Source organism: Aulonocara sp. 'chitande type north' Nkhata Bay, linkage group LG22 (assembly GCF_057382095.1).
Source record: "Aulonocara sp. 'chitande type north' Nkhata Bay isolate Kocher_YH1m ecotype deep benthic linkage group LG22, A_spYH_male_GT1.1, whole genome shotgun sequence".
Classification (NCBI taxonomy): Eukaryota; Metazoa; Chordata; class Actinopteri; order Cichliformes; family Cichlidae; genus Aulonocara; species Aulonocara sp. 'chitande type north' Nkhata Bay.
The window spans coordinates 2,615,110-2,759,288 of record NC_141364.1 but is presented as its reverse complement, the minus strand read 5'-3'; the positions used below and the strand labels follow the sequence as shown (position 1 = coordinate 2,759,288).

Here is a 144,179-nt window from a genome sequence, read left to right as displayed (position 1 = left end):
CTGATTGGTCGGCGAAAATGTCCAAGGGGCGTGCTCGGTATTTTCCGGCAGCAGAGCAAGAACTCATGAGTGAGGGATTTCAGGAGTTTCAGAGTTTAATTAAAACGCAAGAGAACACTGCAAAGGCTGCAAAAGCAAGGAGCGAGGGCTGGCAGAAAGTTGCTGACAAATCAAACTCGTAAGTAATTTAATAATAACAATAATAATGGAGTGGATTTATATAGCGCTTTCCAAGGCACCCAAAGCGCTTTACAATACCACTATTCATTCACTCCCACATTCACACACTGGTGGAGGCAGCTACGGTTGTAGCCAGGCTGCCATATCGCGCCATCGGCCCCTCTGGCCAACACCAGTAGGCGGTAGGGTAGATCTATCATATGACACTATATTGTCCAATATCATATGGCATTATATTATATTATAATATGTTATATTATATCCCCTTTCACATTAGATCCACAACAGGACCCACAAGAACATGGGAACAAGTAAAAGTGGAATACAGGAGTATTCTACAGAATGGTAATATTTATCTCTTAGATTGCTTTGCGTCTCTTGGCAAGGTAATACTGGCCTGTAATACTCTGTTAGTTTGTTCATAACAGCAACCAAGAAAAGGGCAGAGGAAAAAAAGACAGGTGGTGGTCCTGCACCCCCTCGTCAACAAGTTGGTTAAGTGAATAATACCCTCACGGGAATATCGATATCTCTCTATGAGCACACTGTCGCGCTGAGCTAAAGGATCCTGTCTGTCCCGCAATATACGCTGAATTCTGAGGACTCTCCTTATCAATCTTGCACCTTCCACAATGGGTTGGTCGCGTATACGGACAGGACATGGCTGCGACAGGCTTCCCAAATCCACCTTCGCTTTTATAGCCGTGGTCTCTCATCTTGATTACACGAAGTAATTTACTATTACTACTCTGAAATATGACTTACATCTGTAATAATCACATACATGTAATAGAATGTTAATAGTACATTTCCCTTTTTTAGGAAATGACCTGTATGTATCTGTGTGACATCAATAAAAGGATCAAGTGCTGCATTGTCTTTAGTTACATTGATGTTATTTATTTATGGTGAAACAGTGGAAAAATATCGCTGTTGCTTTCGTATAAATGAAGCGGACATACCTGCGTGGCCGCGATCTAATCCTGTTTACATAAAGTAAACCTGCTCCCGAGCAGGTTTACGCTTACGGCTCTGTTGCTATGACAGCAAGTCCCGGATGAGCTTCGGGGAACCGACTGATCCAGGATCACGCGAAATCGTCAACAATCTAATCCGGCTAACCTACTTAGCGAGGTACGAAGAACGGGCCCCTGGTCCTTCTGCCACCACTATTTACAGTCTTTGACTGAACAGTCTTTGGGGGAGCAGAGCAGAAAAAATCTTCCCAGTCCACATCATCCTCTAGGAGGGAAACATCCCATGAATCAGAAAAGGGTCTATTGTGTGTTTTAAGTGGATAATCAGACGGTGAGTGCGAAAAACAGTCACTGGAGCTCACCATCGGGAGATGCTGGAAATAGTCCTTGTTATGGCGACGTGTGCGCCGCTTTCTCCGGGAAGAGGCAGTGGGCGGGGTACACAGCCGAGCCTCTGGCACGGGAGCCTCCATTGAGCCGAGGTGGGAGGCGGAGCCACCGTGCCATGGCGAGGTTGAAGGTCCGGTGAGTAAAATGGCTGGCGGGCGAGCGAGGAGCGTAGCAGCGGAAGAGCGAGCGGCCGAAGCCTGGCCTGTGACGCCCACTCTCCGCGGCGAATGCTCCGATGCAGGTGAGGCAGCAGGTGGAGGACCGCGGCGTCTCCGAGGCCCGCCCAGAGCCAGGCGAGTCCCCTCAAAGACGTGCTCCCTCTCTGAGAAGAGCCGCTGTTTCCACCTGAGCTTCTCCGCCCAAATGGAGAGCGCTGCGTCCTGCCGCTCGAAAAGGTCCGAGTCCGCTGGGTCCACAACGCGTGGTCGGGTCATTCTGTCAGCGGTAGTGTCGTGGATGAGAGAAGGAGGACCCAAACGCTGGACTCACAGGCAGGTAGGTGAAGGTGGATGTTTATTGCCGAAGGAGCGAGCAAACAGTACAGAGGGAGGAAATGGCTGGCTGACTGACCATACAGACGACATCAGACTTACATCATCAATGACCCGACACTGAATGGGTAGAACAGAGGGCTTAAATACACAGGCTGGTGATAATGATGATAATGAGGGACCGGTGAGTACACAGCTGAACATAATGAACTAATGATAATGGGAAGAGGACTGAACATAATACACACAGACCAAGGCTAACACAATAAAACAGGAAGTGGAACAGGCAGTAGATAAACAGTGAGTGTGAACTGAAAACACTGGGTCACCGACCCAGGAACCCTGACAGGAACAACCATGAACTGTGGAAACTTTAAAGCTGATTTATAACAGAGTGGTGCTGGGTGTGTGTTACTCTGTGTTTGTGCTTCAGTTACACTCAGTTAGCTTTCTGCTAGCTGTTGCCATCAGTTTGCTTCTCTCCTCTCTACACTCACTCATACTGCATTTTGATGCAGCTGAACTCACAATGAATCTGCATCTTTCTGTTCCTGTTGTCAGACCACAGAACAACTATGACCTACTGATTTAAACGTGCTGCATTAACTACAGGGGGAAGCTGCTAACACACTGCAGCTGCATACCAAGCTGCTGCTCTGCACCTCTGAAAGACGCATTTTTGGAAGCACAACATTGTCGGACAAACTCGACATTCACATATGTTTAAAACAATGACTGTGTGGACAATCTGGCTGTATTTACAGTCATGTTATCACTTGGAGAGGAAGCAGAAAGAGCTGTGCTGCTCCTATTGGCTGCTTCTCTCTGCCACTCACAGACCTCTTCCTGAAAGCAGAGCAGCAGCTGAACCAGTTTGACTTGAAGCCACAGACACTGAAACAGTCAGACGGTTAGAAACGGAGCTCCTAACTGGGAGTAAACAGGCCCAGTGCAACAAATGATCTGTGTGCCAGTTTGGACTGAAACTGGAAACATATTCTGGGGACATGTGACACGAACACTAATATGTCTTAAAGTGGTCGGATATCAGAGCTTTAAAAGACACTGAACAACACTTTCATCATCAACATTTTCTTTGGTTTGGTCACTTTGATGATTTCCTGCTTACCAGCTTCTTGTAGGCCAACGTCAGGGTGCTGCTCTCCATCATCTAACACCTCCACCTCACTCTGCTCTCTCACTCCTCCATCCTCTTGGGACCCTCTGCTGTATTTCACCCTGAAATCTTCAACACTTTGAATTTCTGTAGACATTTTGAGCTGAAAGATCTTTGAGCAGCTTCACTGTCTGTCTGTGTCTTTAAGTCCGACAGCTTTGAAGAGAAAACAAAGAGGAAGTAAAACAGGACGAGTCACAGTTCTTCTGACACGTCATGATACGTGTAAGAGTCAGTTATGAAGCACTGCAAACAACATCCTGCAAGACCTCCAGTTCCATTATATAAATTAAAAATGCTGAAATTCCATTAATACAGTAATTAAATCATTAAAAATGATAAATGACAGAAACTTGCAGTAGCTTAAATACATTTGTGGATTTCAGTGGGATCGGGAAACCATTTAGTGCTCATTAAAATACCTCCAACAACTTGTTTTTAATATTTGCTGCTTATCATATCACAAACATACAGGTTTAACTCAGCAGCTGCAGTATGTTTGTAATAACACGGCTTTGTTAGACGCTGCCTTCTACAAACTGTAAGTACATCGAAGCAGCAGAGAGAAGAAGTGTTTGTGACACAGGAAATATGTCAGAGTGAACTATTTATTTTTACCAGCACAGAAACTAACAGGGCAGCGTGGTGCTGCAGTGGTGAGCACCATCACTTCTCAGAAAGAGAGTTCCTGTTTTTGTTATGTGACGGCTGTGTGCAGGCAAGAAAAGGACCCAAGGTGCAGACTCCAGAGACAAACGTAAACTGAAACAGCTTTGATGCTGAACTCAAACAGAACAAACGTAAGAATCCAAATAACTTACACAGGCAGACAAAACACACAGCAAAATAAACGGTAGATCACGACAATGACAAACTGCAACACAGAGCTTAAATACATCGAGGGAGCAATCAGGGAATGGACAACAGGAGGGAGACACAGCTGGGGCAAATCAGAACTGACGAGACGAGACAACACTGAGATAAGACAGAGACCTTCAAAGTAAAACAGGAAACACATAACACAGACTCAACAAAGACACAGACTCACAGGCAGGCACTACAGAGGGAACAGAGACGTGGGACCAGGGCAGACAGAGAAACTGAGTTGACACGGGGATATAGCAGACAGGGGAGACAGCAACTAAGGATTACACAGAGACAAACCATAAGACATGACTGTAACAAAAACCCAAAGACTAGAAGTTATAAATAATATACTAAACTCAAAAAACCCTGGGTCAACGACCCAGGCATCCTAACACTTTTGGGTGGAGGCTCATGGTCCTGGTCTGTGAGCCAGCGTTTGTGTTTGACGTCTGATTCTGGTTCATTTCATGTTCTGAGGTGAAGTTTTGGTCATGATTGTTGTGTCTCTGTTTGTGTCCCAGGTCTTAGTTTGTTATCTAGCCTCAGGTTTTCTGTTATCATCCCCCCTCTGTGTCCCCGCCCTCTTCCTGTGTTAGTATCTCTCTGTGAAGTCAGTCTTGTCTCCATGCTGATTGGCCTGTTCCCCAGTCGTGTCTCTCTGTTTCTCTCCCTCCCTCTGTTCCCTGTGTTCAGTCAGTCTGTGTCTCAGTGTGTGTTTCTGCTGTTTCCTGTTTTACTCTGACAGTCTCTCGTCCTGTGTGCATCTTGTTTAGTTTTGCTTCCTGGTCTCGTTAGTTTGATTATGTTCAGCTTTGTTCCCACCTGTGATCTGTTCCCTTGTGTTTCTTCTCACAGCCTCCTTCATTCCCTCCAGCTGTGTGTTCGTCTGTTTAGTATTTCTTGGTCTAGTTATGGTGTTTTTGTAATCAGTAATAATTGTCTTTAAGTTTGGTTTCTGTCTCCGACTCCCACATTTTATCTGCTATCCTGCCTTGCCTCACACAGCGGTACATGACAGGAGATCTCGAGCACTAAAATAAAGCAGCAGACTCCGACCTACAAGTGGCAGCAAGTAGCCGTTTCCTTTCTTGAGGAAAAGCTGAAGTGGAAGCGTTGGCTCACCCCTGGTAGGAGCACATTTTCAGTGGTACTCACCGGGCTCTAAGGGGTCCTCAAAGACGTCGTGTTCGTCCACCTGCTGCCCCGCCTGCACCTGATGCTCTGCAGCTGAAAGTGGGCATCATCCACCCATCTCTGGTTGCTCACGGTTGTTGATCAGCCTCTCCGCTGCCCGCTCATTGGCCTGCCTCCTCATAAGCTCTTCCACCTCGATCCTCAAAGAGTTTCCTTTCTGGGGCCATCAGAGGCTCAATTATCCGGTTTCCCTTTTTCCTTCACCAAGAAGAAAAAAGTGCAGATTTCCTTCTCACGTGGAGCAACAACCTATCACCAGCTGCCGACTCCACCTGGATGATGCCGTTTTGCTCGCCGGAGATTTTACGGGCCGGCTCATCACAGGCTCTTCAGCTGGAATGATGTTGCATCAGCAGCTCCAAACTCTCCTGTTTCCTCAGGCCGGAGGAGACGACGCTCCTACTATCCTCCCTCTGTGAGTAAAACTGACGATTAGACTCTGCTCTTTGTTCCCACCTGTGGTCTGTTCCCTTATTGTTTGTATTCATTGTCTGCATTCCCTTGTGTTGCTTGTTGTTGGGTCTGAACATACGACCCTGCTGGATTCAGACCACGAGAGACTGCAAACACAACACAAGAGCCACTGGTACGGTTTGCTTGCAAGGGGAGATTGCCTCCCAGAACTGACACAAGCTCCCTGTAGCCAACTCCAAACTCCCCTCGCAGCCTTTTATTCAGAGAACACACACTGTGAATGTGTTTGTATGTGTGTGTGTGTCTGTATACGTGACTTCCTGCTACACAACATCTGTTTACAACCGTTTAACAACATCCCTATTCATAAAAGGGTCAGCTCCCCCCACCCTGTATATGGCTTAACCCCCTTAATGCTCCCCCATATACCTGGAATGTGCCTGCAGTTGAACACTATAGCTGTAGCCTCCCCCACCATCCTACATGCAGGGAGGAGAACAGAAACAAGAATATCTTCAATCATGCAGTTTAAACAAGGTTCACAATTTGAAGCACAACAATGACAATTTTTAACAAAGTCACTCCAACACTTGTCATGATCTCCCTCATCCCTCCGGCTGTGTGTTCCAGTTAGTGTTTCCTGGTTTACTTGTGGTGCTTTTGTAATCAAGAACACCATAACTAGCGCAGCAGCCAGACCCTGAACTTCAGCAGGTAACTGATGAGCAGTCAGGCTGCAGCCTCCGTCTCCACCTGTTCATGCTTCTATGATAGAATCACTGGGTAGACCCAGAACAAGCTGGAGAAATTAGATCTCTTGGCTGGCCTGGGAACGCCTTGATGTTCCCTTGGATAAGCTGGAGGAGGTGTAACTTCCGAGTATCCTGAGTCCTCTGAGTTATCCAGCCAAGCCCCAGCAGGGCTCCTGTCTGCCTCCAAGTCTCCAGAGAAACTCTGCCTTTGCAGCCAATCTTCAAAGCAGCCCCTCCACTGTTAGCAACACGTCCGACCTCCAGAGACGTTCTTTCATCTCCTCCGTTTTCATACTGTCCACATGTTCTGAGCCTCTTCTCCTCTCTGCTTCCGGGCCAACCCCACCATTGTTTTTGTTCTTTTACGTTTCTGCTCTCTGGTTTTCATTTTAGTTCTGGGTAAAAATCTTCTTACCGACTGCTGTTACCGTCAAATCTGAGCTTCTCTTGGTCGACTCTAAATCAACATTATCCAGAACCAACAGTTTGACTATAACGATCAATAACTCGCCGGTCTCTGTTTCTTCCTCTGTGAAAAGTTTGGGTATCATCCTCGACAGTACTCTATCGTTCAGTTCACACATTAATGATGTTACTCAGTCTGCATATTTTCAATTGTGCAACATTAATCGTCTCCGTCCTTTTCTCACTCCACATGCCGCTGCCGTTCTTGTTCACAGTGTTGTTACTGCTCGGATCGATTACTGTGATTCATTTCTTTGTGGTCTTACTCAAAAATCCATTAATGAGCTTTAATGTGTCCAGAACTCTGCTGCTCGTATCATCACCAGGACCCCTTCTATAGATCTCATCACTCACAGTTAGATATCACATCAATGTCAAAATACTTTTGTACACATTTAAGGCTGTTCATCATCTATCTCTGATGATGATCCCGTCTCGGTGTCTTAGATCTCCTTCTTCTCTTTCTCTCTCTAGCCCCGCCCCCTGTCTTGCCACCGTGGCTTTCAGCTGCTCTGCTCCTCGACTCTGGAGTTCACGACCTCCTGATTTAAGAAATATCTCTTCCTTCTCTCTCTTTAAGTCTAGACAAAAACTCACTGGTTCAAAATAGCTTATCCCACATAACCTCTCCACTCTGCTATGTTAAATTAGTTTTATGCCTTATGACTTTATGATTGTGTAAACTGCCTGCTTTTCTGTTGCTTTTATTATTCTGCTGTGTACAGTGTCCTTGAGTGTTCTTCAAATAAAATGTGGTAAAATGAAAGTGATGATGGTGGTACTCTAATGTTTCCATTACTGCCCCCATCAGGCCAAACTTTGCTATGATTATAATTATTTAAAGTTGTAGTTATTCTGGGACCACTAACTTTTGTACATTTACATATTTTACACTATTTAACCGTTTTTGTTTTTAAAGAGAAGCAGAACGATGTGCAGCCAGAGTTTATTTCAATGTTTAAATGAACACACTGAAGTTACAGGTTGCAGACATGGTACAGAGAGGGTGGAGCTGCCTGTAGCTGTCTGTGGTGCTGAAGCTTTCAAACATTTCATACCAACACTGACTACAACTGTGACCACAGGGGGGCAGCATAGAGCCAGAGAGTGTTAGTGTAGCTGTTCAGCCCTATAGTAAGAAACAAGAAGACTGATGAAGGAAAACACACAGGTTTGTATGAAGTCACACTAACTAACCAGCAGTAACCCACCTTTGATCAAACTGCTTTTATACAAATGATGTGAGGATGTAAAAGGAGCGTTTTGATTATTTATGAATGTATTGATTTAATATGACAATAATGGGGGTGGGGCCACCAGACCTGTCAACACTGGCTGAGTAACAAAAATATGAACACCAGACGAGAGTTAAACATTTTCATCATTTTCTTCCTGTGACTGAAAATCTCTTTGATTATCTCTGATATCGTCTGTACTGTCGTAGATGTGCATGTCCTCTTACACTCTGATGCCTCTTCCTTCACCTTTCTGCTCAGATAGCTGAGTCACAGCTGTGCTTTACTAACAGTTACTGCTCTGTGTTCACTGTGCTTGCACACTGATGCTGTCACAGTCCTGGGTCTATGACCCAGTTTTTGGGTTTTTCTTTTGGATAATTATTTTCTAGTTCCTGATTTTATTTTTTTTGTCTCCTCAGTCTGTCATGTCCTCATGTCTGTTTATCCACAGTTAAAGTGTCAAGTTCACATATTGCCATCTGAGTCTCAGTGTGTTTTTGTTACTTCCTGTTTTACTTTGATAATCTCCCATTTTGTGTGCGTTATATTGGTGTTCATGTCTCATCAGTCAGATTCTGTTCAGCTGTGTTCCCCAGGTGTGTCCACTCTGCACTAATCTCCTCCTGAGTAAATATTGTCTGTCTCCCTCTGGTCTCTGTCATGTTGTCCCATCAAGCTGTGTTCCTGTGAATTTCATGGGTTCTGTGTCCTCCCAGTTGTTTCCCAGTTTCTTAGTTTCTAGTTTAATGTGTTGCCTGAGGTTTTGTTAGTGGTGCCAAGATGAAGCTTCATGAAGCACTGAAGCTTTCCATCCAACTGGCCACTTATGAGCCGACGCTTCATGACGTGTCACTTGCTCTACTGTGCCATCAAGTGGACAATAAATGTAAAACAGGCAAAGACATTATAATGACATAACTTTGGTGTGAAGCTTTGAATAGAACGAATAGAATAGAATAGAATAAATAGAATAGAAAGAATAGAATTAGTGAATAATGTTTGTGATGGCAGTACATAAATTCCAAATATAATCTTAATCTGTCTTTATGATCTTTATGATACAACATGTAATTTATTTTTATATCATAATAACCTTTTATTTTTATTTAATAAAATCTTTTCCACTGTGTTGTGCTTCAGTCAGTTTCTCTTTTTTTGAGATGATTTCACCTGATTTAGAAAAAACCCTTTCACAGCTCACAGATGAAGCAGGTGTAGCCGAAGAAGCAACAGCAAGTTTATACAAGTTGGGATGAACATTTTCAGTCCTGCCCAGTACTCGTGGGGATTCTTCAGTCTTCCACTGTTTGGTTCACTCAGGTATGTTTGGACCTGCACTGTTGTGTCTGTAATAAAATTTTGAGTCCTCGTCTGCAGGACTGTGGTGTCCAAACTAGGCCTGAAAAACCAAAACCCCTGCACCACTTTTATATTTCATGATTACAATTAAAACAAAACACAACATGCAGAGAAACAGAATCAACTTTCTGGGTTTGTCCAAAGTTTATTTAACAAATTATACAGCATGTATTAATGTTATATTTTTATTTATTCATACATGATTTGAGTTTATGAACTCTACTACTCCCATAGTTATTTCTTCAGTGTTGTTTTTGGACAGAGACCATTGAAACAGTACAGAAAGTGGGGAGAGAGGGGCTGAGCTGCAGCACAGAGCCTGGGCTGAACACAAACCTGAGACTCTGCAGTACTTTTTACTGCTGCTAGTGTTTCTGTCCTGACAGATGTGATGATATCATCTGTGCTCTGTGATGTGCTGGTGCATGAAAATGTTTGCAGACTTTAGATTGGTCACTGAAAATATAAGACGTGCTGTGGTCGTTATTCTAAATGTGTTCAGAAATGTGGGAAACGATTGAAATACCCTGAAATATCTAAAGATTCAAAGTTCTAACATGGAAGTATTTGGGACAGCAGCTTCATCTAAAATGCAGCGTGGTCTTTCAGTCTGATCCCCCCATGTTTGTATGTCAATTTTTTCTGTTATTTGAGACGTCTGTTGATAAACTGATGGGGAGACTGTGCAAGTAAAGCCTTGTTTTGAGTACATTTTCCTCACCAGTTTCCACTTTAGGCGCTGAAAACACATATTAGACACCAGCTATTTATTTTGTGATTTATATAAATATATTTCATATAAACAGTCAACATGCAGTAAAAGAAATATCTAAATATGTATTTGTATGTATTATTTCCCATCCACGAGTCTGAAAATAATAATGCTGCTCTATGTTCACTGCATCTCAGCACCTGTTTGTATCACTTCTGCTGATGCTGCAGACCGCTGTGTCTATTTTATATTTGAATTGGCCTTTTATATTTTCTTCTACTGTTTCTATTTTGTCTTATTTCTGTTTAAGAAAGACATGGTACAGAGAGGGTGGAGCTGCCTGTAGCTGTCTGTGGTGCTGAAGCTTTCAAACATTTCATACCAACACTGACTACAACTGTGACCACAGGGGGGCAGCATAGAGCCAGAGAGTGTTAGTGTAGCTGTTCAGCCCTATAGTAAGAAACAAGAAGACTGATGAAGGAAAAGCTTCTTCCACTGGTGTAACACACAGGTTTGTATGAAGTCACACTAACTAACCAGCAGTAACCCACATTTGATATTTTTTGCTGAACTTTTACAAACAAGACATTTACTGTAGTTTTAGGACCAACAGACTGATGAATAAACCAAGTAAAGCAAAGTAAAGACAAGCTGCACTTTGACTTTTATTAGAACAATTTGCTGGAACTACAGAGTAATGAAGTACTTCAAGGTTTTGTGTGGATGACTTCCAACCTTACTGTACAGCACAGAGCACAGAGGGACAATATATGTAATCAATATATGATGCAGAATGAACAAGTAAAGACTGTAAGCTGAGTCTGAGGCTCATGCAGGACATTTCATAGTGAGGTGTCTTTGGTTGGATTATTCAAACATTTACATCAAAGCACCAAACTCATCTCTCACAGATGAAGGTCATGTACACATAATTATTATCATAATTATTGTATTCAAGTGACCGTCTCCATCTCCCATCATGGTCACAGCAGACTCCATAGTGACCATAATAAGGATCTGACCATCCTGTTCCCCAGAACCTGTCAGAGAGATCAAATCTGATATGAAACTGGACTAAACTCATAACTATTGTCACATTCATATAAATATGCGTCTCTTTTGGAATATTTCCAATATTTGCTGTATTTCTTTCCCAGGTTTCTCGCCCACTTTCCCTCCTTTAGACTTTTCTCTGAGAATCATCATGCACACTAAAACAGCTTTCAAGCTTTGATGAATATGAAATCTTCCTGCTGTAAAAATGGAGAATAAAAAGAAGTCAGAGCTGACTTTCTGCTGTTTGAAACTGTTTTGTCAGCTGTTTACAGACATCACTTTGAAATGTGTGTCTATCAGGTCATATTTACTGAAGCTTCTTCCTTCATATGTTCTGAAGTTTTACAAACACCAAAGAAGAAGAGACAGGAATTCTCTGAAACACTTTTTGTTCTGTGAGAAAAGAAACATTACAGCACAAAAACATGAAGACAAATTGAACAAAGTGAAATGTGTCGGTCGCTGCTTTGAACATGTTTCAATCCTGATTCCTTCAAACTGACTTGTTGTAACTGAACGTCATCACAGACTGCAGATGAAGAGAGTTCAAGCACAGCTGTTCATTCAAAGGAGGATTTCTGCTTTTCTTTACATTCAGTTTGTGGGGCTGTTGGAAAATAGCTCAGCTCATGTATTGCTGATCTATCTTCCAAAACATCAGTGTTTCACTTCTAAATAATAACTCTGGAATAGAAACAAACTAATGTCTCACGTTTGTGTCAGCGCTGATCCGTCCACCCATTCCCATTCATATCCTCCTGATGTCCATTTAGCTTCCAGACCAATCCAGGACTCTCCTCCAAATTTACTGACAAATTCCTGTTTGAGAAGAGACACAAATATTGTCTCCAGTCATAATTCAGCACTTCTGTTGTAGTGACATCATCTTGTGAACATGTCTGAAGGAAGAATAACTGTGATGAAACTTTTCTTCCATTGTGCAGAAATCAGAAAGAGCCAAAGAATCAATGAATATCAGCTCCTCCTGTAGCTCAGTCAGTGTTGCAGTGGAATCAGTGTTAACAAATCATTTGATTCAGTTGGATTGAATCAGAAAAATAATCTGGATTATGAGGATTTCTCTCATTTTATAACATTTCTGTTATTTCAATGTTTTGTGTTGACTTGGTTTCTAAGGATCATCTGAACTGGTTCCCATTTAATCCTGGTTCTTTAACTGCTTTGAATTCCTCTCCTTCATAATTCAATGTGAATCTCCAGTTTGCTGTATTGTAATCGATCCACCTCCCAAATCCTGCAATCATTTCCTGAATGGATTCTCTAATCTTCTCTCATCGGTTATTGTTCATAAAGTCATTTTAGTAGATGAGTCTAATTTACTTATTGATGATCCCTCTAACAACACTGCCACACAATTGATGAACACTGCAGCATCATTTCATGTAGTGCATCATGTTGTCGGCCCCACACATAACGCTGACCTTCCACATGTCTGACCTACTATCCAATCACAGATGTATCATCTTTGACAGGCTTACAGTCAGTGTTGTCTTCCCAGAGACAAACTGCTGTCACTCCCATGTCTTCTAATGACTGTGGACATTTTTCGATTTCTTCACTGGCAACATCAACAGTATCAGGTCAGAGTTCAAGTCTGTACCTCTTCAACCGCCCCAAGTCTCTCCTCCAGTTCTGTTGTTGGAGTTCAAACTCCTTCCTGCTGCCATCTCCCCCTGACTTCTCTCTATTAGAAACCAGTCCCTTTCATTTCAGCTGACTTTCAAACAGCCAGAGTCTTTGTGAGTGGGATCAACCCTCCTTACATCCCACTGTTTTAAATCAAGTTGCTCGTCAGCTCCTTCAGATCTTTGATCAATTCCAACCTGGTTCCAGACAAACCACAGCACTGAAACAGCTTTCATGAAAGTTACTAACCAGATTCTTCTGCGCTGGGATAAAGACTCCATTTGAGTCCTGCTTGACTTCTCTGCAGCCTTCATACTGTTGATGGTGCTCCTCTTATTAACACAGTCAAAGGAGCTTGCAAAGAAAAGCGTCTGGACTTCTTTAAGTTACTTGAAGACGTTTCACCTCTCATCCGAGAAGCTTCTTCAGTTCTAAGGTCAAATGGTGGAGAGTCCCAGATATAAACCTAGTGGGAGTGACCCCCCACAGAGGGACAAAAGGACCCCCTGATGATCCTCTAATCGCCTGAGCCAAGGTGTGGAACTGGGTGTGGGCCCCAATCAGCCAGAGTTTCGGGTGGGTTCATTGTGACCAAAGACCACAACATCACTGTTTTACCAGCTGATAAGGGAAGATGCACCGTGGTCCTAAACACTACAGATTACCACACAAAGATCACTACTCTCCTCAGTGACAACAATACCTACGAAGCCTTAAAGCGAGACCCCACAAGCAGCTACAAAAAGAAAGTTATAGCTTGCCTTCAAGACTTTGAAAAGGACAAAATTATTGACCGCCTCACATATCACCGCCTTTACCCAGGGGATGCCATACCCTGCATCTACGGACTTCCTAAAATCCACAAGGAAGCTGTCCCACTCAGACCCATAGTCAGTAGCATAAACTCAGCCACTTATAACATTGCTAAACACCTTGCTACCATCCTTGCTCCTCTCGTGGGGAACACCCCACACCACATCAAGAACTCCACCGACTTCACCGACAAGGTCCAGAAACTTACCCTGGATCCAGATGAAACCATGGTGTCCTTTGATGTAGTCTCTCTCTTCACTTGCATACCCACCACAGAGGCCGTGGAGACTGTCAGAAAACGACTACAAGAAGACAGCTCCTTGGAGGACAGGACCAACTTCACAAGAAAGGCTCTTGGCTCTTTCAAAGGAAGAGTACCCAGCCACTGGTACAGATATGTGGACGATACCTGGGTCAAAATCAAGACACAAGAAGTGGAATCCTTCACTGCGCACATTAACGCTGTGGATAAAAACATCAAGTTCACCAGGGAAGACACAAAGGACAACTGTTTGCCTTTCCTGGACTGCGCCGTGCACATTGAAGAGAACGGCAACCTCAACATCGAAGTTTACCGGAAGCCCACACACACGGACCAGTACCTCCTCTTTGACTCCCATCACCCTCTGGAACACAAACTTGGAGTAATTAGGACCCTACACCACCGGGCAGAACATGTTCCCTCTAAGCCGGAAGGAAAAAAGAAGGAACACACACATGTAAAGGAAGCACTCAAAACGTGCGGCTATCCTAAATGGGCGTTCTTAAAGTCAGCAAAGAGGCACAGAAAAGAAGACCAGACACCAGCGAGGGAGGATAAGAAAGACAGACGCAACAACATTGTCATCCCCTATGTAGCCGGTGTATCAGAGGAACTCAGGAGAGTTTTCTCCAAGCACGACATCACAGTGTACTTCAGACCAAGCAACACACTCAGACAGAAACTGGTTCACCCAAAAGACAAAACTCCTAAACACAAGCTTAACAATGTGGTGTATGCTGTACAGTGCAGCGAGGAATGTCCAGACCTCTACATTGGAGAGACCAAACCACTTCACAAGTGCATGGCACAACACAGAAGAGCCACCTCCACAGGACAAGACTCAGCAGTCCATCTGCATCTTAAGGATATGTTCACATTTTGGACAGAGAGGACAGATGGTTTGAAAGAGGAGTGAAAGAAGCATCTATGTCCACTGTGAGCGACCATCTTTGAATATCAAACAGATACTTCATATTAATCAACGTGTGTCCTCATCTGAGTCCCACATGCCTCAGTCCTTGGACCAGTTCTGTTCTCTTTATAAATGCTGCCCCTGTGACATCTGCTTAATGGTTTTAATGGGATCTCCTAGCACTGCTGTGCAGATGACACACACACTAATGCTTTTCTGTCGAGCCTCTCCTGCCTCAGTGAATGCTTCTCTGTCATCACTTCATGGATTTAAACTTCCTTCATCTCAAACTGAAGTTGTGCTGTTTGGCTCAGTTCCTCTGAGGAGGTCAGTCAGTACATCGTCCCCCTCACCAGTAACATCCAATCACCTGTTAAAGATCATTTTGAACCAACAGCTGCATTTTGAGCCTCACATGTCAAAGGTCAGCCAGTCTTGTTTCCTTTAGCTCAGAAATATTGCAAAGATCAAATCTTTACTGTGATTCAATCATCTGGAACTTTGAGTTCATACTTTCTCCTGCCTGATTATTGTAATTCACTTTTCACCTGCATTTCTCAGTCCTCCATAGTTGGTCTGCAGTTAGTGCAGAACTCAGCAGCAAGGCTGCAAACAAAACCTGGCCTGCAGTCTCATATCTCACCTATTCTTGCTTCTCTTCACTGGCTTACAGTGAAATTCAGAATCCTCTTTTAAATCCTGTTATGAACATATAAAGCTGTGCATGAACAGGCCCCTGCTTATATAGCAGAGCTTCTTGGACCTTATCACTGCAGCCGGCCTCTCTGATCATCTAATCAGCGTCTCCCAACTGTCCCTCGCTCTGATTTGAACACCAGAGGCCATCGTGCTTTTGAGCTTGTTGCAGCCAAACTGTGGAACAGCCTTCCTCAGACTATCAGGTCAGCTGACTGTTAACGGCTGAAACTCATTTTTACAGGTTAGCTCTCCCTCAATCTTTTCCCCTTTATTTTCCTCCATAGTTTCTAACTGTTGTGTTTCTGATGGAATGAATGTGCTGCTTTGTTTATGTGTCTGTATGTTTGCACATGTATACTTATCATCAATGTGTGGCTTTAATTCACAGTATGAAGAACTTTGTAACTCACTGTCAGCTCCATCAAAGATCACACAGACATGAACAAACACACCCACCTGTTCCTCTTTGCTGTTTATCATCACCAGATCAGCTCCTTTATCCTGACAGGCTCTCCTGCTCTCAGACCAAGTTTCACTCTCAGTGGATTTAAAGTAACAGCTGCTTCCAAACCTCGTCCATCGATCAGGACACTTCTCTTAAAGTCAAACACATGTTTTAAAGTCAGACTTTGTGTCCTGTTGTATCACATTAATCTTTGGTTCCTGTCATTTTCCCTGTAAATGCTTCATTTAAACTCAGGTTTTCTCTCTTATTCATAATGAACTGAAACTTACATTTATACAGAGAAACTGTTACACAGCATCAAACATTTAGGATTCAAAACAAAGACACAATCAGGTTATCACTGTGTAACACTGATGTTTTCTATCAGTTATTCAAACTTTATTACCTTCTATCTTCTCCTTCAGCTTCTTCACTTCTTCCTGTAGCTGACTGTGGTTTTTACTCAGTTCATCATAACGGCTCTGTAACTGAGTCCGGCTGGTTTTTGTGCCTTTAGAGTAAAACAGATTAAAATTAAGTTAAAATGTTCCACAAATATATCTGTGATATAAGAACTTGGTGTTTGCTTACCTTGAAGTTCATCCTGCAGCTCAGTGTGATTCTTTTTGGTGTCATTGTAAACGTGGTTCAGTTTGTCACATTTAGCATGAAGTCTTTTGTTTTCACTCTTGTTCAAAGCATCTAAAATATTTCAGTGAAACCAAAATAAAATAAAATAAAATAAAATGAGTGAAACGTTGAACAGAAATAATCTTCTTCCTCTGCTTTGTCAAATATCAATAAGAGTCAGAAACTTGCAGCCATTGCTCTTTAACATGTCCTGTGGGTGGAGGTGTTAGAACTACAGGAAATCTGATGAGCTAAATACGTATCAACTGTGAACAAAAACCACTGACAAGATTCAGAATAATTGTGCTTCAGTGTGGAGGAAGAAGGTGAAGAGTCAAACAGCATTTCTACACCTGTAGTCAGAGATGTTATCTATATGCTTTGAAAGAATAGATTCTGACTCATGTGACATGTGCCTGTTCTCACTGAAAATATGTCTTTTTACATTCAGTCAAAGCTGCTCTGAGGCTTCAACACTTCCTCTTTCTGCTTATTTATAATTAATAAATGTTTCTTCCTGCAGCTTCCAGGAACTTCCTGCTTTCAGACGTCCTTTTGCAGGCGTCTCTGTTCTCACATCATAGATTTGTGATGTTTCTGCTGATCCAGCATTAAGTCTGTCACAGCTCCACCAGGAGCTAAAGGTCAGCTGAAGATCATCAACTGATTTAAAACATAGAATCAAACCACCTTAAAATCCAAACATCAGCAGCTGCTGGGAGTTTTCTCTGTGTTGTTGTTTTTGTTATTGTGGAGTCTTTACCTGATAATATAAAGAACCTCGAGGCAACTGTTGTTGTGATTTGATGTAATAAAAAAAGATTCATTGATATATCCCAGCAGATGAATGGAGCTAACATTAGCTTGTTAGCTACCTGCTTAATACACCAAGTGAACTAACTAGTCGCACAATGACAGACGGCCACTGTCTAACATAGTGTGGCTGCACCTGCATCAGTCTGCAGCAGATGCTGCTGCCTGTCTGCTTTGTTGATGTAATCACAGAATCACCGTGTTGAGTGAAGAGTTTGAAGGAACAACAAGAACATTCACTCCACAACACACACAAGATATGAGCCAGGAATCATGCACACAGACACACACCTGCTAATCAGTGCTAAGTAACAGACTCATGAAATACTAGAAGCTCAGTCAGCAAAACCAACGTGTTGGTCAGGCTGTACCACACAGCAGCTCATATTATTGATCAGAGAATTCCATTTAAAATGCCACCGTGCAGTTTTTATGAAGAGGAAACTATCCTTAGAGACCAAAACTCATTTGGTCCTGAATGGAAACATGTTTTTACTGCAGCAAAGGTGCTCATTTTAACATGGGAGTCTGTGGGGACTGACTCGCTTTCAGCATCAGCCTCCAGTGGTCATTAAAGGAACTGCAGTTTTTGCTGCTTCTGTGTTGGCTTCATGTACTTCCTGTATTTGCTGTGGCAGAAGGACACGTTCTGGTTGTGAAGCTGCATGTTTGTTGGCTGCTGGGATTCAGTATCAGTCATACATTCATTTGCAGGAGAAGTTCAGAGGTTGTATCTTATCTTACAGCATATGGACAGGATGATGATCCCAGCTAACATCAGGAGGCACAGCACTCTTAGACCCAGTGTAGCACATCTGAAAGAGCCCTTCAGGACTGAAGGAGGATTCAGAGTCTGTGGTCCTGTTAGAAAGCAGTGTGGATGTTGGTTTGTGCTTATTTCCTGTCAGTCTGTGGTTAACAGACCTGTGGTTGTGGTTGTATCAGCTTAACGTCAAAAAAGGGCCGGTTGCCAAAAAACAAAGGAAATATAACATCTGCGCTGTGACTGAAAGAAGTTCCTGTTAATCAATAAGTGACGTACAAACTATTGTGGGAAAGAATTTAAATTAAAAAGGTTCATACAGCAAATGGAGAAACAGATGTTTGATGGGCTGCAGTAATTTGGCATTAAAAGCTGACTGTAACAAACTGGAAGTACATTTAGATTCATAATTGACTTACCTCCTTCCTGTGACTGAAAATGATCATAACTATCTCTCATCTCATCTGTACTCTCGTAGATATCCACCTCCCTCTGCTCCCACTCTGCTCCGTCCTCCTTTCTGCTGTATCTCACCTTCTTTGATAGATCTGGTTTGGCATAAATATCTGAGGACATCGTGAGAGGACGGAGACGCTGAGCAGGAGTTTAAGCTGTACTCTAACAGTTCTGCAGTACTGACCCTGGAAGATATCGAGCTGTTTTATTCTTGTCCAGCCTTCTGTCTGCTTTCAGGCAGGAAGAAGCTTTGAGGAAGTGGCAGCGTGTAAGGAAACACAGACTGTGTGATTAATTTGCATAAAAATGTCTTAACTGCATTTGTTTCTCTTAACTACAGATAAAACTCTGTGTTGTACAATATGTGTACTTTGTTGAGCTTTTGACTGAGTTTGCATAAAGCAGAAAATGTATAAACTCTTCTTTTTCTAAAGACGTTGAACATTCACACATAAAAGCACAAACACAGTCACACCTCAGTGTCACAGTTGGTTCGACCCAGGAAATGTTATTTTGTCAGTTACAGTTTGTTTTCTTGCTGTTGCCTTATAGAGAAACAAACTGTTGAACTGTTGAGGTTCATCCAGTCGATGTGGAAAGTTTGAACCACGTCTCAAACACTCTTTAAATGAACAACAATTAAATTTAGCTTCACTGCTGACCGAAGATTTTAAAGTTTTTTAAACTGTAACTTTTCCTTTCATTTCTACATTTTGCACTTTCAGGAAAACTGATGCAGTTCATTTTTTGTGTTCTTTGATTTGATTTTCAAAGGAATACAGAAGTACTTGTGTGAAAAAGTGTCCAACATAAGGAGGAAAAGTTTTTTGAAATTACAGTGCACTTAAATGTTGCACATCTTACTGTGAGGTCACCAGGAAATACTCCTTGTTGTTGGGCCGTCCTGGTTAACACACCTCTGCAACATTACATGAGAGTCGGGTACTCGGCCTCTGGATTTGTAAATCTGGGCTGGTGGGTTCAAACACTCCTCAGCCTCCCTGAGAAGGTTTATGTCAGAATATTGAAGGAGAAACTCCATCCAAATGTGAAATCTCAAATTCAGAGCAACAATGTGGTTTCCATCCTGGTCATGCAGCACTGGACGAGCTCTTCATTCTCTCCAGGATGTGTGGGAGTGATGAGCCCAGCTGGAGCTCCTCCACACTGAAAGCACCTGACTAGGATTACACCTGTGTGCTACTTAGGTGTTGGAGGTTTGTCCAACTGGAGGACACACGTTGTCTTAATCATTCAATTCACTTTGACTTCTACAGCTCCAAATCACAGCAACAGCCTCAAGGTGCTTTATGTTGTGAGGTCGACCGTTCAATAACATTACAGTAACAAGTTTGCTGTTTGTGTGTTTTCCAGTGAAGTAGGAGAAACTCTGCAGTGTGGGAACAGGAACTAAACACAATCAGGTCTGCAGCATCAAATCATTTCACTTCTAATGTTCAAAATCAAACATCTAACATATTGGAATCAAATTCCTCACAGCGTGTCATGATTCCCACCACAATCAGCAGATACAGCACTCCCAGGTTCACTTCAAAAGCTCTGAACCAGCTTCTTCTCACAGCTGGAAGCTTCTTCTCGGTGTGAACATCTACAAAGATAAAACAAAAAGTCCATTTATGAAGCACTAACGAGAGACTTTGGAGCTTTTTATTAATCCTCACTGTAGGAATGATCCCAGTAGAAAGTAAATCAGATTTACCAAACAAATTAGTCGAGTTTGTTAAAAAGTTACAGGAACTCAAACAAGGACAAAGTAACATTAGTCCATTCCAGCTGTTGTGATCGGTCGATGCATTTCTGGCCACTTCTTGGTCGCAGCTTTTGAATAGATCAGTGAGAGAAAAACAATCCTCTCAATATAAGGACTAAATGAGCAAAACTATCCTGATGGACGTGAGGGAACGTAGAAAGAAGTGTAGAAACCTGAGGGACAAATATGGAGGAGAGTCCCAGAATATTAGTTTCTATGACGATCATCTGCACGCGGGTCAGAGCTGTGAGGAAAGTGTAATGCTGAGGAACTGTCAGCGGTAGTGTCGTGGATGAGAGAAGGAGGACCCAAACGCTGGACTCACAGGCAGGTAGGTGAAGGTGGATGTTTATTGCCGAAGGAGCGAGCAAACAGTACAGAGGGAGGAAATGGCTGGCTGACTGACCATACAGACGACATCAGACTTACATCATCAATGACCCGACACTGAATGGGTAGAACAGAGGGCTTAAATACACAGGCTGGTGATAATGATGATAATGAGGGACCGGTGAGTACACAGCTGAACATAATGAACTAATGATAATGGGAAGAGGACTGAACATAATACACACAGACCAAGGCTAACACAATAAAACAGGAAGTGGAACAGGCAGTAGATAAACAGTGAGTGTGAACTGAAAACACTGGGTCACCGACCCAGGAACCCTGACAGGACCCCCCCCCCAAAGGCCGGCACCCGACGGCCAAACGAAAAAGAACCAGAACAGGGCAGGCGGAGGGGGCCCAGGACGGAGGGACGGAGGCCACACAGAGACAGTTCGGGTGGGTGGCCACGTGGCCCGAGGCCGAGACGAGACAGTTCAGGTGGGCGGCCACGTGGAAGGCAGCAGCGACCACTGAGCCGGTCCGGTGGGCGGCTGCGGCGGTCGAGACGAGACTGTTCCGGTGGACCGACCGTGCGGAAGGCAACGGCGGCCACTCAGGCGAAGGCGGTCCGGGGGCCGGCCGCGCGGAAGGCAGCGGCGGCCACTCAGGCGAAGGCGCAGGCGGTCCGGAGGCCGGCTGCGCAGAAGGCAGCGGCGGCCACTCAGGCGAAGGCGCAGGCGGTCCGGAGGCCGGCCGCGCGGAAGGCAGCGGCGGCGGCGAAGGAGACGACGGAGCAGTTCAGGGGGCCGGCCGCGTGGAAGGCAGCGGCGGCGGCTCTCCAGTGTTAGGCGTGCTGGCCATGGCCCGGTGGGCACAGGACCAGACGAGGACGAAGGCTCTGAGGCTGGAGCCGGACCAGGCGGAGCAGAAGCTGAGGCAGAGGCCGGGCCGGGCGTGGGTGCAGCTGAGGCAGAGGCCGGACCAGACGAAGCTGAAGCCTCTGGCTGGAGACAGGCCGGGCCAGCGGGTGCGGAAACCCCTGGCTGAGGAGCAGGAGAGCTCACAGCTGGCTCTGGGTGCTGTGGCTGCAGGTCCGGGAACCGAACAGGATGGTGGACAGGCGACTGGGGGACAGGAGCAGACTGGACTGGGGGACAGGAGCAGACTGGACTGGGGGACAGGAGCAGACTGGACTGGGGGACAGGAGGAGACTGAGCTACAGGAGGTGACTGGAGGACAGGAGGAGACTGAACTGACTGGAGGGAAAGCTGAACAGCAGGTGAGGGAACCGACTGGAGTGGAGATGCTAAGGGAGGAACAGAGGCAGGCGTGGCTGACGACGGAGCTGACGTTGGTGTGGCTGATGGCTGAGCTACAGACTGGGCTAGACGGGGAGATAAGGCTACGGCCTGGGCTAGTAAAGCTGGTGCCTGAGCAGGGGACACTTCAGCCAGCCTAACCAGGGATAAAGCTAGTGCGTGAAAGGCTGGATCAGGTGGTGGATGAAGTGGTGGACTGATTGGCTCTTCCGTGCCTCCAGAGCGTGAGGGCACTGGCTGGAGAGCCTCAGCTGAGTCTCTAGGGGGGTCAGGCCAGATCCTGGCCGCCCTCAGCCTAGGCGCTGGGACAGGCACGGGAGGTGGCTGGACACCAGTCACCCCCACCCGAGGGACAGAGGTGGGTGTGGAGGTATACGGGGTCACAGCTGCCCTCGTCCTGGGTGCGGGCACAGGTGTGGGTGTCGGCTGACTGACAGGAGTGGAAATGATGACTGGGTGAGTGATACTGACAGGTGTATCTGGCTTTATTCTGGGGCCCGTTCTTCGTACGTCGCTTACTACATCCAAGATCAAATCATCGCGCTAACCGTGAGCTCGCTAATCCGGTTCCCCGAACACACCTGCTGTTGACGATTACTACAGCTGGACGCAGGAATGTGACATCACTGGGTGTCGTAAAAGGGGCTACGCATCGATAGTAGAAACATTGATCGGCAACCCGCTGATTGGTCGGCGAAAATGTCCAAGGGGCGTGCTCGGTATTTTCCGGCAGCAGAGCAAGAACTCATGAGTGAGGGATTTCAGGAGTTTCAGAGTTTAATTAAAACGCAAGAGAACACTGCAAAGGCTGCAAAAGCAAGGAGCGAGGGCTGGCAGAAAGTTGCTGACAAATCAAACTCGTAAGTAATTTAATAATAACAATAATAATGGAGTGGATTTATATAGCGCTTTCCAAGGCACCCAAAGCGCTTTACAATACCACTATTCATTCACTCCCACATTCACACACTGGTGGAGGCAGCTACGGTTGTAGCCAGGCTGCCATATCGCGCCATCGGCCCCTCTGGCCAACACCAGTAGGCGGTAGGGTAGATCTATCATATGACACTATATTGTCCAATATCATATGGCATTATATTATATTATAATATGTTATATTATATCCCCTTTCACATTAGATCCACAACAGGACCCACAAGAACATGGGAACAAGTAAAAGTGGAATACAGGAGTATTCTACAGAATGGTAATATTTATCTCTTAGATTGCTTTGCGTCTCTTGGCAAGGTAATACTGGCCTGTAATACTCTGTTAGTTTGTTCATAACAGCAACCAAGAAAAGGGCAGAGGAAAAAAAGACAGGTGGTGGTCCTGCACCCCCTCGTCAACAAGTTGGTTAAGTGAATAATACCCTCACGGGAATATCGATATCTCTCTATGAGCACACTGTCGCGCTGAGCTAAAGGATCCTGTCTGTCCCGCAATATACGCTGAATTCTGAGGACTCTCCTTATCAATCTTGCACCTTCCACAATGGGTTGGTCGCGTATACGGACAGGACATGGCTGCGACAGGCTTCCCAAATCCACCTTCGCTTTTATAGCCGTGGTCTCTCATCTTGATTACACGAAGTAATTTACTATTACTACTCTGAAATATGACTTACATCTGTAATAATCACATACATGTAATAGAATGTTAATAGTACATTTCCCTTTTTTAGGAAATGACCTGTATGTATCTGTGTGACATCAATAAAAGGATCAAGTGCTGCATTGTCTTTAGTTACATTGATGTTATTTATTTATGGTGAAACAGTGGAAAAATATCGCTGTTGCTTTCGTATAAATGAAGCGGACATACCTGCGTGGCCGCGATCTAATCCTGTTTACATAAAGTAAACCTGCTCCCGAGCAGGTTTACGCTTACGGCTCTGTTGCTATGACAGCAAGTCCCGGATGAGCTTCGGGGAACCGACTGATCCAGGATCACGCGAAATCGTCAACAATCTAATCCGGCTAACCTACTTAGCGAGGTACGAAGAACGGGCCCCTGGTCCTTCTGCCACCACTATTTACAGTCTTTGACTGAACAGTCTTTGGGGGAGCAGAGCAGAAAAAATCTTCCCAGTCCACATCATCCTCTAGGAGGGAAACATCCCATGAATCAGAAAAGGGTCTATTGTGTGTTTTAAGTGGATAATCAGACGGTGAGTGCGAAAAACAGTCACTGGAGCTCACCATCGGGAGATGCTGGAAATAGTCCTTGTTATGGCGACGTGTGCGCCGCTTTCTCCGGGAAGAGGCAGTGGGCGGGGTACACAGCCGAGCCTCTGGCACGGGAGCCTCCATTGAGCCGAGGTGGGAGGCGGAGCCACCGTGCCATGGCGAGGTTGAAGGTCCGGTGAGTAAAATGGCTGGCGGGCGAGCGAGGAGCGTAGCAGCGGAAGAGCGAGCGGCCGAAGCCTGGCCTGTGACGCCCACTCTCCGCGGCGAATGCTCCGATGCAGGTGAGGCAGCAGGTGGAGGACCGCGGCGTCTCCGAGGCCCGCCCAGAGCCAGGCGAGTCCCCTCAAAGACGTGCTCCCTCTCTGAGAAGAGCCGCTGTTTCCACCTGAGCTTCTCCGCCCAAATGGAGAGCGCTGCGTCCTGCCGCTCGAAAAGGTCCGAGTCCGCTGGGTCCACAACGCGTGGTCGGGTCATTCTGTCAGCGGTAGTGTCGTGGATGAGAGAAGGAGGACCCAAACGCTGGACTCACAGGCAGGTAGGTGAAGGTGGATGTTTATTGCCGAAGGAGCGAGCAAACAGTGCAGAGGGAGGAAATGGCTGGCTGGCTGAATGAATGAATGAATGAATGAATGAATGAATGAATGACCAAAAGACTGACTGACTGAACATACAGACGACATCAGACTTACATCATCAATGACCCGACACTGAATGGGTAGAACAGAGGGCTTAAATACACAGGCTGGTGATAATGATGATAATGAGGGACCGGTGAGTACACAGCTGAACATAATGAACTAATGATAATGGGAAGAGGACTGAACATAATACACACAGACCAAGGCTAACACAATAAAACAGGAAGTGGAACAGGCAGTAGATAAACAGTGAGTGTGAACTGAAAACACTGGGTCACCGACCCAGGAACCCTGACAGGAACAACCATGAACTGTGGAAACTTTAAAGCTGATTTATAACAGAGTGGTGCTGGGTGTGTGTTACTCTGTGTTTGTGCTTCAGTTACACTCAGTTAGCTTTCTGCTAGCTGTTGCCATCAGTTTGCTTCTCTCCTCTCTACACTCACTCATACTGCATTTTGATGCAGCTGAACTCACAATGAATCTGCATCTTTCTGTTCCTGTTGTCAGACCACAGAACAACTATGACCTACTGATTTAAACGTGCTGCATTAACTACAGGGGGAAGCTGCTAACACACTGCAGCTGCATACCAAGCTGCTGCTCTGCACCTCTGAAAGACGCATTTTTGGAAGCACAACATTGTCGGACAAACTCGACATTCACATATGTTTAAAACAATGACTGTGTGGACAATCTGGCTGTATTTACAGTCATGTTATCACTTGGAGAGGAAGCAGAAAGAGCTGTGCTGCTCCTATTGGCTGCTTCTCTCTGCCACTCACAGACCTCTTCCTGAAAGCAGAGCAGCAGCTGAACCAGTTTGACTTGAAGCCACAGACACTGAAACAGTCAGACGGTTAGAAACGGAGCTCCTAACTGGGAGTAAACAGGCCCAGTGCAACAAATGATCTGTGTGCCAGTTTGGACTGAAACTGGAAACATATTCTGGGGACATGTGACACGAACACTAATATGTCTTAAAGTGGTCGGATATCAGAGCTTTAAAAGACACTGAACAACACTTTCATCATCAACATTTTCTTTGGTTTGGTCACTTTGATGATTTCCTGCTTACCAGCTTCTTGTAGGCCAACGTCAGGGTGCTGCTCTCCATCATCTAACACCTCCACCTCACTCTGCTCTCTCACTCCTCCATCCTCTTGGGACCCTCTGCTGTATTTCACCCTGAAATCTTCAACACTTTGAATTTCTGTAGACATTTTGAGCTGAAAGATCTTTGAGCAGCTTCACTGTCTGTCTGTGTCTTTAAGTCCGACAGCTTTGAAGAGAAAACAAAGAGGAAGTAAAACAGGACGAGTCACAGTTCTTCTGACACGTCATGATACGTGTAAGAGTCAGTTATGAAGCACTGCAAACAACATCCTGCAAGACCTCCAGTTCCATTATATAAATTAAAAATGCTGAAATTCCATTAATACAGTAATTAAATCATTAAAAATGATAAATGACAGAAACTTGCAGTAGCTTAAATACATTTGTGGATTTCAGTGGGATCGGGAAACCATTTAGTGCTCATTAAAATACCTCCAACAACTTGTTTTTAATATTTGCTGCTTATCATATCACAAACATACAGGTTTAACTCAGCAGCTGCAGTATGTTTGTAATAACACGGCTTTGTTAGACGCTGCCTTCTACAAACTGTAAGTACATCGAAGCAGCAGAGAGAAGAAGTGTTTGTGACACAGGAAATATGTCAGAGTGAACTATTTATTTTTACCAGCACAGAAACTAACAGGGCAGCGTGGTGCTGCAGTGGTGAGCACCATCACTTCTCAGAAAGAGAGTTCCTGTTTTTGTTATGTGACGGCTGTGTGCAGGCAAGAAAAGGACCCAAGGTGCAGACTCCAGAGACAAACGTAAACTGAAACAGCTTTGATGCTGAACTCAAACAGAACAAACGTAAGAATCCAAATAACTTACACAGGCAGACAAAACACACAGCAAAATAAACGGTAGATCACGACAATGACAAACTGCAACACAGAGCTTAAATACATCGAGGGAGCAATCAGGGAATGGACAACAGGAGGGAGACACAGCTGGGGCAAATCAGAACTGACGAGACGAGACAACACTGAGATAAGACAGAGACCTTCAAAGTAAAACAGGAAACACATAACACAGACTCAACAAAGACACAGACTCACAGGCAGGCACTACAGAGGGAACAGAGACGTGGGACCAGGGCAGACAGAGAAACTGAGTTGACACGGGGATATAGCAGACAGGGGAGACAGCAACTAAGGATTACACAGAGACAAACCATAAGACATGACTGTAACAAAAACCCAAAGACTAGAAGTTATAAATAATATACTAAACTCAAAAAACCCTGGGTCAACGACCCAGGCATCCTAACACTTTTGGGTGGAGGCTCATGGTCCTGGTCTGTGAGCCAGCGTTTGTGTTTGACGTCTGATTCTGGTTCATTTCATGTTCTGAGGTGAAGTTTTGGTCATGATTGTTGTGTCTCTGTTTGTGTCCCAGGTCTTAGTTTGTTATCTAGCCTCAGGTTTTCTGTTATCATCCCCCCTCTGTGTCCCCGCCCTCTTCCTGTGTTAGTATCTCTCTGTGAAGTCAGTCTTGTCTCCATGCTGATTGGCCTGTTCCCCAGTCGTGTCTCTCTGTTTCTCTCCCTCCCTCTGTTCCCTGTGTTCAGTCAGTCTGTGTCTCAGTGTGTGTTTCTGCTGTTTCCTGTTTTACTCTGACAGTCTCTCGTCCTGTGTGCATCTTGTTTAGTTTTGCTTCCTGGTCTCGTTAGTTTGATTATGTTCAGCTTTGTTCCCACCTGTGATCTGTTCCCTTGTGTTTCTTCTCACAGCCTCCTTCATTCCCTCCAGCTGTGTGTTCGTCTGTTTAGTATTTCTTGGTCTAGTTATGGTGTTTTTGTAATCAGTAATAATTGTCTTTAAGTTTGGTTTCTGTCTCCGACTCCCACATTTTATCTGCTATCCTGCCTTGCCTCACACAGCGGTACATGACAGGAGATCTCGAGCACTAAAATAAAGCAGCAGACTCCGACCTACAAGTGGCAGCAAGTAGCCGTTTCCTTTCTTGAGGAAAAGCTGAAGTGGAAGCGTTGGCTCACCCCTGGTAGGAGCACATTTTCAGTGGTACTCACCGGGCTCTAAGGGGTCCTCAAAGACGTCGTGTTCGTCCACCTGCTGCCCCGCCTGCACCTGATGCTCTGCAGCTGAAAGTGGGCATCATCCACCCATCTCTGGTTGCTCACGGTTGTTGATCAGCCTCTCCGCTGCCCGCTCATTGGCCTGCCTCCTCATAAGCTCTTCCACCTCGATCCTCAAAGAGTTTCCTTTCTGGGGCCATCAGAGGCTCAATTATCCGGTTTCCCTTTTTCCTTCACCAAGAAGAAAAAAGTGCAGATTTCCTTCTCACGTGGAGCAACAACCTATCACCAGCTGCCGACTCCACCTGGATGATGCCGTTTTGCTCGCCGGAGATTTTACGGGCCGGCTCATCACAGGCTCTTCAGCTGGAATGATGTTGCATCAGCAGCTCCAAACTCTCCTGTTTCCTCAGGCCGGAGGAGACGACGCTCCTACTATCCTCCCTCTGTGAGTAAAACTGACGATTAGACTCTGCTCTTTGTTCCCACCTGTGGTCTGTTCCCTTATTGTTTGTATTCATTGTCTGCATTCCCTTGTGTTGCTTGTTGTTGGGTCTGAACATACGACCCTGCTGGATTCAGACCACGAGAGACTGCAAACACAACACAAGAGCCACTGGTACGGTTTGCTTGCAAGGGGAGATTGCCTCCCAGAACTGACACAAGCTCCCTGTAGCCAACTCCAAACTCCCCTCGCAGCCTTTTATTCAGAGAACACACACTGTGAATGTGTTTGTATGTGTGTGTGTGTCTGTATACGTGACTTCCTGCTACACAACATCTGTTTACAACCGTTTAACAACATCCCTATTCATAAAAGGGTCAGCTCCCCCCACCCTGTATATGGCTTAACCCCCTTAATGCTCCCCCATATACCTGGAATGTGCCTGCAGTTGAACACTATAGCTGTAGCCTCCCCCACCATCCTACATGCAGGGAGGAGAACAGAAACAAGAATATCTTCAATCATGCAGTTTAAACAAGGTTCACAATTTGAAGCACAACAATGACAATTTTTAACAAAGTCACTCCAACACTTGTCATGATCTCCCTCATCCCTCCGGCTGTGTGTTCCAGTTAGTGTTTCCTGGTTTACTTGTGGTGCTTTTGTAATCAAGAACACCATAACTAGCGCAGCAGCCAGACCCTGAACTTCAGCAGGTAACTGATGAGCAGTCAGGCTGCAGCCTCCGTCTCCACCTGTTCATGCTTCTATGATAGAATCACTGGGTAGACCCAGAACAAGCTGGAGAAATTAGATCTCTTGGCTGGCCTGGGAACGCCTTGATGTTCCCTTGGATAAGCTGGAGGAGGTGTAACTTCCGAGTATCCTGAGTCCTCTGAGTTATCCAGCCAAGCCCCAGCAGGGCTCCTGTCTGCCTCCAAGTCTCCAGAGAAACTCTGCCTTTGCAGCCAATCTTCAAAGCAGCCCCTCCACTGTTAGCAACACGTCCGTCCCCCAGAGACGTTCTTTCATCTCCTCCGTTTTCATACTGTCCACATGTTCTGAGCCTCTTCTCCTCTCTGCTTCCGGGCCAACCCCACCATTGTTTTTGTTCTTTTACGTTTCTGCTCTCTGGTTTTCATTTTAGTTCTGGGTAAAAATCTTCTTACCGACTGCTGTTACCGTCAAATCTGAGCTTCTCTTGGTCGACTCTAAATCAACATTATCCAGAACCAACAGTTTGACTATAACGATCAATAACTCGCCGGTCTCTGTTTCTTCCTCTGTGAAAAGTTTGGGTATCATCCTCGACAGTACTCTATCGTTCAGTTCACACATTAATGATGTTACTCAGTCTGCATATTTTCAATTGTGCAACATTAATCGTCTCCGTCCTTTTCTCACTCCACATGCCGCTGCCGTTCTTGTTCACAGTGTTGTTACTGCTCGGATCGATTACTGTGATTCATTTCTTTGTGGTCTTACTCAAAAATCCATTAATGAGCTTTAATGTGTCCAGAACTCTGCTGCTCGTATCATCACCAGGACCCCTTCTATAGATCTCATCACTCACAGTTAGATATCACATCAATGTCAAAATACTTTTGTACACATTTAAGGCTGTTCATCATCTATCTCTGATGATGATCCCGTCTCGGTGTCTTAGATCTCCTTCTTCTCTTTCTCTCTCTAGCCCCGCCCCCTGTCTTGCCACCGTGGCTTTCAGCTGCTCTGCTCCTCGACTCTGGAGTTCACGACCTCCTGATTTAAGAAATATCTCTTCCTTCTCTCTCTTTAAGTCTAGACAAAAACTCACTGGTTCAAAATAGCTTATCCCACATAACCTCTCCACTCTGCTATGTTAAATTAGTTTTATGCCTTATGACTTTATGATTGTGTAAACTGCCTGCTTTTCTGTTGCTTTTATTATTCTGCTGTGTACAGTGTCCTTGAGTGTTCTTCAAATAAAATGTGGTAAAATGAAAGTGATGATGGTGGTACTCTAATGTTTCCATTACTGCCCCCATCAGGCCAAACTTTGCTATGATTATAATTATTTAAAGTTGTAGTTATTCTGGGACCACTAACTTTTGTACATTTACATATTTTACACTATTTAACCGTTTTTGTTTTTAAAGAGAAGCAGAACGATGTGCAGCCAGAGTTTATTTCAATGTTTAAATGAACACACTGAAGTTACAGGTTGCAGACATGGTACAGAGAGGGTGGAGCTGCCTGTAGCTGTCTGTGGTGCTGAAGCTTTCAAACATTTCATACCAACACTGACTACAACTGTGACCACAGGGGGGCAGCATAGAGCCAGAGAGTGTTAGTGTAGCTGTTCAGCCCTATAGTAAGAAACAAGAAGACTGATGAAGGAAAACACACAGGTTTGTATGAAGTCACACTAACTAACCAGCAGTAACCCACCTTTGATCAAACTGCTTTTATACAAATGATGTGAGGATGTAAAAGGAGCGTTTTGATTATTTATGAATGTATTGATTTAATATGACAATAATGGGGGTGGGGCCACCAGACCTGTCAACACTGGCTGAGTAACAAAAATATGAACACCAGACGAGAGTTAAACATTTTCATCATTTTCTTCCTGTGACTGAAAATCTCTTTGATTATCTCTGATATCGTCTGTACTGTCGTAGATGTGCATGTCCTCTTACACTCTGATGCCTCTTCCTTCACCTTTCTGCTCAGATAGCTGAGTCACAGCTGTGCTTTACTAACAGTTACTGCTCTGTGTTCACTGTGCTTGCACACTGATGCTGTCACAGTCCTGGGTCTATGACCCAGTTTTTGGGTTTTTCTTTTGGATAATTATTTTCTAGTTCCTGATTTTATTTTTTTTGTCTCCTCAGTCTGTCATGTCCTCATGTCTGTTTATCCACAGTTAAAGTGTCAAGTTCACATATTGCCATCTGAGTCTCAGTGTGTTTTTGTTACTTCCTGTTTTACTTTGATAATCTCCCATTTTGTGTGCGTTATATTGGTGTTCATGTCTCATCAGTCAGATTCTGTTCAGCTGTGTTCCCCAGGTGTGTCCACTCTGCACTAATCTCCTCCTGAGTAAATATTGTCTGTCTCCCTCTGGTCTCTGTCATGTTGTCCCATCAAGCTGTGTTCCTGTGAATTTCATGGGTTCTGTGTCCTCCCAGTTGTTTCCCAGTTTCTTAGTTTCTAGTTTAATGTGTTGCCTGAGGTTTTGTTAGTGGTGCCAAGATGAAGCTTCATGAAGCACTGAAGCTTTCCATCCAACTGGCCACTTATGAGCCGACGCTTCATGACGTGTCACTTGCTCTACTGTGCCATCAAGTGGACAATAAATGTAAAACAGGCAAAGACATTATAATGACATAACTTTGGTGTGAAGCTTTGAATAGAACGAATAGAATAGAATAGAATAAATAGAATAGAAAGAATAGAATTAGTGAATAATGTTTGTGATGGCAGTACATAAATTCCAAATATAATCTTAATCTGTCTTTATGATCTTTATGATACAACATGTAATTTATTTTTATATCATAATAACCTTTTATTTTTATTTAATAAAATCTTTTCCACTGTGTTGTGCTTCAGTCAGTTTCTCTTTTTTTGAGATGATTTCACCTGATTTAGAAAAAACCCTTTCACAGCTCACAGATGAAGCAGGTGTAGCCGAAGAAGCAACAGCAAGTTTATACAAGTTGGGATGAACATTTTCAGTCCTGCCCAGTACTCGTGGGGATTCTTCAGTCTTCCACTGTTTGGTTCACTCAGGTATGTTTGGACCTGCACTGTTGTGTCTGTAATAAAATTTTGAGTCCTCGTCTGCAGGACTGTGGTGTCCAAACTAGGCCTGAAAAACCAAAACCCCTGCACCACTTTTATATTTCATGATTAAAATTAAAACAAAACACAACATGCAGAGAAACAGAATCAACTTTCTGGGTTTGTCGAAAATTTATTTAACAAATTATACAGCATGTATTAATGTTATATTTTTATTTATTCATACATGATTTGAGTTTATGAACTCTACTACTCCCATAGTTATTTCTTCAGTGTTGTTTTTGGACAGAGACCATTGAAACAGTACAGAAAGTGGGGAGAGAGGGGCTGAGCTGCAGCACAGAGCCTGGGCTGAACACAAACCTGAGACTCTGCAGTACTTTTTACTGCTGCTAGTGTTTCTGTCCTGACAGATGTGATGATATCATCTGTGCTCTGTGATGTGCTGGTGCATGAAAATGTTTGCAGACTTTAGATTGGTCACTGAAAATATAAGACGTGCTGTGGTCGTTATTCTAAATGTGTTCAGAAATGTGGGAAACGATTGAAATACCCTGAAATATCTAAAGATTCAAAGTTCTAACATGGAAGTATTTGGGACAGCAGCTTCATCTAAAATGCAGCGTGGTCTTTCAGTCTGATCCCCCCATGTTTGTATGTCAATTTTTTCTGTTATTTGAGACGTCTGTTGATAAACTGATGGGGAGACTGTGCAAGTAAAGCCTTGTTTTGAGTACATTTTCCTCACCAGTTTCCACTTTAGGCGCTGAAAACACATATTAGACACCAGCTATTTATTTTGTGATTTATATAAATATATTTCATATAAACAGTCAACATGCAGTAAAAGAAATATCTAAATATGTATTTGTATGTATTATTTCCCATCCACGAGTCTGAAAATAATAATGCTGCTCTATGTTCACTGCATCTCAGCACCTGTTTGTATCACTTCTGCTGATGCTGCAGACCGCTGTGTCTATTTTATATTTGAATTGGCCTTTTATATTTTCTTCTACTGTTTCTATTTTGTCTTATTTCTGTTTAAGAAAGACATGGTACAGAGAGGGTGGAGCTGCCTGTAGCTGTCTGTGGTGCTGAAGCTTTCAAACATTTCATACCAACACTGACTACAACTGTGACCACAGGGGGGCAGCATAGAGCCAGAGAGTGTTAGTGTAGCTGTTCAGCCCTATAGTAAGAAACAAGAAGACTGATGAAGGAAAAGCTTCTTCCACTGGTGTAACACACAGGCTTGTATGAAGTCACACTAACTAACCAGCAGTAACCCACATTTGATATTTTTTGCTGAACTTTTAGAAACAAGATATTTACTGTAGTTTTAGGACCAACAGACTGATGAATAAACCAAGTAAAGCAAAGTAAAGACAAGCTGCACTTTGACTTTTATTAGAACAATTTGCTGGAACTACAGAGTAATGAAGTACTTCAAGGTTTTGTGTGGATGACTTCCAACCTTACTGTACAGCACAGAGCACAGAGGGACAATATATGTAATCAATATATGATGCAGAATGAACAAGTAAAGACTGTAAGCTGAGTCTGAGGCTCATGCAGGACATTTCATAGTGAGGTGTCTTTGGTTGGATTATTCAAACATTTACATCAAAGCACCAAACTCATTTCTCACAGATGAAGGTCATTGAATTAGGATAATATGACTGTGTCCATTTCCCATCATCGTCACAGCAGGCTGCATAGTGACCAGAATCAGGATCTGACTGTCCTGTTCCCCAGAACCTGTCAGAGAGATCAAATCTGATATGAAACTGGACTAAACTCATAACTATTGTCACATTCATATAAATATGCGTCTCTTTTGGAATATTTCCAATATTTGCTGTATTTCTTTCCCAGGTTTCTCGCCCACTTTCCCTCCTTTAGACTTTTCTCTGAGAATCATCATGCACACTAAAACAGCTTTCAAGCTTTGATGAATATGAAATCTTCCTGCTGTAAAAATGGAGAATAAAAAGAAGTCAGAGCTGACTTTCTGCTGTTTGAAACTGTTTTGTCAGCTGTTTACAGACATCACTTTGAAATGTGTGTCTATCAGGTCATATTTACTGAAGCTTCTTCCTTCATATGTTCTGAAGTTTTACAAACACCAAAGAAGAAGAGACAGGAATTCTCTGAAACACTTTTTGTTCTGTGAGAAAAGAAACATTACAGCACAAAAACATGAAGACAAATTGAACAAAGTGAAATGTGTCGGTCGCTGCTTTGAACATGTTTCAATCCTGATTCCTTCAAACTGACTTGTTGTAACTGAACGTCATCACAGACTGCAGATGAAGAGAGTTCAAGCACAGCTGTTCATTCAAAGGAGGATTTCTGCTTTTCTTTACATTCAGTTTGTGGGGCTGTTGGAAAATAGCTCAGCTCATGTATTGCTGATCTATCTTCCAAAACATCCATGTTTCACTTCTAAATAATAACTCTGGAATAGAAACAAACTAATGTCTCACGTTTCTGTCAGCGCTGATCCGTCCACCCATTCCCATTTAGATAGCAAATAATATCCTCCTGATGACCCTTCATATCCTCCTGGTGTCCATTTAGCTTCCAGACCAATCCAGGACTCTCCTCTCAGGTTCAGTTCATTGACAAATTCCTGTTTGAGAAGAGACACAAATATTGTCTCCAGTCATAATTCAGCACTTCTGTTGTAGTGACATCATCTTGTGAACATGTCTGAAGGAAGAATAACTGTGATGAAACTTTTCTTCCATTGTGCAGAAATCAGAAAGAGCCAAAGAATCGATGAATATCAGCTCCTCCTGTAGCTCAGTCAGTGTTGCAGTGGAATCAGTGTTAACAAATCATTTGATTCAGTTGGATTGAATCAGAAAAATAATCTGGATTATGAGGATTTCTCTCATTTTATAACATTTCTGTTATTTCAATGTTTTGTGTTGACTTGGTTTCTAAGGATCATCTGAACTGGTTCCCATTTAATCCTGGTTCTTTAACTGCTTTGAATTCCTCTCCTTCATAATTCAATGTGAATCTCCAGTTTGCTGTATTGTAATCGATCCACCTCCCAAATCCTGCAATCATTTCCTGAATGGATTCTCTAATCTTCTCTCATCTGTTATTGTTCATAAAGTCATTTTAGTAGATGAGTCTAATTTACTTATTGATGATCCCTCTAACAACACTGCCACACAATTGATGAACACTGCAGCATCATTTCATGTAGTGCATCATGTTGTCGGCCCCACACATAACGCTGACCTTCCACATGTCTGACCTACTATCCAATCACAGATGTATCATCTTTGACAGGCTTACAGTCAGTGTTGTCTTCCCAGAGACAAACTGCTGTCACTCCCATGTCTTCTAATGACTGTGGACATTTTTAGATTTCTTCACTGGCAACATCAACAGTATCAGGTCAGAGTTCAAGTCTGTACCTCTTCAACCGCCCCAAGTCTCTCCTCCAGTTCTGTTGTTGGAGTTCAAACTCCTTCCTGCTGCCATCTCCCCCTGACTTCTCTCTATTAGAAACCAGTCCCTTTCATTTCAGCTGACTTTCAAACAGCCAGAGTCTTTGTGAGTGGGATCAACCCTCCTTACATCCCACTGTTTTAAATCAAGTTGCTCGTCAGCTCCTTCAGATCTTTGATCAATTCCAACCTGGTTCCAGACAAACCACAGCACTGAAACAGCTTTCATGAAAGTTACTAACCAGATTCTTCTGCGCTGGGATAAAGACTCCATTTGAGTCCTGCTTGACTTCTCTGCAGCCTTCATACTGTTGATGGTGCTCCTCTTATTAACACAGTCAAAGGAGCTTGCAAAGAAAAGCGTCTGGACTTCTTTAAGTTACTTGAAGACGTTTCACCTCTCATCCGAGAAGCTTCTTCAGTTCTAAGGTCAAATGGTGGAGAGTCCCAGATATAAACCTAGTGGGAGTGACCCCCCACAGAGGGACAAAAGGACCCCCTGATGATCCTCTAATCGCCTGAGCCAAGGTGTGGAACTGGGTGTGGGCCCCAATCAGCCAGAGTTTCGGGTGGGTTCATTGTGACCAAAGACCACAACATCACTGTTTTACCAGCTGATAAGGGAAGATGCACCGTGGTCCTAAACACTACAGATTACCACACAAAGATCACTACTCTCCTCAGTGACAACAATACCTACGAAGCCTTAAAGCGAGACCCCACAAGCAGCTACAAAAAGAAAGTTATAGCTTGCCTTCAAGACTTTGAAAAGGACAAAATTATTGACCGCCTCACATATCACCGCCTTTACCCAGGGGATGCCATACCCTGCATCTACGGACTTCCTAAAATCCACAAGGAAGCTGTCCCACTCAGACCCATAGTCAGCAGCATAAACTCAGCCACTTATAACATTGCTAAACACCTTGCTACCATCCTTGCTCCTCTCGTGGGGAACACCCCACACCACATCAAGAACTCCACCGACTTCACCGACAAGGTCCAGAAACTTACCCTGGATCCAGATGAAACCATGGTGTCCTTTGATGTAGTCTCTCTCTTCACTTGCATACCCACCACAGAGGCCGTGGAGACTGTCAGAAAACGACTACAAGAAGACAGCTCCTTGGAGGAAAGGACCAACTTCACAAGAAAGGCTCTTGGCTCTTTCAAAGGAAGAGTACCCAGCCACTGGTACAGATATGTGGACGATACCTGGGTCAAAATCAAGACACAAGAAGTGGAATCCTTCACTGCGCACATTAACGCTGTGGATAAAAACATCAAGTTCACCAGGGAAGACACAAAGGACAACTGTTTGCCTTTCCTGGACTGCGCTGTGCACATTGAAGAGAACGGCAAACTCAACATCGAAGTTTACCGGAAGCCCACACACACGGACCAGTACCTCCTCTTTGACTCCCATCACCCTCTGGAACACAAACTTGGAGTAATTAGGACCCTACACCACCAGGCAGAACAGCCTGAAGGAAAAAAGAAGGAACACACACATGTAAAGGAAGCACTCAAAACGTGCGGCTATCCTAAATGGGCGTTCTTAAAGTCAGCAAAGAGGCACAGAAAAGAAGACCAGACACCAGCGAGGGAGGATAAGAAGGACAGACGCAACAACATTGTCATCCCCTATGTAGCCGGTGTATCAGAGAAACTCAGGAGAGTTTTCTCCAAGCACGACATCACAGTGTACTTCAGACCAAGCAACACACTCAGACAGAAACTGGTTCACCCAAAAGACAAAACTCCTAAACACAAGCTTAACAATGTGGTGTATGCTGTACAGTGCAGCGAGGAATGTCCAGACCGCTACATTGGAGAGACCAAACAGCCACTTCACAAGTGCATGGCACAACACAGAAGAGCCACCTCCACAGGACAAGACTCAGCAGTCCATCTGCATCTAAAGGATATGTTCACATTTTGGACAGAGAGGACAGATGGTTTGAAAGAGGAGTGAAAGAAGCATCTATGTCCACTGTGAGCGACCATCTTTGAATATCAAACAGATACTTCATATTAATCAACGTGTGTCCTCATCTGAGTCCCACATGCCTCAGTCCTTGGACCAGTTCTGTTCTCTTTATAAATGCTGCCCCTGTGACATCTGCTTAATGGTTTTAATGGGATCTCCTAGCACTGCTGTGCAGATGACACACACACTAATGCTTTTCTGTCGAGCCTCTCCTGCCTCAGTGAATGCTTCTCTGTCATCACTTCATGGATTTAAACTTCCTTCATCTCAAACTGAAGTTGTGCTGTTTGGCTCAGTTTCTCTGAGGAGGTCAGTCATTACATCGTCCCCCTCACCAGTAACATCCAATCACCTGTTAAAGATCATTTTGAACCAACAGCTGCATTTTGAGCCTCACATGTCAAAGGTCAGCCAGTCTTGTTTCCTTTAGCTCAGAAATATTGCAAAGATCAAATCTTTACTGTGATTCAATCATCTGGAACTTTGAGTTCATACTTTCTCCTGCCTGATTATTGTAATTCACTTTTCACCTGCATTTCTCAGTCCTCCATAGTTGGTCTGCAGTTAGTGCAGAACTCAGCAGCAAGGCTGCAAACAAAACCTGGCCTGCAGTCTCATATCTCACCTATTCTTGCTTCTCTTCACTGGCTTACAGTGAAATTCAGAATCCTCTTTTAAATCCTGTTATGAACATATAAAGCTGTGCATGAACAGGCCCCTGCTTATATAGCAGAGCTTCTTGGACCTTATCACTGCAGCCGGCCTCTCTGATCATCTAATCAGCGTCTCCCAACTGTCCCTCGCTCTGATTTGAACACCAGAGGCCATCGTGCTTTTGAGCTTGTTGCAGCCAAACTGTGGAACAGCCTTCCTCAGACTATCAGGTCAGCTGACTGTTAACGGCTGAAACTCATTTTTACAGGTTAGCTCTCCCTCAATCTTTTCCCCTTTATTTTCCTCCATAGTTTCTAACTGTTGTGTTTCTGATGGAATGAATGTGCTGCTTTGTTTATGTGTCTGTATGTTTGCACATGTATACTTATCATCAATGTGTGGCTTTAATTCACAGTATGAAGAACTTTGTAACTCACTGTCAGCTCCATCAAAGATCACACAGACATGAACAAACACACCCACCTGTTCCTCTTTGCTGTTTATCATCACCAGATCAGCTCCTTTATCCTGACAGGCTCTCCTGCTCTCAGACCAAGTTTTGTTCTCAGTGGATTTAAAGTAACAGCTGCTTCCAAATCTCATCCATCGATCAGGACACTTCTCTTAAAGTCAAACACATGTTTTAAAGTCAGACTTTGTGTCCTGTTGTATCACATTAATCTTTGGTTCCTGTCATTTTCCCTGTAAATGCTTCATTTAAACTCAGGTTTTCTCTCTTATTCATAATGAACTGAAACTTACATTTATACAGAGAAACTGTTACACAGCATCAAACATTTAGGATTCAAAACAAAGACACAATCAGGTTATCACTGTGTAACACTGATGTTTTCTATCAGTTATTCAAACTTTATTACCTTCTATCTTCTCCTTCAGCTTCTTCACTTCTTCCTGTAGCTGACTGTGGTTTTTACTCAGTTCATCATAACGGCTCTGTAACTGAGTCAGGCTGGTTTTTGTGCCTTTAGAGTAAAAAGATTCAAATTAAGTTAAAATGTTCTACAAATATATCTGTGATATAAGAACTTGGTGTTTGCTTACCTTGAAGTTCATCCTGCAGCTCAGTGTGATTCTTTTTGGTGTCATTGTAAACGTGGTTCAGTTTGTCACATTTAGCATGAAGTCTTTTGTTTTCACTCTTGTTCAAAGCATCTGAAATATTTTAGTGAAACCAAAATAAAATAAAATAAAATGAGTGAAACGTTGAACAGAAATAATCTTCTTCCTCTGCTTTGTCAAATATCAATAAGAGTCAGAAACTTGCAGCCATTGTTCTTTAACATGTCCTGTGGGTGGAGGTGTTAGAACTACAGGAAATCTGATGAGCTAAATACGTATCAACTGTGAACAAAAACCACTGACAAGATTCAGAATAATTGTGCTTCAGTGTGGAGGAAGAAGGTGAAGAGTCAAACAGCATTTCTACACCTGTAGTCAGAGATGTTATCTTTAGGTTTTTGAAAGAACAGACAAGCTGCCGTGGGAATCAACACTTCCTCATATCAAAGGTGTTTCCATGTGATCAGGTACTTCCTGTGGAAGTACAGCTCTCACTGTGTGTTTCCTGTTTTACTCTGAAGGAGTTTGTAGGGCTGAGCTGCCCTTGACTGTGAACAGTTTCTCCTGTTTATGTTAGTTTGGGAGGTCAGCTGCTGTCATTTGGTTTGTTTCTTTTTTTTTATCTTAACACAAGAAGCTGATTCAAAATGTCAAATCAGTTACCAAATCCGTCTCCAACTCTGACAGTTTTTAATAGTTTCTTACCTTCCATCTCGTCCTTCAGCTGCTCTTTTTCCAAACTCACCAAAATATCTGGTTAGAAATGCAACAAAACCGAAGATTTAAAATTTAAAATGATTTAAATAAAGTTTTTCATTTTCCAATGAGATGAATGGAGCTAACATTAGCTTGTTAGCTACCTGCTTAATACACCAAGTGAACTAACTAGTCGCACAATGACAGACGGCCACTGTCTAACATAGTGTGGCTGCACCTGCATCAGTCTGCAGCAGATGCTGCTGCCTGTCTGCTTTGTTGATGTAATCACAGAATCACCGTGTTGAGTGAAGAGTTTGAAGGAACAACAAGAACATTCACTCCACAACACACACAAGATATGAGCCAGGAATCATGCACACAGACACACACCTGCTAATCAGTGCTAAGTAACAGACTCATGAAATACTAGAAGCTCAGTCAGCAAAACCAACGTGTTGGTCAGGCTGTACCACACAGCAGCTCATATTATTGATCAGAGAATTCCATTTAAAATGCCACCGTGCAGTTTTTATGAAGAGGAAACTATCCTTAGAGACCAAAACTCATTTGGTCCTGAATGGAAACATGTTTTTACTGCAGCAAAGGTGCTCATTTTAACATGGGAGTGTATCATGAGCATGATAATAAAACTCCTCACAGCGTGTTGTGATTCCAGCCAGAATCAGCAGATACAGAACCACCAGCTTCACTTCAACAGCTCTGAAACGGCTTCTTTTCACAGCTGGAAGCTTCTTCTGGGCTTTTATTTCTACGAAGGCAAAATGGAGAGAAAAGAATTTGTTAATTTAATTATTAAACATGTTTTAATCATAATTTGTTTCCCATTTTTTCAAGCGTATTTTATTGGTTTATCGTCAGAAAGACTTTCCACCTGCAGCCGACCTGATGATGAGCTGAACAAGTTCATTCCAGCAGTTTTGATATTTACAGGAGACTTTGTCACATGTTTGTCTTCAGGTGACTTTTACATATGTGAGAACAGAGACTCTGATTGACAGAGAAACGCTTTGATGTGACTCAGAAACAGACGAATGTGTATCAGCGTGTTTCACACAAAGACCAGATCATGAGGACAATGTTGGTTATTATAACATGAATATTATGTCATTAAAACAATATCTCCATGATTTGCTGAAATGAAAACAGAGTTGTTATTCATTGGTCTGATTTCCTGTCAGCTAAAACTAGCTGTGACAAGTGTGCTTCGAGTAGTTTCTGTGGTTATACTCGCTCCACAGTGTCGAGCAACACTTCCTTGTTTCTTATATTTCTGCCTTCACCACTGATCTGTGAGATAACTCCTCCAACACTTTTCTGTCAGCTTGTTTCTACACTTACTAAAATAACACACTGATACTTTAAACTAGACACTTTTTATCATTTATTCTCTAAATAAACAGAAAACATTAAAAAATATAGAAACATATAAACCATGATAAGAGCAGAGACTGCACACCTTCACCAAAGCTTGAACTTTCCTCCACACCATGAATAAACTGAGTCTCTGGATCCAAAAGCTTTGATGGATCTGTATTAGTTTGATATTTTATTGAGAAGATGGAAACAGTCTCTCCTGATTCCTGATGCCTCAGTATTTGATACTTACCTCCGTCCTGTGTTGAAACATGGACCTGACGGTCTGTGCAGGAGTCCACATTCTCATGGAGGAGGACCAGTCCCTCCAGTCTCTCTCCTCTGTCCTCTCCTTTGCTGTATTTCACATTCATGCTCAACTCTGGATCCTCATCAATGATGGAAGACATTTTAAGATGCTCAGTTTTCAGCAGTATCAGTTTCCTGTGCAGCAGAGCCGTCACTCAGTCGCTGTGTTTCTCTGTTAACTGGAGCTTTTCTATGTGAAGCTGATTCTGATTCTGCAGTAAATCATAAGTAAATGTTGGTCCTCTGTATTCTGATGCTGCTGTCGCTTCGCTGTCTCTGTCTCTCTGTGAGCTGCTTTCAACAGGAGGTACAGACGTCATGACAGGAAAAGCTAAACCACATTTTGTTCATAGTTAGAATTAAAACTGATAACACAAAGTCCAGATAAACAGAATCAACTTTCTGGGTTTATTCAACAAATTAAACTAAATTTCCTTCAAAATAAAATGTTTGCATTTTATTTTATTTATTTATTCATTCATGGTTTGAGTTTATGAACTCTACTTTTTCACAGATATTTCTTTGTTCTTGTTTTTTGGACAGAGACCATTGAAACAGTAAAGAAAGTGGAGAGAGAGGGGCTGAGCTGCAGCACAGAGCCTGGGCTGAACATGAACCTGAGCCTCTGCAGTACTTTTTACTGCTGCTAGTCTTTCTGTCCTGACAGATGTGATGATCTGATCTGTGACTAAATAAGAACACAGACGTGTTTATATGACAGCCGAGTCACATGATGGAACAAATTTATAGGACAAAATGATAAAAGTGCATCTGAACGGTTTCTGAAAATATTTTTCTTATCTGATATGAAACTCACGAATACGTTGTGCAACATGTAATGTGCCACGCATCCTCGTGTCCTCATTTGACATCATCAGATGTTACAGCCGAGATAAAATGGAGAGAGAGAGAGAGAGAGAGAGAGAGAGAGAGGTTGACAGCGAGTCTTGAGATGTGAGAGACTTGTCATGTTTAGTGTGTTTGGAGTGTGTAGATAGCAGTGTCAGGAAAGTTCCTATGAAAAAGTAATTAATTATAGTAACTAGTTACTTCTTCAAAAAGTAACTGAGTTACTAGATTCTAAAAGTAATTAATTACTTGAAAAGTAACTTTTGTGTTACTTTAAAAAAATGTTTAACTCTCTGGGGTCCAGGGTATAATCCATTTTTAACTACTTTTGATGTTTCCTCCACATTTCACCTTTAAAAACTATTTACTTGCCTTGTTTGGTCTCATTCTCTTCAGCACAACCTCACGTGTCTGAATTTACAGTCATGTTTTCATTTTGACAAACTGTATTAACACAACTGATCAAAATCAGACAAAAAACTGTAACAACCACAAACATGTTTAATGATCATATTTCATAACTTTAAATGCAAATATAAACTGTCAATTTTAAAATCCTATGCACAAGTTTTGCAAACAAAGTTATTTGCATCCATTTAATTTTACCTTGATTTTTTAAATAACCATTTCAAACTATTTACAGAACAATCAGCTGTTCTTCAACAAGATGTCACACAAATTATTTGTGCCAAATATTTCTGTCCACTATAAAGGAAACATCACAGCCTGATACCTGCAGGTCTGACAGCAGCAGGTGTGACACTCCTGTTCCTACCTGGAGACAGCAGTCGCCTCATTGTTCTGACACACAACACAAAACTATCCACAACACTACACACTAACTACACAAGACAACACACTAACCACACACTCCAAACACACTAAACGTCACAAATCTCTCTCTCTCTCTCTGTCACTCCTAAAACATCTCCCTCTTCCTAAACAACCAAATGTCATGTTGCCATATCATTTTTTAATTGGTCGACATGGTGCATTTTTCCACCAACACAAAATGGATGTTTTTGTTTTGTTTTTTTTTTATTTTTTGTTCATAAGCAGAGAGGTCTCGCTGCGCTGTCCTTAGACAGCAAACGTGACGAAACTATTGAGGGAAAAACGCTGCGTATATATTGTTTATCATGACTCTGGTTTTACGTGGCACAATTTACAAACCTTGTTGCTTTGTCATCTTGAAGTGGTCATGTGATTGGCTTACCACGACTACTTTATTCTTCCTCAGTCAAACAGCAGCACTCGTGCCATTGTTTTGTCCCCTGAGCTCCAGGTGTTGTGCCAAAAACTGATCGTCTACCAGAAAGTGATTGCTGTCCGTGGGCAATCTGTAGCATCCAGATTACTTACAGCTACTTACGTGCAACTGATATAAGATGCAGTAAGCTGAACACAGCTTCAACCGTCTGTTTGTTGAAAAATAGTAACGCGAGTGCATTTTCTTGTTAGTAACCACAGCTGGACTGGCGGTGATTTTTTGTTTTTACGGCCGATGATTATTTATTTCATTTTTTTAGTAACGGTATAAACAATGAAAGGTGTTGGATTGGCCAGATGCTGGCCGATGTGTCAAAATAACTCAGTTGTTTGGTGGTGGCTGTGGCGGAGCTTCCACAGAGGCCAGCAGGTGGATGTTCATAAGGTTAGTTAGTAGAGTTGCCGTCCCGTACAAACGGAATCGTCCCACATTCAGAGAAAATATTACGCGGTAAATGACGTCAGTGCGCACACTGTGTCTGAGGAGGATGTGCGGAAGTGCTTCAGGAAGGTGAACGCACGCAAAGCTACTGGTCCGGACGGGATTCCCGGCCGCGTCCTCAGGTCATGCGCGGCTCAGCTGTCTGGAGTGTTCACGCACATCTTCAACCTTTCCCTCTCTCTGTCTGTAGTCCCAGCCTGCTTCAAAATGGCCACCGTCGTCCCTGTACCCAAATCCTCCACCATCTCCTCATTGAACGACTGGCGACCTGTAGCCCTGACCCCCATCGTAAGCAAATGCTTCGAGAAGCTGGTCAGGGACTTCATCTGCTCTGCACTACCCGACTCACTGGACCCTCTACAATTTGCATACCGCCACAACAGGTCCACCTCTCCCCCCCTCACCCTGCCCCTCCCCAATCAAGACTCAACGACCACCCCCACCCTCCCCAATCCAGACTCAACGACCACCACCATACCTCTCACCCCCCTTTCCTCCTCCCTGAAACTCAGAATACACACTCAGGATGTGAGCCGACTATTCCAGAAACAGAAGCCCAGGAAAGCCCCCGGACCAGACGTTGTCTCACCCTCCTGCCTCAAAACCTGTGCTGAACAGCTGGCTCCCATTTTTACTGGCATCTTCAACACATCCCTGGAGCTGTGTGAAGCTCCCTCCTGCTTCAAACGCTCCACCATCATCCCTGTTCCCAAGAAACCCACCATCACAGGACTGAATGACTACAGACCTGTCGCCTTGACGTCTGTGGTCATGAAATCCTTCGAACGACTAGCCCATCTGAAAGACATTACAGGCCACCAGCTGGACCCTCTGCAGTTTGCCTACCGGGCAAACAGGTCGGTGGATGATGCAGTGAACATGGGGCTGCATTACATCCTGCAACACCTTGACCGCCCGGGAACTTATGCCAGGGTCCTGTTTGTGGACTTTAGTTCGGCTTTTAACACCATTGTGCCTGAACTTCTTTCCTCCAAACTCTCCCAGGTCATCGTGTCACCAGCTACCTGTCTGTGGATCACCAGCTTCCTGACAGACAGAAAGCAACAAGTGAGGCTGGGGGAGATCACCTCTGAAACCCGGTCCCTCAAGGATGTGTCCTCTCACCACTACTGTTCTCCCTCTACACTAACGACTGCACCTCCAAGAACTCGGCTGTCAAACTCCTAAAGTTTGCAGATGACACCACTGTCATTGGCCTCATTCAAGATGGTGATGAGTCTGCATACCGGCAGGAAGTTGAGGGCGACCGTGGCTCAGGGGGTTGGGAATCGCATCTGTAACCGGAAGGTCGCCGGTTCGATCCCTGGGCTCTCTGTCCTGGTCGTTGTGTCCCTGGGCAAGACACTTTACCCTACTTGCCTACTGGTGTTGGCCAGAGGGGCCGATGGCGCGATATGGCAGCCTCGCTTCTGTCAGTCTGCCCCAGGGCAGCTGTGGCTACAACTGTAGCTTGCCTCCACCAGTGTATGAATGTGAGAGTGAATGAATAGTGGTATTGTAAAGCGCTTTGGGTGCCTTGAAAAGCGCTATATAAATCCAATCCATTATTATTATTATTATTATTGAGCAGCTGGTACTCTGGTGCAGTCAGCACAATCTGGAGCTGAACACGCTTAAGACTGTAGAGATGACAGTGGACTTCAGGAGACATCCCTCAACTCTGCTCCCCCTCACCATATCAGACAGCCCTGTGTCAGCTGTGAAGATCTTCAAGTTCCTTGAAGAGGATGTACTTCCTGAGACAACTGGGGGAGTACAGTCGACACAGGAGCTGCTGATCCAGTTCTACACTGCGGTCATTGAGTCTGTCCTGTGCTCCTCCATCACAGTCTGGTATGGAGCAGCCACTAAACAGGACAGGAGCAGACTGCAGCGGACTGTACGGGCAGCAGAAAGGATCATCGGCGCCCCCCTGCCCTCCATCCAGGATCTGTACCTCTCAAGAACCAGGAAACGGGCAGGGAAAATCATCGCAGACCCCTCACACCCTGCACACAGACTTTTTGATCTGCTGCCCTCTGGCAGACGGTACAGAAGCCTGCAGACCAGGACCACCCGACACAGGAACAGTTTCTTTCCCCTCGCCATCTCCCTTCTTAACAGTTGACCTGTCACACTGCTTCCACTGCCAGACTGCAACTGCACCTTATGTACATTTTGTAGTATTCATTCCACCTCATTCACTTCTGTATTTTATGTATATAAGTTTAGATTCGTTATTTATAGTTGGTTTAACTCAGCTTTGTGTATGTATGTGTAATGTGTATATATAGACACGTGTGTGTCTGTGTGTGTGTGCGTGTGTGCGTGTGTGCGTGTGTGTGTGTGTGTGTGTGTGTGATTTACATTGCTGTGCTTGAGAGCCACCATCTACCGGAACCAAATTCCCTGTATGTGTCTGCACATATACTTGGCCAATAAACACGATTCTGATTCTGATTCTGATGATGCCATAGCCCTGACACTACACACTGCCCTGTCACACCTGGAGAAGAGAGACACGTATGTGAGGATGCTGTTTGTAGATTACAGCTCAGCATTCAATACCATCGTTCCCTCGAAGATGGACAGGAAACTGCAGGATCTAGGACTGAGCAGCTCCCTCTGCAGCTGGATCCTTAGCTTCCTGTCTGACAGACGCCAAGTGGTCAGACTGGGCAGCATCACCTCATCCCCCATCACACTGAACACTGGTGCTCCACAGGGGTGTGTACTGAGCCCTCTCCTGTACTCACTCTACACCTACGACTGCACAGCCACTAACAACTCCAACATCATTGTGAAGTTTGCGGACGACACTACAGTGGTGGGTCTTATCACCAACGGTGATGAGACGGCTTACAGGGAGGAGGTCAGCGCCCTGACCCACTGGTGTCAAGACAACCATCTCACCCTCAACGTCGCAAAGACAAAGGAGTTGATAGCGGACTTCCGGAGGTGCAGAGAAGTACACACCCCCATCACCATCAACGGCGCTGCTGTGGAGAGAGTGAGCAGCTTCCGGTTCCTTGGTGTACATCTGGCTGAGGATCTTACGTGGTCAGTACACACAAACAAAACAGTGAAGAAGGCGCAGCAGCGCCTCTTCTTTCTCAGGAGACTGAAAAGATTCGGCATGAGCCCCCGCATCCTCAGGACCTTCTATCACTGTGCCATTGAGAGCATCCTCACTGGATGCATCACCACCTGGTACGGCAACAGCACCGCTTACAACCGTAAAGCTCTCCAGAGAGTAGTGCGGTGCTCTGAACGGATAATTGGAGGTGATCTTCCGTCCCTCCAGGACATCTACAGGAAGCGGTGCCTGAGGAAAGCGGGGAGGATCATCAAGGACTCCAGTCACCCCAGCCATAAACTGTTCAGACTGCTTCCATCAGGAAGGAGGTTCTGCAGCATCCGGTCCCGAACCAGCAGACTGAGAGACAGCTTCTTCCATCAGGCCATCAGACTGCTGAACACTTCATAGACACCTCAGCTTCACTACTGGAACTTCAACATTATGCACTCCACACTGTATATAAATGCCACTTGTTTTGCACATGTCCAATTACCAACCTCTGTATATTTTATGTATTTTATCTTATTGTTTACTCTATTTAATTTGTAAAATATGTACATACGCACGCACACACACACACACACACACACACACACACACACACACACACACACACACACACACACACACATATGTACACACACGTAGAAAAACACATTTAGTATACACATTCATATTGTACATATATTTATTCATATAATTCTCAGATTTAGCCATTCTTATATTTTGCTTGTTCTTATGGTATTGTATTTTTGCACACCTCTGTTGCTTGTGAAGATCGCACACAAGAATTTCACTCACATGTAGTGTACCAGTGTACCTGCACATGTGATGTGACTATAAAAGTCATTTGATTTGATTTGAAAAGGAACACAGTTTGTCCCGGACTTCAGCTTGAATGAAAAAAGAAACAAATGTAACCCTCGTAAGATTTACAGCAATCAGAAGTACAGGGTTCTTTGAATGCATCGTAGTTCTCGTCTGATAGTTTAATTCCCGGGCTTGCCCTGAAGGCATCACCTGCATCTCGGTGCGCGTGAAGGTGTGGTGTAGAAGAACAAAGACGGCAAGGAAAACCTCCATGCTGCCGCGGAGCACGGTTTTTCCCAGTTGAAAGAGAGAAAAGAGGTTCAATTAATATTTGTGAGAGAGCTGTCGTTAGCGGTGAACCAAAGACGGGTACCTACCTCGAAGGAGTCGGAGTGTTTCTTCGAGCCTTTTGAACTATTCTGGTGAGTTAGCCTAGCTCACATAGCACCGCTATTGCAGTTCAATGCACTGTGACAAAAAAACAACTAACCAGTCAGAATAGTAGTAAATGTGTTTAATTATGTTTAAGATGTGTTTTCATAGTATTGCAATGTTGTGACAGTTTTGGTTATTATGAGTGTTTAGTGTTTTTTCCTTTCTTGAGCCTGCTAGTTCAGCCGCGGCCAGCTAAGTGGTTATGCGATTAGGGTTGCCAACCGTCCCTTAAAATACGGAATCGTCCCGTATTTAGAAACAAAAGTACACGTCCCGTATTGAGCTAATAAGCGACGCACTTTGTCCCGTAATACAGTGAGAATCAAAAGTAGTCTATAAATGTTAATGGAATTAACACTTTGTTTGAAAACATAATTCCCAGCCCCTCTCCTGCTTTGTGACCAATGAGCTGACAGCACACTTATGACAATTCGAGTATGACAATTCAGATTACCGCTCATCTCATTGGTCGAGGAAAGGTCGCTTAGGGAGAAAATACCGGAAGACAACAGGTGACCACAACAAGAAGCATGGCCAACAGGGAAACAAACGCCGACACTGCGGTGCAAGTCTCGGACGACAGTACACCTAAAGCTGGGCAAACACTGTGCGATTTTTTTCAGTCACGTTATTCAGCTCCTGCTCAAACTGCACGATTGACTCGCAGGGGTTAGAAGTTGGTAGGTCACGATGCAGGTCTCACACTATACGGCCCGATGCTCTGATGCGACCTGAGTGCTCACACTGTGCCTCCATAACATGAAGGTTATAACAGAAAATCTGTCGCTCTCCCTCTCTGTCTTTCACTCACACAGACACACCACCACCATCAACTTTGCTAAATTGCTAATGAAAAACATGATCAGGCAGCTGTGATTGAGCAGCATGTAAATCCAACTATTTTCATGGTTGTTGTGGTCGTGATAATTTTGTGATGCCACATGGAAAAGGCTCGGATGAGCTTTCCAAAGTTCTACAAGTTGTGCCTCCATCGCTTGTGTCCAGATCACAGGCTGCACAGCCATGCTGCTCAGTCTTTTTCACCGACGTTTACGTGTTTGCGCGTGAGCAGTGTGCTTCTCGTTATCCCACGTATACTACACGATGCACGATGAAGGCCAAAATCGGGCCGATCACCAAGTCGGTCGCATGACTCAAAAATCGTCTCAAAATGGGCCAAAATTCACACAGTGTGCGCCCAGCATTAGAGCAGCAATGTTTGTTCGCTCAGAGAAAGAAAAAAAAGGCTGCAAAAGTACAGGGAGGAATGGGAAAAGGGAAACACCTGGCTGGAAAAGTGCACGATAACACCTATAAAGCGCACTGCACTGTGTGCCGGCGCACTTTTTCCATAGGCATGCTTCTAGTGGTGGGCACATGAAGAACATGAGGGGCGTGAAAGCTCGGGGAACCCTTAACCAATTTTTTGTCCACCAGGCCACGGCAGAAGCAGATATGGTATGTAAACACTGGTTTGCTGTTTAAACCCTCTGGTTAAGGTTAATATGGGCATGTGCAGTGAATATCAGCTCTATGTGGCCAGAAGTGTGATAATATAATTTATTTTGTGTAATAAACAACTGTAAGGATAGATGATTACAACAAATAGATCACTAATACATAAAAGTAATACATAGATGAATAATGATGATGAGTTATGATGCGTAATCATGGGAACAAGCGGGTTTACAAACAGGAGCAGCTGATTAGCTTTAGAAAAACTGAAATAATACCTCAACTGAAGCCAATTGTACTAAATGCACTATATGTGCACTGTTACAAGAATATTTTTGTTCTATTGTTTTATATTAATTTATATAATTTTAAGTTAAGCAGGGCAGAGTTCTTTTAAAGAAAGATTTACTTATATTCTCAAAAGTTAAGCATGACAGGCTTCTGTTTAAGAAGGAGACCTGTTTTACTGTGTTAATGTTGTCATTTTGAGCTAAAAATAAATGGCTAAATGATCATTTGTTTCCCATATGGTCATATCACAAAGAATATGCATCTGCTTAAATCAAATTCAAGTCAAATGGTTAAAAAATAATTTCACACACAAAAAAAAGAGCTACAAAATTCACCACACTGGAAAGGGTGAACTGGGTTGCCCGGCCCTGGCCACGAGGTGTCCCTTATTTATTTTTCAGGGAGTTGGCAACCCTAGTACAGGCTGGCATTAGCTGCTTAGAGGATGCTAACTTCAGTTCATATATAGATGTGTTGAACATCACATCAGAGATGTTTTCTTTATATTCTGTTAGTCAAGTCAGTCAAGTCAAGTTTATTTATAGAGCACATTTAAAAACAACCAAGGCTGACCAAAGTGCTGTACAGTAAATACAGATAAAAATACAATAGAACACAATTTCGTAAAACACCTCGCTGTTCAAATAAAAAATAAATAAACAAATAAATTAAACCTTTCTAAAAGCCAATGAAAAGAGGTGAGTTTTAAGAGCAGTTTTAAAAGTTTCTAGGCTTTTGGAGAATCTGACGTGAGGAGGTAAACTGTTCCACAGTCTGGGTGCAGCCACAGCAAACGCCCTCTCTCCCTTTGTCTTTAATTTATACCTGGGAACATCTAAAAGCATCAGATCGGCTGACCTCAAAGATCTCCTGGGGCGATAAGTACTAAGGAGTTCTGACAGGTAAGAAGGTGCAGTGCCATTTAAAACCTTAAAAGCCAGCAGTAAGATTTTAAAATCAATCCTAAAAGCAACTGGGAGCCAGTGGAGAGAGCAGAGAACCGGAGTGATGTGGTCTCTTTTTTTTGAACCGGTCAACAGGCGAGCGGCAGCGTTCTGCACCAGTTGAAGGCGATGTAGACAGGAACGATCTAGGCCAGCATAGAGGGAATTGCAGTAGTCCAGCCGTGAAGTAATAAAAGCATGGACCACTCTTTCTAGATTGTTCCTGCAAAGGTAAGACTTGACTTTGGCTAAAATCCGTAAATGATAAAAAGATCCCTTAACTACAGAGCTGATTTGTTTATCAAGTTTAAAAGCATTGTCAAAAATAACTCCAAGACTCTTAATGGAAGAAGTGCAATCGGAGGTTAGGGGTCCCAAAAAGTCAAGAGAGAAGTTGGGATCTTTAGGAAGCCCAAACACAATGACTTCAGTTTTGCTTTCATTAAGGTGTAAGAAGTTAAGAGTCATCCAAGTCTTAATGTCAGACAAGCAGGAGAGTTGATGTTTTGAAATATTTCAAAGTGTCTCCAAGTTAAATGTTGAACCTTTAATATAGCGACACTTAGAGCTCTGAAGCCGTTTTCTCTCGTTTACAATTCAACCAATAAGTTACTGAGTAAGTTAATTTATCTGTAATTAAAGTCATCAACACTTAAAGCTTTATGTGAAATATTTGTTTTTCAAATCCATCATACAAAAATTAAATACAACTTCCATATAAAATGCAAAACTAAATATATATGACTCACATAACACAATTAACATTTAATGTCTTTCTGTCACTTTCACATACACAGAGGTTTAAAAATGTCCTTCTGATGTTCCAGCTGATCAGAACCTTTAAAATTCTTATTAATCAAACATATTTTTTTCTGAACTTTTTGAAACAAGACCAAGAACTGTAGTTTTAGGACCAACAGACTGATGAATAAACCAAGTAAAGCAAAGTAAAGACAAGCTGCACTTTGACTTTTATTAGAACAATTTGCTGGAACTACAGAGTAATGAAGTACTTCAAGGTTTTGTGTGGATGACTTCCAACCTTACTGTACAGCACAGAGCACAGAGGGACAATATATGTAATCAATATATGATGCAGAATGAACAAGTAAAGACTGTAAGCTGAGTCTGAGGCTCATGCAGGACATTTCATAGTGAGGTGTCTTTGGTTGGATTATTCAAACATTTACATCAAAGCACCAAACTCATCTCTCACAGATGAAGGTCTTTGATTCAGAATAATATGACCCCGTCCATTTCCTATTATAGTCACAGCAGACTCCATAGTGACCAGAATAAGGATCTGACCATCCTGTTCCCAGAACCTGTCAGAGAGATCAAATCTGATATGAAACTGGACTAAACTCATAACTATTGTCACATTCATATAAATATGCGTCTCTTTTGGAATATTTCCAATATTTGCTGTATTTCTTTCCCAGGTTTCTCGCCCACTTTCCCTCCTTTAGACTTTTCTCTGAGAATCATCATGCACACTAAAACAGCTTTCAAGCTTTGATGAATATGAAATCTTCCTGCTGTAAAAATGGAGAATAAAAAGAAGTCAGAGCTGACTTTCTGCTGTTTGAAACTGTTTTGTCAGCTGTTTACAGACATCACTTTGAAATGTGTGTCTATCAGGTCATATTTACTGAAGCTTCTTCCTTCATATGTTCTGAAGTTTTACAAACACCAAAGAAGAAGAGACAGGAATTCTCTGAAACACTTTTTGTTCTGTGAGAAAAGAAACATTACAGCACAAAAACATGAAGACAAATTGAACAAAGTGAAATGTGTCGGTCGCTGCTTTGAACATGTTTCAATCCTGATTCCTTCAAACTGACTTGTTGTAACTGAACGTCATCACAGACTGCAGATGAAGAGAGTTCAAGCACAGCTGTTCATTCAAAGGAGGATTTCTGCTTTTCTTTACATTCAGTTTGTGGGGCTGTTGGAAAATAGCTCAGCTCATGTATTGCTGATCTATCTTCCAAAACATCAGTGTCCAGTCTGCAGCAGATGCTGCTGCCTGTCTGCTTTGTTGAGATAATCACAGAATCACCGTGTTGAGTGAAGAGTTTGAAGGAACAACAAGAACATTCACTCCACAACACACACAAGATATGAACCAGGAATCATGCACACAGACACACACCTGCTAATCAGTGCTAAGTAACAGACTGATGAAATACTAGAAGCTCAGTCAGCAAAACCAACGTGTTGGTCAGGCTGTACCACACAGCAGCTCATATTATTGATCAGAGAATTCCATTTAAAATGCCACCGTGCAGTTTTTATGAAGAGGAAACTATCCTTAGAGACCAAAACTCATTTGGTCCTGAATGGAAACATGTTTTTACTGCAGCAAAGGTGCTCATTTTAACATGGGAGTCTGTGGGGACTGACTCGCTTTCAGCATCAGCCTCCAGTGGTCATTAAAGGAACTGCAGTTTTTGCTGCTTCTGTGTTGGCTTCATGTACTTCCTGTATTTGCTGTGGCAGAAGGACACGTTCTGGTTGTGAAGCTGCATGTTTGTTGGCTGCTGGGATTCAGTATCAGTCATACATTCATTTGCAGGAGAAGTTCAGAGGTTGTATCTTATCTTACAGCATATGGACAGGATGATGATCCCAGCTAACATCAGGAGGCACAGCACTCTTAGACCCAGTGTAGCACATCTGAAAGAGCCCTTCAGGACTGAAGGAGGATTCAGAGTCTGTGGTCCTGTTAGAAAGCAGTGTGGATGTTGGTTTGTGCTTATTTCCTGTCAGTCTGTGATTAACACATAGTGGTCACTACAGGCTGTCTTGTATTTGTGTCAGTGTTGATGGTCTACTTACACCTAAACCACTACATTGGACACTGATGCGTCACTCCATACCAAACACTTAATTTCAAATGTATGTTGTCCACCTAAGTGGACATGTAAAAAACTCTTTGAAAAGTAATTCATGCATGAAAGGCTTAATAGACCTGCGGTTGAGGTTGTATCAGCTTAGCCAAAAACAAAAGAAATATAACATCTGCGCTGTGACTAAAGTGTGTAAATAAATTTCCCGTTCACAGAGCTCTACAAACTCTACAGTACATTTGTTTTTATAATTGACTTACCTCCTTCCTCCGATTGAAAATGATCATAACTATCTCTCATCTCATCTGCACTCTCGTAGATATCCACCTCCCTCTGCTCCCACTCTGCTCCGTCCTCCTTTCTGCTGTATCTCACCTTCTTTGATAGATCTGGTTCAGCATAAATATCTGAGGACATCGTGAGAGGATGGAGACGCTGAGCAGGAGTTTAAGCTGTACTCTAACAGTTCTGCAGTACTGACCCTGGTAGATATCAAGCTGTTCTGTACTGATGCTGCTCTCAGTGTTTCTTGTCCAGCCTTCTGTCTGCTTTCAGACAGGAAGAAGCTTTGAGGAAGTGGCAGCATGCAAAGAACCACAGACCCAAACTGTCATTTAATTAATGTGAATAAAAACCTCCAGTGTGGTGGAACACACAAATAGAACATTTCATTGTATTTATATGTGCAAAGCCACTCAGAAAAGTGTGAAAACATTTTGCATGAAACAAAAATAATTTCATTTTTCTTTGTTCAACTAAAGGTGAGCTCATGGTGAAACAAACCACAACCACATTCACACCTCATGCTCACAGTGTGCACAAAGCAGGAAATGTCTCTTTGTCAGCAACACCTTTTTCTTTTGCCTGATAGAAAAACATGTTAAGTTTTAACACTTGCTCTTGACGAAGGAGGTCGCACTTTTCTCCTCCCCTCCTCCTCCTCTCCCTTAGCTTCCCTGCTTAGCCTCTTATGTCCTTCTCTAGTCTCGTGTTTTTTGTATTACTTTCCCTGGAACATTCTCTCACAGTCTGTTCTCTAAAACCTAAAAGAGGAATTATGGATTTGATCAACTGGTCCCTGAATGCAATTGACACCCTTTTCTCAACGAGAAGTCTGGGCTCGGGTGAGCCTGAGTGCTGAAGATATCTACGTATTCAGAACCATGATAACAGGGTCCTTGCTGATCGGAGCTGGCTTGGCCCTGACTTATCGAAGAATTAAAAAAGCGGAACCGGCTGTTCAAACCCCCACAAGGCTGCCCGCTGGGATTGAAATGATGGGACGAGGCGTGAGTTTCTCAAAATGGGCTCATTGAGTGCAGCACGGATAAGATCTTGGAGAAGCTTACGGCTGCCGTGAATACTCAGAATAAGACCTCTGAGTGCAAACTAGATTACATCTTGGAGGGGCTCGCTCGGAATAACACCGAAAGAAGAAGAAGAAGTGAAAACCTGAACAGAATCTTAATAAAATGCTCCTCCTCATCCTCACTTCATGCCTCATCTCCTGAGCTGAAGTCAGGAGTCTAACACATGAAACGTGCATAGACATACTTATTTTTTCTTGATATTGTAACAATTACTTATTGTCAGCAGATTAGACATGCAACCCGCTCATCGCAAAGGAACAAGAGAAGGACAGCAAACATAACAACAGCATGTAGGGTTGCCAACTCCCTGAAAAATAAATAAGGGACACCTCGTGGCCAGGGCCGGGCAACCCAGTTCACCCTTCCTAGTGTGGTAGCTCTTTTTTTGTGTGTGAAATTATTTTTTTTAACCCTTTGACTTGAATTTGATTTAAGTAGATGCATATTCTTTGTGATATGAACACATGTGAAACAAATGATCATTTAGCCATTTATTTTTAGCTCAAAATGACAACATTAACACAGTAAAACAGGTCTCCTTCTTAAACAGAAGCCTGTCATGCTTAACTTTTGAGAATATAAGTAAATCTTTCTTTAAAAGAACTCTGTCCTGCTTAACTTAAAATAATAGAAAACAATAGAAAGAAAAATATTCTTGTAACAGTGCACATTTAGTGCATTTAGTACAATTGGCTTCAGTTGAGGTATTATTTCAGCTTTTCTAAAGCTAATCAGCTGCTCCCATTTGAAAACCCGCTTGTTCCCATGATTACGCATCTTAACTCATCATCATTATTCATCTATGTATTACTTTTATGTATTAGTCATCTATTTGTTGTAATCATCTATCCTTGCAGTCGTTTATTACACAAAATAAATTATATTATCACACTTCTGGCCACATAGCGCTGATATTCACTGCACATGCCCATATTAACTTTTTCCAGCCAGGTGTTTTCCTTTTCCCATTCTTCCCTTTCTCTGAGGGGAACAAACATTGCTGCTCTAACGCTGGGCTCACACTGTGCGGTTTTAGGCCCATTTTGAGCCGATTTTTGAGTGATCGGACCGATTTTGGCCTTCATCGTGCGTCGTGTAGTATACGTGGGGTAACGAGAAGTGATTAACACCTCACGACCAGCTCCCGATCATCAATCGCTCGTGAGCCGCTCACACTGCTCGCGCGCAAACACGTAAAATGCCGTGAAAAAGATGGAGCAGCACGGCTGTGCAGCGTGTGATCTGGACACAAGCGATGGAGGCACAACTTGTGGAACTTTGGAAAGCTCATCCGAGCCTTTTCCATGTGGCCTCACAAAATTATCACGACCACAACAACCGTGAAAATAGTTGGATTTACTCTGCTGCTAAATCACAGCTGCCTGATCAATGTTTTTCATTAGCAATTTAGCAAAGTTGATGGTGGTGGTGTGTCTGTGTGAGTGAAAGACAGAGAGAGCGAGCGACAGATTTTCTGTTATAACCTTAATTTTATGGACGCACAGTGTGAGCACTCAGGTCGCATCAGAGCATCGGGCAGTATAGTGTGAGACCTGCATCGTGACCTATGAACTTCTAACCCCTGTGAGTCAATCGTGCAGTTTGAGCAGGAGCTGAATAACGCGACTGAAAAAATCGCACAGTGTCTGCCCAGCTTTAGGTGTACTGTTGTCCGAGACTTGCACCGCAGTGACGGCGTTTGTTTCCCTGTTGGCCATGCTTCTTGTTGTGGTCATCTGTTGTCTTCCGGTATTTTCTCCGTAAGCGACCTTTCCTCGACCAATGAGATGAGCGGTAATCTGAATTGTCATACTCGAATTGTCATAAGTGTGCTGTCAGCTCATTGGTCACAAAGCAGGAGAGGGGCTGGGAATTATGTTTTCAAACAAAGCGTTAATTCCATAAACATTTATAGACTACTTTTGATTCTCACTGTATTACGGGACAAAGTGCGTCCCTTATTAGCTCAATACGGGACGTGTACTTTTGTTTCTAAATACGGGACGATTCCGTTTTTTAAGGGACGGTTGGCAACCCTAACAGCATGGTATAAGCTATTATTATACCAGCAGATGTTAGGCTCAAGTGTTCTAAAAATCACACTTACACTTTGGTAAATAGTTTGATTTCATTCTCACATAATAGGAGGCTTTATTCACTCAACGTTAAAGCCCAACAAAGAAAGAAAGAAAGCTTGATTAACAATAGTGAACAGCAGCTAACAAAGGCTAAAAGCAGCTAACAGAGGCTAACCACAGCTAAGAACAGCAAACAGAGGCTAACCACGGCTAACCGCAGCTAACAGAGGCTAACCACGGCTAACAGCAGCTAACAAAGGCCAACCAAAGCTAACAGCAGCTAACGGAGGCTAACCACAGCTAAGAACAGCAAACAGAGGCTAACCACGGCTAACCGCAGCTAACAAAGGCCAACCAAAGCTAACAGCAGCTAACGGAGGCTAACCATGGTTAACAGTGGCAAAAACACAGCACTATACACTAAAGTAAAGTAAATATACACTAGTATATGTGTCTATTTGCTCCCCTTACCTCAGTCTCAAAGTATATATATATTTATTCTTATTATTATTCTTATTCTTCCTAGATTTATTGTTTTCTCTTGCACTGTATGGAACTGGAGCCTCGTTGTCTCGTCTCTCTTTAAACTGAACTTTATATAGCAGAGATATTAAAGTTTACTTTGACTTCAACTACCAACATTTCAACCTATCTTCAAACCTCAGTATGGCTGAGCTTCCCTGACTCCTTTCACAAAGTTTTATGACACTTTCCAGAGTAAATAAAGATTGATGTTTATCACTCATTGACAGCTGAGGAAAACAGTGGAGTGTCAGCCTTCCAAAGATAGGAAAAACTGTGGGCAGATCCGGTCCAACTACTGGTAGAAGCATGCAGGCTGCCTGCCACTGTTATGGGGTCCAATCTAAATGTTATGTTTTTGTCTCACTATAACATGTTTGTCATATAGCAGCCACTTCAGCTATAACTATGCACTTGAACTGGGTGGGTAAAAAAAAGATCCCAATGCAAATATGCTAAAAGCAGAAATGGTAAAATATCTTGTTACCTTCAGTTTCCTGTCACGTTTGTTAATATAATCAAAGAACTATGAGTGGTCTGAAGCAACCATCGAACATTTACTCAACAACAGAGAGCCATGCTGTCAAAAGCCTGTAAGAAAAACGTGTCATGGTTTGGGTCATTGTGACCCAGTGTTTTTGAGTTCTTGTGTTTTGGTGTCATTTTTGTATTATGGTTTATGTTTTAGGTTCATTAGCAGTCTTTATGTTTGCCCTTGTGTGTATTTATGGCTGCATCTCCCTCTGTCCTGCGTTGCGATCTCCCTCATACCCAGCTGTGTGTTCTGTTCATAGTCTAAGTCTCTGTCTTTAAGAGATTCCTGCAGTTTAACTAATTGGTGTGTGTTATCTGGCTTCATGGACAGATAGAATTGGGTGTCATCTGCATAGCAGTGAAACTGTATGCTATGTCTTCTCACGATCCTGCCTAAGGGTAGAGAATTCTAACAATTAGTATAACTTGGAGGTGTTGATTCATTGAAACTAATATAATCATCCTGCTGTAAACATGTTTCTGTAAGCCAGAGTAAGACAGTTTTGATGATCAATTATTAATTCATGTACTCACAGAGATTTGGAAGAGAGACACCTAATGTTTAATAATCCACATTCTTCATTTGTTTTTTGTTGGTTTGGGTGCAGACACAGTCTCTAAGTACATGGGGTTTTGGAGAGATAACACAACATGGTAATAAAATTTCTCACAGCGTGTCGTGATTGCAGCCAGAATCAGCAGATACAGCACTCCCAGGTTCACTTCAAAACCTCCGAAACTGCTTCGTTTCCCAGCTGGAAGCTTCTTCTGAGTGTCAACACCTAAAGGGAAAAAACCCAACTTTTTTATATAATAATATTACTGATTTCTTTTTAATTGAGATTTTTAATACTGGTGCATGCCTTAATTAAATGGATCTGCCTTGTAGTAATAATGATATCTCCAACAAGTTGATCTTGTATATTTGAGAATTACAGGAAATCAGGTAAAATGTTCTACTGGAGGAAAACATGGTTGATATAATTTGGTGCAAAATCATATCTTTAGTTTATTCCCACATGTATTGATTCTTCAACAGTGTCTGACAAACCTCTTTTAAAGCAAAGGACAATATTAATAATGATAATTATGAATAATCTTCATAATTTGCTCACAGGAAGACTTATTTTGAGATGTTAGGTCCCAGCCAAGCAGGCATAGAGACCACTTAATGATGGCCAGTTTAACTCATTGGTGTGTGGCTTGATAGACAGATGAAGGTGGGTATCATCTGCACAGCAGTGGTAATGTCTGCTATGCCTTATGATGATACTGCCTAACAGAAGCATGTATAATGTAAACAAAACTGGTCCTAACACTGAACCCTGTGGAGCTCCATAATTCACTTTTTGTATGAAGATTCTTCTTTAACATTTACCTTCAAAGTAAAAGCTGAACCTTTTGTACAAACTGGCTTTAGCAACTTTAACCCTGGAGGTAAATGTTCTCTGTTTCTAGTTTGCATCGCACTCGATGCAACACACTTGATCACTTCCACACAAACGTTGCAAGACCAATCTACCAGCAATAGTGTACGAAGGCCACCAATGGGTTACTAACTTGTGTCTAGGCCTGTGTCACTGAAGCCTAAAAAAAACCTAATATTATAATTGGCTCTGAAAAATGTACATCAACTTGTTTTCTGAGGTTATTTGTGCTCCACACAATTTCTAGCAAGTTTGTTTTTAAACTTCTGTTGCACCACCGAAGAGCTCCTGCTGGATAAGCCATTAGAGTCATGCAGCACTTCCCTCCTTCATTGTAAACTTTTGAAATGTTTGTTGCTTCCTACTTACCAGCTTCTTGTATCCCAACATCAGGATGCTGCTCTCCATCGTCTATCATCTGCACCTCGCTGTACTCTCTCTGTCGTCCATCACTGTGGGTCCTTCTGCTGTATTTCACTCTAAAATCTGCTGCAGCTTGAATTTCTGCGGACATCTTGGTGGGTGAGAGTGTTTGACGAGGCTTCAGTGTCTGTCTGGTTTGTTTCTGAGTCGGGCGGCTTTTAATAGACATCAAACAGGAAGTAGCAGCAGACCAAACCACCAACAGAGGGGCCAACTTCATTTCTGCTTTGCATTGTGGTTAGCAAACTTTTTACTGAGAGTTTGTTTAAAATAAAAAAAGAAGCTAAAAAGTTATTTATAAATATAAGTCAGCAGCAATAATCGGCACATAATGCCTTTTTCATGAGTCTTCCTGGTTTCATGACTCTGTACACATCATAAGTACGTAGAAGCACATGAGTGTCACAGGAAATATGAGGTCGGGCCCTGTGTCACTGGTGTGTTTCTCTCAGCACAGACTGGCCACCACAGCCTCTTCAGGTCACACACTTTATTTTCCAGCACACACATGAAATGTTTCTGACTGAGCTGCTCTGCTGTTGAGCCCGACTGAGGGAAATGTGTTTTATAGGATTTAGTTCCAGCTTCTCCCAACCGGCCACAGTGAGCTTGTCCACTTACTGCGTGTGTCTTCAGGTCTTAGACACCACCAAAATAGAGATGCAGTCACTCTGTTTTTCAACTGAAGCTTGTCGTGTTCAAAATGTCAGAAGGAATTTCAGGAGAAAATATCTGTCTATTAAAAAGATTTCATTTGCTTTGGTATTTGAAATTCCAATTTTACAGCACTGGACTGTGATGTGATGCCAGAGTCAGCCTCACACCAAAGATGACCCTCAGAGCGGGCCGTACAGTTTTATACTACAAGAAGAACATGTATTATTATGACTATGTTCTTCCAGAAGCGGCGTGGCAGTCTGCTACAACTCCTCATTCACTCCACGTCTGCTGCTCCCTCGACCTCCTATCTGCTTCTTTTCCTGGAATCAGAGACACAAGGACACAAAAACACACCCTGCGTAGCCTTGGTTATCTAATGTTGTTATTTATTGTTCTTCTACTGATTCTAAGGTCTGGTTCAGGATACCTAGTTTGGACTCTCTGACCCAGTGTCACAGCTGGTGCAGCTATCGTGTGGTGGCGTGAATGGGGATCCAAGTTGCAGACAGTGGTGGAGATGCGAGTGAGGTTTATTTACAGTGCTCAGTAACAAAAGTGAGGGCAGAACTGAACAAAACCCTGAACTGGGGAGAACTAAAAATAACAAAACACAAAACCGTAACTCACAAGGTCACAATCAGGGAAACACATAAGGAGGTGAGCTGGGAACAAAGAGCAGGCTGTGGAGCAGAAAGCTGCAGAACAACAGAGTAACACAGACGAACCGATGAGGAACACAGGCAGGCACACACTATATATACAAACACAAGGTAATCAGGTAATGACACACAGGAGGGGAGCACAGCTGAACCTAATTCACAAGACGACAGGAAGACACAAGCTGACACAGTGATAACAGACTTACTTAGACTTAGTTCCTCCTACGCCGGGCGGCGCATCGGGCAGCTAGTGATCTCCATCGATGTCGGTCAGCAGCGACTGCTTCAGCTTCGTCCCAGGCAATGTCGACAGTTCTCAGATCGTCCATAAATGTTCGACGCCATGTGGTCTTTGGTCTGCCTTGCTTTCGCTTGCCAGTGCGTGGACGCCATGTCATGGCAATCTTAGCTGGGCGATGAGGGGGTAGGCGTAAAATATGTCCTGCAAAGCGGAAGCGCCTTTCTGCAACAACATCGGCTAATGGGCGGGTGCCTGCTCTTCGTAGGACCTCCTCATTTGTTATTCGGTCCCGGTAGGAAATTCTCAGGATTCGCCGCAAGCCACGTTGTTGAAGCACATTCAGGTGTTGAATAATTGCACTTGTTGAGCGCCAGGTTTCACTAGCGTAAAGTGCAGTAGGGAAGACGATAGAGTTCAGTAGTCTGATCTTGACCCTTACATTCAGGGAGGTCGAGTTCCAAATAGGTTGGAGACGTCGCAGGACTGGCGACTGGCGTCGACATCCCGATCAGAGACCCCGTCATTCGAGATGATGCTGCCAAGATATGTAAAATTCTCCACCTCTTCAGCACGTTGTTGGTTGATCATAACAGGAATGCGGGCACGTGCATAGCCAACTCGGAGTACCTTGTTTTTTTTGGTGCTGATTCTTAATCCAACTTTCGTTGCCTCCCTCTGCAGGGCCGCGGTCAACTTTTGGAGGTCTTCCTGAGTCGAGCCCAGCAGGGCGATGTCATCTGCGAAGTCCAAGTCAGTGAGATTACGCGCTTCGTTCCATGGGCACACCGATGCCAGCTTGGTCAACTGATCGTCGCATGATGAAGTCAATTACCAACAGCAAAAGACCAACGATGGGTCGAACACTTCCGCGATACTCTGAACCAACCTGAGCCACCCCAATGGTTCGAGGCCAAAGACCTGGCACCTTCCATGGATCTTCTTCCTGTCGATATCGGACAAATCAGCATCACTGAAGTCAAGACAGCGATCCGACTCCTCAAGAGTGGAAAGGCCGCAGGCCTGGACGAAATCCTCGCCGAAATGCTGAAGCATGGCGGACCCCATCTTGAAGCCGCCCTTACAAGACTCCTAAACGCCTGCTGGTCAACATCACAGTGATAACAGACACAGACCTTCAAAGTAAAACAGGAAATTCACAAAGACAAGCTCAGGGACACGAACAGAGCACAGGAGGGAGAACACTAAAGCACTAATCACATGAACCAAACCCTAAGAACTAATACAAAATAAGAATGAACACAACACATGAGATGACACCAAAATGAACACAAAACGCTGGGTCAACGACCAGGACCATGACACCCAGAGACTTACAGAAAACCATTTTCATGTGTATGTAAGCGTTGCTGCAAAGTCCCCGTGCACTCTATGTCTCTAAGCTTTCGACCTTCGAAAGACAGAGTGCCAACTCATATGAGCACATTTGCATTGTGTATAACAAAATAATTAAAACAGCTGCATTCAATTTTCAACCCTAATAAACTAACTCCAGATTTCCCTCAGTAATCCTGATTCATGTTGTCACAGTTCACCTGGTGAAGAGCACATTCCCAAAGGATTCTTTTTTCCCAGAGCATTTTAGCATGACACTCTTTGATTACCTCTCCATCACAGATATTTGTTTTTATCACAAAGCTGCTCTTGACAGTCCTGATAGATTTGAAACCATATTGGAAAAGATTTGTGAGAGCTGTTGTAAAAACTTTATCCCACCTTAATAGATCCATCACTAATGCACTGAACTCTTTAGTAAGAATTGGGAGCTCCCCCCCAAAACTGTGTCCTGTTTTCCAATCAGCTGTTTGTGTATAAAGTGCTGTCTCTTTGAGACATCTGTTATGTTCCCTGTATGTCCCTCTGTGATCTCCAGCTCGCTCTTGTTCATTAAATATCTGGATGTTAAAGACTTCTTTTTATTCTGAGTCCTGCGTTCGAGTCCTTCCCTCTCTTCCACACCTCGACCTGACAGTTATGTCTTAGACTGGATGTCAAATAGAAGTGAAGCTGAAACATTTTGTGACTAAAATAATATGAGACCATTTTTAGATGTTTAGGCCTCTAAATATAAATATAACTTCCATAGTTCAATGTGTTTAAATATGTGGATTTGCAAACTTTTTGTTTAATATTAATATTTTATATCATCATGAAATGTCACCACAGGGGGCAGCATAGAGCCAGAGAGTGTTAGTGTAGCTGTTCAGCCCTATAGTAAGAAACAAGAAGACTGATGAAGGAAAACACACAGGTTTGTATGAAGTCACACTAACTAACCAGCAGTAACCCACCTTTGATCAAACTGCTTTTATACAAATGATGTGAGGATGTAAAAGGAGCGTTTTGATTATTTATGAATGTATTGATTTAATATGACAATAATGGGGGTGGGGCCACCAGACCTGTCAACACTGGCTGAGTAACAAAAATATGAACACCAGACGAGAGTTAAACATTTTCATCATTTTCTTCCTGTGACTGAAAATCTCTTTGATTGTCTCTGATATCGTCTGTACTGTCGTAGATGTGCATGTCCTCTTACACTCTGATGCCTCTTCCTTCACCTTTCTGCTCAGATAGCTGAGTCACAGCTGTGCTTTACTAACAGTTATCAGAATCAGAATCAGAATCAGAATACTTTATTGATCCCTGGGGGAAATTATTTTTTGTTACAGTGCTCCATTTTAAACCAACATTAAGACAAGACAGACAATACACTAACTAAGAATAGTACAATATATACATATATATACATACATACATACATAAGTCACTTATAAATAAATATTTGGAAAAGAAACATGTGTAGTTGTAGCAGCAAACAGTGTGTTAAGTGGATGCGTTGTACAGGGAGATGGCCACAGGCAGGAATGATTTCCTGTGTCGTTCAGTGGTGCTTTTCGGTAATCTCAGTCTCTCACTGAACGAGCTCCTGTGACTGACCAACATGTCATGGAGTGGGTGGGAGGTGTTATCCAACATTGTCTTTATCTTGGACAGCATCCGCCTCTCCGACACCACCTTGAGGGAGTCCAGCTCCATCCCCACAACATTGCTGGCCTTACGGATCAGTTTATTAAGTCTGTTGGCATCTGCGACCCTCAGCCTGCTCCCCCAGCATGCAACAGCATAAAGGATCGCACTGACCACAACAGACTCATAGAAAATCCTCAGCATTTTCTGGCAGATGTTGAAGGACCTCAGTCGCCTCAAAAAATAGAGACGACTCTGGCCCTTCCTGTAAAGTGCTGTGGTGTTTTTAGCCCAGTCCAGTTTATTGTCAATGTGTACTCCAAGGTATTTATAGTCCTCCACAATGTCAACACTGACCCCCTGGATTGAAACAGGGGTCAAGTGTTTCCTGGTCTTCCTGAAGTCCACGATCAGTTCCTTGGTCTTTGCCACGTTGAGCTGCAGATGATTCTGCTCACACCACGTGACAAAGGAGTCGACCACAGCCCGGTACTCTGTCTCATCATCCCTGCTGATGCATCCAACCACCGCAGAGTCATCAGAAAACTTCTGAAGATGGCAGGTCTCTGTGCAGTGGCTGAAGTCTGTGGTGTAGAGGGTGAAGAGGAAGGGGGAGAGGACAGTCCCCTGTGGTGCCCCTGTGTTGCTAATCACCTTGTCAGACACACACTGTGGGAGACGTACATATTGTGGTCTTCCTGTCAGGTAATCAACAATCCAGGACACCAGAGAAGCATCCACCTGCATCGCTGCTAACTTATCACCCAGGAGGGTCGGCCTGATGGTGTTGAAAGCACTGGAAAAGTCAAAAAACATGACCCTCACAGTGCTCGCCGGCTGGTCCAGATGGGTGTAGACACGATTGAGCAGGTAGATGATGGCGTCCTCTGTTCCGAGACGAGGCTGATAAGCGAACTGAAGGGGATCCAGATGTGGTCTTACTATGGGTCGCAGCTGGTCTAGGATGAGCCTTTCCAGGGTCTTCATGATGTGGGAGGTCAGTGCCACGGGCCTGTAATCCTGGGGGCCACTGGGACGAGGCGTCTTTGGTACAGGGACGAGGCATGATGTCTTCCACATCACCGGGACCCTCTGCAGACTCAGACTCAGCATAAACAGTTTATGAAAGACTCCACACAGCTGGGGGGCACAGGCCTTGAGGACAAGGGGACTCACTCCGTCTGGTCCAGCAGACTTGCCTGAGTGAAGTCTCCTCATTTGCATCTCAACCTGGTATTGAGTGAAGGTGATGGGTGGGGGAGGGGTGTCAGGAATCTCACAGGAGGCAACATGTGAAGAGAGAGGCTGGCACAGTGGTGTGGCTCTGGATTCCAGGCTGACTGCAGGTGAGGTTGTGGGGGTGGGAGCAGACACTGTGGTGTCGAATCTATTGAAAAACAGATTCAACTCGTCGGCTCTATTCTCACCTCCCTCAGCTCCCCTGCTGTTGGTTGGCCTGAATCCAGTGATGGTCTTCATGCCCCTCCACACCTCTCTCATGCTGTTCTGCTGGAGTTTCCACTCCAGCTTCCTCCTGTAATTGTCCTTAGCCTCTCTGATCTTGTCCTTTAGTAACACCTGGACCTTCCTCACCTCCTCTTTGTTGCCCCCTCTGAAAGCCCTCTTCTTGTTGTTGAGGAGGGCTTTGATGTCCTTAGTCACCCACGGCTTGTTATTTGGGTAACAATGAACAGTCTGAGCTGGAACAATGGAGTCGGTGCAGAAAGTTATGTAGTCTGTGATACACTCAGTAAGCCCATTGATGTCCTCGGCGTGAGGCTCACAGAGTGTTTCCCAGTCGGTCACCTCGAAACAGCCCTGTAGTTCCGCTATTGCCTCCTCTGACCACCTCCTAACAGTCCTGGTGGTCACAGGTTCCCTCCTCACAATTGGCACATAGCGGGGGGTGAGGTGAATCAGGTTATGATCTGACCTACCAAGTGGGGGGAGGGAGGAGGAGCTGTATGCATCCTTGACGTTAGCATACAGTAAGTCTAAAGTTTTCTCTCCCCTGGTGGGACAGTCCACATATTGTTTGAATGTTGGTAGTGTATTGTCCAGTGATACATGGTTGAAGTCACCCGAGATCACAATAAAGGCACTCGGGTGCTGAGTCTGTAGCCGAGCTATGGCAGAGTGGATAGTGTCACATGCAGCTGTGGGGTTAGCAGAGGGGGGAACATAAACAGCCACCAAGATGACGTGAGAGAATTCCCTGGGTAAATAATATGGCCTGAGTCCAACAGCACACAGTTCAGTGTCCGGGCAACAAATCCTTTCTTTGATTGTTATGTTGGCAGGGTTACACCACCGGTTGTTAACTAAAACAGCAAGCCCACCTCCTTTACGCTTACCGCTAGCGATGCTGTCCCTGTCCGCCCGAACAGTGTGGAAGCCTTCCACGGAAGCATTCTCATCGGGAATGACCTGGTGCAGCCATGATTCGGTGAAACACATCAGGCTACACTCTCGATATTCCCTCTGACTCCGTACCAGTGCTGAGAGCTCGTCGATTTTACTTGCCAACGATCGCACATTTCCCATCACGATAGACGGCAGACACGGTTTAAACCTCCTCCTCGCTTCGAGCCTCCGCTGTCTCACCGTCACCTTTTTTCTTCTCTTCTGTCCTTGACCTCTGCATCCCCGATGTGTTTTCCTCCAAATTTCAGCTGGTACTTCTGCGGGCACTTCTGCGGGCCTGGCCAGCGAGCTGGCCGGCATCAGGGCGATCAGCTGATCTCTGGAGTAAACAGTCCGTGCGTGTAGGAGATGTGCCGCGGTCCCGTTCCATGATAAAAGTAACAGTTCCACGGCCACCAGAAGAACAAAAACTCTCTCAATCCACATGATTGAGTAAGAGATAGAAAACGGAGGAAAATACAAGTCAGAAAAAAAAAAAGAATACGTAAGAAAAAAGAGCTAAACTAAGAGAAAAGCAGGAGCGACTGTAACAGGCTGCACGCTGGTTGGCGCATACTGCTCTGTGTTCACTGTGCTTGGATAATTATTTTCTAGTTCCTGATTTTATTTTTTTTGTCTCCTCAGTCTGTCATGTCCTCATGTCTGTTTATCCACAGTTAAAGTGTCAAGTTCACATATTGCCATCTGAGTCTCAGTGTGTTTTTGTTACTTCCTGTTTTACTTTGATAATCTCCCATTTTGTGTGCGTTATATTGGTGTTCATGTCTCATCAGTCAGATTCTGTTCAGCTGTGTTCCCCAGGTGTGTCCACTCTGCACTAATCTCCTCCTGAGTAAATATTGTCTGTCTCCCTCTGGTCTCTGTCATGTTGTCCCATCAAGCTGTGTTCCTGTGAATTTCATGGGTTCTGTGTCCTCCCAGTTGTTTCCCAGTTTCTTAGTTTCTAGTTTAATGTGTTGCCTGAGGTTTTGTTAGTGGTGCCAAGATGAAGCTTCATGAAGCACTGAAGCTTTCCATCCAACTGGCCACTTATGAGCCGACGCTTCATGACGTGTCACTTGCTCTACTGTGCCATCAAGTGGACAATAAATGTAAAACAGGCAAAGACATTATAATGACATAACTTTGGTGTGAAGCTTTGAATAGAACGAACAGAAAAGAATAGAATAAATAGAATAGAAAGAATAGAATTAGTGAATAATGTTTGTGATGGCAGTACATAAATTCCAAATATAATCTTAATCTGTCTTTATGATCTTTATGATACAACATGTAATTTATTTTTATATCATAATAACCTTTTATTTTTATTGAATAAAATCTTTTCCACTGTGTTTTGCTTCAGTCAGTTTCTCTTTTTTTGAGATGATTTCACCTGATTTAGAAAAAACCCTTTCACAGCTCACAGATGAAGCAGGTGTAGCCGAAGAAGCAACAGCAAGTTTATACAAGTTGGGATGAACATTTTCAGTCCTGCCCAGTACTCGTGGGGATTCTTCAGTCTTCCACTGTTTGGTTCACTCAGGTATGTTTGGACCTGCACTGTTGTGTCTGTAATAAAATTTTGAGTCCTCGTCTGCAGGACTGTGGTGTCCAAACTAGGCCTGAAAAACCAAAACCCCTGCACCACTTTTATATTTCATGATTAAAATTAAAACAAAACACAACATGCAGAGAAACAGAATCAACTTTCTGGGTTTGTCCAAAGTTTATTTAACAAATTATACAGCATGTATTAATGTTATATTTTTATTTATTCATACATGATTTGAGTTTATGAACTCTACTACTCCCATAGTTATTTCTTCAGTGTTGTTTTTGGACAGAGACCATTGAAACAGTACAGAAAGTGGGGAGAGAGGGGCTGAGCTGCAGCACAGAGCCTGGGCTGAACACAAACCTGAGACTCTGCAGTACTTTTTACTGCTGCTAGTGTTTCTGTCCTGACAGATGTGATGATATCATCTGTGCTCTGTGATGTGCTGGTGCATGAAAATGTTTGCAGACTTTAGATTGGTCACTGAAAATATAAGACGTGCTGTGGTCGTTATTCTAAATGTGTTCAGAAATGTGGGAAACGATTGAAATACCCTGAAATATCTAAAGATTCAAAGTTCTAACATGGAAGTATTTGGGACAGCAGCTTCATCTAAAATGCAGCGTGGTCTTTCAGTCTGATCCCCCCATGTTTGTATGTCAATTTTTTCTGTTATTTGAGACGTCTGTTGATAAACTGATGGGGAGACTGTGCAAGTAAAGCCTTGTTTTGAGTACATTTTCCTCACCAGTTTCCACTTTAGGCACTGAAAACACATATTAGACACCAGCTATTTATTTTGTGATTTATATAAATATATTTCATATAAACAGTCAACATGCAGTAAAAGAAATATCTAAATATGTATTTGTATGTATTATTTCCCATCCACGAGTCTGAAAATAATAATGCTGCTCTATGTTCACTGCATCTCAGCACCTGTTTGTATCACTTCTGCTGATGCTGCAGACCGCTGTGTCTATTTTATATTTGAATTGGCCTTTTATATTTTCTTCTACTGTTTCTATTTTGTCTTATTTCTGTTTAAGAAAGACATGGTACAGACAGGGTGGAGCTGCCTGCAGCTGTCTGTGGTGCTGAAGCTTTCAAACATGTCATACCAACACTGACTACAACTGTGACCACAGGGGGGCAGCATAGAGCCAGAGAGTGTTAGTGTAGCTGTTCAGCCCTATAGTAAGAAACAAGAAGACTGATGAAGGAAAAGCTTCTTCCACTGGTGTAACACACAGGCTTGTATGAAGTCACACTAACTAACCAGCAGTAACCCACATTTGATATTTTTTGCTGAACTTTTACAAACAAGACATTTACTGTAGTTTTAGGACCAACAGACTGATGAATAAACCAAGTAAAGACAAGCTGCACTTTGACTTTTATTAGAGCAATTTGCTGGAACTACAGAGTAATGAAGTACTTCAAGGTTTTGTGTGGATGACTTCCAACCTTACTGTACAGCACAGAGCACAGAGGGACAATATATGTAATCAATATATGATGCAGAATGAACAAGTAAAGACTGTAAGCTGAGTCTGAGGCTCATGCAGGACATTTCATAGTGAGGTGTCTTTGGTTGGATTATTCAAACATTTACATCAAAGCACCAAACTCATTTCTCACAGATGAAGGTCGTTGAATAAGAATAATATAACCGTGTCCATCTCCCATCATCGTCACAGCAGACTCCATAGTGATCATAACTGGGATTCTCATGTCCTTCTGCCCAGAACCTGTCAGAGAGATCAAATCTGATATGAAACTGGACTAAACTCATAACTATTGTCACATTCATATAAATATGCGTCTCTTTTGGAATATTTCCAATATTTGCTGTATTTCTTTCCCAGGTTTCTCGCCCACTTTCCCTCCTTTAGACTTTTCTCTGAGAATCATCATGCACACTAAAACAGCTTTCAAGCTTTGATGAATATGAAATCTTCCTGCTGTAAAAATGGAGAATAAAAAGAAGTCAGAGCTGACTTTCTGCTGTTTGAAACTGTTTGTCAGCTGTTTACAGACATCACTTTGAAATGTGTGTCTATCAGGTCATATTTACTGAAGCTTCTTCCTTCATATGTTCTGAAGTTTTACAAACACCAAAGAAGAAGAGACAGGAATTCTCTGAAACACTTTTTGTTCTGTGAGAAAAGAAACATTACAGCACAAAAACATGAAGACAAATTGAACAAAGTGAAATGTGTCGGTCGCTGCTTTGAACATGTTTCAATCCTGATTCCTTCAAACTGACTTGTTGTAACTGAACGTCATCACAGACTGCAGATGAAGAGAGTTCAAGCACAGCTGTTCATTCAAAGGAGGATTTCTGCTTTTCTTTACATTCAGTTTGTGGGGCTGTTGGAAAATAGCTCAGCTCATGTATTGCTGATCTATCTTCCAAAACATCCATGTTTCACTTCTAAATAATAACTCTGGAATAGAAACAAACTAATGTCTCACCTTTCTGTCAGCGCTGATCCGTCCACCCATTCCCATTTATATCCTCCTGATGTCCATTTATATCCTCCTGATGTCCATTTAGCTTCCAGACCAATCCAAGACTCTCCTCCAAATTTACTGACAAATTCCTGTTTGAGAAGAGACACAAATATTGTCTCCAGTCATAATTCAGCACTTCTGTTGTAGTGACATCATCTTGTGAACATGTCTGAAGGAAGAATAACTGTGATGAAACTTTTCTTCCATTGTGCAGAAATCAGAAAGAGCCAAAGAATCAATGAATATCAGCTCCTCCTGTAGCTCAGTCAGTGTTGCAGTGGAATCAGTGTTAACAAATCATTTGATTCAGTTGGATTGAATCAGAAAAATAATCTGGATTATGAGGATTTCTCTCATTTTATAACATTTCTGTTATTTCAATGTTTTGTGTTGACTTGGTTTCTAAGGATCATCTGAACTGGTTCCCATTTAATCCTGGTTCTTTAACTGCTTTGAATTCCTCTCCTTCATAATTCAATGTGAATCTCCAGTTTGCTGTATTGTAATCGATCCACCTCCCAAATCCTGCAATCATTTCCTGAATGGATTCTCTAATCTTCTCTCATCGGTTATTGTTCATAAAGTCATTTTAGTAGATGAGTCTAATTTACTTATTGATGATCCCTCTAACAACACTGCCACACAATTGATGAACACTGCAGCATCATTTCATGTAGTGCATCATGTTGTCGGCCCCACACATAACGCTGACCTTCCACATGTCTGACCTACTATCCAATCACAGATGTATCATCTTTGACAGGCTTACAGTCAGTGTTGTCTTCCCAGAGACAAACTGCTGTCACTCCCATGTCTTCTAATGACTGTGGACATTTTTCGATTTCTTCACTGGCAACATCAACAGTATCAGGTCAGAGTTCAAGTCTGTACCTCTTCAACCGCCCCAAGTCTCTCCTCCAGTTCTGTTGTTGGAGTTCAAACTCCTTCCTGCTGCCATCTCCCCCTGACTTCTCTCTATTAGAAACCAGTCCCTTTCATTTCAGCTGACTTTCAAACAGCCAGAGTCTTTGTGAGTGGGATCAACCCTCCTTACATCCCACTGTTTTAAATCAAGTTGCTCGTCAGCTCCTTCAGATCTTTGATCAATTCCAACCTGGTTCCAGACAAACCACAGCACTGAAACAGCTTTCATGAAAGTTACTAACCAGATTCTTCTGCGCTGGGATAAAGACTCCATTTGAGTCCTGCTTGACTTCTCTGCAGCCTTCATACTGTTGATGGTGCTCCTCTTATTAACACACTACAAACTGGCATCACTGGTGCTGCTCTCACATGGTTTTCTTCATACTTATCAAACAGATACTTCATATTAATCAATGTGTGTCCTCATCTGAGTCCCACATGCCTCAGTCCTTGGACCAGTTCTGTTCTCTTTATAAATGCTGCCCCTGTGACATCTGCTTAATGGTTTTAATGGGATCTCCTAGCACTGCTGTGCAGATGACACACACACTAATGCTTTTCTGTCGAGCCTCTCCTGCCTCAGTGAATGCTTCTCTGTCATCACTTCATGGATTTAAACTTCCTTCATCTCAAACTGAAGTTGTGCTGTTTGGCTCAGTTTCTCTGAGGAGGTCAGTCAGTACATCGTCCCCCTCACCAGTAACATCCAATCACCTGTTAAAGATCATTTTGAACCAACAGCTGCATTTTGAGCCTCACATGTCAAAGGTCAGCCAGTCTTGTTTCCTTTAGCTCAGAAATATTGCAAAGATCAAATCTTTACTGTGATTCAATCATCTGGAACTTTGAGTTCATACTTTCTCCTGCCTGATTATTGTAATTCACTTTTCACCTGCATTTCTCAGTCCTCCATAGTTGGTCTGCAGTTAGTGCAGAACTCAGCAGCAAGGCTGCAAACAAAACCTGGCCTGCAGTCTCATATCTCACCTATTCTTGCTTCTCTTCACTGGCTTACAGTGAACTTCAGAATCCTCTTTTAAATCCTGTTATGAACATATAAAGCTGTGCATGAACAGGCCCCTGCTTATATAGCAGAGCTTCTTGGACCTTATCACTGCAGCCGGCCTCTCTGATCATCTAATCAGCGTCTCCCAACTGTCCCTCGCTCTGATTTGAACACCAGAGGCCATCGTGCTTTTGAGCTTGTTGCAGCCAAACTGTGGAACAGCCTTCCTCAGACTATCAGGTCAGCTGACTGTTAACGGCTGAAACTCATTTTTACAGGTTAGCTCTCCCTCAATCTTTTCCCCTTTATTTTCCTCCATAGTTTCTAACTGTTGTGTTTCTGATGGAATGAATGTGCTGCTTTGTTTATGTGTCTGTATGTTTGCACATGTATACTTATCATCAATGTGTGGCTTTAATTCACAGTATGAAGAACTTTGTAACTCACTGTCAGCTCCATCAAAGATCACACAGACATGAACAAACACACCCACCTGTTCCTCTTTGCTGTTTATCATCACCAGATCAGCTCCTTTATCCTGACAGGCTCTCCTGCTCTGAGACCAAGTTTCACTCTCAGTGGATTTAAAGTAACAGCTGCTTCCAAACCTCGTCCATCCTTCTGGACACTTCTCTTAAAGTCAAACACATGTTTTAAAGTCAGACTTTGTGTCCTGTTGTATCACATTAATCTTTGGTTCCTGTCATTTTCCCTGTAAATGCTTCATTTAAACTCAGGTTTTCTCTCTTATTCATAATGAACTGAAACTTACATTTATACAGAGAAACTGTTACACAGCATCAAACATTTAGGATTCAAAACAAAGACACAATCAGGTTATCACTGTGTAACACTGATGTTTTCTATCAGTTATTCAAACTTTATTACCTTCTATCTTCTCCTTCAGCTTCTTCACTTCTTCCTGTAGCTGACTGTGGTTTTTACTCAGTTCATCATAACGGCTCTGTAACTGAGTCAGGCTGGTTTTTGTGTCTTTAGAGAAAAAAAGATTCAAATTAAGTTAAAATGTTCTACAAATATATCTGTGATATAAGAACTTGGTGTTTGCTTACCTTGAAGTTCATCCTGGAGCTCAGTGTGATTCTTTTTGGTGTCATTGTAAACGTGGTTCAGTTTGTCACATTTAGCATGAAGTCTTTTGTTTTCACTCTTGTTCAAAGCATCTGAAATATTTCAGTGAAACCAAAATAAAATAAAATAAAATAAAATGAGTGAAACGTTGAACAGAAATAATCTTCTTCCTCTGCTTTGTCAAATATCAATAAGAGTCAGAAACTTGCAGCCATTGTTCTTTAACATGTCCTGTGGGTGGAGGTGTTAGAACTACAGGAAATCTGATGAGCTAAATACGTATCAACTGTGAACAAAAACCACTGACAAGATTCAGAATAATTGTGCTTCAGTGTGGAGGAAGAAGGTGAAGAGTCAAACAGCATTTCTACACCTGTAGTCAGAGATGTTATCTATATGCTTTGAAAGAATAGATTCTGACTCATGTGACATGTGCCTGTTCTCACTGAAAATATGTCTTTTTACATTCAGTCAAAGCTGCTCTGAGGCTTCAACACTTCCTCTTTCTGCTTATTTATAATTAATAAATGTTTCTTCCTGCAGCTTCCAGGAACTTCCTGCTTTCAGACGTCCTTTTGCAGGCGTCTCTGTTCTCACATCATAGATTTGTGATGTTTCTGCTGATCCAGCATTAAGTCTGTCACAGCTCCACCAGGAGCTAAAGGTCAGCTGAAGATCATCAACTGATTTAAAACATAGAATCAAACCACCTTAAAATCCAAACATCAGCAGCTGCTGGGAGTTTTCTCTGTGTTGTTGTTTTTGTTATTGTGGAGTCTTTACCTGATAATATAAAGAACCTCGAGGCAACTGTTGTTGTGATTTGATGTAATAAAAAAAGATTAATTGATATATCCCAGCAGATGAATGGAGCTAACATTAGCTTGTTAGCTACCTGCTTAATACACCAAGTGAACTAACTAGTCGCACAATGACAGACGGCCACTGTCTAACATAGTGTGGCTGCACCTGCATCAGTCTGCAGCAGATGCTGCTGCCTGTCTGCTTTGTTGATGTAATCACAGAATCACCGTGTTGAGTGAAGAGTTTGAAGGAACAACAAGAACATTCACTCCACAACACACACAAGATATGAGCCAGGAATCATGCACACAGACACACACCTGCTAATCAGTGCTAAGTAACAGACTGATGAAATACTAGAAGCTCAGTCAGCAAAACCAACGTGTTGGTCAGGCTGTACCACACAGCAGCTCATATTATTGATCAGAGAATTCCATTTAAAATGCCACCGTGCAGTTTTTATGAAGAGGAAACTATCCTTAGAGACCAAAACTCATTTGGTCCTGAATGGAAACATGTTTTTACTGCAGCAAAGGTGCTCATTTTAACATGGGAGTCTGTGGGGACTGACTCGCTTTCAGCATCAGCCTCCAGTGGTCATTAAAGGAACTGCAGTGTTTGCTGCTTCTGTGTTGGCTTCATGTACTTCCTGTATTTGCTGTGGCAGAAGGACACGTTCTGGTTGTGAAGCTGCATGTTTGTTGGCTGCTGGGATTCAGTATCAGTCATACATTCATTTGCAGGAGAAGTTCAGAGGTTGTATCTTATCTTACAGCATATGGACAGGATGATGATCCCAGCTAACATCAGGAGGCACAGCACTCTTAGACCCAGTGTAGCACATCTGAAAGAGCCCTTCAGGACTGAAGGAGGATTCAGAGTCTGTGGTCCTGTTAGAAAGCAGTGTGGATGTTGGTTTGTGCTTATTTCCTGTCAGTCTGTGGTTAACAGACCTGTGGTTGTGGTTGTATCAGCTTAATGTCAAAAAAGGGTCGGTTGCCAAAAAACAAAGGAAATATAACATCTGCGCTGTGACTGAAAGAAGTTCCTGTTAATCAATAAGTGACGTACAAACTATTGTGGGAAAGAATTTAAATTAAAAAGGTTCATACAGCAAATGGAGAAACAGATGTTTGGTGGGCTGCAGTAATTTGGCATTAAAAGCTGACTGTAACAAACTGGAAGTACATTTAGATTCATAATTGACTTACCTCCTTCCTGTGACTGAAAATGATCATAACTATCTCTGATCTCATCTGTACTCTCGTAGATATCCACCTCCCTCTGCTCCCACTCTGCTCCGTCCTCCTTTCTGCTGTATCTCACCTTCTTTGATAGATCTGGTTTGGCATAAATATCTGAGGACATCGTGAGAGGACTGAGACGCTGAGCAGGAGTTTAAACTGTACTCTAACAGTTCTGCAGTACTGACCCTGGAAGATATCGTGCTGTTTTATTCTTGTCCAGCCTTCTGTCTGCTTTCAGGCAGGAAGAAGCTTTGAGGAAGTGGCAGCGTGTAAGGAAACACAGACTGTGTGATTAATTTGCATAAAAATGTCTTAACTGCATTTGTTTCTCTTAACTACAGATAAAACTCTGTGTTGTACAATATGTGTACTTTGTTGAGCTTTTGACTGAGTTTGCATAAAGCAGAAAATGTATAAACTCTTCTTTTTCTAAAGACGTTGAACATTCACACATAAAAGCACAAACACAGTCACACCTCAGTGTCACAGTTGGTTCGACCCAGGAAATGTTATTTTGTCAGTTACAGTTTGTTTTCTTGCTGTTGCCTTATAGAGAAACAAACTGTTGAACTGTTGAGGTTCATCCAGTCGATGTGGAAAGTTTGAACCACGTCTCAAACACTCTTTAAATGAACAACAATTAAATTTAGCTTCACTGCTGACCGAAGATTTTAAAGTTTTTTAAACTGTAACTTTTCCTTTCATTTCTACATTTTGCACTTTCAGGAAAACTGATGCAGTTCATTTTTTGTGTTCTTTGATTTGATTTTCAAAGGAATACAGAAGTACTTGTGTGAAAAAGTGTCCAACATAAGGAGGAAAAGTTTTTTGAAATTACAGTGCACTTAAATGTTGCACATCTTACTGTGAGGTCACCAGGAAATACTCCTTGTTGTTGGGCCGTCCTGGTTAACACACCTCTGCAACATTACATGAGAGTCGGGCACTCGGCCTCTGGATTTGTAAATCTGGGCTCGTGGGTTCAAACACTCCTCAGCCTCCCTGAGAAGGTTTATGTCAGAATATTGAAGGAGAAACTCCATCCAATTGTGAAATCTCAAATTCAGAGCAACAGTGTGGTTTCCATCCTGGTCATGCAGCACTGGACGAGCTCTTCATTCTCTCCAGGATGTGTGGGAGTGATGAGCCCAGCTGGAGCTCCTCCACACTGAAAGCACCTGACTAGGATTACACCTGTGTGCTACTTAGGTGTTGGAGGTTTGTCCAACTGGAGGACACACGTTGTCTTAATCATTCAATTCACTTTGACTTCTACAGCTCCAAATCACAGCAACAGCCTCAAGGTGCTTTATGTTGTGAGGTCGACCCTACAATAACATTATAGTAACAAGTTTGCTGTTTGTGTGTTTTCCAGTGAAGTAGGAGAAACACTGCAGTGTGGGAACAGGAACTAAACACAATCAGGTCTGCAGCATCAAATCATTTCACTTCTAATGTTCAAAATCAAACATCTAACATATTGGAATCAAATTCCTCACAGCGTGTCATGATTCCCACCACAATCAGCAGATACAGCACTCCCAGGTTCACTTCAAAAGCTCTGAACCAGCTTCTTCTCACAGCTGGAAGCTTCTTCTCGGTGTGAACATCTACAAAGATAAAACAAAAAGTCCATTTATGAAGCACTAACGAGAGACTTTGGAGCTTTTTATTAATCCTCACTGTAGGAATGATCCCAGTAGAAAGTAAATCAGATTTACCAAACAAATTAGTCGAGTTTGTTAAAAAGTTACAGGAACTCAAACAAGGACAAAGTAACATTAGTCCATTCCAGCTGTTGTGATCGGTCGATGCATTTCTGGCCACTTCTTGGTCGCAGCTTTTGAATAGATCAGTGAGAGAAAAACAATCCTCCTCTCAATATAAGGACTAAATGAGCAAAACTATCCTGATGGACGTGAGGGAACGTAGAAAGAAGTGTAGAAACCTGAGGGACAAATATGGAGGAGAGTCCCAGAATATTCGTTTGTATGATGATCATCTGCACGCGGGTCAGAGCTGTGAGGAAAGTGTAATGCTGAGGAACAACCATGAACTGTGGAAACTTTAAAGCTGATTTATAACAGAGTGGTGCTGGGTGTGTGTTACTCTGTGTTTGTGCTTCAGTTACACTCAGTTAGCTTTCTGCTAGCTGTTTCCATCAGTTTGCTTCTCTCCTCTCTACACTCACTCATACTGCATTTTGATGCAGCTGAACTCACAATGAATCTGCATCTTTCTGTTCCTGTTGTCAGACCACAGAACAACTATGACCTACTGATTTAAACGTGCTGCATTAACTACAGGGGGAAGCTGCTAACACACTGCAGCTGCATACCAAGCTGCTGCTCTGCACCTCTGAAAGACGCATTTTTGGAAGCACAACATTGTCGGACAAACTCGACATTCACATATGTTTAAAACAATGACTGTGTGGACAATCTGGCTGTATTTACAGTCATGTTATCACTTGGAGAGGAAGCAGAAAGAGCTGTGCTGCTCCTATTGGCTGCTTCTCTCTGCCACTCACAGACCTCTTCCTGAAAGCAGAGCAGCAGCTGAACCAGTTTGACTTGAAGCCACAGACACTGAAACAGTCAGACGGTTAGAAACGGAGCTCCTAACTGGGAGTAAACAGGCCCAGTGCAACAAATGATCTGTGTGCCAGTTTGGACTGGAAACATATTCTGGGCACATGTGACACGAACACTAATATGTCTTAAAGTGGTCGGATATCAGAGCTTTAAAAGACACTGAACAACACTTTCTTTTTTTTTTTTTTTTTTTTTTTTTTTTTTTTTATTAATATTTTTGGATGGACAGAAACATTAATAAATAAATATACAACTGCAATAATCATACTGTCAGTTCTCTGTCCATTTCTAAACAAACAAACAAACTAAGACAAGCAAACAAACAACACACTAACAAAAAAAAAAAAAAAAAAAAAAAAAAAAAAAAAAAAAAAAAAAAAAAATTACATAAATAAATAAATAAAATAAATAAAACCCAGGAGAAACAAAATAATACACCGCCTCCTGGAAAACATCAGCAAAAACAAAAACGAATAAGGGTAAAACCCCCTGGTGCAAAAAAAAAAAAAAAAAAAAAAAAAAGACAACAAAGTGCAACAAATGATCTGTGTGCCAGTTTGGACTGGAAACATATTCTGGGCACATGTGACACGAACACTAATATGTCTTAAAGTGGTCGGATATCAGAGCTTTAAAAGACACTGAACAACACTTTCATCACCAACATTTTCTTTGGTTTGGTCACTTTGATGATTTCCTGCTTACCAGCTTCTTGTAGGCCAACGTCAGGGTGCTGCTCTCCATCATCTAACACCTCCACCTCACTCTGCTCTCTCACTCCTCCATCCTCTTGGGACCCTCTGCTGTATTTCACCCTGAAATCTTCAACACTTTGAATTTCTGTAGACATTTTGAGCTGAAAGATCTTTGAGCAGCTTCACCGTCTGTCTGTGTCTTTAAGTCCGACAGCTTTGAAGAGAAAACAAAGAGGAAGTAAAACAGGACGAGTCACAGTTCTTCTGACACGTCAGGAGGCGTCAGACTGTCAGTTATGTACAAATGAAAACAACATTCAACAAGATCTGAAGTTCAGTTACAAGAATGTAAAACACTGGAAGAAGTTTTGTTTTTAATATTTTCTATCACAGAGATAATAAGCTTTAACTCAGCAGCTGCAGTATGTTTATAATAACACGGCTTTGTTAGACGCTGCCTTCTACAAACTGTAAGTACATCGAAGCAGCAGAGAGAAGAAGTGTTTGTGACACAGGAAATATGTCAGAGTGAACTATTTATTCATCTTTATTTTTACCAGCACAGAAACTAACAGGGCAGCGTGGTGCTGCAGTGGTGAGCACCATCACTTCTCAGAAAGAGAGTTCCTGTTTTGGGTGGAGTCTTTCTGTGTGGAGGCTCATGGTCCTGGTCTGTGAGCCAGCGTTTGTGTTTGACGTCTGATTCTGGTTCATTTCTTATTCTGAGGTGAAGTTTTGGTCATGATTGTTGTGTCTCTGTTTGTGTCCCAGGTCTTAGTTTGTTATCTAGCCTCAGGTTTTCTGTTATCATCCCCCCTCTGTGTCCCCGCCCTCTTCCTGTGTTAGTATCTCTCTGTGAAGTCAGTCTTGTCTCCATGCTGATTGGCCTGTTCCCCAGTCGTGTCTCTGTTTCTCTCCCTCCCTCTGTTCCCTGTGTTCAGTCAGTCTGTGTCTCAGTGTGTGTTTCTGCTGTTTCCTGTTTTACTCTGACAGTCTCTCGTCCTGTGTGCATCTTGTTTAGTTTTGCTTCCTGGTCTCGTTAGTTTGATTATGTTCAGCTTTGTTCCCACCTGTGATCTGTTCCCTTGTGTTTCTTCTCACAGCCTCCTTCATTCCCTCCAGCTGTGTGTTCGTCTGTTTAGTATTTCTTGGTCTAGTTTTGGTGTTTTGTAGTCAGTAATAATTGTCTTTAAGTTTGGTTTCTGTCTCCGACTCCCACATTTTATCTGCTATCCTGCCTTGCCTCACACAGCGGTACATGACAGGAGATCTCGAGCACTAAAATAAAGCAGCAGACTCCGACCTACAAGTGGCAGCAAGTAGCCGTTTCCTTTTCTTGAGGAAAAGCTGAAGTGGAAGCGTTGGCTCACCCCTGGTAGGAGCACATTTTCAGTGGTACTCACCGGGCTCTAAGGGGTCCTCAAAGACGCCGTGTTCGTCCACCTGCTGCCCCGCCTGCACCTGATGCTCTGCAGCTGAAAGTGGGCATCATCCACCCATCTCTGGTTGCTCACAGGGGTTGATCAGCCTCTCTGCTGCCCACTCATTGGCCTGCCTCCTCATAAGCTCTTCCACCTCGATCCTCAAAGAGTTTCCTGTCTGGGGCCATCAGAGGCTCAATTATCCGGTTTCCCTTTTTCCTTCACCAAGAAGAAAAAAGTGCAGATTTCCTTCTCACGTGGAGCAACAACCTATCACCAGCTGCCGACTCCACCTGGATGATGCCGTTTTGCTCGCCGGAGATTTTACGGGCCGGCTCATCACAGGCTCCTCAGCTGGAATGATGTTGCATCAGCAGCTCCAAACTCTCCTGTTTCCTCAGGCCGGAGGAGACGACGCTCCTACTATCCTCCCTCTGTGAGTAAAACTGACGATTAGACTCTGCTCTTTGTTCCCACCTGTGGTCTGTTCCCTTATTGTTTGTATTCATTGTCTGCATTCCCTTGTGTTGCTTGTTGTTGGGTCTGAACATACGACCCTGCTGGATTCAGACCACGAGAGACTGCAAACACAACACAAGAGCCACTGGTACGGTTTGCTTGCAAGGGGAGATTGCCTCCCAGAACTGACACAAGCTCCCTGTAGCCAACTCCAAACTCCCCTCGCAGCCTTTTATTCAGAGAACACACACTGTGAATGTGTTTGTATGTGTGTGTGTCTCTGTAAACGTGACTTCCTGCTACACAACATATGTTTACAACCGTTTAACAACATCCCTATTCATAAAAGGGTCATCTCCCCCCACCCTGTATATGGCTTAACCCCCTTAATGGTCCACCATATACAAACATAGAAGAGCCCATGAAGGACAGGAAGTGGACGTTCCCAAGCAAATAAGGAAACCAGACTCTTTACATGGAATGTGCCTGCAGTTGAACACTATAGCTGTAGCCTCCCCCACCATCCTACATGCAGGGAGGAGAACAGAAACAAGAATATCTTCAATCATGCAGTTTAAACAAGGTTCACAATTCGAAGCACAACAATGACAATTTTTAACAAAGTCACTCCAACACTTGTCATGATCTCCCTCATCCCTCCAGCTGAGTGTTCCAGTTAGTGTTTCCTGGTTTACTTGTGGTGCTTTTGTAATCAAGAACACCATAACTAGCGCAGCAGCCAGACCCTGAACTTCAGCAGGTAACTGATGAGCAGTCAGGCTGCAGCCTCCGTCTCCACCTGTTCATGCTTCTATGGTAGAATCACTGGATAGACCAAGAACAAGCTGGAGAAATTAGATCTCTTGGCTGGCCTGGGAACACCTTGATGTTCCCTTGGATAAGCTGGAGGAGGTGTAACTTCCGAGTATCCTGAGTCCTCTGAGTTATCCAGCCAAGCCCCAGCAGGGCTCCTGTCTGCCTCCAAGTCTCCAGAGAAACTCTGCCTTTGCAGCCAATCTTCAAAGCAGCCCCTCCACTGTTAGCAACACGTCCGACCTCCAGAGACGTTCTTTCATCTCCTCCGTTTTCATACTGTCCACATGTTCTGAGCCTCTTCTCCTCTCTGCTTCCGGGCCAACCCCACCATTGTTTTTGTTCTTTTACGTTTCTGCTCTCTGGTTTTCATTTTAGTTCTGGGTAAAAATCTTCTTACCGACTGCTGTTACCGTCAAATCTGAGCTTCTCTTGGTCGACTCTAAATCAACATTATCCAGAATCAACAGTTTCTCTATAACGATCAATAACTCGCCGGTCTCCGTTTCTTCCTCTGTGAAAAGTTTGGGTATCATCCTCGACAGTACTCTATCGTTCAGTTCACACATTAATGATGTTACTCAGTCTGCATATTTTCAATTGTGCAACATTAATCATCTCCGTCCTTTTCTCACTCCACATGCCGCTGCCGTTCTTGTTCACAGTGTTGTTACTGCTCGGATCGATTACTGTGATTCACTTCTTTGTGGTCTTACTCAAAAATCCATTAATGAGCTTTAATGTGTCCAGAACTCTGCTGCTCGTATCATCACCAGGACCCCTTCTATAGATCTCATCACTCACAGTTAGATATCACATCATTGTCAAAATACTTTTGTACACATTTAAGGCTGTTCATCATCTATCTCTGATGATGATCCCGTCTCGGTGTCTTAGATCTCCTTCCTCTCTTTCTCTCTCTAGCCCCACCCCCTGTCTTGCCACCGTGGCTTTCAGCTGCTCTGCTCCTCGACTCTGGAGTTCACGACCTCCTGATTTAAGAAATATCTCTTCCTTCTCTCTCTTTAAGTCTAGACAAAAACTCACTGGTTCAAAATAGCTTATCCCACATAACCTCTCCACTCTGCTATGTTAAATTCGTTTTATGCCTTATGACTTTATGATTGTGTAAACTGCCTGCTTTTCTGTTGCTTTTATTATTCTGCTGTGTACAGTGTCCTTGAGTGTTCTTCAAGTAAAATGTGGTAAAATTAAAGTGATGATGGTGGTACTCTAATGTTTCCATTACTGCCACCATCAGGCCAAACTTTGCTATGATTATAATTATTTAAAGTTGTAGTTATTCTGGGACCACTAACTTTTGTACATTTACATATTTTACACTATTTAACCGTTTTTGTTTTTAAAGAAAAGCAGAACGATGTGCAGCCAGAGTTTATTTCAATGTTTAAATGAACACACTGAAGTTACAGGTTGCAGACATGGTACAGAGAGGGTGGAGCTGCCTGCAGCTGTCTGTGGTGCTGAAGCTTTCAAACATTTCATACCAACACTGACTACAACTGTGACCACAGGGGGGCAGCATAGAGCCAGAGAGTGTTAGTGTAGCTGTTCAGCCCTATAGTAAGAAACAAGAAGACTGATGAAGGAAAAGCTTCTTCCACTGGTGTAACACACAGGTTTGTATGAAGTCACACTAACTAACCAGCAGTAACCCACATTTGATCAAAGCAGGGGCAGAACTTTAATAACAGGTTATAATGTGTCATCACAGTTGTTGTCAATCCAAACACACTTTCTGATTGTTGCTGTTTATTGTAAAAGAACAACACACTTGTGGTCTGACCTAATGCTGTAGTACAACAACAACTATACAAATGTGAGCTCAGTGCAGACTAGATGCTGACTCACTGCACCATCCTGTGGTACAAAGTGGTATTACATGAGAGTACAGGCTGACATTAGCTGGATGCTAACTTCAGTTCATATATAGATGTGTTGAACATGACGTCAGAGATGTTTTCTTCATATTCTGTTGATGTTTTTTAGTTTTGAAATATTTCAAAGTGTCTCCAAGTTAAATGTTGAACCTGCATGTTAGATCACTGGGATTCAGTACAGTGAAAATGCCTTATTGTTGTGACCTTAAATAGTTAAAGCCATGAGTATGTTATTTACCACGTGTGGGACCTCGGTGCTAATGATTAACAGATTTTAATCAGTGTGGTGTGGTTTGAATAAAGTTGGCAAAATGTTGCTGGAAAGTTCTGTTTTCTTTTTTTTTCTTCAAGAGGCAATAAAGAGCAAGGTAGGGACTGAAGAGGATGCTACTCTTCAGTCTTTGGTATGCAGTGATGAGGCCATCATACTGCTGATGCCTGAAGATCTGGACAATGAGTGCCAAGCCCACCATGACTGAGTGGAGCTCGGAGACCAAGAGAAAAATGGCAGAGAGCCACTGAGCAAGAGAAAAGCCATGCAGAACATTGACAACTCAGGTGAGCTTATAGGGAAGAAGATTTAAGTGTGAATCTGTTTTTCCCCTGTGAATATCACTGGAAGCAGTGATATTCTGATGCAAAAGGATGCAGGAAAATGTTCTGTATTCCTAATGTTGGACCTCACCAGCCTTTGCAGCCCTTACATTCTAATGAATGCTCTTGGTCCTCTTTCAACATTTGTAAAATCGTCTATCAGCAACCTCGGGGTAACCTTTGATTCTGCTCTTACTTTGGATGTTCACGTCAAATCTCTGGTTCGGTCCTGCTTCTATCATTTAAGAAACATTTCTAAATTGAGCCCTATAGTATCTCATACTGAACTCATACTGTGACACTGTTGCTTATACAGCTGCAGTGGCTCCCCGTTGAATTCACAGTCCATTTTAAGATACTAGTTCTGACCTCCAAAGCTCTTCAAGCACAAGCACCAGCCTACATCACTGAACTTTTACAGTGCTATGTCCCTAGGAGGTCCCTGAGGTAATGCAATCAGGGCTTATTCAGCACACAAGGCTGAGAACTAAGGGAGACGCAGCTTTTGCCACTGTGGCTGCCAGACTGTGGACTCAGTGGTCACTTTTTTAAAAAAACAACTAAAACATCTTTTTAGAATTACATTTTGTTAACTTTTGTCTGCTTTTGTTTTATACTTGTGAAGCACTTTGTGATCTTTTTATATAGAAATGTGCTATATAAATATAAAATTTTACTTACTTACTTACTTACTTACTTACTTACTTATTTACAGTAAAATACGGAGAGTGTCCTAAACGGCCAGAAGAGGGAACGATGTGACACCAAGGGTGAAGAATTAGTCTGACAGACAGCTCACCCAAACAGAGAAAAACATCTTTGCTAAAGGCTTGAATTTTGTTGTCACGCTAAGACAAATCCCGCTAGTAGAGCTGATCACAGCCACAGAAACAGCAATTTGAAAAAAACAATATTGCAGAAGTGGAAGCAGAGCAACTACGAACACAAGTTTCGTCTCAGCAATGCAAAGCCCCCAGCATCCAACATCACCATGGAGGAGAGGAAGGTAATGACAATAACATTATCATCCTTCCGGCAGACAAGGGTAGGTGCACAGCTTTGCTAAACCAGAAAGACTATCATGAGAAAATTTTGTCACTACTCACTGACGAAAATACTTATGAGCCCGTCAAACAAGACCCAGGAAGTGGCTGCTGGAAGAGGGTGATGTCTGAAGCAGTTAGAACAACACAAGGCTATTGACCAGACCTCATACCACAGGCTACACCCAGGGTATGGGTAGACTAGACAGACTAGACACTGAACTAAACCTACAGGGAAAACGAGTGCACCAAAACAAAACCTAAGAACTAAACCCTTAACCAGAATAATCTGAAACATGGAAAATAATATTCAAAACAGGATAACTAAAGAATCAGAACATAGACCATCGTATAGATAAATACCAAAAATACAAGAGACAAAAATGCTGGGTCAAAATGACCCAGAACCGTGACACATCGTCTCTCTTAAATGACAAGTTTAAAGGTAGGTGAATTAATTTACAGTGCTGTGAAAAAGCATTTGGGTCCCTCCTGATTTCTTAGTTTTATCCATATCCTGCAAAGCACAGTGGGTAAAATTCCTCCACAGTGACGAGAGACTCACTGCCAGTTAGCACTAATGGTTGATTGCCAATGGTTGCACTCCAGTTATCAGGTTTGGAGGAGGATTACTTTTCACACCAGTTAGGTTTGGATAACCTTTTCCCCTAGTAAATGAAATCATAATTTAAAAGCTGCACTTTGGTCCAAATTTTATGCAAATGTAATTGTTTTAGATTTTCCTAAATTCAAAACACAGTCAGCATAATTTTCGAGTCATCAACCATTTGAGTATATTTCAAACGTAACTGTACAAAACTGCCAATGGAACCAGTGTTTTTCAAAAATAAAAAACTTAAAATGCACTGTTCCAGATTATTACACACAGAGTATCAAAAAATTTTACAGGTTGAAAATGGTCATTTGTTGAATTTGCAGCATTAGTAGATCAATTTTACTGAAATCAAAAGCTATTTCAATCAAAAATATCTCAACAGGTCAAGTTACACATTAACACAGGAGCCCTTATTTGATATCAGCTTTACAATTCTTGCATCCATGGAACTTGTGAGTTTTTGGAGAGTTTCTGCTTGAATGTCTTTGCAGGATGTCAGAATAGCCTCCGAGCTGCTGTTTGGATGCAAACTGCCCCACCCTCATATTTTTTGCTCGAGGATGCTCCAAAGGTTGTCAATAGGATTTTAAGTCTTCTCTTTCTACCATGGAAGAAAGTGGTCAGTCACTCCACATACTTTGCAGAGGTCATTTTCACATCTTCAGGGACCCTAAAGGGCCGATCAGTTCTCTCCTGTGATTCCGGCTCAAAACATGACTCCACCACCTCCTTCTTTAGTAGTTTTTCCTTTAATTGGGCTCAGCTGGCAAACTAATGATCATAGCTGTCTGAGATTGATTTCAGTGATACAAAGAGCCCTGAGACACAATTCAATCCATGGGTTCAATTGAAAAAAGACTTGTTTAATCTTTATGACACGTAAACACAATTTGCATAATAATTTGGAACGCGGTGTAATTACTTGGCTTATCTTTATCTAATATTAAAATTGGTTTGATTTCATATAGGTGACAAATATATCATAAATATAGCAATCTGATCTTATTTGTAGACTCCCACTCCATTTTGTGTTGATTCAGTATTAAATGAATGTGGATGTAAGACAGTTCACTGATGAACAGTAGAGAACAGCAAACCTCCAGCTCTGCGCCCAGTCTGAAGGATGAGGAGGAGGGGCTGAAGCAGAAAACCTGCGCATGAATAGCAGACACTGTGTCCAGTTAGCCCTGCTACAAGCCCTCACAACACCCAAACTCAAGAAGATAAGGGAAAGAGATCTGAGCAGCACTTCAGACATTACCGCTACTGCTGACGAAGACAAACATGTCCAGAAAAGCTGTGCTGGGTTTGATTCTTCTTTGTCTGCTTCTCGTCTTCTTCTTCTCTTCTTTTTCACCATCATCTTCTAAAGGTGAGTTTAATAAGTAAGATGTAAATCAGTTCTTTTGGATGTATGTCCAATGTCAAAGTTATACATGTAAGTACAGAGAGGTGTATTTCTGCTAGTCTGTGTTATGTTAGGTACTTCGTCTCCTGCACTGTAAGCTTAGTGTCTGAATTGTGAGCGACTGGTGTCGTCGTAGTTATGAATTGAACAGGTGGAGGACAGACAGGTGTTAAGTTAGGGTGTGTGTCATGAGAGGAATCCATCAGGATTCCCCACAACAAAAATAACTAAACAGCAGAACCTCCATCTGAATTTAGCGAAGAAGAGAAAGCTGAATAATTTTAAATTTGTAGCACAATGTTTATCTCATTCATCACAATCTCACTGGTCCGAGATCAGTGTTCCTTAATAGGCACTGAAGTTGGAATCATCCAGTAACAAACTATACATCTGAATTTTAAATATAAATATTCAACTGACAGCAGCTAAAATAATTTGAGGCTATTTTAAAAGTCTTTCATTTAACAAAAAAAAAGAAGGTAAAATCTTCAATTTATTGGGGCAAATCTCTGGTACCATGGCTTTATGAATATGGACTCTCAGAGGTGAAGCTCACATGAAATTATGGATAATTGAAATTCCAAAAATAATTGGATGTCCCACCTTTGACAGCTGATTTGAAAGACTGTAGAAATCACAGCGATGCAGGTAGGGGTCAGATATTTTTCCATGTATAAGGCATAAACTATTGTTTGAAATTGCAATAATTAAGCTAATGGTTTCACAGATACTAAAGAACATAACCAAAAACAAAAATCCAACTTCAGCCTGAAATTCAAGTCATAGCTAGTTTCTGTTAATATAAAATGTTGTACGTTCTCATTGTCTGCAAATTCATTTTTAATACAGCGGTCCCTCGTTTATCGCGGGAGTTACGTTCTAAAAATAACCTGCGAAAGATGAAATCAGCAAAGTAGTGAACTTCATTTCTTACAATTATCATAGATGTTTTAAGGCTGTAAAACCCCTCACTACACACTTTATACACTTTTCTCAGACAGGCATGAACATTTTCACACTTTTCTCTCTTGTTTAAACTCTCAAAGATCAAACTTACGTAGAAAAATAAATCCAGTATTATAGAATGAAACTAAAGATCGAACCCTGTTTTTAGGTCCAGAACATGGAAATAGAGCAGCTGCAAGAGAGTTCAACACTAATGAATCATTAATGAATCAATGGTACAGAAGTAGAGGAAGCAAGAAGAATGAGTTGAGTAAAGTTTGACTCATCTGACTGTTTGGTTTCACTTAATGCGCCTTATAATCCTTTGACGTCGACACTGTTGTGTTTGTTTTCTTCTGCTAGTGAACATTTATGTAAATTTGACAAGCTGAACACATTCGGTGCAGTACAGGAGACACGACGCGAGATTGACTGAAAATGGTCTACAGCCAATCAGGACACAGAAGACAATGCGCTGTAAAAAATAAAATATTTGAGATCTAATTATTGTTTTATGAAACTGTTTTAAAATAAAAATGCTGCTTGATCTCACTTTAAACATGTGATCATATTTCAACATGAAATGATGAAACACCGTCAGCCTGCAGACTCAATTCAAAACCTCGCTTTAACCCCCAAAGACCCAAACTCTTTCATGGGATGCATTTTTAGTCACAATTGAGTAACGATGCGCAAAACTCTTTATTTGGTGTACAAAAAATGAGAAACAACAATTTTGTCCCTTTGAGCAATATGGCTCATTTGAAAGAGCAACATTTAGTATTGTGGTGATGTCCTATGAGGTTAAACTATATTTAGTCCAATTTTTAAAGTTTAGAAAAGTCATTTTGAACCCACCTTCACTCGAAATTGTCCATACTTTTAACTACTGATCGTTATGTAATTAGTAGTCTGTCTAAACCTCCATATGTGATTTTATTTTTAGTGCAGTCCAGCTCAGCTTCCAGGTTCAGGTAACTCTAATGGTACCGTAGATGTGGTGTGAAGTGGGTGACTCATCCACTCTGAGATGCATCATGTAGGGTCTAAAAGGAACTTGAGCTGTTGACAGGAGGCTGCAGGAATGAAGACATTTTAAGACCTTGTTGTTCTGCATACATCAATAAAGTGCCATGGGTGCACGTGTATATGTGGCATGGAAATATGTATATGAGCAAATTATCAACATTGACATCACGACATCAGTACTTCTACTTTGTAACTGTGATACTGAGCAGATTGTGTAAAAACTCAGTTTCTGTTTGAGGAAGGGAGACATGTTTTCCAGCGTGACATCATCTCATAGACGATTCTTACGCTGTGAAAGGTTGAAGTTGTTATTTGACTTCTGTTTGTGGGCAGTTGATTTTCTAAAAGTTTCTCCTCATGTGATTTTCATGCATATTATTCATATTTAGCACACACTGGATTCTGGTTTGTTTGGCATCACAGACGCTTTAAATCCAACCTTTCTGTTCTGTGTTGTTGCTTCTGTCTTTCAGAAATAACAACCATCAGAGCTACGGTCGGACAGGATGTCGTTCTGCCGTGTCACGTTTCAAAAGATAGATCCATCGCAGGCGTCGTGTGGACCCACACTGACACGAAAACACATTATGTTTTTGTGTACTACAGCAATAGCTCTGAAATAATCAGTCAGCAGGAAGAAGTACTGAACTGGATAAGCATAGAGAGAGAGAAGACGGATGGCGATTATTTTGTTTTCTGGCAACACAGGGAGTAACAAACAAATGGCTGTGAGCCATTTTGAAGATTGTCATCAAGCTGACAATGAATCCAATGGGTGAGTTTGTAGAAGAACAGAAGTTTCCGGAGCCTGTACTGGAAAACAAGTTTGCCAATCCAGGGCTTGTTTTCTTTTTTTGAAGAAGGTCTTGTCAGGACCCTTACTGAATACTGGGTGCAAAGGTGTGCAGTCTTAGCACTAAATTATCCAACAACACCAGATTATCATTTCCTCATCTGGCTTCACATTGAAGTAGTTTTCTAATCAGTAGGGCAATGCTAGCTTTATTAATCTATTAATTAATCTGCTTTGACCAATCAGAAATGTGGCCCGTCTAGTGTCAGCAGAGTGACTGATTTTACAAACAGGCTGAAAGCAAAAAAGCAGATTGTAACGGTGGACCCAAGAAATACCAGCCGGAGCGACTTTGACAGTGCAGAACTTTTTATTAAGCTCGGGGTTGTACGTGGACACATATACTCCGCGCTCTCTTTCTCTGCTGTCACCTCCGTCTCCGTCTGTCACTGCCAACACATAAAGAGACACAATCACTGTCAGATCCCAGCACACCTGTTCACCCCGCCCCTGCGCCGCCCCGGGAGCTCACTGCGTCACGCCTCCTCTGCAGCTGGCCAAGGACCACACCCACGCCACACATCCCCACCGCCCGACTGAGGCCGGGGCCCATCCGGCCGAACCTACTCCCCCCCCCGCGAGCGAGAGAGGAAATCGGCCACGACCATCTGCGCGCCCGGCCTATGGATCACCTTGAACTTAAAGGGCTGCATGGCCAGATACCACCGAGTGATCCGGGCGTTGGCATCCTTCATGCGGTGGAGCCACTGCAGCGGGGCGTGGTCCGAGCAGAGGGTGAACGGGCGGCCCAGGAGGTAGTAGCGAAGGGAGTCGACCGCCCACCGGATCGCCAGGCACTCCTTCTCTACGGTGCTGTACCGTGACTCGCGGTCCGTGAGCTTCCGGCTGATGTAAGCGACCGGCCGGTCAACTCCCTCCACCTGCTGGGACAAAACGGCCCCCAGCCCTCTGCTCGAGGCGTCAGTCTGCAGACAGAAAGGGAGGGAGAAGTTAGGTGTGAACAGCAGCGGCTCTCCACAGAGAGCCCGTTTCACCTGCACAAACGCCGCCTGGCACCGCTCCGTCCACTGGACCAGATCTGGGGCACCCTTGCGGGTGAGATCAGTCAGGGGGCTGGTCAGGTCCGCGAACCCTGGGACGAACCGCCGGTAATAGCCGGCCAGCCCCAGAAACCGTCTCACCTCTTTTTTCGTCTTGGGACGCGGGCAGGATGCAATCGCCGCCGTCTTCTCCACTTGAGGTCGCACCTGCCCGCTCCCCAAGTGGTACCCCAAATACTGTACCTCCCTCCGTCCAACCGCACACTTCTTCGGGTTGGCCGTGAGCCCCGCCTGCCTCAGGGACTCCAGCACCGCGGCCACACACCGCACATGCCCCGCCCACGTGTCACTGTAAATGATGACGTCGTCTAGGTAGGCGGCAGCATAGGCAGCGTGGGGCCGCAGCACCCGGTCCATGAGGCGCTGAAAAGTGGCAGGGGCGCCGAACAAGCCGAACGGAAGCGTCACGAATTGGTACAACCCATACGGAGTGGAGAAGGCCGTCTTTTCCCGGGACTCTGTAGACAAGGGAATCTGCCAGTAGCCCTTGGTTAAATCCAGAGTCGTAAAAAAGCGAGCGGTGCCCAACCGGTCCAGGAGCTCGTCGACCCGGGGCATGGGATAAGCATCAAAACGTGACACCTCATTCACTCTGCGATAATCGACACAGAACCGTATAGACCCATCCTTCTTTACTACAAGGACGATGGGGCTACACCAAGCACTGTGTGATTCTTCTATTACTCCCAGCCTCAGCATTTCCTTCAATTCCCGGAAAACAATTTGCCTTCTATGTTCCGGCAGCCTGTAGGGCCGTGAACGCACCGTCACGCCAGGCCGCGTCTCAAAATGGTGCTCTATGAGAGAAGTACGGCCGGGCAAGGGGGAGAACACGTCGGCAAAGCGCTGTTGCAATGCAGCAACATCCGCCCTCTGGGCCTGTGTGAGATGGTCACTGCAATGGAGGGAGGCGGGGATGCTAGACTTTGGCGCCTCCGGCCCCAACTCATCTCTCCCTCTTACCAAGCTCACTAGAGAAGCGGTCTCCGCCTCCCTCCAGGCTTTGAGGAGGTTGAGGTGGTAAATCTGCGTGGCCCCGCCCCTGTCCGACCGTACCACTTCATAATCAACGTCCCCCACTCGCTGTGTGACCACGAAGGGTCCTTGCCACTTGGCGAGTAATTTAGAGCTGGAAGAAGGAAGTAACACAAGCACCTTATCTCCCGGTGAAAATTGCCTGAGTCTAGCCCCTCTGTCATACAGGCGTCGCTGCCGCTGCTGGGCCTGGAGCAAATTCTCCCGCGAGAGCCTCCCCAGTGTGTGCAGCTTTGCTCGCAGGTCCAGCACGTACTGAATTTCACTCTTCGCAGGGCTCGGACCTTCCTCCCAGTTTTCCTTAATCAGGTCGAGCACCCCCCGCGGCTTCCTGCCGTATAACAGCTCGAAGGGAGAAAATCCCGTGGAGGCCTGGGGCACCTCCCGCACTGCAAACAACAGAGGGTCTAACCAGCGATCCCAATTGCGTTCATCCTCGCGAATGAACTTACGAATCATGGATTTTAAAGTCTTATTCAGCCTCTCCACCAACCCATCAGTCTGAGGGTGGTAGACGCTGGTCCGAATAGATTTAATACCCAGTAATTCGTACAGTTCCCGCAATGTGCGCGACATGAACGACGTGCCCTGGTCAGTCAGTATTTCTTTCGGAATACCGACTCGGGAGATGACCTGAAACAGTGCCTGCGCCACGCTCTTCGCTGAAATGGTGCGTAGCGGCACTGCTTCCGGGTACCGCGTTGCGTAGTCCACCAGGACCAGCACAAAGCGATAGCCGCGTGCACTCCGGTGCAATGGCCCGATGAGATCCATGCCAATACGCTCAAACGGGATCTCCATCAGCGGTAATGGGCGCAACGGCGCCTTTGGCACGGCCGGCTGGTTAACCAGCTGGCATTCGGGGCACGACGCACACCAGCGGCGCACGTCGGCCCAAATGCCCGGCCAATAGAATCGGGCCATTATGCGCTCCAGAGTTTTCTCGCCACCCAAGTGCCCTGCCATGGGGTTCGAATGAGCCGCCTGGAAAATCATTTCCCGGCGGCTTTGCGGCACCAATAACTGTGTGCGGATTTCATTAGTGTGAGTGTCACGGCTCACTCTATAAAGCCGATCGTTCCGCAATTGGAAATGAGGGTACGTTCGCGCAGCGTCGGGGCGCACCGAGCGACCATCAATATCCATCACTTGGTCATAGGCTGAGCGTAGGGTGTCGTCCCGAGACTGCTCTAGTGGAAAATCTTCCGTGGGGTACACAACGGGAGGCGGCGGGGCTTCCGTGGAAGTCCCCGCCTCCTCCTCCCCCCCAGAGTCAGCGTCGGTCGACCCCGCGTCACCGCCGAGCGCCGCGCAAACGTCACACGAATTTACAGACCGCGATCGCATCCCCGCGTACTGCCCCAGTAAGCTGTGGAACCCCGGCCAATTCGTACCCAAAATAAGGGGATGCGACAGGCGCGGGCTAACCGCCGCCTTCACTCTATGCGTTTTGCCCCTGAATTTCAGCAACAGTGACACTACTGGGTACTTGTGAATATCCCCGTGCACACATTTAACCTCCACCCAGTCAGCCTCCAACAATGCCCCGGGGCGAACCAAACTTTGGTGGACCAGAGTCTGCGTGCAGCCCGTGTCCACCAAAGCATGGCGAATACCCCCTTGACACCTTACCGGCACGCGGTACGTCACTCCTGGACCGGGGGCGGGCGCTGGAGCGCCGGCAACGCGGAACACCTGCCCCACCTCCATGAGCGGACAGTCTCGGCGCAGGTGCCCCGGCCGCCCACACTTCCAACAGTCCGGCCCCGGCGTCTGTGCGGCTCCCCGTGGCTCCGGGGCAACCTCGGCGGCCGCCGGGGTTCCGGCGGGAAGCAGCGGCCGGAACGGGTTCCTGGGGCTCCACCCTGCTGCCTGCTCCGTTCCCGCAGGGCCGCCGCCTCTCCTCTGCGACGCCGCCGGTGGCCTGGGCGGCGGAACACGGGCGCCCCGCCGCGGCTTCTCACGGCCCGGTACCGGGTCGGCCGCCAGATGGTCCTCTGCCAGCGTCACCGCCGCCGTCAAATCCGCCGGGCGGTGGCAGCGAACCCAACGAGCCGTCGCCTCGGGCAGGCCTCCCACGAACTGCTCGAGGACGACCATGGTCAGCATCCGCGTCTCCCCAGCCGAGGGGCCCGGTCGCAGCCACCTCGCTGCCGCATCCTCCAGCTGCCGAGCCCAGGCAAACGGCCGCTCCCCCCCCGACATCCTGCTGGCCCGGAACTGACGGCGGTAATCCTCCGGGGAGAGCCCCAAACGATCCAGCACCGCCCGGCACACGTCCTCGAACACCCCCCGCGAGCCGGGGGGCAGGCTCAGCGCCGCCGTCTGGGCCTCACCCGACAGAAGCGGCAGCAGCCGGGCGGCCCACTCCTCCTCCGGCCACCGACAGGCCACCGCCGTGGCCTGGAAAGCCTCGATGAAAACCAGCGGGTCCTCCCCATCCCGCATCCGGTGCAACGTCACCGACAGCGGAGGGGCGGGAGCCGGTGCGGCCGCATTCCCCAGCAGCTGCCCCAGAGCCGCGGTCTGCTGCTCCGATTGCAGGCGAAGCAACGCCAACTGTTGGTCCTGCGTGGCCGCCTGACGAGCCGCCATCGCCGCCATGTCCACCATCATCTGGCCCAAGATCTGCAGCGGCTGGGCGGGCGGTGGGGCGGGCGGCGGCGCCGCCGGGGGAGCAGGGGGAGCCGGCAGGGGACCGGACATCACGCGTGGGTTTCGGCACCAGTGTAACGGTGGACCCAAGAAATACCAGCCGGAGCGACTTTGACAGTGCAGAACTTTTTATTAAGCTCGGGGTTGTACGTGGACACATATACTCCGCGCTCTCTTTCTCTGCTGTCACCTCCGTCTCCGTCTGTCACTGCCAACACATAAAGAGACACAATCACTGTCAGATCCCAGCACACCTGTTCACCCCGCCCCTGCGCCGCCCCGGGAGCTCACTGCGTCACGCCTCCTCTGCAGCTGGCCAAGGACCACACCCACGCCACACAGATATACTCAGATATATGTCAGATTTTCTAAACAAAAGCCCAAAGTTAGCCCAGAAATGTGTTAGGATGTCCTACAATGCTGACTGTTCAAGTTAACAGACTTTTGCAGAATACGTTTCAAGGCTGTTCCTGACAACTAATTTAGTCTTATTTAGACCATATCTACCAGTCGGCCCTTTCATTATTCCTGTTTGGGTTCTTCCTGGCTTCCTTCCACAGTCCAAAGACTCGCTTGCTTTGTTAACTAGTGATTCTAAATCGGCTGTAAGCATAAATGTGAGAACGAATACGTTTGTGCTTCTATGTGCTGGCCTGTGATAGACTGGCTACCTGTCAAAAGTGTTCAAACCACTGCAAATATGAAGTGCGTTGCAGGGGGGTTGGAAGTCTTTCCCCACTTAATTGTAAAGTTGAACCATACAGCTCCAGCTGCCCTGAAAGAACATCAACAAGCTTGTCCTCAATTTTTTGTCTATAACATCAGGATTGATCCCTGGAGTTGAAAAATGAAACTACGTGCTATACAGGGAGTGCAGAATTATTAGGCAAGTTGTATTTCTGAGGAATAATTTTATTATTGAACAACAACCATGTTCTCAATGAACCCAAAAAACTCATTAATATCAAAGCTGAATGTTTTTGGAAGTAGTTTTTAGTTTGTTTTTAGTTTTAGCTGTTTTAGGGGGATATCTGTGTGTGCAGGTGACTATTACTGTGCAGAATTATTAGGCAACTTAACACAAAACAAATATATACCCATTTCAATTATTTATTTCTACCAGTGAAACCAATATAACATCTCCACATTCACAAATATAAATTTCTGACATTCAAAAACAAAACAACAACAAATCAGCGACCAATATAGCCACCTTTCTTTGCAAGGACACTCAAAAGCCTGCCATCCATGGATTCTGTCAGTGTTTTGATCTGTTCACCATCAACATTGCGTGCAGCAGCAACCACAGCCTCCCAGACACTGTTCAGAGAGGTGTACTGTTTTCCCTCCTTGTAAATCTCACATTTGATGATGGACCACAGGTTCTCAATGGGGTTCAGATCAGGTGAACAAGGAGGCCATGTCATTAGTTTTCCTTCTTTTATACCCTTTCTTGCCAGCCACGCTGTGGAGTACTTGGACGCGTGTGATGGAGCATTGTCCTGCATGAAAATCATGTTTTTCTTGAAGGATGCAGACTTCTTCCTGTACCACTGCTTGAAGAAGGTGTCTTCCAGAAACTGGCAGTAGGACTGGGAGTTGAGCTTGACTCCATCCTCAACCCGAAAAGGCCCCACAAGCTCATCTTTGATGATACCAGCCCAAACCAGTACTCCACCTCCACCTTGCTGGCGTCTGAGTCGGACTGGAGCTCTCTGCCCTTTACCAATCCAGCCACGGGCCCATCCATCTGGCCCATCAAGACTCACTCTCATTTCATCAGTCCATAAAACCTTAGAAAAACCAGTCTTGAGATATTTCTTGGCCCAGTCTTGACGTTTCAGCTTGTGTGTCTTGTTCAGTGGTGGTCGTCTTTCAGCCTTTCTTACCTTGGCCATGTCTCTGAGTATTGCACACCTTGTGCTTTTGGGCACTCCAGTGATGTTGCAGCTCTGAAATATGGCCAAACTGGTGGCAAGTGGCATCTTGGCAGCTGCACGCTTGACTTTTCTCAGTTCATGGGCAGTTATTTGGCGCCTTGGTTTTTCCACACGCTTCTTGCGACCCTGTTGACTATTTTGAATGAAACGCTTGATTGTTCGATGATCACGCTTCAGAAGCTTTGCAGTTTTGAGACTGCTGCATCCCTCTGCAAGATATCTCACTATTTTTGACTTTTCTGAGCCTGTCAAGTCCTTCTTTTGACCCATTTTGCCAAAGGAAAGGACGTTGCCTAATAATTATGCACACCTGATATAGGGTGTTGATGTCATTAGACCACACCCCTTCTCATTACAGAGATGCACATCACCTAATATGCTTAATTGGTAGTAGGCTTTCGAGCCTATACAGCTTGGAGTAAGACAACATGCATGAAGAGGATGATGTGGACAAAATACTCATTTGCCTAATAATTCTGCACTCCCTGTAGATCCATTCTCTTCCGCTTATCCTTTTTCTAATTTTCCAACTATCCTCTGTCAACCCTACGATATGTTTGTGTGGGAATATCACACACAGCAGTTAGTGTATTTCACCAGTTTCTGAAATACTGAAATGTACAAACTGCTGTTGCATTAAAGGACCAACAAGATCTAAAGGATGTTGCAGAAATTGTGATGCAGTTGTTCGAAGAACTGATTGATTAGTAACCCAATAAGAAGTGATCTGCTTTTCTAAAGCTGCGTCCACAATGGAAGTTATTCAGTCACTGCACATGCTTTGCACACACACATCCCTTACTTCGTGTGTAGGTAACTCTCAAATGTATTTACTTCCTGGTCATGCATCAGTCAGTGATATACTACTGTGTTATTGGTAGTTGCTTCAATTACTCGTCCTCACAGTTGACAAAAGATTATCTCTGGACACACCCACTCAGAATTTCTACAGGTTACTTTGCTTGTACTCATTTGAAGTGGGCGTAGCTTAACACTTAAAACCCAAAGTGGGCTCAGATCCAAGCCTTGTTTCGTAGTACAGGTGTCAGATTGTTTTTGTGAGAAAGAATCATGTGTTTGTAATTCGATATTTCTGTGTTGATGAGACTGTCTCTCTCTCTCGCCTCTCTTCTGTTTCTCACCTGCAGCTGAACCAACACATGATGGATCAAGAGCGTGTGCTCCACATGCATTGTTTCAGCCACTTGCTTTTACTCTTGGTGTCATTGCAGATGTTTTGAGATGGAAGGCTATCCATGGAGCTGGCTTACTGCGACTCCATGCATGGCCTGCCTGCGTACATGCTTGGTAAATCTTTTTGAACAGTGTCGTACTAGTGCTGGGTGGTATACCACTTGTAACTTTATTTGTGATGTTGAAATTTCAACATAGTATTGAATTGACAAAAAGACCACCATTGATGATAAAAAGGTTGACGAGTGTGTTTAAATGAACTCAAATGGATCTTGTGTACTTTTTCATATCTCAAATACGTTTTAACATATTGTTTTGAAAAGCGGTCCAACCCATTTTTCTCATACATTGAAATCTGAGGCAATGTCTGAACATGAATATTTCAAAGACTATGTAGAATAAAAGCCTAAGTTTTCACTGATCTTCCTTACAATCAAAGTAAATGAGAATTTGTCATGTGGGACATCAACTTATTTTCAAGTATAGTTAGTTAAAATATAAAGAACAAGTCTCGCATTTGCAAAGTTCCATATCTGAGCACACACTAATGACAAAAACAAATAAAACTATAATATGAAAAATACAACTATAATAATTTTAGCAGTCTGTGAGGAAATAGAATAACATTGGGTTGACTAGAAACTGCAGAATTTTGGGGGATTCGATTATCTACTGACATTTTTTGTTTGTTTTTGATAGAAATTGTTGCCTTTGGCTAACATGTTCATGTTGATAAAGTCTACATGCCATGTTGACTTAGGTAAATAGAAAAGTAGGGCCATTGCATCTGAAGTCAGAAAAACGAATTAGCCATGTTTAGCCACCCAACATAATGGCCCTTTTATACAGAGAAATAATAAAAATACTTTGATATACACTCTGGTTGTACCACCGAGCACTATATCTGTCACTGTGGGATTGTGAAAACGTAATGTTTAAATGTTAGCTGTCCCTGTTTATTGAGCATTAAGGCAAATTTACTATATGGACCTCGACTCTAAAAAAATGTGGCATCACTGGGTTGGTTGGTTGGCTGCTGCAAACAGACTTATATTAATTTATGCTAGCTAACTAGTAACTTAGTGAAAAACAATGAAAATGAAACTAAAAAGCAGTATAAGAGGATCACGTTTGTACTGACCGTGGCTGCAACAATGAGTCTTATGTTAAAAATCAAGAAGATTCAGTTTCACTCTCTGTCTCTGAAGCAGTCGGTGCTTTTCATTGTTACCTGCACTGAAACAGTTAGCCATAATGCACAAGATTTTTGAGGATTTAAACACATATTTCTTAAACTCAGCTTCATAAACAGCCTTAAAAGATTTTTTGAGAAGGGCTCCATGGTGTAAATTTTTTTTATTTTATTTTAAATTAGCCTCGACACATGTAGTGTTTCATGTGAACTGTAGCATTGGAAATCGCTGATTTATGTGCAGCTGCTGAGCTTTGTGACAAAATACTCGTTTGTTCTTCTTAAGTAACAGGTAGCTTTAAAAATGAAATTCTGAAGCAAAATTACTACTACACATGTGACTAATCCAGACAGTAAGTGTACCAGTGTTACTCTGTCCTGATGTTTTTTCTGAAAATGACTAAAAATAAATGCTTACAGCAATTTCTCATTTCAGTCTGTAGACAATCTGAGTGTGCTCTGATTGTATTTCATGTTAAAATGTGTTTACATGTTGAAATGTAGTCATTAAATGTTTAAATGTCAAATGTATTTATATGTGTCAAAAAAGACAAAAATGAGTTGCACTGGATATAAAGTGTGTCTTTCTGTTTGACTGATATTTGGATCTTCTGATGATTAATTCGATGTAAAAATTAAATGCAACATTTAGTCAGATTCCAGGTTTGTCATCGCAGAAGTGAAATTTAATTTGTCTAAATGAGAAGCGAACAACCCTGAACAACACTTTTTTTCCCCATCTTTTTAAAAATAAACATAAATAATATGTCCTCAGTCCACCGCATTGAAGTAGAGGCTCAGTCTTTACCTGTTTCTATGGTGAATCTATTTATGACGCCTTTCTTTAATCCATGGAAGCACTTAGTTTTGAGTGAATCAGGCCTGATCATCTTTCATAGAACTGAAAACTAAAAACATACAGCATGGAGAAACATTTCAGTCTTACAATTCAGTGATTTTTGAGCAGTGGTCTAAAATTCAAAGACATCCATGTGTGTTCAACAACCATAATGTGCTGTCTGTTACAGCAATTACTGCACTAATCAAAAGTCTGGATTCATTTCTGTTTGCTGAAGTTTTAAAATCTTAAAGAAAATTGCTTTTAATCTTAAGATAATGCAGGAGTCCTGGCTCACATGTTGTTTTGATGTTAAACGTGTTGTTGTGACTTCTATGCATTGTTATTGTGATCTTGTCAACATGTTTAACTTACTGGGAATGTGATTATAGTTATGTATTAAAACATATACTACAAGTGTACCTGTTTGTGCACTGTAAAAAAAATCCGTAAAAATACAGTACAATCTACTGTATAAACGTGAAGGAATTTTCCGTATTAGTCATTTACAGGTATTTTTCTGTATTTCTCAACTACTGCAATGCATTGTGGGAAAAAGAACCTGAAAAGGAGGGAAAAGTAAGCGCAAGAGCAGCCATTAGGCTTCTTTCAGGCTTCATCTGGATTTTGGATTCTGAAGTTGGAGAAACTGCCTTCAAATTTCTGTGGTAAGTATTAAAACTCATGTTTCGTTTTATTAAAATAATGTTTTTCAAAAGACTCCGTGTTTTTATTTAGAAAGAATTGTTAATTTATTTGTTAACTGGTTTCGGCTGTCTCCAGACAAGTCAGGAATATTTTGCTGACTCATTTTTTAAAATAATTGTTATTTAGGTTTAACATGACTTAAGCTTTATTTTAGTTAATGTTAAAATAATTTTTACTGTGATACCACCAGTTTTGCCCTTCAGTGGCTGAACCAGTTTTCATAAATATTATAGTTAGCTGTCTGTGTCTCTCTGGGTATTACACAGCTGTGACTGCTAACTAGCTAATTAGCGAAAGTCAGCGATGTGGATAACTGGGAAAGTGAGAACTTCATGGTTCTAGAAATTATTCTAGGACTCTAATAAGTACTGTATCAATACCTGTGTTTTACAGTTGGCTCTACTGTACACTTTAAAGGGTTTCAGGCAAAGTTACACTAACCCTAGTTTAAGCCTCAGACCTTCCTGGCTGACGCTAGCAAATGCTAATGTTAGCCTCTGATTTGGGCTGCTAAAGTAAAGACTTTTAGCTAGCTGACCAGCATAGATTATTTCGGTGGTTAACAGACTGTAGTGGTAAAATTATTGAAAGTATAGTTTCACCTCAGCACATTTACAATTACAGTATGTCTATTTTGTAGCACATAGAAATGTTTAGTTAATATTTACAGACAGACACATTTTCCCTGTAACTGTGTTTTTACTCCAACATTTGTTGAAAATGTAATTTATGAAATGCTGAGCAGTATTTCTTGTATGTGGAATATTTTTGTCACCCCACTGTGCTAATGTGATTAAATACTAAAAATTATTACTAAAAAAATTCAATAATAAATCAATAATAACTATTTCTTGATTGAACTATAATGTAAGCGCAGTGCTGGTGTGCAGGGGCTCTATATGCCTTGTCTATATCAAGCTTTTAGCCAAATATAAGCAGAGATATTTGTATCTTTCTTAAAAATCCAGATCCTTACAGATTATTTGAGAAATGGATCAACAGCTATCACTACTTGAAGCACTTTAAGTCCTGCAGTGGAAAAATATCCCTTATTTCACCTTTGATCACACACTTTGGTTTTCCAGTGCAGAGCAATGGCCAAGAAAAGGAAAGACTTCCCCGAGTGGAAAAAAAAGATGAAGATACAAGCTGGTGATGATCCAGAGCAGCTGGTCTCAGGAAATGAAGAAAAACCCTGATCACCTTCTCTACAAACACAAGGTGAGTTTAATGTTGTGGTTGATTTAGTTTTTCAAGGTATGTATGTTACTTTAATTATAAACTGCTTTTGTTGCAACAGAATGGTGTTATGTGTATGCAACTCTACGTGAATTATAATCCTTTGTAGGGCTGCGTGATATGACCAAAATCTCATATCCCAATATAAGACGTATCTCTCCTGATAACGATATATATCACAAAATAGTGCATTTTCTGTAAATTCTGTGATTCTCGGGCAACTCGACTTATGTGAAATGTTTTCAGTTGGGCGTCGTGTACCTGGAGTCGAGTGTTTTGACCGATGCATGAAACTATACATTTTTAGACATGAGTTTAAATGGCCGCCATTTTCTTTCTGAGTATTTATTACACGGCGTGCTGCAAGGAAAAGCCTGTTCTAACGTTTGAGTCTAAGGATTATTTTGAGCACCTGACGACTCTTTTTTGCTTTTCATTCGTAAACTCTCTCGAAACTCTTTCATGTGATTCTTGTGTAGGTGGTTAAAGAGGTTTGTCGTGTTCGAGTGGTGGTGGGGACCAGTTTGTGGCATAATTTGCATAGTACAGTTTTCTGGGGCGTGTCAGACTTTTCATAACCAAACCATGTCCATGCTACAGAGGTAGCCCCTCATTTAACAATAAGGTCCTCGATTTCTTTTGACTGGTCCTTCTGGTTCTGCCTCATCCTTGCTGGCCATGCTGGTATTCTCTGTGCCTTCATCTGCGTGGTGACTGTAAGCGCCATTTATAGTTACTTGATGTTTTTATTTGAGGTCATTTGTTTGATGCATATTCTGAAATTTTATGTTTGAGAATAATGTATATCATTTCAGTTTAGTTTGAAAAGTCTCAACAGAAACTTGAGCTTTATTGTGAAAGGTTTATGTGGAAAATAAACAAGCGGACGGCGGAGCCACACGATGGTTTTATCCTCATTGTTGGTAACGAAAGTACGCGTAAAAACAGTCACTTGTCCGTCCATAGTGTGGTTATTTTAAGTATAAGAGAAGGAGAGAACTTTAAGAAATAATATAGCAACTACAGTGACCATCAAAACCATGAAAAAAATATTGCCGTAAACAGTTTATTTTGCAACACCACAAAACAAAGAATAGTGTATAATATGAAACGATAGACATTTTTATATCGTAATCTGATATATATCGTCATATCGCACAGCCCTAATCCTTTTTTTGTTTATGTTGTTTATGCTCTAGGTAAAAAAAAATTATAAAAATACAAACTTTTTAAAAATGTCTTGTTGTTTCTCTTTTTTTTCTCAGAATAAATTGCGACTAGTCTCAATGGCTGACACGGAGGAGCAACACAGCGACACGTTAACTCCGACTGCTGCAGTTCCTGTATGAACTGAGCAACTCTTAAAATCCAAGGAAAAGCTGAGTGTATTTTACTTAAAGCTCAGATGGACCTTGATGTACTAACATGCAAGGCTGCATTCAGGACTTTGTCACACTGTTATATGAAGAGTGGTAATAAGACTTTGTAGTAATTTGTCTTACTATTGTCTTATTGTTTGTGATTTAGGGTCTGTGCGCACTAGCAGAGGTTTTTGTTTGTAACTGTAACCTCGTTTTCAGAGCCTTGTCTAACATTTAATGGTCATGAAATATGTCAGACTTTTTCCTCTACTTAACCAGCTTAGAGAATTTGAACACCGTGGAGAAAAAGGTGTGCATTAAGGATTTTGAACTATGATGTTTAAGTGTTGTCACTGCTGAGGATTCGTGGACACAGATCCTTATTCACTATGCTGCTGTTTACAGTTTAACTTTTCATCAGAACAAGCACTTCTAATTATACTTTGCTCCTCACTGACAAAACAAGTCCCGTAAATACACTTTTATCTTTAAGTTTGGGACAGTAATCTGTCTTAATTTATTATGTGTTGTAGTTATCATATGGGGAAAAGTCCTGTGGTTATCCATCAGTCCTGTTCGAATAAACCCAAAGTTCAGGAACATCTTCTTTAGATCTGTTCAGTTGTATTCATGTGGCACCACTTAAACAGTCAACAAATTTTGACTCAAGTATGTTATATTGTAAGGTAAAGAGCCCAAAGAGTTAATCTCAGACAAATGTTCACACAAATGTGAATTACATTCACTTCATTAATGAAGTGAATGCAATTCAGTAATCAAAGGTGTTTGGCTATAACTGACTACATGTGTATACTGTATCATAAGTGGACAGAGATGGATGTAAACCACACCTTAACCATTTGGCTGAGGCAAAACTACCACAAGGCAGTGATTCTAACTAAAAGGTACTCTGGATATTATTAAATGTGAACATGTCGTTAAATATGACATTTTTTGTTTGTCAGGTGTCCTGTTTGAAGAAAACACTTGGTAGCCACTTGAATGAATGTAAATAAACACATTTACATGAGGGCAACCTGATTTCAAGGAAATAAAAATGCTCAAATTTGAAAGCTTGTGAGTTATTTTGTTCATGTATCAGCTGTTTAGTAGTTTTATGACAAGATGGATGCTGTCATTATATTTTAGTATAGTGTTTGAGTTAAGGAGAATAAAAGAATATTTAACATTAATTGTACCAATGTTGTTGTGTACGAAGCACAAATTAAGTTTTAATTTATGAATTTTTGAGTACATGGTGTACTAGGTTGTAATTGCATAGAAATGTACGTTTAAGGATATAAAGAACTATATTTAATGAGTTACAGTGAAAAGAAGTGCTTGGAAATAGTAATATAAACAGAAATTTCAATTTTTCTATTAACGGAAAATATCAGTTAATGATACAGAAAATATACTGTGAATAAACGGAATCTTCTGTTTTATAGCTGAAGGAAATGTCCGTAAATAGTACAGAGAGTATACTGTAAATCTACAGAATTTTCCGTTTTATCATTTACAGAAAGGTCCGTCAAACCTCCGTAAAAAAACAGAAAATGTACTGGCAGAAAATTACCAGGACATTTTCTGTTTTTCTACGGAATATTTTTTTACAGTGTGTGTGACACCAAATTCTTTTTTTTTTTTTTTTTTTTTTTTTTTGGAAGTGACATCAGAAACAGCAGCATGTGACATCACGTGATGGCGGAGCTTCAGTTCATCCTTTGTCATCCTTTTTTTTTTTTTTTTTTCTTTTTTTAATAGGACAGGGGGAAAGAATGAAAGAAAGAAAACCAAAGGGGAGAAGAGACGGTGAGAAGGGGGGGAAGAGAGAAAAAAAAAAAAAAAAAAAACTCCTGGGTCACCTGTATGGAGAGAAAGAAAAACAAAAAAAACAGGGGAGACAGCAAACAACAAAGAGCAACATAATAATAAAAAAAAAAAAAAAAAGCACCATCACAATAAACTAGCTAGTCATAGATATCAATAGTTACTAAATAATAAACGATATTGTGCAGCACGCAAGATAGACAGCGCACAGTGTGCTTTGAGGCAGCAGCCAAGAAAGCTGTAGTCCGCGTCTGTGAATACCCATGTGTACACCTGTGTGCATACCTGTGTGGATCAGCATGCTTGCATTCCAAAGGTTTCTCCATGTAATGATCTGCTAGAGAGTGTGGGGAGCCACAGCCCTGTCCTCTATGGTATCAAGCAGGTATGGAGGAGATCAAAACTCCAGACATCCAGAGGCCCCCAGAACACAAGAGACCAAGGAAGACCCACAGAGGGGCAGCCGCGCCACTGTCCCAGAAAGAGCTGAGGAGAGTCCCAGATGAGAGCTCATTCAGCAGCCGCGGAGCAGAAGCCAGGGGGAGTTGCAGTCACGCGCCCGTGAGCTCCGCCGGCAGCCAGCTGTGCCTGAGTGACCGAGCCCCAGGCCGAGAGGCCGGGGGCACCCCACCTCCAAAGTGGCCCGAGGTGCAAGCTTTTCTGCAACTCAAACCTCCAACATGTGGACTGAAGTGTTGTCCAGAGGCTGCAGCGGCTGTTTGTCAAATGGTCAGTAACTACCTCATTAAAATGATATACAAGACTTAATAAATGGGACCACAGACTGTCCATAAGAGATTGACAAAGCTCATGGTAAAGTGTCTTAAAACTGCACACCTGCTGCTCTCTGGTAGAAAGCTCCATGCCCTCCCGTGTTTTAAATACACCTTAGAACAGCACGCAGCAACACCACATATGTCCGGGTGGAGAGAGGTATGGGGACTTCACACCCCTGTTCTCTGTTTGCAGTCGGGGCGGGGGGCTGGGAGGAGGAGTTGGCTGTCTGCTTGGGGTCTGGGATGCTGGGCCTCCCTGCTGCTGCAGAGCTGGGGGTGGTCTGCTTGTCCCCAGACAGGGTGGATTGCCTGTCTGGGGATGATAGTACCTGGATAGTACCAGTACCCCTCATGTGGTATTGAGTATTTGGTGCACATGAGGGTGGGAATGCATGTTTGTGTCTGTGTGTGCCTGCTTGTCTATGTTTATGTGTCAGGTCAGGTCTTAGACTCCACCTCTCTGGGAAAATCTCAGGGCTCCCCAGGTGTGGGGGCCTATCTCCCCTCACCACACTCCCTGCTGGATGTGGCCCGCGGGCCACATCCAGCCCGGCGTACATTTATATCCGGCCCGCGAGATCATTTTATATAGATATACTATTATTGTTATGCATGGCCAGGTGATATGAGGCGCTAATAATATACAAACTACAGATAATGCCATACCCATAATGCAGCGCTGCAGCCTCCTTGCTGAACGCTAGGCTAACTGGGAACATTCCCGCGTCAATCAAGACAAACTTCTGTTATTGCGAAGCTCGCCGCTCACAATGGTGGAGAGAAAAGTTGATTCTGAAAGCAGAGCCTTTCAGCGCCAGTGGGTGCCTGAATATATGTTTACAGACATGCTGGTAAAGCCATGTGTCTTATTAGTGGAGCTAATGTGGCTATAATGAAGGAATTTAATTTAAGACGGCACTACGAGACAAAACGTCAGGATAAGCTGAAAAGTACAGACATGTATAGACAAGAAAAGTATAGACATGATGGACATTGACAGCAAAATCACAAAGTGAAGCTGTTGTGACAGCAAGTTTTATTGTAGCAGAGGAGCCAAATGAGCCCGGTACCGCTCTGAAGAGCTGCAGGATGAAGCTGTGCGACGTCTTGTGTCCAGACAAAACGCAGATTTTGGCAAATGTGAGCCTGAGCAGAAATACGATTGCTGATCGGGTTTGTGAGACAGCCACTGATTTAAGAACACAGTTGTGTGAAAGAAGCAAAAACTTTATTGCATACTCTCTTGCTGTGGATGAAAGGACAGACATGATGGACACTGCACGGCTGGCCAGCTTCATCCGTGGAGAGGAAATATTGAACATTAAATCGATGCACGGGACAACGACAGGAAAAGACATTTTTGAAAACGTATGTCAAAGTGTAACGACATGAAAGAGTAAAGATGCAGGAGGAGAACTGTACCGGTGAGTTAACAGCATATCACTGCATCACACACCAGGAAAGGCTGTGTGGTAAAGTCCTAAAAATGGAGCATGTAATGATCACCGTAACGCAAACCGTAAATTTTATCTGAGCTAAAAGTTTAAATCACCGTCAATTTCAGTCTTTTATGTGGGAAATAGATTCAGAGTTTGCTGACATTCCTTCATACAGAGGTCCGCTGGCTGCGTTGGGATAAAAATTCTCAACAGAGTTTTTGAGCTCAGCAAGGAAACCTGTCAGTTCATGGACATGTACGATGCGGTGAAAGCGTTTCAAGTGAAGCTGTCACAAATGCACCTGTGCAACCTACCTCACTTTCCCTGTTGCCAAGTAATGTTGAACCAAGTCAGCAGACTTTGCTGAGCTGCACCTGTGCAGATTCAGATGGAGCTGCAGTGTAATGATGCACTCGGGGAAAGTACGACACTGAATGGCCGCACAGTTTATTAGTTCCACTCCTGCAGCAGCGCCCAGCTCCGTCTACATGCGGCTCCAACCTTGTGTTTGCTTTCATTTATTTTTTCTGGGGTTTTGGCAGCATGTTCATATTTCTAACTTGCATAATTTTGACAGGATATATTTTTATGAAGAGCAACATATTTAAAGTTAAAGTTTATTTAATTTTTTAAGATTATTTAATCTAGAATAATATTCCTGTCTGTTTGTATTCATATTTATGTTTAAAAAACATGTTTTAGTGTGTTCAATAAATGTTTATCTTGTTTGGCCCGCGACCTAAAGTGTGCCTTGAGTTTTGGCCCCCTGTGCAATTGAGTTTGACACCCCTGGTGTAGAGGCTTGTACATTGCATTCACATTGTCTTTCTTTAAATATAAGAATTAATTTACAGGACAATAAATAACTGGTTTTGGTTTAGAATTATTTCACATATCCACATAACACTGCATTCTAAAATAAGTGCGCACATTTTAGTTTACACTGTTATGTATGATTTAATCTTCTGAGTTACCTTAGTTGCAGCTGCTAGGGTGGCTGTAGCTCAGGAGGTAGAGAAGGTCACCTACTGATCGGAAGGTTGGTGGTTTGATCCCTGGCTCTTCCAGCCTTGGGCGAGATGCTAACCCCAAGCTGCTCTCCGATGTATCCATCAAATATGTGTGAATGTGGTTAGACAGCACTAAGTTTAGAGAAAGTGCTTGTGAGAATGGGCGTGACAGGGTGAATGTGGCATGATGTATAGAGCGCTTTGAGTATAGAGCTCTGTCAGTGCGTCCCAGGGCGGCTGTGGCTGCAGTGTAGCTTGCCATCCCCAGTGTGTGAATGTGAATGTGTGGGTGACTGATTTTTGGACTTTAACCTGTGCCAAAGTTTTCTTCGCTGCTCGGTTTATCACAATAACAGAAACCAAAATCCGAGGACTAATAATATAACAAGCAGAACCAAAACCGACGAATAACAATACTCAGGGAATACAACTTAAACAGACACAAAGCACTGGGTCTGTCATGGTCAGTGGCTCTGTGTCTGAGGTGTGTTTGGGATGCCCCGGTGGCCACACCCTCAGGTTGGGCCGTCACCATCGCACCTGCATCCCATTCCAGGTGATTACCAGGAGGATTATTTAACACTGCACAGATGGCTGCACCACGCCAGCCCGTTAGTCACCCCTTACGTATTGTGTTTGCTTTTGGATCCCACTTGTGTGCATGAACTGCGGTTCATGACAGGGTCATCGAGGACCATGACAAATTCGGTCTGCAGATAATCGGAGTGTGCTCTGACTGTATTTCATGTTGAAAATGTTTACACGTTGAAATGTAGTGATTAAATGTTTAATTGTCGATAGAAAATGACAAAAATCAGTTGCAGTGGATATAAAATGTCTTTTCTGTTTGACTGATATTTGGATCTTCAGTTGATTAATTCAATGTAAAAATTAAATGCAACATTTTTTTGGATTCCAGGTTCGTCATCATAGAAGTAAAATTTAAGTTGCCTAAATGAGAAGTGAACAACCCTGAACAGAAAAACACCTTTTGTCTTCTTTTTTTTTTTTTTTTTTTTATTTTTTTTTTTTAAGATAAATTATAAATAATAGTCCACAATGACGCACAGTCGTCAGACCACTACATTCAAGTAGAGGCTCAGTCTTTACCTGTTTCTATGGTGATTATATTTATGACGTATTTCTTTAACCCTTTAAGTCCTACCATAGAGCCACGTCCGCCAGAGCTTATCTTTACATTTTCACATGCTGTGGAGCCATTTTTGGGAGCATTTCAAGTTGCTACACATCAATACAACCATTATAGCCCAAATTTTAATAATATGTTTGCATTAAGTCCATAGTAACTACATAAATTGGAAAAAAGTGCAATAAACTACAAAATTATTTATTTATTTATTTTTTTACATATATTTCTGGTTGGAGAAATTTATTCGGTTTATCCCTCAAAAGTGTAAATACAAAAATGTAGCACAAACAGTTTCCAACCACAGGAAATTTATTTTGAGTGTCTTCATAGTTTGAATTAGTTGTATAAAGTGCTTTGAGTGCTCAGAGTAGAAAAGTGCTATATAAGAACCAGACCATTAACATTACCTTGTTTTATTTTGCATTGTTGCCTTACAGCAAGAACATATAGAGTTTAAATCCATCAACTGGCTGAGGCCTTTCTGTGTGCAGAGTGTTCTCCCCGTGTATATAGAAAGTGGGGTCTTTCTGGATACTTGGGCTTCCTCCCACAGCCCAAAGACATGCAGTTAGTGGGGTTTGGTTAACTGAGTATTCTAAATTGCCCATACACATGAATGTGCTTGCAAGTGATTTTCAGTCTGTGTCAGCCCTGCTATAGTATGGCGACCAAATGCTGCCTACAGGCTTCAGGTACAAGTTCATAAGCTTTTTGTAAACTAAACAGTCCTCTGTCAACAGACCAGAACAAGCTTCATGAGTCTTATCTGTCAACGTACACAGCAACATTACACAATACACATCCTGAGGCCAGTGCAGCGAAGTCGCCATGCATTCAAATGCAATGAAGAAACTATGAACACTTGATTCAGAAAAAACTAGAACAAGGTGAATGTCATTGCCCACAAACAAGCTCCTAAACACCTGTGCACCAACAGGTGTAGGCCAAGAGCTCATCAGCTCTATCTGATGCAACGTGATAGCTGTTCCATCCTCCTGAACTGGAACTCCCTCTCTCTTTCCTCCTTCACCAACTGACGGCGTGCCAGACACATTCTAAGCTTTTCATCCATTTTAGAATTGGAGAAGGGTCAGCAAATACACAAGCAGAGACAAACGTCAGTAGAGCTAGCAGGCTACAGTTGTCTTGTCCCACCTAATTAAGGCACCACTACACCTCTCTGTCACAGGCTAGCCAACAATTAAACAGCTTAATGGTTAACCGAACACCACAACATCTTTCGTTGACTGACTTACCTGTTGTGCCATTCTCCAAAGTTGATTCTGTTCATCTGGACGTAGCATTTTCAGTGACGTTTTGTCACTCATCCAAGTGACTTCTTCAGTCCAACTGTCTTTGCACTGCCTTCCAGGGAGTGGAGAGGTCCTATGGTGTGGTTGTTGGTGCTGCAGTTTGGAGATGTGGGAGCTGTGGCGAGGTAGGCCGCAGAAGTGCATTTATCTTTGTTGTTTGTTCTTTCTTTCACCTAGACACACAACACTGGGTTGTGACCTTTTTTTGTTCTTATTGATAAAGCGCCATTGCCATCTCTTTGTGTTAAACTGCTAATTAAAAAAACCTATTATTTACCATGCTGCTCTGTTTGGTGTCCTTTTCTTTTATTCCCTGCTCCCCACATCTTCCCCTAGACCTTATTTGTGGGTATGTATCAGCATTCATTAAAATGTAACTCTTACATCAAGTTAAACCTAAATCCCAAGTATTTCAAAACAATTCAGCAAAATTTTCCTGATGGCAGTTGTTAATTTTTTTTTAATTCCACATAAAATTATTCTGAGCTGAGTCTCTTTAATTTAACTTCATTTTATTTATATAGTGCCAAATCAAGTGAGTTGATATAATGAAATATTATTCCCATTGATCCCCTTTCTCTTATCCTTGTCAGGGTCACGGGTGGGGGGGCTATCCCAGCTGTCTTAGGGCGAGAAGCAGGGTACATCCTGGACAGGCCACAGAGCTAACACATAGAGACAGATAACCAATCACAATCATCACACCTATGGGAAATTTAGAGTTTCCAGTTAACCTAACCCTACTAACTGCATGTCTTGTGGGAGTAAGCCGGAGTGAACCCACGCAAACACAGGGAGAACTGAACTCTTGCTGTGAGGCAACAGTGCTAACCACCATGCCACTGTGCTGCCCTGCTTATTTCATTTCAGACAATTTAGTCCAAAACATTAATAAAGTATTTTGAGTATTTTGAGCTGAATAGTCATCAAAGATCAATGGTCAAAGGTACAGGATGTGACACTATTTGCCAGCTATAGGTCAATATTTAATGCAGCAACAGAGATCTGTCTTCACAGCCAAAAAAGCAAATAACTTCACAAAATACATACAGCTCTGAATGCTATCGTGTGTAGGCACAATAGACATCTTTGATAAGCAAAACAAAATGTAAATGTGGAAATCACAATTAACCTCCTAAGACCCGAACTCTTCCACAGCAGCATTTTTAATTTTGATATTTGATATTTGGGCTGATTGGGGCCCGATAAATGTAAAAACAAAGAATTACCAGATTTGTTTTTATGAAAAATCAGAGCCACATATGAAGATATTCGTTTAAAATTTTGATAGAACAGTAGCAGAATAATGTCCTTGTAAATGGAAATCAGGCCCTTGAAGAGTAAAATTGAGTATTTTGGTCTAAATAACCCAAAATGTCATGTCCACATATGTGGACGCCAGGTCCTAGGAGGTTCAAGTTATAAATAAAAAGTCAATAATTCTGCATTCTTCATTTTCCATGGACATAATGACCTGAGTTTGTTTCTTATGAGACATGAAAATTTCAGAGATACACACATGGAGAGGCTTTCTGTAACCATAGTTACTCTCTCAAGTGCCAGTGAATGGGCTGTCTGTAGCTCCGGGAGCAGAAAAGGAAAGGACAATGCTGCTCTTAAACCCTGAGTGTGCCCTGAGCAACATGCATGCTTTCATGTCTACAGCATAATAGATTTGTGGCCATTTCTCACTATCCTGTGCTATCTGAAGAGCCTAATTTAAACAATGAGTTTGATTTGAAGTTATATGAGGAAAAGGAGAGTGTAACCATCTCATGTCCTCTCCTGCAGCAGCAGCAAGACAAAATTCCTTCTCCTCCTCCTCATCTCCCCTTGCTTCTTGCCTTTTTCATTTTTCTTTTAAACAAAGCATAACACCATTGTTGAAATCCTTAATTTATTTAGCCACCACCAGATCAACCTGTTTTGCAACACAGGCCACTCATTAGATTTGACCCTGGGACCTGACAAACTGATGCGAGAATGTGGTTTCAGGTTAATCTCGTTCAGGGCTCGCAAAATCGCTAGCCCGACGTCCTGGGGCTAGCGATCTTTCCAGTCGGGCTACCAAAATCTATCTCTGCCCTGCCTGTCGGGCTATTGTAGGAAGGAAAAATATATGTCAATGCTTTTGCATTCTTTCAGAAATGTAGCTGGGTAATTATGTCATTGGCATCGGTGAGCCACTGTCAATATGTGACATATTGAAATCGCGTTTGAATTTGCGCTTGTTTTTTTGCTTTCACTTTGCAATCGTGCGAACTGTGTATAGAGAGCGACAGCACTGATCTGTGAGTGATGATAATTTGCGCACCAATTCCTCTGACATCGTCTTATTAATCGTTAGCTTATATGCAAACATGACAAGTGAAATCTCCCGCAGCTTAAACATGTGAGAGGTTGATCGCGCAGAGAATCGCTGAGCGTTATGTGAGTACGTGTGTAAAAGCAGCAGGATATATATTTTAGTTCTGCTGAGCCAAATAAGACAGGTCAGGGTGAAGAAGTGACAGCCAAAGAAAAGCTTACCACAAAACGGAGAAGTTATGACAAATCAGACTATAAGGCAAAAAGAAAGTGCAGCTTTATGGTTTCATGGACAAAATAATTTCTGTGGCTGCAATATGACGAGCTAAATAACCAGGGCTGCACATAAGTGGTCCGCAGGTGCGCATTCGCTGTCAAAAAAAAAAAAAAAAACGTGCACAAGATAAGAAGTTGCAACGCGTGTTTGCATACATAAGATTTTCTGGAGGAGGACAGACATTTGTTTAAAACTCTTAAAGATGTCGAAGAAGCTCCTTTAAGCAATTACTGTGATGTTCCTCCACCTCCAAACAAATGTCAGAAGGAGTCCGAACCACAAAAGAAGCGCGTATTCTCAGAAAAGTGGTTGCAGGAGGTGAGCTGGCTTCAAACAAATGATGAACGCACAGAGATGTGGTGCGGAATGTGCCGTGAAAATCCCACGCTAGCGGACAAAAACAGCCTTTTATATGGACGCAAACGCGCGTTGCAACTTCTTATCTGGTGCGTCTTTTATTTTGACAGCGAATGCGCACATGCGCACAGTGAACTACCACTGGCAAAATTTAGCAGTCTTTGCAAACTTCAAAAAGCAAACGGCCTCAATCTTGGTTCCACGTGTCTCTTACCCGTGACTTCAGTGGAAATTTCAAATTCAGGATCTGACACAGACTGATTCATGTCCTACACAGTTCTTACAAGTTCATAGAAATTTCTGTTCAATCAGAACCAAGTATTTGAGTTGATGATTGTTTTTATACAATGTTGTAATTTTGTTTTTCAACAATTTTTTGATTAATGTTTTGTTTCCTTTACAATATTATACTTTAATGTATAATATTGTAAAGGAAACAAAACAGGAAACAAAACATCAATCAAAAAATTGCTCGCTTTTTTATTCGGGCTACTTAAATTTATTTTGGGCTACCAAAAACTGAAGAGTCCCTGCCCGAAGGGCTACCAGGGATTTTGAAATTTTGAGAGCCCTGTCGTTGAAATGACGTTAACGCCACAACACGGCAAATCTCCGTTAACGAGCTGCCCCTGATCGCCCCGTGCATGGGGCTGGAGGGCCAACACGTTAACGAGCTAACTGCGCTAACACACTAGTTCCCACCCACGTAATTGAGCATTGCGTGGCACATCCAACATACTGTTTTACTTTAGTCCATGACGCGCTTACCTTCAGGGTCATACGTCACATGAAAACCAAAATAATTCCAAACGCCAGATCTGAATGAGAGTGGGGGAGGTTCAGTTTGCCATGTTGCAAGGAGAGCTTAACTTCTGTCTCGCTAGCTTGCCCTGCGCTCTTCCTTCTGACGATGCTGTCTGTGTTGAGCGCTCAGTGGATCTGTGCTTGACAGTGCAGCCTAGGCGGAGTAGTCGAACACAGATTCACTGAGCGCTCAACACAGACAGCATCGTCAGAAGGAAAGTTGATAAAATAAATTACAAATGTTGTATTGTTCGATACATATGCGTACCGAACCGAAAGCACTGTATCAAATGGTTCGATATCGATACGATTAAAATTAATTAATTAAAATTAATTAATTTTAATTAATTAATTAAAATTAATTAATTTTAATTAATTAATTAAAATTAATTAATTTTAATTAATTAATTAATTAAAATTAATTAATTTTAATTAATTATTGACAGATTTACTTTATTACTGACAAATTTTAAATTATTTAATGATGCGATCGTGGCTCAAGAGTTGGGAGTTCGCCTTGTAGTCGTAAGGTTGCTGGTTCGAGCACCGGCTCCGACAGTCTCGGTCGTTGTGTCCTTGGGCAAGACACTTCACCCGTTGCCTACTGGTGGTGGTCAGAGGGCCCGGTGGCGCCAGTGTCCGGCAGCCTCGCCTCTGTCAGTGCGCCCCAGGGTGGCTGTGGCTACAATGTAGCTGCCATCACCAGTGTGTGGATGTGTGTGTGAATGGGTGGATGACTGGATATGTAAAGCGCTTTGGGGTCCTTAGGGACTAGTAAAGCGCTATATAAATACAGGCCATTTACCATTTACCATATTTATCTAAATCATTTTGTCACTCCTGGCCCTCCAGAATACTAAGGTGAAGTTCAGCCTTCACTTTATATTGGAAAAATGTGGTACAATTATCTCTGTCAATGTGCGCTGTGTGGCAGGCAGAGTAGGATCGAAATCCAGGACTCAGAAACCAGGGAGGTAAATAAAAAAAGCTTTGGAAAAAAAAAAGATGTCCCCAGTTTTTCTTTTTTCCATTGGCCCCAATCCTCTCTCATAAGAATGTATACGTGCACTGGGACAACCTGGTGCTGTGTTTTGGTGCTTATTTTCATATGTTACTGTTGCGGTAACTCACTGTCTCGGTAGTGCTACAGAATTTGAATTTGAATTTGAAAATTTGAATTTGAATAGGAGTGACTACAAAGGGAATGTTTTTCAGTATAAAAAGAAGAAAAAAATCAGCAGTTTTACAAAACGTTTTGTTTTGTTTAAGTGTGTGATATATACAGTACATTAAATTACAAAATGCAAAGTGTGAATTAACATGAGAATGGGAATGAATCAACTTATTGGCAGAAATTTGAACCAAAATCTCATTGCAGTTTTACAGCAGCTGAATAAAGTGTGGGTGTTCACCCATATGGTAGCAAACAAAAATATTAATGATGTATTGTAAAAACAAACAATATAAGATTGATCTCTGTGCAGACTAGAAGCTGTCTAACTGTACCATCTTGTGGTGCAAAATGGTATTAAGCATGAACTGGCATTAGCTGTTTAGGGAATTCTAATTCTATGCCTTAAAAATAACATCTGAGCTGATTCCCTTATATTCTGTTAAATGTTTTAACCGGCAGCGCCATGTGAGGACATTGATTTGTGAGCTCTGCCCTTGAACCCTTGGATTTACCATATAATTCTTAGAAAATTACGTGATATTACTTCACATATGAGAGCAACAACATATTAGAAAAGAACCATCCCAGTCTATGGACAACATGCCCAAAAAAATTCAAGCCAACAAGATGGAGCAGGACACGAGAGCTAGTTGCTGGCCCAGCTAGCCTAGCATGCCCAAATGCCACGGAGACAACTGCGGGCGAGCAGCAGGCAATCCTGAAGGAGCTGCAATGAATGAAGCAAGAATTGCTGGAGAAAATAGATGAAAAGGCTGCAGAGACCCAAACAGAGCTGCATAACGTCGTTGAGACACTCAATAAAAGATTGGATAAGGTTGAAAACCACACATCTGAGTTGGAAAAGGGAGTCACTGCTAATTCCGACTCTATGGAATCGACATTTCCAGCCTGAAAAAAAGAGCTTGCCCTGCTGAAGGCCTGGTGCGAGGATTTGGAGGCTAGGTCACAGCGCTGCAACGGCCGCGTTATGGTGGTAAAGGAGGGATGAGAGCAGGGGAAACACCCATCTGAATATGCGTCGGAAATGCTGAAAAATGCTCTTGGTCTAGAAAAAGTGCCGACTCTAGAATAGGCGCATTGGACCCTCTGCACCAAGCCAACTCAAGATGACCAGCCACCCGCGCATTTGTAGTGAAATGTCATTAGTTCACAGAAAAGGAAATATTTCTCAGAAAGGCAGCCGAGGCTGGGGTGATAACAACTGTAGATGGTGATTGTATTCGCGTACTGCCGGACTTCACCCAAGCTGTGAATAAACAGCGTGCCACCTTTACTGAGGTGAGGAATCTACTTCACAGTTGCAACGGAGTCCACTGGGGTATCCAGCGACGCTGAGGATTACTACCGCGGATGGACAAGAAATGACCTTTAAAGACCCAAAACGTGCGCTTAATATATGTCCAGGGCCAGGACTCGCTCTCCCTTTTTTTTTTTCTTGCACTGACAATACATAGTTTGGGATAACTATGAATGGCCGAAACAGGTACAAGATAATAACAACAATTAAACTCTACAGAGTCCCATTTATGCTTGGGATATGTGTTGTTATATCACTTGTTGCCAGTTATTTATTCCAAAGTTCGGTCTAATACTCTGCGTTTTGGTTTGGGTGTGGACTGGGTGTAAGCACTTAAGCATTTAAATAGTCTGAAAAATGAGAAGATGGACTGGGATCACTGGAAGGATAGCAGTCTCCTTTTGAGACCGGTTTCATTTTGTTTTGTTACTGTTGTTGTTGATGCTACTATTGTTATAGTTATCAGTGCCTTGCTTCTCTATGTTCATTGTACATTCCCCCCCCCCCCCTTTTTTTTTTTTGTTTCACCTATCATCCAAAAGGTGGACGAGGTGAAACGTCTTCAAGCAACTTAAAGAAGTCCAGAAGCTTTTCTTTCCAAGGTCCTTAGATAACACATGTAATCAATATATGATGCAGAATGAACAAGTAAAGACTGTAAGCTGAGTCTGAGGCTCATGCAGGACATTTCATAGTGAGGTGTCTTTGGTTGGATTATTCAAACATTTACATCAAAGCACCAAACTCATTTCTCACAGATGAAGGTCTTCGAGCTGTAACCAACATAATGTTCAACTGCCTGTTTCAAGTTCCCTTTATCATCACAGCAGACTCCATAGGAATCATAACTCGTACTCTGCTGTGCTGGTGCCCACAACCTGTCAGAGAAATAAAATATGATATTAAACTGGAGTAAACTTTTTTCAATCCTGATTCCTTCAAACTGACTTGTTGTAACTGAACGTCATCACAGACTGCAGATGAAGAGAGTTCAAGCACAGCTGTTCATTCAAAGGAGGATTTCTGCTTTTCTTTACATTCAGTTTGTGGGGCTGTTGGAAAATAGCTCAGCTCATGTATTGCTGATCTATCTTCCAAAACATCCATGTTTCACTTCTAAATAATAACTCTGGAATAGAAACAAACTAATGTCTCACCTTTCTGTCAGCGCTGATCCGTCCACCCATTCCCATTCATATCCTCCTGATGTCTGTTTGCCTGTCAGACCAGTCCAGGACTCTCCTCTCATGTTCAGTTCATTGATAAATTCCTTTTTGAGTAGAGACACAAATATTGTCTCCAGTCATAATTCAGTACTTCTGTTGTAGTGACATCATCTTGTGAACATGTCTGAAGGAAGAATAACTGTGATGAAACTTTTCTTCCATTGTGCAGAAATCAGAGAGAAATTCATCAGAGTGGAGACAGGAAGCAGGTCACAGACTGACAGCAGGTCAAAGACACAAGTAACAGATGACTGTCAGCTCCATCAAAGATCACACAGACATGAACAAACACACCCACCTGTTCCTCTTTGCTGTTTATCATCACCAGATCAGCTCCTTTATCCTGACAGGCTCTCCTGCTCTCTTGCCAGTGCTTTGCCTCAGTGGATTTAAAGTAACAGCTGCTTCCAAATCTTGTCCATCGATCGGGACACTTCTCTTAATGTCAAACACATGTTTTAAATACAGTTTCTACTCAGTGCTGAAAGTTACAGCCTTTACTTGACTCACAGAGATGTTTTCATATCGTGATTCAAAGGTGTTTTACCTTCCATCTTTTCTTTGAGCTGCTTGACCTCTTCCTGTAGCTGACCGGAGTGATTAGCCAGAAGGCTGAAGTTGTTGCTCAGTTCATTGTTTCTGTTCTGCAGCTGCTCTTTGTCCAAAGTGACTAAAATATCTAGTTGAAGAGCAACAAAACTGATTTAAAACTAAATAATATCATCGACGGAAGTTTTTCATTTTCCTTTCAAATAAATGAAACAAACATTAGCTTGTTAGCTCCCTAATTATCTCAAGTGAACTAACTAGCCAGCATAATGATAACAGACCGCCACTGTCTAACATAGTGTGACTGCACCTGTAGCATTCTTCAGCAGATTCTGCTGCCTGTCTGCTTTGTTGATATAATCACAGAATCACCGTGTTGAGTGTTGTAGGTGGGGAAGAAATCAGCCCAGATGTTTGTTAATTTATAATGTGTTTTTTTTTATCAAAAATGTTTCCCCAGCGCCCATCTGCTGTTGCTTGTTCTGACACTGTCAGAGAAACTCTCTCCTGCTCGCTCTTCCTGTCCCTGTCAGCTACTCCAACCCTTTTCTTCTGTTCGAGCCATTGAAAGCTACTGAAATAGGGAAGCTGTGGTTAGAATGATGGTAGCTGCAGTGTTGGCCAGCCTTCCCTGCCCCCTGAGCACACTGCACTACCCCTCCCCTGCAGCAAGGAAGACTGTGAGAGTGTGGTCCCGTTAGAAAGCAGTGTGGATGATTTTTTTGTTTTTCCTGTTGTAGCCTAACTTCATAAAGGGAATAGATGTTAAAAACAAATAAACGTTACATATGTTTCTGCACTATGTATTCAAAGCCCAATAAAAGATCATATCCTACCAGAGGAAACACTGCAGGAGGAGAATAAGAACTGGACAAAAGCAGGTCTAAATTTCAAATAGTTTCATGTAGAGATGTCAAATGTAAATAATAATAATTTAAATTATAATAATAATTTTTAATACATGTTGGAATTAAATGTCCTCACAGCGTGTCGTGATTCCAGCCAGCATCAGAAGATACAGCACTCCCAGGTTTACTTCAAAAACTCTGAGCCAGCTTCTTGTTGAAGCTGGAACGTTCTTCTGGAAGTGTTCATCTATGCAGAAAATACACAAAGAGTCCACTGATGAGGCACTAAAGACACTTTGGAATTCATTTTTCTTTACATTTAGTTAATTTCCTTTGTAGGAATGTTAAATCGAGTGGTTCTTGCACATCACAAAATGTCTTTTTCTAATGTGGCTGGCAATGTTGAGACATGACTACATTTTAGACACATTTGTGGTCAGCAGCAAAATATATTTTGACCAACAGAAATCAGAAAACTGATATCTTTTTAGCGTGTTTCAGCTGCTGTTGGACAGGTGTGTTTGATTTCTCTTGAAATACTTCAGAAGACAATGTTTCCATGGGAACAGGATACCTAGCAGTCCTGATGTAACAGTTATTAGCTTTATCATATGCACACATGAGTGATGTACAAATGTAATACTAAGGAACAACCATGAACTGTAGAAACATTAAGGGCTGATGAGTTAAATGAGTTCTATTGGTTACTCTGTTCTTTAGTACAGTTAAACTCTACAGTTTAAACTACACTTAAACACTTTTGAGTTAAAAGCTTTTTCATCTGTTTGTGTTTCTCCTAATCACATATACTGCATTTTGATAGAGCTGACTTAACAAAGAATTTGTTTAGATATCCATCTGTTCCTTGTCGGACCACAGAACAGAAATACTGATTTAAACGCTTTGCATTAACTAACAGGTTAAAAGAGCTGTGCTGCTGCTATTGGCTGCTTCTCTCTGCCACTCACAGACCTCTTCCTGAAAGCAGAGCAGCAGCTGAACCAGTTTGACTTGAAGCCACAGACACTGAAACAGTCAGACGGTTAGAAACGGAGCTCCTAACTGGGAGTAAACAGGCCCAGTGCAACAAATGATCTGTGTGCCAGTTTGGACTGGAAACATATTCTGGGCACATGTGACACGAACACTAATATGTCTAAAAGTGGTCGGATATCAGAGCTTTAAAAGACACTGAACAACACTTTCATCACCAACATTTTCTTTGGTTTGGTCACTTTGATGATTTCCTGCTTACCAGCTTCTTGTAGGCCAACGTCAGGGTGCTGCTCTCCATCATCTAACACCTCCACCTCACTCTGCTCTCTCACTCCTCCATCCTCCTGGGACCCTCTGCTGTATTTCACCCTGAAATCTTCAACACTTTGAATTTCTGTAGACATTTTGAGCTGAAAGATCTTTGAGCAGCTTCACCGTCTGTCTGTGTCTTTAAGTCCGACAGTTTTGAAGAGAAAACAAAGAGGAAGTAAAACCAGACGAGAGTCACTTTTCATCTGACACGTCATGATACGTGTAAGAGTCAGTTATGAAGCACTGCAAACAACATCCTGCAAGACCTCCAGTTCCATTATATAAATTAAAAATGCTGAAATTCCATAATACAGTAATTAAATCATTAAAAATGATAAATGACAGAAACTTGCAGTAGCTTAAATACATTTGTGGATTTCAGTGGGATCGGGAAACCATTTAGTGCTCATTAAAATACCTCCAACAACTTGTTTTTAATATTTGCTGCTTATCATATCACAAACATACAGGTTTAACTCAGCAGCTGCAGTATGTTTATAATAACACGGCTTTGTTAGACGCTGCCTTCTACAAACTGTAAGTACATCGAAGCAGCAGAGAGAAGAAGTGTTTGTGACACAGGAAATATGTCAGAGTGAACTATTTATTTTTACCAGCACAGAAACTAACAGGGCAGCGTGGTGCTGCAGTGGTGAGCACCATCACTTCTTAGACAGAGAGTTCCTGTTTTGGGTGGTTTTGAGTAGAGTCTGCTAGTGTGGGTTTCCTGCTTCCTGCTGTCCAGGTTCCTTGTAATCTGGCTGTACATGTAAACTAAAACACAGAGAATAAATCAAGCCGACGTAAAGCCTTTCTTTAAACTGCCTGCTGAAACAGTGAAACATGCTGCCCACACATAGTCACAGAGTTTTCTTTGACTGTGCAACTATGTCTCCTCTCTTTCTAAACTTCAGTCCCCTTCTCATATATCTCATAGAATAGCAGATTTACAGGACAGCTCCAAGTACCTATCCCACAGGCCAACAGGAGCCCTAAAAAAGATGTTCAAAGGTCAGCCACAGCCAAAAACCACCATAAAGTACGAGGTGATAAGCCATCTGAAATGAAGGAATATGATCTTGAATAGATTCAGCTTCATGAAAGCTGTTTAGAGCAGGGCTCATTACCTTTAATACCTTTAATACATGTAATCTTTGACACACACTTTAACTGGCCACGTAAGTGTTTTCCAACACATCCACACAAACACAGAGACACACTAAAGTGTGACTTTATTTATCATCTTTTTTAAAATGACTCTGCACAACAAACTGCTTGCAGTGTTTATAAAATATGTGTTCAAATATGGAAAAAGATAGAAGTCATACATGCATTATATGTTTTATGCAGTTCAAACAAGGAAAACACTAAGTGGCACATCATTTTCATGATGTTATTTTATTAATGAAATAAAAAGCAGTTTTTCTGTGATCACATGCTGAGAAAGCCCTTCTTTGCTCAAAACAACAATACGTCTTTTAAACCTTTCTTTTAAGTTCAGCTGGCATGTGTTTCCCGAACACAGTGTTGCTTAGTCAACAATGTTTTCCCTGATATTTAATGAACGATCATAATATTAATGGTGAGCTGTGTTCATTGAATGAGGCACCAGAGTTGGTCCTGCAGACTTTTGACATTTCAGTTCACACAACTGTGTTATAAACAGTGACCATTTCCGAATGTGTGTTTAACAGAACACCTGGTTTCAGTTAGCTTCATGTTTAAGCATATCTGAAAAATCTCTGCCCACAAACAGCCTCACAGGAGTAACACAAAAAGAGAATTATGATTTATTACATCTGCAAGAGAACTGAAAGAGAACTATGAATCATGAAACTCTTAAAGACTGTAATCAGATTGGCCGTGTAGCACAGTGGAACAGTGGTTAGCATGGTTGCTTCACAGCAAGAAGGAGTTCAGTTCCACCATCACGAGTCTTTCTGTGTGTCTTTCTGCATGTTCTCCCTGTATTAGTGGGGGTTCTCTCTGGGTACTCTGGTTTAGTCCCACAGTCCAAAGACATGCAGTTAATGGGGTTAGATTAATTGGTGATTCGAAATTGCCCACCAGTGTGAATGTGAGTGCAAATGGTTATCTATCTCAATGTAATAACTAACTCTACCTTTCTCAGCCTGCTTAAGCTCCAGCTGAAGGATCTTTTAGATATCAGTGCTAATGAAGATATCGACCCACAAGTCTTATGGGAGGCTACAAAATGTTTCATTCGTGGCTTTTCCATCTCATTCTCCTCCATGCTGGCAAAAACAAACTTGCTCAGGTGTCCAATTTAGAAAATCAGATAGAATCTTTACAGAATCTGCAAAAACTTATCCAGTCGGACGATCAGTCTACACTCCTAGCTTCACTGAAGGAAGAATATGATGCAATAACCTTGTCCAAATCAGAGTTCATAACTAGACAGAAGAACTATTTTGAATCAGAGCGTCCTAGTCGTTTGTTGGCACTTATGCTTAAAGAATGTGAAACAAGGACACATATTCCAGCTATAACTAGGGATGGGTATCTTGCCTTGCCTAATGTCCCTGCCTACAATTAAACACATTCACTTAATGAAAATCGGGGGCATCTGCTGTGGCAAATAGGTGCAAGCCTTTGACCACAAACTAAGTCACTGCTCAGTGACATTCATCTATTCTGGACTAAAAGGAGACGCTACCGGTAGACTGCAGTGAGAACTGCCAGCATCTGAGCCAGACTCTGTCTGTCATCACGGTCACCTAAATGCACAGTAATGGCAGGTTTGTAATAAGGCAGACCGCGCTAACATAATATGCACTGTTAGTTGATTATTTACCTGCCGCATTAACGGGAGAGGACGTGCAAACGTTACCGCTGCTGCTGGGTTGAGATACACGAGTCACGAGTGGAATTAAAAACATGACATTCATTTAAGGTCATCGCGTGTTTTATGAGCAAATGCTTTTGCATATTCGTAGTGTTTCCTCCCTTAAATGAAACATCTACTTTGCAAGTACTGCAAGTTGCCCTGTTGTCATCTGTTCTCGTAAAGTATAACCAAACTTTTGAGCATTTGTGCCGCATAGGCGCCGTGTTTCCTGCCAGGTAAATGACGCTCCGCAGCGTGGTGATGTCTTTTGAGGCGACTGGAATCGATAAGGGAATCGTTTGTAAAAATGGCAAACACTTCCAATTAATTGAAACAGTGGGAACCAGTTCTCAATTCGATTTCCATCCCTAAGTATAAGTCATCATGTTTGTAAATCAGATATTGGCTCTGTAAATGTAACGTTCATATTATCAAACATGCTGCAAATCTCACTGTGGTGGACTGTGTTATTTAAAGTCTGCATGGAAATCCTCTTCAAGTTAGTGCAAGATAAATAGGTTAGTTTGATGCTTTGTGATTTAAAGTAAAGAACAGGGTGTGACTGGAACGCAGTTGTTGTGGTTTCATGGTCAAGTTAAGTTACATCAAGTGTAGCAGAAGTTCATATGAATTTTAGCCGATGATGCTGAGATTCATGCATGTACCAGCCCACAACCCTGGCGACACATCAGCGAAGACACACGCCCCTCAGGCAAAGCCAGACCCAAAAAAGCCAGAGACAGAGTGCCCCATAAGGCCAAGTCCCCAACCCACCCCAGATCGAGCCAGGAGTGTACCACGTCAGTAACCTATGTCCCCCCTCAAAAACAATTCAATTCAGTTCAATTTGGTTTTATTCATAGAGAATCACATCACAACAACAGCTCATGGCATTTTACATTTTAGGATAAAGCCTCTACAATAATACAAAGGAAACACAGAAAACCCCAACAATGAAATGACCTACTGTAAGCAAGCAATTTGTTGAGAGTGGGAAGGAAAAAATCCAGTTTAACAGGAAGAAAACAGAACCAGGCTCAGGGAGGGGCGGAGCCATCTTCTGTGACTGGTTGGGGTGAGTGGAAGAAGACAGGATAAAGACATGCTGTGGAAGAGAGACAGAGATTAATAACCAGTACGATTCAATGCAGAGAGGTCTGTTAATACATAGTGAGTGAGAAAGGTGACTGAAGAAGAAACACCCAGTGCATCATGGGAATCCCCGGCAGCCTACGTCTATTGCAGCATAACTAAGGGAGGATTCAGGGTCACCTGGTCCAGTCCTAACTATATGCTTTAGCAAAAACGAAAGTTTGAAGCCTAATCTTAAAAGTAGAGATGGTGTCTGTCTCTAATCTTTATGAGAGAGCTTTGCAGATTACATTAAGGTCAACATTAAAAAGAGATACTGGACGGTAGCTGGTAGGAAACACAGCGTACTTGCCTGGTTTTAGCCAGAGACTAATGTTGAAAGAATACATATTTGGTGGTAGTCTGCCATTTCCTTATTTTCCTGCAACATTCCATATAATGTTGGTAACAGAATTATGCAGAAGTCTTTATAGAATTCTGCTTTAATCTAATTCTCTACCAGAAAATGTTTGTGCCTACTAGATTATCTTTCTCACCGTAGCAGTTTTCATTTAAGTGCTTCTTAGTATATGAACACAAACATAAACTTATTAAATCAGATCTATTTTGTTATCATTAAAATGATTCTGCACACCACCAAGCACCAGCTGCTAAACACAGTACAGCACCTTTTTAACGAGATTCTGGTGAGCTGGAACCACTCTGCGTGTCCTATTGTGATGGGCACCACTAGTATGCCTGTGGTTTTAATGGCAGATTAGTGTGCAGTGCAAAATCCCATTCACATTTGAGATGGAAGGATAAGCCATACTTGCATTTTGTCATTGGAGCCCGCACTGCTGAACTTCCTCAGTTGTTTCCCCATGAAGTATTCTCTACACAGAGACAAAAACATGGAAGAGTTGCCATACTTTGTAAAGGTATATTTTATACAGTGAAAAAAAAATAGAAATTAGTTAAATAAGTTATTTCTATAATAAAGTGAAGAGCAAGAATGCAAACAGTACACGTTTAGAGTTTGACTTTGTTTCCTGGGAATTGGAGCTAGCAATTAAAGAAAGATCTTTCTTTATTCTATTTATAAAGCACTGTACATCCAACAATGTTGGCCAAAGTGCTACAAATATGAAACAAAGAGAAAACAGTTTAAATTACATATAGAATACCTTAAAATTAAAAATATATATATAATTAATAACGAACAGATTAAGAGACATCAAAAAATCCTGCTGTGCTGAAAGCCGGGGTAAATAAATATGTTCTAAGACATGATTTTAAAGCGATAAGGAAGGCGCCCGTCTAACATGTAAATGCAACTCATTCCACAATTTTAGTGCTGACACCACAAACACACAATCCCCTCTGAGCTTACGATTACAGGCACACTCAGGAGGAGCTGGTCTGCCGACCTGAGGGACCTGGACGGTATGTATGGATGAAGAAGCTCAGAGAGGTACGGAGCGGCAGCATTGGACAAAGATTTAAAAAAATAAAAAGCAGCTTAAAATGGATCCTAACATACACGGGCAGCCAATGAAGTGAACATAAAACTGGGGTCATATACTCGCATCTACGAGTGGCAGTTAAAAGACGTGCAGCAGCATTCTGGACTAGCTGCAGAAAAGCAGAAGATCGACTCACCCCATAATAAAGAGAATTACAGTAATCCAGCCGAACAGTTACAAAGGCATGGATTACTGTTTCAAATTGCTGTGGCGCAAGAACGTGCTTAATTTTGGCCAGCTGCCTCAGATGAAAGAAACTAGACCTTACAGCCGACCTAATCTGGCCTTCAAGCTTAAGTTCAGGATCCATTTTAAAACCTAGATTTACAATCTCTGGTTTACAAAATGATTTCAGGATTTGCAAATCAACACACAGAACACCAATGGAGGCAGGTCTAAGCATCATTACTTCAGTTTTAGAATCATTAAAGCAAAGAAAGTTTAGCGCCAACCACGACTTGACATCCTCCAGACATGTTTGCAAGCGATTTACAGACGACCCATTTTTCTTTTTAAGAGGAACATAAATCTGACAGTCATCTGCATAACAGTGAAAAGAGAGTCTGTGTTTTCTAAAAATTGAGCCCAAGGGAAGTAAACAAAGCGAAAACAGGATAGAGCCCAGAATGGAACCCTGTGGTACTCCATGAGACAGCGGAGCACGGGAGGACTCAGTTTCCTAAGCGAACTGAAAAGGTTCGATCTGTTAAATAAGACGTTTTCAGAGCCACACCTGTTATACGGACACACACACAGATTAAAATTTCATCGTCTACAGTGTCAAATTCAGCAGTTAAATCGAGTAAAATAAGAATGACACTTTCACCAGAATCAAATTAAAATATATCATTAAAAATTCTTAAAAGTGACGATTCAGTGCTATGCATTGCTTTAAAACCAGATAGGAAAATCTCCTGAATATTTTGTGCATTCAAGTATGGTTATATATCAATTGGTTATATACTATTTTTTCCAAGAATTTAGATAAAAAGGGCAGCTTAGATATTGGTCTGAAGTTTTCAGCGTTTGTATCTAGCCCAGGTTTCTTGAGAAGAAATTGTATCTTTGAAATTCTTTGGAACCACACCTGAGGTAAGGCTGCTATTTAAAATGGTTACAATAGTTGAACATATGGTAGAAAGAACGTTTTTCAGAAAACGGGGAGGGATAGCATCGTGAGGTGAGCCTACAGGCTTTAGATGATTCACCACCTCCTGTAGCTGAGCAACAATAACCGACTCAAACTGTTGAAAGACAAATTGGTCAGATGTGGGCAAAATAATCCGTACCCTAGCCAAAAGTAATTTGTTCATAAAGAAGTGAAGGCTCAAAACTGAGAGAAGAAGGAGGGCATAAAATAGTCTCAATTGAGTTAAACATTGTATGTGGTTTCTGATAATTTACCAAAATAATGTTAGCAAAGCCTTTCCTCTTTGTTTCTTTTACTGTGTACTGATATAAGGCCCAGCGCTCGCTTAAATTTTGTAAAGAGACCTGTAAGTTATCTTTTTTCCATCTCCACTCAGCCCTGCGACATTCACGCCTCGCAGCACAGGTTTCATTGTTCAACCAGGGTCCAAACTTGGTCTTAGGATGCCTGAGTTTTAGAGGGGCAACAATATCCAAGGCAGTCTGACAAGTGGTATGAAACCAAGAACTGAGTTCCTCTACGTTTTGGAGTGTCTCGGGAATGGAGAACTGATTATAGAAGGTGGAGAGAAATTTAACAAACGAGATGGCTGAGCAGGGACATGCCCCCTGAATTCATTTATAGATAACGAGATGTAAAACAGAACCAGCATATGATCAGAGAAAACAGGTCAGAGACTTAAAACAGGCAGTGAGTGCGCTAAAACCAGATCGAGAGTGTGGCCACACTGTTGTGTGGATGCAGACACACATCGAACTAAATTAAAAGAATCAGTAAGATTCAAAAAGTCTTTAACCATGGGCTTTTCTGGACAGCACACATGAATATTAAAATCCCCGACAATAAGAAAGGAGTCATATTTTATCGTGACTTCAGTTAGAAATGCAGCAAATTCCTTTATACAGCCCTTACTGTATTTTGGGGCCCTGTATATTATTGTGCACAGTACAGGGGGAGAATAGGCTATTTCAAATAGCAACAGTTAATAAGTGGAAAAATAAATTTCCAATGAAACCTGTTTACACCTGTAGCGATTTCTGAAGATGGTAGCTACTCCTCCACCTCGACCAGATCTGCGTGGGACTTTAAAATAGCAGCAGTCTGAAGGCTAAAGTTCTGCAAAGGCGTTGGAATCACCAGCAGTTGTCCACGTCTCAGTTAGGCAGAGAAAGTCCAAGTAGTGTAACAAAGAAAATGTTGATCAGTACCAAATTAATATCCTTGCATTGCATATAATGATTATCAAAATAGCCTGCAAAACATAAACACCTCTTTCATTTTTCATCATAAAATTACAATTACAGCTAAACATTTGAGTCTTAAAAGTGATTGCTTAAGAAATTTAAATGAATGAGCTTCTAAACCTTTTTCAGTTGTACTTTGTGTTGTCATCTTGTTTACACTCTCTGGAAAATAAGTGGAAAATGCATCGGATACCAAAGAAACTACAGGTTAACATCAAGTAAATATAGTTAAATTACATAAATCGATTGTCAAAACTGCACTAATCATACACTTTAAACTCTCTTTCAGTCAAATTATATTTTAAAATATCATTGTTAAAAGTCACTGTGTAATGTATGTTTGCACTGATTGCCTTAACACACTGTTTTAAAAAAAAGACATTTCTAAACCTTTCTGAGTTGCACTTTGTGTCGTCATCATCTTCTTAGTCCATTTAACATAAACTGAAATGTATTGAAAACCAAAGTTAACACATATACAAATCAAGTAAATATTGCTGATTTACATAAATTGATGGTCAAAATCTTGTGTAAAGCAGAAACCGTAAAACCTTTCAGTCTTCATCAAAGAAATTAAACATCCATTTTAAACAGTTGATTGTTAAGTGATTTTTTTAAACAAATAGATACATGAGTTTCCAAACCTTTCTTTGTTGTACTTTGTGTTGTCATCTTATTTGCATTTTCTGAAAAAGAGCATTGAAATTGTACTCAGGTTTTCTGTCGGCGACTTAACATTATTCATTCATTATGAAAGTGCATTGAAAAGCCAGGAAAACACAGGTCAATATAAAATAAATAATCTTACATTACATATACTGATCATCAAAATAGCATGCAAAGCATAAACTGTAAAACCTATTTCAGTCCTCATCAAAAATATAATTAGTTAAACATTTAAATGTTAAAACTGATTATAACAAAAAAAATTATAATTACCTTTTAAAACTTTCTTTGTTGTACTTTGTGCTGTCATCTTGTTTACAGTTGCTGAAAAAAGAATTGAAATTGTACTTTGGTTGTCTGCAGGTGACTTAAAATTTATATATTATTATAAATTATATTATAATATATATATTATACATATGTTATTCATTTATTATGAAAATGCATTGAAAAGCCAGGAAAACATATGTCCTTACATTACATATAGTGATCATCAAAATGGCATGCAAAGTGTATACTGTAAAATCTCTTTTGGTCTTCATAGAAAAAAGAGCTTACAGCCAATGTTCCCTCAAACTTTTTTATGTAACTGAACGAACACACAAACTCGCTGAGCGGTTTGAAGCCTCAACAACTGCTTATAGGTATACTTCAACATCTGATTGTTAAAAATGAAGGTAAACAAGCCTTTCTCGGTTGTAGTTTCCGTTGTAAGATGGCTATGTAAAGTACTGGTCTGCTCTGACTGCAAGGTTGCTGAGATACCTGAGGAAAACAGTAAATAACAGGCAGATCAACCTTAAAATTACAGTTCTTAAAGTTTAAAAAGTTGATTTTGTGTTTGTCCGTTCACACAAATGTACGTTTTGAATATTTTTTTTTCCTGTCCCTGTTATTGTCTATACTGGGAAATGGTAATCACCAGGTTGTTTGAATATCTTGAACAAAATAGTGTTACAGCTCAAATGTTTCATGTTGTCATTTAAATTTCAGCACTGTACCTCTAGCAGAACATTTTGAAAAGTAATAAGCGCTAAATGTGAAAAAACATGGGGGGGTTGAGCTGTTAATGAAATGCCAAATTATTCTTCCAAATATATAAGGTGAACAACACAAAAACACAAGTGTTGGTGTTAGAGTTTGTATTGTTGATTGTCATTTATGCTTAGAAATATTTAACCATAGATGCTTAGAGGTGTATAATCAATTGTGTAGTGATAAGTTGTGTGATCTTTAACAGGCTACAGAGGCTTGGTGTGCATTCCACACTAGAATGCACACCTACATCCTGGGAGCACGGGAAGAGGTCGCATCTTGTTTTAATTGTTTTATGGTAGGATTAACGTAGCTACGTCTGTTCTAGTCTAAGTGCTATTCTGTTTAGATGAACTGCTGGACTTCCTCACCGGGGGGGGGTCTAGTCTACCCTCTTCCTGACCAAGGATGTTTGACCCTTTGATCAGCAACACACACACACACACACACACACACACACACACACACACACACACACACACACACACACAGGCAAGGTACTCTTTGTTTGTATGTAGACGTCGGTATGTTAATGAACCTATGCATATTCATGTAACCTCAATAAAAGGACAGTGTATGGGAGGACGGACGAGAGCTACTGGGGTCAAGCGAAGGAACGGCGTTTGTCTGGTTCTCTCCCGTGCACGAGTACCATGAAGAAGTTTGCCTACTTGCGTCTTGCTTGCAGTGTAATTATATTGTCTTAACGTTCCAGCGAATAGGTTTATGCTACAAACCTAACAGTTGGACTTTGGTCTTTATAGAAAACAGTTAAGCCTCACCGCGACTGACAATTACAGTCAACATCAAGACAAAACAAGCTCCCAGAGCTGCTGCGATGACTCTGGAATGGCTCCTTTTGGCAGATGAACGGTTCATTCGAGTGTGTTGACCTGTAGAGACAAAATGCATTATCTATTACCAAGTGAGATAATAGATAATTGTATCTATTATCTCACCACACTATTTATATTCCTATGAGTAGACACATCAAAGATGAACAGCAATCAGCTGTGGCAGCTCCTTGTGATTAAAGTAGCAGCCAAAAGTGACTTTTTTCATTTAATCAGTAAGAAGAGCAACATTTGGGTCCAAGTGGTTCCGTATCACACACACTTGATGGGCCCACATCCTCATTTTAGGTTTGACAGCGTTTTTAACAGATAAAAGGTAAATGGTTTACACATAAATTACGCTGCAGTTTGGGGAAAGCCTTGAAGGGGCCTGGCAGATACCCAATAATCCGACAGTAATCCGATTACTTTTTTCAAGTAACGAGTAAAGTAAGGGATTACTATTGCAAAAACGGTAATTCGATTACCGTTGCTTTTCCGTAAGCAAGCTGCGTTACTGCGTTACTAAAACCATGATTTTTTTGCGAGAATGTCTCATGACAGTGACGTAAGCGAGTGCGACGTTCGTGACAACAGCTGTGTGCAGATCAACAATGGATCACATATCGAGTGCAGGAGAGAGTATGAGCGTGCAGCGTTTAAAGCGTGGAAGTACTGACCTTATTTTGAGTTTGATTCCATAAAAAGTGACAAAAACATTAGTGTCCGCTGTGCGTGGGAAGAAAACTTCTTTTTACAGCGAAAAAAACCCCTAAACTTCCAACAAGCACCGAGTAGCTACGACGTGATGGGAAACTCACAGAGAAACTCGCGGATTCTTCCACTGACCGCGGCACACCTGCACCAGGGTAAACCTCCACCTACCCCGCTCCTGCTTTACAGGTGAAAATAGAGCAACAGGACCGCTGAGTCTTTGACTTTATTTATTTTCTGCTGTGTTTTACTTGCATCTATTTGAAAGACTGAGTGTAAACACAAAAAATATTTTATTTTATGAGCTGGAATGTGCAGAAAATAGGTTTAAATGTTAAACTAATTTCTTCAAGTCAGAGAATGTTGCATATAATTAATTTTTTTAAAAGATTAAAACTTTTAACTTTTAAAACAAGTTTTAAAAAGAGACTTTTCCAGTTGATTACATTTTGTATGATGGATTATGCAGAAAAAGTAGAATTGGGCTTAAAGATCTATCGCTTTATCACCTATTCAGGTTGTAAATCGTGTTTTTGAAAAGTAACTAAGTAATTAATTACTTTTGAAAATAAGTAATCAGTAAAGTAACAGGATTACTTTTTGGGGGATGTAATCAGTAATTAGTTACTGATTAGTTTTTTCAAGTAACTTGACCAACACTGCCAAAGAAGGCATCCCCTAGAAGCAGTAATAACTGTGGGGCACAAAGGTCAAAGACCTCTGCAGTAATCAGTGTTGGTCAAGTTACTTGAAAAAAGTAATCAGTATCTAATTACAAACAATTAAAAACGAGACATGAACATGATTCTGAGCAGGAGTACGAGTGTAAAACTGCAAACAGAATCAAGCAGTACCTGGAATCTGACCTGACATGGGGAGAGGGAAACAGACAAACCAACAATGAACAGAGGGAGACAGAGGACTTAAATACACAGCAGGGTAATGAGGGAAGTGGAAACACCTGGGGAGACACAGCTGACCCAAATGATCATGACACCACAAGGAAAAGTAAAACTAAGCACAATGAACATAGAAACAAGACTTTTAAAACATGGAGAGACATGAACTTGGACACGCAAGCTTAACACAAGAGACAGAGAGAGCGAACAAGAGAAGGAGAAGATGTTTGTAGCTTATTTTAGGACATAGAAGTATAGTAGAGACACTGACACTGCCCTGGATGTAATATAGGCCTAAATGTGTCATAAACGTAGGCGTAGACTTGTAGGAGACCCTCCCCCACCTTGAGCTGTGAAAATAAGACAAAAAGAAGCTAAAGCTGAGTACAGTGTTGCCAACTTAGCGACTTTGTCGCTATATTTAGCGAGTTTTCAGACCCCTTAGCAACTTTTTTTCTAAAGAAAGTTGCTAAAAAAAGACGTGAAGGCGCGTATCGCTTTTACTCTCAACAAGCAGCAGGTGCTGTAACGCAGTCAGTTCTTCTTTTACTCTTATGCTGTTTTGTGGATCACAAGGTTTAAAACTACTTATAAACACACACACAAAGTAACTCCACCAGAGCGCCTATTTCGGGTCACTTTTGCCGGTCCAAGCCCGGGTAAAGGAGCAGGGTTGGAATTGTGACATTAAAAAAAACAATAATTACTAAAATAAATTTAATTTGTAGTTCTAAATAAACTCTAAATGCATTTAGGACGTTTTTACTCACTTTATGTCTCTTCCACGATGTTATTTCTCTCTCCAACAACATAGGTTACAATTACATTAGCATGACCAGTTATGCAAATTAGGCAATGACGTCATTTAGCGACTTCTAGCGACTTTTAGGACAACCAATAGCGATTTTCCTTACTGAGGAGTTGGCAACACTGGCTGAGTGGAAATTCCGAAGGAGATACCTGGGTGTGGGTGTCAGTACAGTGTTTGAAACTGGATAACTTTGGTCTGGAAGCGAGATGCACTTTTATGATCCACAAGAAGTTCCGTACGCAGAGGTACATACACATATATACACATGCACTTACACACAGGTACGTGCACACGTACTCGCACACACACAACATACAAACACAGTGTTTAGTTTTATGGCACATCGTATAGGGCTTAGAATGGGGGTCACGTCTATAAAACTGTGTGCAACAGCAAAGGAGTTGAGATCTGCTGATGAATTCCAGGGTCCTGTACATCTCCCTTCTAGAAGCTGTATCAATGAGTGTGGATAAATAAAAGTGTTGTGAATTGACTACTTAGTGCTGGTGTTGTCTCTGGAGGCCTGAGGAATCTAAGAACTGGGGTGAAACTGTTTAGAGGTAACAGTTTTGATGCCGAAACCCGGGACATTTTTGCTCTGAGATCGCGCAAACGAAGCGAACAGAGAGCCGGCTAACTCATCTGAAAAGGTAAGCACCACCTGTTTATTCGAAGTGTGCCTATTGGATGAATGCTAAATTATCTGTTTGCTAAGTTGAGCGTATCCCAGTGTAAATTCACTCAGTAGAATAAATAGGTGGTTAAAAGTTTGTCTTAGTCCGTTACAGCAGGAGACGTTTGTCAAGAATTTCAGGTTGATGTTTAGCCTACTGTAAGAAAACTGGGGTTAGAGGCCTTGTCACCGGCTAAAGGCCGCATGTGTGTTCTGGGCTTGGCTGCTCCACAGGCTCTTGGATGCGAGGGCGAGACCTGTGGGACGGGAGGACTAGGTTGGTAACCTTCAGACTGGAACCCTTAAAATAACTAAGTCGGGGTTAGAGTCCCCGTTACGGACTCAAGTCTGCATAAACGCAGGACTGGTTGCTTGGGCCAGTTAAATTCTGTGCTGGGTTGAACCGGAGTGTCTGCTGCAACTAGAGGGCCGTGAAGAGTGTGTGCAATTGCTGTTAGATTCGGCACCCTGCCGGTGGCGGACTCCCTCAGGTGTCGGTGCGTTGGTGGTTCTTTGTATCTGGGGGTGGGCGTCCGGGTACACACCGGCTCACTCCTTGGCGGCCGCTTATTGGGGCTCGCTCGCGCCACTTTGGAGGTGGAGTGCCCCCGGCCTCTCGGCCTAGGGCTCGGTCACTCAGGCACAGCTGGCTGCCGGCGGAGCTCACGGGCACGTCACTGCAACTCCCCCTGGCTTCTGCTCCGCGGCTGCTGAATGAGCCCTCATCTGGGACTCTCCTCAGCTCTTACTGGGACAGTGGCGCGGCTGCCCCTCTGTGGGTCTTCCTTGGTCTCTTGTGTTCTGGGGGCCTCTGGATGTCTGGAGTTTTGATCTCCTCCATACCTGCTTGATACCATAGAGGACAGGGCTGTGGCTCCCCACACTCTCTAGCAGATCATTATGGAGAAACCTTTGGAATGCAAGCACACACAGGTATGCACACAGGTGTACACATGGGTATTCACAGATGCGGACTACAGCTTTCTTGGCTGCTGCCTCAAAGCACACTGTGCGCTGTCTATCTTGCGTGCTGCACAATATCGTTTATTATTTAGTAACTATTGATATCTATGACTAGCTAGTTTATTGTGATGGTGCTTTTTTTTAAATTTTATTATTATGTTGCTCTTTGTTGTTTGCTGTCTCCCCTGTTTTTTTTGTTTTTCTTTCTCTCCATACAGGTGACCCAGGAGTTTTTTTTTTTTTTTTTTGTTTGTTTTTTTTCTCTCTTCCCCCCCTTCTCACCGTCTCTTCTCCCCTTTGGTTTTCTTTCTTCCTCTCCCCCTCTTTCTTTCATTCTTTCCCCCTGTCCTATTACAAAAAAAAAAAAAAAAAAAGGATGACAAAGGATGAACTGAAGCTCCGCCATCACGTGATGTCACATGCTGCTGTTTCTGATGTCACTTCCAAAATAAATAAATAAATAAAAAAATAAAAATAAATAAAAATAAAAAGATTCGGCACCCCGACAGAGGTTCAGGAGTAAATTGAAGTAATAAAGGAATTGGAGTCTAAAGTGTGTTTGTGGTGTCGGAAAATCCCCGTTAGAGTCGGGGTCTCGAGAGAAGTTTGGGAGTAAGTGCAGATACTAAGAGATTTGAGTTTTAGATTGTGTTTTTGTGGTGTGTGTGGAAATTGTGACGGGAGGCCAACTAATTGTTGTAAATTGTGAGTTTATTGGGGGGTATAATTTGATTGTGTTTTGGGAAAAAGAGAAACCGCGGTTAGACGCCGTGCTGCAGTTTAAGTAATTTGTGCTGTGATCTGAAGATTGTGGGTCCATTGTTCTGGTGTGGTTGAGGTCTAAAAGAGCGGACCGCACCCACTCTGTGTGCTGATTTAGGGCATTGTCCTGAATCGGCAGAGGAGGAAGTGCCTCAAAGCGAGCTGTGAAGGAGACTGCCTAAGGGGGCGGACTCATAGGCGAGATGAAGGAGGAGCAACAAGGACGGCGACATCTGGTGGTAAGTAGAGGGAATTCCAGGTCAGTTAAAAAATAATTGCTGAACAAGGGGAGATTATTAGAGGAGTGAGAAGTTCAACAGAGGAAGAAATTCAATGGAAGACAATTGAGAAGCAAAAAGAGAAACTAGGTGATGCATTGAGGACACCCAACAGGTAAGGATGGTAAAATACGGGAAATGTGGAAGGAAATAATCGGTGTGTGTGACCAAGTTGGAGTGAAGAGTGACACGCGATGCTCCCTGCATCTGCATTAGAAATGCCCCTAGTGGTTGCAGCAGGGGGTGAAAGAAGATACCATATGGGGTAGGGGATTTCCGAGCCATAGCTGGCCGGTGCATTACAGTTACTGCACTGGAAGAAATACTGGCAGCTTTCACTACCAGACCAGACTCCACACCCTTTTTTTCAAATGCAGGAGCAGATTGGGAATTCCATGCGTCAAAAATATCCGACCCCAGGTATCGTTTAGAAAGACTATGCTAGAGGGGGTACCAGAAAAGGCAAGAGAAAAAATCTTAGATTACCCTGACTTAGAAGGGGCAGATGCAAATCGCTGGGAGAGACACCTGGTGCATTATTTGGGGAAGCATTAATAAGAGAAAGATAAGAAGAAAGTGGACCTAAAGGAGCTTCAGGAACAATTTCTTAAGCTCAACTGGGGAGAAGCGAGACAGAAGGTAAGTGAGAGAAAGAAAGAGAACAAATCAACTGGCTCGCCTAAGGTAATGGTAGTTCAAGGCTGCCCACCGGTGCCCTGGGCTATGGAAGGGGTGCGCCTGGAGCGGGTCATGGGCCTAGAGGTGTCTGTTTGATGTGTTATCAGCCTGGGCACTGGTCGAGAGACTGTCCACAGCAGCCACAAATACAGCAGCATATGGGCCCGCCTCAGGGAGGAAGGGGTGGTCCATTCCATCAGGCTCCAAACCCACACATGATCCCTGGACGAAGACCCCAAATGCCGATCTGGGAGGTTGACTGGTACAGCTCGGACTGGCAGCAGTGACACACTCCACAGGGAGGCCGGGGAGAAGGGGGAAAGGCAGGTAATTCCTTTAAAGACTGAAATTGGAAAGCAAGCAGTGGCTCATCCATATGTCATTTCAGCGCAAGTGCCTGTGAACCTGATGGGGCGAGACCTGCTCATCAAACTGAGAGCTGTGATCATGTGTGGGCCTGATGGTTTAACAGTGACTTTGAGAGATGGCACACCGCTTCCTTGTGTGGCCACAGGCACGAGAGGACAGTGGCTGCTGTCTGAGGACATTGACCGCACAGCAGAAATCTACTGAGCCCATCTGACAACCTCTGATGGCATCTTGGCACACTTCCAGCTCTGGCGGCCCTGGATTATGGCTCTGGACAATATATGCTCCACCCATCGACCCATACCACGTGACGCTCTTTTATGACCGCGAAATTACTGAGTGGTATGAATACCTGTTCCATGAATTCCTGGAGGGGAAGGTATGGAAGGTCTCTACCAGGGATATTTATGTTGGACCGCAGGGGGTAGCAGCCCTGGTCCACTTGGCGGAAGAACAAGAAAGCTGGTTCCAAATGGGTCACGAGTCTGTGCCTCATGTGTCTCTAGTGGTTCATTCTGGACACCAAGCAAAGGACTTCAGTCCCATGATACGCGTAGCGTCACGAGCAACTGATTGGCAACCTACACAGATTCCTGATGTCTCCTTCTCCCCAAGTACTAAAACCTGTAGAATTTCAACATCTCACACAGATGATACTATATTGGAACATCATCCCATTCGCAGAACGCATGGCAGGGAACTGACAGATCATCCAGAGGTCGTTAAAGGCCTCTCACAGTTTCCTGACACATTGTGGTCACAGGGGCCTAGTGATGTTGGCTTAACCACCTGCTCCCCTGTGACCTTTGAACTCAAATCTGACATTCCAATATGGCATCCGCAGTACCGACATTCACCACAGGTGGAGGAAGGCATTGCAGAGACTATTGCAGTCGGGTCCAACATCTTTAATGGCAGTGCAAAATAGAAATGCTTTGGACATGTTGCTGGGAGAAAAAGGGAGTGCTGTACTTTTATTCCTAATAACACAGCACCCGATGGCTCTGTGATCAGAGTTCTGGAAGGCCTGAAGACGCTGTCCACCACAATGCATGACCATTCAGGAGTTGACAACCCACTGGAAGCATGGATGACCTCTGTCTTTGGGCAAGGGAAAGGTTTTATTATGTCAATTATGATTTCTTTGTCTGTTTTCCCTGCTATATTAGCAACGTATGGGTGCTGTTGTGTGCCTTGTATCAGAGCTTTGTTCGTAAGACTCATCGACCGTGCTGATGAGTCTTACTCAGACACGGAGACCAGCCCCTAACACAAGGATTCCATATAGTGGAGTGGAGGAAGTCGTAAAATTCGGCAGGAATGGCGTAAGAAGAGATCAAAGGAAATTTCGGACAATATAAGACCTTAATGAGGGGAACCCTTGATCAGATAGCGACGTGGCATGACTCTTAACTGAAGCTCTGACAGAGAGCAGTGACGCATGCCAGGATTTTAAGACTTGAGGTAATGGCTTGATGGCTCGTGAAAGCTTATGTGAGTTTGTCTTTGAGTAGAAATTGAGAGGGGGTGCCTAGCTGGTTAATTTACTTTGGGTAAGGTAGTGATAACTAATGTGCCGATTTCTGAAATGAACAGAGGGTGGGGAGTTTCTGAAGGGCTGGTTAAACTGAGAGACTGATCAGAGGAGAACTGCACTTTGCAGAATGAGGGATGGAAAACATTCAATTCAATTTTATTTATATAGTGCCAAATCAAAACAAAAGTTGCCTCAAGGCACTTTATACATTAAAACTGGCATCCCATGACTAGCAAAGATAAACAGCAATGGAGGACCAGCAGAGCATGGAACTAGCAAATGATTTCCAGTTATTAAATGGTGTTAGGAGGCAGTTGCACAGAACTGAGCTTGCTAGCTGGCGCTGATGGGTGGGTGGAGCTACAAGGTATGCAGTAACTTTTGCTGTTGGAGCTGCAATTTTTGCTTTTGCAAGTAAGAAGACTTTGGATTGACATTTAGATTTGTGTGGTTAAGAACCCTTGAAAGTTAGAATGCTGGTGAATGGAAGCAGTTGTAGCTGGTCCAGTCTGAATCCTTAATGGAAGGATATTCAGGAGACTTTACAGAAGCATGGGTACGTTGTGGCTTCTGGGTCCGGCGCTGGTGTCCGTTGGCTTTTCCGCTAACTCTCCCGGTCTGTGGCCTTGTTTCAAAGCAACTGCTATGAGCTTTGCTGGTGGGTGATCTTGCTGAATTGCATGGATGTGGTTACTTCATAACTGGATTTAGCAGAGAGACGACTGGTTGGATAAACATAGCAGACCAGATTGTCGGCCAGTGAGAAAGCTGCTAGTAAGTTCATATGGTATTCAGTTTCTTGTGTAGCTCGTTGTCTGATGTGCTGACAGAAAAGAAGTGGTGGTGTGCGATACTGCATATTTTGGTGTCAAACCGATACCGATACTTTTAAATAAAAAAGGTTGACACTCAATGAATTGCTAATAAATGGCCTGGTAAATGGCCTGTATTTATATAGCGCTTTACTAGTCCCTAAGGACCCCAAAGCGCTTTACATATCCAGTCATCCACCCATTCACACACACATTCACACACTGGTGATGGCAAGCTACATTGTAGCCACAGCCACCCTGGGGCGCACTGACATATTTAATTTTATTATTAAATAGTGTTATTAAAGAGTTAAAACCCAGGACATAATTAGGACAAAGTTGTTGTTGGTGGTGATGTGTACAGCTGGCAGCGGGAGGGCTGCAGCCGTTGAATGTAATGTTACAGCAACCGTGTGATTTTTGTAAGAGTAAATGATGCTGCGAAGCATGAAAATGCCATTGGGTCTGCCGTGATGGTTTCGTTTAGTATTTCTTTCTAAAAATAAAAGTGCACCAAAACCAGTAAAACAATTAAAATGAGTACTGTTGAGAAACTATAATACAAAAATTACAATTAAAATTCTCAACAACAAAAACAACAGGTGAAAATATAATTATCATGTAAACAACTGAACAACCCCCATCTCTGGCGCTGTCCCAGGAGCGGCGAGTCCGGCGACTTGGCTGTTTCTGTCATGGTCCTGCGACCATGACTCAGTGACTTTATGTTTATGTACTTATTGTTATTACTTTCATTATTATTCATGGCTGTTTTGGGATGGTTTGTGTTTGGGATTTTAGACACTGGGTTCTGGGTTTGTGCTCCCTCTGTTGGTCCCTGGTGTTAGTGTTCCCCTGTCTCGTCAGGTTAATCAGGTCCAGCTGTTTCCCCCATCTGTGTGTGATTTCCCAGTGTCTCTTTGTGTATTTATACCGTGTGATTTCCTCTGCTCCTCGTCGCGTCGTCTGTGTTCCTACCTGGTGTAATCCTCTGCGTGTTCTCCCTGCTGTTCTCCCTTCATGTTCAGGTTTGCCACTCCTCTGTGTAGTTTATCCCAGTTTAGTTTCGTCCTTAGTTCTGTTTGCCATCTCCACTTTGTGTTTGTTATTAACAATAAATCACCCTCACATCTGAATAAGTGCTGCGTTTTGGGTCCTCCTTCCACTCTCCACACGGCCGCTGCCCCGGACCGTGACAGTTTCGTCTTTGCCGAAAGCACAGCATTGGAAACAAGAGCAGAACTTAAAGTAAAGAATCGATCTCACTAGGCCAGTATCGATCTGATACCAATACTGACTTAGTATCGATACAATCGATATTTGGATTGATTGTCCCACCACTAATGAGAAGGTGATTGCAAGAAAATGGAAGGATGGGTAAAATTATGTTACTCTTGTAAAATAAGCTGTGTTAAAGACTTTCTCCAAAGGTGTTCACACGAGAACGGACGAGAGCGAACTGTGTTTGCACGAAAACGAGAAGGAACAGCTCTAGAATTGGGGGATCATAGATAAGAACCAGAAGGAGCGTGTTTGGAGGTGTGGTCTCACTCCTGAAATTCAGATACTTTATCTCTAAATAAGGTTTCAAAGGAGACTTCATAATCATATTAACATAAAAAATTTCAAAAGCATCTTAAGCTAATTAAGCTATTTTAGGTGTTGAATGTGAAAGTCAGCATTCATTGCTGCACCACAAAATTTTCAAAGCTTACCATTTTCCTGTAACCCAGGACTGATGGAGTAGTCTTCATGTTCTTGAATCTCCACTTGGCTTTTCTCTTCACCATCCACTCGGTCTCCTTTGCTATATCTCACATGTGTTGCAACTTGAGTACCTGTGGACATTTTGGGAGAACTAAAAGCCTCAACCATCTGCTTCCGCCTCTGTCACGCAGCTGTTTCAAGAGATGAGCATGAAGGAAGTAGCAGCTAACCACAAACACAAACACACCCGCAAAACATATGCACTACTATTATGTATTTATAGACGCTCACTTACTCTCTGTCAGTTAAATATTGTAAGGATTATAGAATGTAATAAATTATTTATTTCTTATTTGAAAAGGCCTTGCCATTTTTCCTGACTTTAAGGCTTTGTGTACCACAGTCTCACAGATGTGATGCTATGGTCTGTGATGTGCTGCAGCATGAGCATGTTTGCAGACTTCAGACTGGTCACTGAAAATGTCAGACTTGCTGTTGTTTTATAGATAAAAAGAACATAGAATTGTAGCACGGCTGCTGTTTTTATATTTGAGTCAAATGATGATTAGTGTCATGAATATCAATAATAAATAAAGCAAAATTGCTAAATGGTGTTTAAAAATGCTGTAGTTTATTCTCTTTTGCTGTTATCTGATCTGAAACTTGCAGATACGTGACACAACAGACTAATGTGGCCTTATGAGCTACAAATAAACTTAATAACGTTTAATGCTTTTAATGTTACTGTCTCACATCTGATCAGAGACTTTGTGGCTTGAATGCGTCACAGAGCTGATCACAGAAACCACTTCCTTCTTCATGAGGCACACAGCAACTAATTTCCTACTCAGCATTTGAAACTGAGTCGTTACAGACAGCAGGAATTGTGCAGTCAGCGGGTGTAGTTAGAAGTCTTTTGTTAAGTTCTGTTAAAGAAAAACATTTATTCACATTACTGCTTCCACTTTTGGTGGTAACCTGGTGTGAGCTAACTCCCCAGAGAGATGTCATAACGTTAATAAGATTGATTCCTGTTGGCAGAGTCTAATTCAGATTTTAGGTGTGCTGTGAATCAGATGACACAGGCTATTATGACATCAATAATGCACATCAGGTTGACTGCAATTCTTTGTATGGGAACGGCATACCACGCCCCCGCCACACACTGGTGTACACTGGTAGTGTCAGACTCCACAACCACCACTAGAGGGTGCCCTGGAGGAGTTAAGTTGGTAGGGTGAGCCACTAGGTTGCACTGCATACCTTAATGCTGGAGCTGGCTGATGCTGAAGTTGGGATCTGGAGCCGATGATTGACATGAAGTAATGAAGGGCCTTCTGGAGAGTGCATCTGGATTTTGGTGGCTTTTCCAGGTAGGTATATTACTTGGAAATCACAGTTCTACAGTGTGAGATTATTATATTATCTTATGCCACGTTATGCCCCTAATTAAAGATTGTGAAATTATTATGTAGCTTTAGTTTGCATTATTCTCCTGACTTGAAGGAAAACGA

At 42.6% G+C, this 144,179-nt stretch overlaps 5 protein-coding genes, 4 long non-coding RNA genes and 1 pseudogene across 12 annotated transcripts; 5 read left to right on the top strand and 5 right to left on the bottom strand.

The window, feature by feature from the left end:
• The first annotated feature begins 1,441 nt into the window (after positions 1-1,441).
• LOC147303183 (uncharacterized) lies at positions 1,442-7,657 on the top strand. The gene is made up of 3 exons (XR_015126882.1): positions 1,442-2,042; positions 5,088-5,691; positions 7,382-7,657. It is a non-coding gene; the product is annotated as an uncharacterized LOC147303183 (long non-coding RNA).
• Positions 7,658-11,983: 4,326 nt separating this feature from the next.
• On the bottom strand, positions 11,984-26,239 carry LOC147303182 (C-type lectin domain family 12 member B-like). Its single transcript, XM_086280465.1, has 6 exons — positions 26,042-26,239; positions 20,215-20,325; positions 16,646-16,756; positions 16,461-16,565; positions 16,066-16,205; positions 11,984-12,094 (listed from the first exon to the last, which is right to left on the bottom strand). Exons 1-6 carry the CDS (start codon positions 26,184-26,186, stop codon positions 11,984-11,986), a joined length of 723 nt encoding a protein of 240 aa, XP_086136591.1. The 5' UTR covers positions 26,187-26,239.
• Positions 24,260-30,531, top strand: LOC147303181 (uncharacterized). Its single transcript, XR_015126888.1, has 3 exons — positions 24,260-24,860; positions 27,962-28,565; positions 30,256-30,531. It is a non-coding gene; the product is annotated as an uncharacterized LOC147303181 (long non-coding RNA).
• Positions 30,532-33,991: 3,460 nt separating this feature from the next.
• Positions 33,992-60,816, bottom strand: LOC147303180 (C-type lectin domain family 12 member B-like). 4 transcript variants are annotated; one of them, XM_086280371.1, is made up of 8 exons: positions 60,654-60,816; positions 59,529-59,639; positions 40,251-40,298; positions 39,570-39,638; positions 39,344-39,427; positions 38,949-39,088; positions 34,841-34,986; positions 33,992-34,112 (listed from the first exon to the last, which is right to left on the bottom strand). In XM_086280371.1, the coding sequence occupies exons 1-8, from the start codon at positions 60,796-60,798 to the stop codon at positions 33,992-33,994; spliced, it is 864 nt and encodes a 287-aa protein (XP_086136497.1). In that variant the 5' UTR covers positions 60,799-60,816. The 4 variants fall into 4 exon arrangements, with proteins under 4 accessions (XP_086136497.1, XP_086136496.1, XP_086136498.1 ...); XM_086280370.1 differs by lacking the exons at positions 40,251-40,298; positions 59,529-59,639; positions 60,654-60,816 and adding exons at positions 54,110-54,226; positions 54,614-54,770 and having other exon boundaries at positions 39,344-39,448; positions 39,528-39,638; XM_086280372.1 differs by lacking the exons at positions 40,251-40,298; positions 59,529-59,639; positions 60,654-60,816 and adding exons at positions 54,110-54,226; positions 54,614-54,770 and having other exon boundaries at positions 38,949-39,083; positions 39,336-39,427.
• Positions 60,817-70,849: 10,033 nt separating this feature from the next.
• On the bottom strand, positions 70,850-127,185 carry LOC147303176 (CD209 antigen-like protein C). Its single transcript, XM_086281388.1, has 8 exons — positions 126,841-127,185; positions 125,905-126,042; positions 80,109-80,312; positions 78,309-78,419; positions 74,555-74,659; positions 74,160-74,299; positions 71,698-71,825; positions 70,850-70,970 (listed from the first exon to the last, which is right to left on the bottom strand). The coding sequence occupies exons 3-8, from the start codon at positions 80,251-80,253 to the stop codon at positions 70,850-70,852; spliced, it is 750 nt and encodes a 249-aa protein (XP_086137514.1). The 5' UTR covers positions 80,254-80,312; positions 125,905-126,042; positions 126,841-127,185.
• Positions 88,180-99,970, top strand: LOC147303179 (uncharacterized). Its single transcript, XR_015127032.1, has 3 exons — positions 88,180-88,317; positions 90,801-91,102; positions 99,020-99,970. It is a non-coding gene; the product is annotated as an uncharacterized LOC147303179 (long non-coding RNA).
• LOC147303178 (uncharacterized) lies at positions 101,555-105,542 on the top strand. Its single transcript, XR_015127030.1, has 3 exons — positions 101,555-101,763; positions 102,889-103,024; positions 104,308-105,542. It is a non-coding gene; the product is annotated as an uncharacterized LOC147303178 (long non-coding RNA).
• LOC147303177 (C-type lectin domain family 4 member E-like) lies at positions 118,904-122,334 on the bottom strand. Its single transcript, XM_086281389.1, has 6 exons — positions 122,037-122,334; positions 120,918-121,028; positions 119,932-120,063; positions 119,683-119,822; positions 119,316-119,428; positions 118,904-119,036 (listed from the first exon to the last, which is right to left on the bottom strand). The coding sequence occupies exons 1-6, from the start codon at positions 122,179-122,181 to the stop codon at positions 118,904-118,906; spliced, it is 774 nt and encodes a 257-aa protein (XP_086137515.1). The 5' UTR covers positions 122,182-122,334.
• Positions 122,715-142,833, bottom strand: LOC147303174 (uncharacterized). Its single transcript, XM_086281226.1, has 8 exons — positions 142,674-142,833; positions 132,412-132,522; positions 131,198-131,359; positions 130,868-130,918; positions 130,549-130,614; positions 130,319-130,372; positions 130,049-130,090; positions 122,715-122,863 (listed from the first exon to the last, which is right to left on the bottom strand). The coding sequence occupies exons 1-8, from the start codon at positions 142,831-142,833 to the stop codon at positions 122,715-122,717; spliced, it is 795 nt and encodes a 264-aa protein (XP_086137352.1).
• LOC147303175 (uncharacterized) lies at positions 137,488-138,527 on the top strand (annotated as a pseudogene).
• Positions 142,834-144,179: the final 1,346 nt, after the last annotated feature.

Coding starts and splice junctions, on each gene's coding strand:
- LOC147303176 (XM_086281388.1), bottom strand. CDS start 80,253: ATGTCTACAGAAATTCAAAGTGTTGAAGATTTCAGGGTGAAATACAGC. Junction 78,420..80,108: donor CGTTGGCCTACAAGAAGCTG/GTAAGCAGGAAA, acceptor TTATCTTTGTAG/ATGTTCACACCGAGAAGAAG. Junction 74,660..78,308: donor GGTGGGAATCATGACACGCT/GTGAGGAATTTG, acceptor TTTTCTCTAAAG/ACACAAAAACCAGCCTGACT.
- LOC147303182 (XM_086280465.1), bottom strand. CDS start 26,186: ATGTCTACAGAAATTCAAAGTGTTGAAGATTTCAGGGTGAAATACAGC. Junction 16,757..20,214: donor GGTGGGAATCATGACACGCT/GTGAGGAATTTG, acceptor GAAATATTTTAG/ATGCTTTGAACAAGAGTGAA. Junction 16,566..16,645: donor GCTGCAGGATGAACTTCAAG/GTAAGCAAACAC, acceptor TTTACTCTAAAG/GCACAAAAACCAGCCGGACT.
- LOC147303180 (XM_086280370.1), bottom strand. CDS start 54,770: ATGTCCTCAGATATTTATGCTGAACCAGATCTATCAAAGAAGGTGAGA. Junction 54,227..54,613: donor TTTTCAATCGGAGGAAGGAG/GTAAGTCAATTA, acceptor GCTTTCTAACAG/GACCACAGACTCTGAATCCT. Junction 39,449..39,527: donor GCTGCAGGATGAACTTCAAG/GTAAGCAAACAC, acceptor TTTACTCTAAAG/GCACAAAAACCAGCCTGACT.
- LOC147303177 (XM_086281389.1), bottom strand. CDS start 122,181: ATGTCTACAGAAATTCAAAGTGTTGAAGATTTCAGGGTGAAATACAGC. Junction 119,823..119,931: donor GCTCAAAGAAAAGATGGAAG/GTAAAACACCTT, acceptor TTTGACATTAAG/AGAAGTGTCCCGATCGATGG. Junction 119,429..119,682: donor TAAACAGCAAAGAGGAACAG/GTGGGTGTGTTT, acceptor CTACTCAAAAAG/GAATTTATCAATGAACTGAA.
- LOC147303174 (XM_086281226.1), bottom strand. CDS start 142,833: ATGGTTGAGGCTTTTAGTTCTCCCAAAATGTCCACAGGTACTCAAGTT. Junction 131,360..132,411: donor GACTGTAATTGTCAGTCGCG/GTGAGGCTTAAC, acceptor TGTTTTCCTCAG/GTATCTCAGCAACCTTGCAG. Junction 130,615..130,867: donor AACAAAGAAAGTTTTAAAAG/GTAATTATAATT, acceptor GCTCTTTTTCAG/AAAATGCAAATAAGATGACA.